General features: G+C 42.3%; 1 protein-coding gene and 1 long non-coding RNA gene across 2 annotated transcripts; one reads left to right on the top strand and one right to left on the bottom strand.

The window, feature by feature from the left end:
• Window positions 1-32,361: 32,361 nt before the first annotated feature.
• LOC138366541 (uncharacterized) lies at window positions 32,362-109,796 on the bottom strand. The gene is made up of 8 exons (XM_069327574.1): window positions 109,701-109,796; window positions 95,301-95,507; window positions 46,356-46,497; window positions 36,292-37,823; window positions 34,210-36,153; window positions 34,046-34,055; window positions 33,456-33,698; window positions 32,362-33,110 (listed from the first exon to the last, which is right to left on the bottom strand). The coding sequence occupies exons 1-8, from the start codon at window positions 109,794-109,796 to the stop codon at window positions 32,362-32,364; spliced, it is 4,923 nt and encodes a 1,640-aa protein (XP_069183675.1).
• A 25,193-nt stretch (window positions 109,797-134,989) lies between these two features.
• LOC138366493 (uncharacterized) lies at window positions 134,990-140,478 on the top strand. Its single transcript, XR_011229135.1, has 2 exons — window positions 134,990-135,313; window positions 140,171-140,478. It is a non-coding gene; the product is annotated as an uncharacterized lncRNA (long non-coding RNA).
• The last annotated feature ends 3,701 nt before the right edge of the window (window positions 140,479-144,179 follow it).

Raw genomic sequence — 144,179 nt, 5'->3', positions numbered from 1 at the left:
AGTAAATCCTCCCCGGCCAGGATACGAACCCATGACATAGCGCTCGCGGAACGCCAGGCGAGTGTCTTACCACTACACCACGAAGACTGTTAAATTTGCAAGATGATGGAGAAGATAACCATGCAAGATGATGGAGAAGATTGTGCGCAGAAAGCTAGTGGAGCACCTGGAGCGAAAGAACTTTGTAACACAGCATCAACATGGATTCAGGGATGGCAGGTCCTGCCTCACAGGGTTACTTGAATTCTACGACCAGGCAACAAAAATAAGGCAAGAAAGAGAAGGGTGGGCAGACTGCATATTTTTGGATTGTCAGAAAGCCTTTGATACAGTGCCACACAAGAGGCTAGTGAAAAAACTGGAGATGCAGGCTGGAGTGAAAGGAAAGGTACTCCGTTGGATACAGGAGTACCTAAGTAACAGGAGACAACGAGTCAGTGTGAGGGGTGAGGTCTCAGATTGGTGAGACGTTACGAGTGGAGTCCCGCAGGGGTCAGTCCTTGGACCTATACTGTTTCTGATATATGTAAATGGTCTTCCAGAGGGTATAGAATCGTTTCTCTCAATGTTTGCCGATGATGCAAAAATTATGAGGAGGATTGAAACTGAGGACGATAGTAGGAGGCTACAAGATGACCTAGACAGACTGAGTGAATGGTCCAACAAATGGCTGTTGAAGTTCAACCCGAGTAAATGCAAAGTAATGAAACTAGGTGGTGGAAATAGGAGGCCAAACACAGGATACAGAATAGGAGATGAAGTACTTAAGGGGGCATATCATTCTAAATCGTTATAAATTAAAAGTTGTTCAATTTGCTTATAATTTTTTTTATGAAATGGTTATAGAAAGGGCTGCAACTGGTCCAAGTTTCACCATCACAGCGTAAACAGAAAAGGAGAAAAAAAATACACAACGTATTATGCAACGAATGTTCAACATTCTCAAATAATCTCAGGGAACACATGTGTCAACTAAAATGTCTACTATGTGCTGTAGAAGCACAAACTCTTGTAATAATTGTAATATGTATGTGCTATATTTTTATATGTAATTTTTTTTTTCTTTTTTTTTTCTCGTTTGTTATCAAGGGATTTGCATGAAACTTGCACACCTTGCTCAATGGATGCCTATCTGCAAGGGTGCCAATTATGAACGAAATCTGTCGAAGTCAAGCTCAGCTACAGGTGGCCGAACTTGGATCTTTATTTTACTCTGGAAAGTAATTTACACCTTCAAATTACTTCAGAGCTTTCATTTATTAATCAATTTACATGCAAATTACACCTAATATGTAGCGTTTGTGCTTCTACAGAGTCTAGTAGACATTTTAGTCCAAAGTCTATTTGTTGATTTTATAAAAATTTATAAATATCATATATTGCATATTTTTTTAGAAGGGTAACTTTGAAAAATTATATTATTGCACTAAACACTTTTTTGATAAAACTGATCACTAGAATCCTTTATTATGTGCTTAATTTAATATCTGAGTGTTATAGAAATGATTTTAGTTGACACATGTGTTCCCTGAAACTATTTGAAAATTCGTTGCATAATTCGTTGTTTATTTTTTTTCTCCTTTTCTGTTTAGGGTGTGATGATGAAACTTGGACCAGCTGCAGCCCTTTCTATAACCATTTCATAAAAAAATTTATAAGCAAATTGAACCACTTTTAATTTTACATTGATATGCCACCTTAATGAAACGAACAGAGAGAAAGATCTAGGAGTTGATATCACACCAAACCTGTCTCCTGAAGCCCACATAAAAAGAATAACGTCTGCGGCATATGCGAGGCTGGCTAACATCAGAACAGGGTTCAGGAACCTGTGTAAGGAATCATTCAGAATCTTGTACACCACATATGTAAGACCAATCCTGGAGTATGCAGCCCCAGCATGGAGCCCGTACCTTGTCAAGCACAAGACGAAGCTGGAAAAAGTCCAAAGGTATGCCACTAGACTAGTCCCATAACTAAGAGGCATGAGTTACGAGGAAAGGCTGCGAGAAATGCACCTTACGACACTGAAGACAGAAGAGTAAGGGGAGACCTGATCACAACCTACAAAATCCTCAGAGGAATCGACCGGGTAAACAAGGATAAACTATTCAACACTGGTGGGACGCGAACAAGGGGACACAGGTGGAAACTGAGTACCCACATGAGCCATAGAGACGTTAGAAGGAACTTTTTCAGCGTCAGAGTAGTTAACGGATGGAATGCACTAGGCAGTGATGTAGTGGAGGCTGACTCCATACACAGTTTTAAATGTAGATATGATAGAGCCCAGTAGGCTCAGGAATCTGTACACCAGTTGATTGACAGTTGAGAGGCGGGACCAAAGAGCCAAAGCTCAACCCCCGCAAGCACAAATAGGTGAGTACAAATAGGTGAGTACACACACACACAAACATACACACACTAATGCTCCTATTCACCTTGCAGTAAATAGGAACCTGGAAGTTAGAAACCTGCTACAGGTTGCATCCTGGGGCTGTGTGTGTGTATTAGATAAAAATATATGTTGTTTAGATATGATGGAGAAAAAGAGGCCGAGAGTCGGTACATCAGACAACCGACGCTTAGAAAGGTGGGGTCCAAGAGTTAATAGCTAAATCCTGCAAATTATAAATCAAAATATTTAATACACACACATACGTGTTTTACATGAATTTGCCCGAGAGCGACCATCTCTGATGGCCTCGACGGGGCAGGAAGTCGGCGGTTGATCAAAGGCCTCCCCATCCTCAACATACCTGAGGATTTTTCCGGCTTAATTTTAAACGGAAGTAATGTCTTGGCATTTACGGCTTCAGCGGGTGGGTAGGCCCATGGGGGTTTATTACACTATAAGTGAAAAACAATCGCCTGTTCTCTATTTTATATTTTGCACTTGTTGAGCTTGAAGCTGCTGCTTCAAGCTCAACAAGCTTGTTGGATTAATATCTTTCAATATTTCCAGTATTTTTAAAGGTGTCGCTTTAATACCGAAGATACTGTTATTGGACATCGCTTAATTGACAATGTCTCAACAACGCAAGCTGAAGATGTACGTGGCTCCTGCTACTGCAATGCTGCTCATTTGCTTTTCAATGATGCGCCTTAATTGTTCCCCCCCTCTCTAACTTACCTTCCTAAATACCACTTCTCCATCTTCCACAAACATTCCCCCCTCACACATCTCCCCCCTTTCCACCTGTCTCCTCCTCACCACCTGTCTCCCCCCTTCTCCTATCTCCCCCTGTCTCCTCCCGCCCATCATACATCTCTCTTTTCCTTTCCTCTCCAAACATCCTGTCGCTTTCTCTCTGAAAATTATATAACGAAGTACTGAAACTGGTGAAAAGGGCTACTTGCAAAACAACCACTGGGGTCCACTACCCCCTCACAGGATGGGTATATGATCCACTACCGTCCACAGGATGGGTATGGGGTCCACTACCACCCACAAGATGGGTATGGGGTCCACTACCACCCACAAGATGGGTATGGGGTCCACTACCACCCACAAGATGGGTTTGGGGTCCACTATCACCCACAAGATGGGTATGGGGTCCATTACCACCCACAAGATGGATATGGGGTCGAGAATGATAAGGACAAAGCGGCAGTGAATGAAATACTGAAGGCACTAGACATGGAAGAGGCTGAGCATAGCATTGAGAAGGTTTTCAGGTTAGGCTGGTACAAAAAAGACCGAGACCGTGTGTTAAAGATAGTGTTTGCAAACGAGAACACAAAGGACACGATTCTAACAAAGTAAAGCCACCTGCAACATGTGGGAGAATTAAAAAAAGTATTCCTCTAGAGGGACATGACGAGGGAGGAGAGGGGCCATGGTGGCAGAAGCAAGGAAGAAGTGCAGGGCAAGAGGGGAAAACCAGGAAAGCACAGCTCCCAACTCATCACCCCCATAGGTGAGGGGGGAACCCACAACCAGCTACCCAGTAACACCAGTGGGGAGGGCAACCCCACCACCCTCCTCTGCAAAGAAAACCCCCCCTTTCCTTCCTGTCCTCCCGCCCCTTTCACCCCATACCCTCCCTGTCCCTCCCACTTCAATTGACCCCCCACCCCTCATCCCAGTATCCTCTGCAACCCTGGTATCCATCTTGAGGTTTTCTTGAGGTTATCTTGAGATGATTTTTGGGCTTTTTAGTGTCCCCGCGGCCCGGTCCTTGACCAGGCCTCCACCCCCAGGAAGCAGCCTGTGACAGCTGATTAACACCCAGGTACCTATTTTACTGCTAGGTAATAGGGGCATAGGGTGAAAGAAACTCTGCCCATTGTTTCTCGCCGGCGCCTGGGATCGAACCCAGGACCACAGGATCACAAATCCGGCGTGCTGTCCGCTCGGCCGACCGGCTCCACGCTCGGCTGACCGGCTCCACCTCACAAATCCTCACACCCATGGCACAGATTCCCCCACCAGCAGAACACTCACCAAGGAGGAGATTTGAGAAGGGACACAAGAAAGTGAGCCTCAAGGCAATGTACACTAACATAGATGGAATTACAAATAAAGCAAATGAACTTGGAGAATGGGTACTAGAGGAAAACCCAGACATAATAGTTCTCGCAGAAACAAAGCTGACGAAAACAATAACAAATGCAGTGTTCCCACAGGACTATTATGTTATGAGGAAAGAGAGAGAAGGAAAAGGTGGTGGTGGTGTAGCCCTGCTGGTAAGAAAAGGCTGGGATTTTGAGGAGTTGGTTGTTCAGGGATGTGAAGGTTTCAGTGACTACATAATATGAACAATAGCAACTGGAGGGCAAAAAATTATAGTCGTAGTCATATATAATCCACCACCAAATGACAGAAGACCCAGACAGGAATATGATAGAAACAATATGGCCACCATTAAAATAATAAAGAGAGCAGCTTCTGTTGCTAGCAGGAATTGATCTGGACTACTAATCATGGGAGATTTCAACCATGGGAAGATAGTTTGGGAGAACAGAGACCCGCATGGAGGACCAGAAACATGGAGAGCTAAGCTGCTGGACGTGGCAACAAGAAACTTTCTAAGCCAGCACATCAAGGATCCAACAAGAACGAGAGGAGAAGATGAACCAGCAATGCTTGATCTGATATTTACCCTAAATGAGTGGGATATAAGGGAAGTCAAGATGGAAGCACCCTTGGGAATGAGTGATCACAGTGTATTGAACTTTGAGTACCTGGTAGAGCTAAGAATTATCCCCCTCCCCCCCCAAAAAAAAAGAACTAGGAAACAAAAGGCTGGCATCCCGAAAGGGAAATTAAGAGATGAGAAGCTTCCTAAGGGAAAAACCTTGGGACGCAGACCTCAGAGCTAAGTCTGTACAAGATATGATGGACTATGTCACCCAAAAGTGTCAGGAGGCAGTAAGCAGATACATCCCGGCCCAAAAGGAAAAATCCGAGAAGCAAAAGAAGAATCCATGGTATAATAGGGCATGTATGGAAGCAAAGAAACTGAACAAAGAGCGTGGAGGAACTCCGGAATAACAGAACACCAGAAAGCAGAGAGAGATACCAGAGAACCAGGAATGAGTATGTAAGGGTGAGAAGAGAAGCAGAGAAAAGTTATGAAAATGATATAGCAAACAAAGCCAAGACTTCGCCAAAGCTACTCCACAGTCACATCAGAAGGAAAACAACAGTGAAATAACAGGTAGTGAAATTTAGAACAGGCGAGGACAGGTATACAGAGAATGACAAAGAGGTGTGTGATGAACTCAACAAGAGGTTCCAAGAGGTCTTCACAACAGAACAAGGTGAGGTCACTGTGCTAGGAGAAAGGGAAGTAAACCAGGCGGCCTTGGAAGAGTTCGAAATTACGAGAGAGGAGGTCAAGAGACATCTGCTGGATCTGGATATTAGAAAGGCCGTTGGTCCAGATGGGATCTCGCCATGGGTACTGAAAAAAGTGTGCAGAGGCACTTTGCTTGCCACTCTCCATAGCGTATAGTAGGTCACTGGAGACGGGAGACGTACCAGAAATATGGAAGACGGCGAATGTGGTCCCAATATACAAAAAGGGCGACAGGCAAGAGGCACTGAACTACAGGCCAGTGTCCTTGACTTGTATACCTTGCAAGGTGATGGAGAAGATCGTGAGAAAAAACCTGGTAGCACATCTGGAGAGAAGGGACTTCGTGACAAATCGCCAACATGGGTTCAGGGAGGGTAAATCTTGCCTGACTGGCTTAATAGAATTCTACGACCAGGTGACAAACATTAAGCAAGAAAGAGAGGGCTGGGCGGATTGCATTTTCTTGGATTGTCGGAAAGCCTTTGACACTGTACCGCATTAGAGGCTGGTACATAAGCTGGAGAGACAGGCAGGTGTAGCTGGTAAGGTGATCCAGTGGATAAGGGAGTACCTAAGCAATAGGAAGCAGAGAGTTATAGTGAGGGGTGAGACCTCCGATTGGCGTCACCAGTGGAGTCCCACAGGGCTCTGTACTCGGTCCTATCTTGTTTCTGATATATGTAAATGATCTCCCGTAGGGTATAGATTCATTTCTCTCAATGTTTGCGGACGATGCCAAAATTATGAGAAGAATTAAGACAGAAGAGAACTGTTTGAGGCTTCAAGAAGACCTAGACAAACTGAAGGAATGGTCGAACAAATGGTTGTTAGAGTTTAACCCAACCAAATGTAATGTAATGAAGATAGGTGTAGGGAACAGGAGGCCAATAGATATAAGGTATCATCTGGGAGAGGAAATTCTTCAGGAGTCTGAGAAAGAAATTGACTTGGGAGTTGATATCACGCCAGACCTGTCTCTTGCAGCCCTTTTCAAGAGGATAACATCAGCGGCATATGCCAGACTGGCCAACATACGAACGGCATTCAGAAACTTGTGTAAAGAATCATTCAGAACTTTGTATACCACATATGTCAGGCCAATCCTGGAGTATGCAGCCCCAGCATGGAGTCCATATCTAGTCAAGGATAAGGCTAAACTGGAAAAGGTTCAAAGGTTTGCCACCAGACTAGTACCCGAGCTGAGAGGTATGAGCTACGAGGAGAGACTACAGGAATTAAACCTCACTTCGCTGGAAGACAGAAGAGTTAGGGGGGACATGATCACCACATTCAAGATTCTGAGGGGAATTGATAGGGTAGATAAAGACAGGCTATTTAACACAAGGGGCACACGCACAAGGGGACACAGGTGGAAACTGAGCGCTCAAATGAGCCACAGAGATATTAGAAAGAACTTTTTTAGTGTTAGAGTGGTTAACAAATGGAATGCATTAGGAAGTGATGTGGTGGAGGCTGACTCCATACACAGTTTCAAGTGTAGATATAATAGAGCCCAATAGGCTCAGGAATCTGTACACCTGTTGATTGACAGTTGAGAGGCGGGACCAAAGAGCCAGAGCTCAACCCCCGCAAAGACAACTAGGTGAGTACACATCGCTATCAATATATCACTGAACATTCTCAGTTATAAACATACACATTTCTTAATTCCTTTCCACATGCAGAGATGCAAAGGTTGTCGAGGAAGAGAAAGTGGTGGGAAGAGATGGTGAGGGTGGGTTGTATGTCCTTATACACTAGTCTGTGTATGTGGGTGTATTTAGTATTCATATGTATGTGTGTGTGTGTGTGTATGTGTGTGTGTGTGTGTGTGTGTGTGTGTGTGTGTGTGTGTACAAATGAGCATTGTATTGTTGCTGTTTTGAAGCGCTCATTTAAAATAGTATAATAAAACTCATGAAAAACAAAAAAGGAAAAAGTAAATTCTACCTATCATTGCTTTTATATTTAATGTTTGGTATTAAGTCTTCATATACAGTTATTAGTTCTCTTGTTAACTTCAAGTAATTAAGTATTACGTCTATTTGCATTTGATGTTAAGAATATATCAATTTCCTTTAGTTCTAAGAGACAAGTTTGTACATCTGGTGGACTCTCCATGGCACTAATTATATTTATTTATCATTAAGAGTGTCTACGACGGTGCCTATAATCGCCTGGATGAAATTAATTGGAGGCAGTTTTGGATACAAATTATCAACGGAAACATAGCGTGAGTTTTAATCCTGTTTCTCTCATTTTCCTCTTGTTTTTGTATGTGTGTGTCTTGCCTATTCCCTTCCCTCCACCCCCCCCCCCCACCATGAAATACCCACAACGTCCCACGCTTCACCATCTATCAATATCCTCCTTTTCAAAATACTCACACTCCATCCTGGCACACTCCTTCCATCCCCCACCATCCCTGCATACTCCTCGCATCCCTCATCATCCCAGCACACTCCTCCCATCCCTCACCATCCCAGCACACTCCTCCCATCCCTGCACACTCCTCCCATCCCCAACCATCCCTGCACACTCCTCCCATCTCCCTCATCCCTGCACTCTCCTCCCATCCCTGCACACTCTTCCCATCCCCCACCATCCCTGTACACTCCTCACATCCCCAACTCTCGTCGCAAACTCCCCCCATCCTCCACACAGTCCCCTCATCTATCCCCTGGACGGACACTCCCACCCCTCCATCCAACAGCCTCTTCGCATTCACCTTCATCCTAAACCCTCTCCCTGGCTCACTAGTTCCTGTAGAGAGAAGAGGTCATAAAGTTTGCTAAAGAATGTCAAATAACCAACTAGCACAAATGATGTGGGGTTTTCTTTTTGCTTTCCCGACTACAATGCGTACGTCGCCAATGTACATGTGGCAGACGCTTCACGAAGCTGTTGGAATTAGCAGAGAAAATACGGGAGCAACCGTACAGGGCCTGGGAGCAAGGTAGAGTTAGAGTCCTTGAGGGTCTCTTCTCAGACTAGCCTCACCTGGTCCGGGTCCACGTTGATCGTTGGAATCTTCTCAATGATTTAACACTTTAAGGGACTCCTAGGGGTCCTCATCACATTTATAGTTTAGTGAATTAGGCAACTCGGTGTTGAAGACACCTAGAGCTGAAGGCTTGAGTAATTTGTTGGCAGTATTCAGAAGTGGTTCAACGGAAACACCTCATAAAGCTTAACATAAGTTTATTTACTAACTTAACCACTATATGAAGGGTGCTTGATTTACTTTAGATTGGTGTCAGAATAGGTATGGTTGCATTAGCGAGACTCTTGACGTCTAGCTAATGGACTCGGATCCACTCGTGGCGAAACACCTAACTTAACACAGTTGACAGCCAATCATTAACACGGCAACCTAACTGCCGGTATGCAAAGGGATCACAAGAGTTCCAACTGGATACTCGGGTAATGATGATATGCAATAAACACAATGACACTGTCAATGGGACAGGCAATAACATGCACAATAATAATATCACACAATACTAAATGTGTGGTGTATGTGAAGCTCACATTCACAGACGAGTGTAATGCCGTGATACCATACAGATAAACATGCATACACCGTCGGGTGTCTTCACCTTTAACCTGTGTCTGGTATGAGATAGTGAGAACTGTGGTTGATCCCTCAGATCAACGTAGACAGACACAATAAAACAATGACAAGATCTTGTACTTACAGGTAGGGCACCTCTCTTATTCACTAACTCCCTCAGGCACATATATGCAAGAACTCGTAGGTGGCCTGATAGCTGGTTTCCTCGTTCTGAAGTGAGACCATTTTGACGACAGCTTTTCCCACAGAGCGTACTTGACACATGGGTACTCGCAGGAGGGCGTGCTGTATGTCAACAGACACACGCACACACACTAATGACACTGGCGGTGAGTAAGGTGGTGACGTCACGTGGTACAGTGAGGGCGGCGGCTGGCGGGCTACACGCTCGGGACAGAGTGGCGGCTGATTATATGGTACCATGCAGGTACACTTGTGGTAAAGTCACACACAGGTTACTTAGGCGGCGGCACTGCCTTAGTTCACTCTAGGTCACTCACAACGATCTTTATCACCAGGGGTTACCTGATACCAGTCTGTTTCGCTCTGGTGATTTTGTCACTATAGGCTTCTAAACAATATAGTCACAGTCGCGATTCAGGGCGAGTGTTGGTATATCGAAAAGACGCTGAGTTAAACTTGACGGTGAGGAATAGATGGTGTTCTTCTGTCTATTGGCCGATAGACAGAACAGGACACATCTTTTATGCAAGGGCTTCCTCATGTGAATGCTCTTGCCTGAGGCTCAGGGCATCTCGTTGGGACACAACACAAAGCATTACAATGTGACCAATAGCATTGCAGCAAATGGCGGGAACCAATCATATTGACCGTTCCCTGATCAGTAGCAGAGGTGACGTCATGAACACGTCACGACCACGTCACAGCTGTTATTCTCCATAGCGCCAGTTGAGGCTGGCGTGATGGAGAATCCACTGATCCTTTGTGGCAAGTATGCTTAACTTCCCTGTATCTACTTCCTGCCTGGACATACGGCGGCCTCCTTATTATAAACGTGTTCCTGGTTAAGTGAGCATTCTGTAGATACCCAACATGCCAGTTCACTATCCAGGGTTAACAGAGATAGGGCTTGTGCACGAAGATCAGAGCACTGTGCACTGCAATGAGCCATTCAAGTCAGCTGTGGAACAATCTTGAGAGACCATTCTCTTACAAATGATATGATGTTTTCCTGGACGTAACAAATCCTTCCATCATGTCAGCTCTTATCATGGTGACTTACTACCCTCACTGTCAGTTGCTATATCATATTTCAGTGCTCATAGTTGTACAAGCTCACTACCACTTTCATGGAATATTCAAGTTTCTACGTGTTGTGGCCTGTATCTCACTACGTTTTTAGCTCATCATATTGTGTATCACCTTCCTGGCCCTCCGCCTGTTGACTTTAACACTTCTGTAGCACCTTCCTGGCCCTCCGCCTGTTGACTTTAACACTTCTGTAGCACCTTCCTGGCCCTCCGCCTGTTGACTTTAACACTTCTGTAGCACCTTCCTGGCTTTCCGCCTGTTAACTTTAACACTTGTTTGATTGTTGCCGCCGAAGGCGGCTAGTTTATTGTGCACCCCATACTCATCCTGTGAGCGGTAGCGCAAAAGCATTACAGAGGGCACAAAAGGTCTTTATCAGACCTCATCTTAGATTATTACATAAACAATTTCTTCAATCCTTCACACCTTATAGATACAATGTCAGCTAGTTACAGAGAAAGTGCTATTACAAGAGCTACATATTTACAGTAAGTCATCATACATTAATGGTAGGTCTTGTCGTTAATACATAATAGTTTAGCCAATGGGGATATTACAGAGTCATAGGGGAGCTTCTGTTTATTATTAGTCCTCACAATACACTACTTGTTTCTGAATCTTACATGTCGTTCATCTACTGGAAGCAAAATGTGGGTACAGTGCAAGGATTTCAGGTAATTTATCCATGGTAATAAGATAGGTTGGCATATCATACAGAGTGAGCTTAGATTTATCTCTAAAAGGCTCAATTTTACAACAATCCAAGATATAGTGTTCAAGTGTGTGTCCCTGCCTATGTCCACACAATTTACACTTTACTTCATCTAGATCCCTATACAAGCCGAACTGACAGAGATACTTGTAGCCAAGTCTTATACGAGCTGTGACAACATCTGTTATTCTACTGACTTTGTTACTTGCCCCATACACATGTTTTACTTCACATATTTCATTGTGATGAACAATGGACCTGCTAGTTCCAGTTTGCAATGTTCTACTTTCTTCAAATCCATCCAGGAGTTCTCGTCTAATGACACTTTTAAGGGACCTATTTGATAACTCAAGATTCCGTTCAATACTGTCTTTATTTACTGCAGCCTTAGCAAGGGCGTCAACTTTGTCATGTTCCTGCATGCCAATGTGAGAAGGAATCCACAACATTTTTATATTTACCCTCTTGCTAAGTATTTTTATATATCTACGTCTAGCTTCCAAGACAAGCACGTTATTACTTGATTGCAAACTGTTTATTGCTCGTAGTGAGGATAGGGAGTCAGAAATAATTAAGCTGTCTACTTTAGTGTTCTCAATAATTTCGAGTGCTACCTGTATCGCTACCAACTAGGCTTGCATTGTGGACGCCCAGTTACTAATTCGGATATTTCTTTGAATTGTGCTGCCATCGGGCTGATGAGCAATAACAGCACTTCCTGCCCTCCCTGTAGCTGTATTGAGTGATCCGTCAGTGTATATGGTCTGTGCAATGTTGTTTTCAGCTTGTATATTGTGAATGTGTTCTATGGTGCTTAATTTAGCAGCAAGCTGAGCATGAGGGTTGCTTGTGATTAGTTTCTTGGTGGAGTATGCAGGGGTCAGGATGTCAAAAGGTACTATCTGCCAGGGTGGAAGGAAGTGCTGTACTCTTTCATCTGTATATACATCGTGCAGTCCCATCATTTTAATATGAGTGGCAGTTCTTTGAATCCATTTAGACTCGCTAGTTCCATTTCGTATGTGTTCTAACAGTGCAACTGACACAATGTTTTTGTTATCACGCAGCAGCTTTAGTCCCATCATAAGATTAATTTCAAATATTCTATCTCTAATGCTAAGTATATTTAATTCTTTCCGCATGTTGAGAACTTTGGTGGTTATAGGACAGCCAAGTATAATTCTGAGTGCTTCATTTTGCATTTTTTCACTTCTGAAGCACCTTCCTGGCTTTCTTCCTGTTAACTTTAACAGGTCTGTATCACCTTCCTGGCCCTCCACCTCTTAACTTTAACATCTCTGTATCATGATTTCACTTTTAAAACAAAGCTGACGACGATAACTTTTTTTTGTGCAACTTTTTAGTTTGACAGTTTCAGTTGTTCATTTTCTGTGGATTGCTGATTTTTTAATGGAAAATTTTATATATAATTTTACGATATTTCTGCAAGTATAACACTTAAGTCAAGGACAATACAGATTACTGTAACAAATGTTAAGTTAACATCAATATCATCAATACTACTATTAACACTAGCACTAATGCTTCTGTTAATTATCATTATTATTATAACATTCAAATTTAATACATTATTTTATTTATGCTGTATCCGGCCACGCATTGCTGTGGCTCAACAACGCATGTGTGTTGCTGAGCCACAGCAACCTTCCCCTGTATCCCAGTCCTACTCACTATTTCCCTCTCCCCCCGTCCCCTCGTCTTTGAAACCATTCCCCCCATCCCCTGTCACTTTGTCCTTCCCACCAGCCCCCACTCAACCAGCCCCTCGTTCTCCCCACTATTCCCCCCTCCCATTGGAGCCGGTCGGCCGACCGGACAGCACACTGGACTTGTGATCCTGTGGTCCCGGGTTCGATCCCGGGCGCCGGCGAGAAACAATGGGCAGAGTTTCTTTCACCCTATGCCCCTGTTACCTAGCAGTAAAATAGGTACCTGGGTTTTAGTCAGCTGTCACGGGCTGCTTCCTGGGGCTGGAGGCCTGGTCGAGGACCGGGCCGCGGGGACACTAAAAAGCCCCGAAATCATCTCAAGATAACCTCAAGAAGATAAGATAACCTTCCCTGTTCCCTTGTCCTCCCCACGATCCCCCACTCCATCGTTCTCCCCACCATTCACCACTTCACCGTCCCCTCGTCCACCCCATCTCCCACTCCCCCATCCCCTCGTCCTCATTGCCATTTCCCCCAATCCCTGCCCCCTTGTCTTCCTTACCATTTCCCCCTCCCCTTTCCCCTTGTCCTCCCAACCATTCTCCATTCTCCCCATTCCCTCGTCCCCGCCATCCCCCGTCCTCTCGTCCTCGCCACCATTGCCCACTCCTCCTGTCCCCTCGTCCTCACCACCATCCCCCAGTACCGTCCCCACGACCTCCCCACCATTCCCCACTCCCTCGTCCGAAACATTCTCAAATGATCTGATGTTCCTCTCAGAAAATTCGGAACATCAAATGATCTGATGTTCCCATCACTTAAATAAAAGAAAAACACTTAAAAAAGAAATGAAAAAAATGAAAAAATAAACTATACTCACGAAATGAACAGTATGGTAAACAATACAGCACAATTCCTATGCAATGTCAAACAAAATAATGAAATTAAAATGAAAATAAAACGAAATCTATGAAAATTCAATTTATCAATGCAATAGGAAGCATTGAAACTGAATCAAAACATTTAGTTAAGCATGTGTTGCTCTTATGTGCAACAGATGGCACTGTTTTTTTTTTAAATAATGTTTTTACCTGTCACAGGTGTGGCATCTATACTTATACTCACGAAATGGAAGGAATGGTAAACAATATAGCTCAGTTTCAATGCAATGTCACACAAAATATCTAAATCAAAATGAAAATAAATCGAAATGTATGAGAATTTAATTTGTCAATGCATTCGAAAACATTGAACTGGAATCGTAACTTTAGTATAGTGTGTGTGGTTCTTATGTGCAACAGATGGCATTGTTTCTTAAAAAAGAAAATTATTTTTACATGTCACAGGTGTGGCATCTATACTTATTCTCACGAAATGAACGGTATGGTAAACAACACAGTGCAATTCCAACACAATGTCACACAAAATAATTCAATGTAAATTAAAATAAATCAAAATCTATGAAAATTCAATTTATCAATGCAATCTGAAACATTGAAATGAAATCGTAACATATATAGTATAGTGTGTGTTGCGCCTACATGCAACAGATGGCACTGTTTTTTTAAAACAAAGCATGTTTTTACCTGTCACAGGTGTGACATCTAAACTTATACTCATGAAATGAACGGTATGGTAAACAACACAGCTCAATTCCAATGCAATGTCAACAAAAATAATTAAATCAAAATGAAAATAAATGGAAATCAAAGAAAATTCTATGTATCAATTCAATTGGAAACAGTGAAATGGAATCGTAACATATTTAGTATAGTATTTATTGCTATTTTGGCAACAGATGGTGCATTTTTTTTTCAAAAAAATCATGTTTTTACCGGTCACAGGTGTGGCATCTATATAGTAGGTATAAAAACCCACGCGTATTCTAATGGAATGTTATGTCAAAATTTTAAAGCAATCGGTGAAGAACTTTCTGATAATAGTGTGTGTGTTGCTCTTACGTCCAACAGATGGCGCTGTTTTTAAAAAAAAAAAAAAACGTTTTTTCCTGTCACAGGTGAGGCATGTATTTAGTAGGTTTATAAAAACACGCACCTATTCGAATGCAACATTGTGTCAAAATTTCAAAGCAATCGGTAAAGAGTTTTCGAAGATTTCCCTCACACGAAAAAAAAAAAACACTTTTTCAAAGAAGCATGTTTTCTCCCATCACAGACGTGACATCTATATAGTATGTATATAAAAACCCTCTAGGATGCCAATGGAACGTTGTGTCAAAATTTCAAAGAAATCGGTGAATAACTTTCGGAGACCAGCGGTTTTGAGCAAATGAACATTTACATTTTTATTTATATAGATTTATATTGTGACGGGAAAGTGTAGATGTTCGGCAGTCCTCCTAATGGTTGGTGTCAATGCCTAGTCACGCTTACAAAAAAAAGATAGACTGCTTGGCTGTTTATCTGTGGTAAAGTAAGGGAAGACACGCAAAACACATAGTATGAACAATGAAACTTTAATTAATATAGAAAACAAATTATAAACAAAGACAATCCCTTGGCTATGTACAGTGCAAACAAACAAGTCAAAAACATATAACATAAAGGATGAATAGGGATGAAGTTACTCTACAATAATACAAAGTTAAAGGTGAAAAAGAATCAGGTGCTGAGAATATTAGCGCTAGCTGAGAAACATCCAGCTGATAGACAGCGTATATCAGTTAGTTGTTCACGGCTTGAGAGCACAAGGATATTCTGACTGTAATGGCTGGTTCAAGCCCAGACATCGACTTGTAGAGGGCGCTGAGGTGCAGAGGTGCAGTTGTGCAGTCGTTGAGTCACCAATCAGGAGCAGGCAAGCTGGGAATGGTAGTTTGCTAGTTGATAACGGAGCCGGCATGGAGGGAGTGTGGAGTAGGGGGTGAGTCTTGGGTACGTTTGCCTCCTGGTCAAAACGTTTTGTACTACTAGTAGATGTATCTTGAAGGTAGCATCTTATTCTTGTATAATATACGTAACTTGATGTAGAGAAGAGCAGGCTTAATCTCTCTTGAAAGAGATTATCGTCACAATATACACAAGAGTTCTTACATTCATGTACAGCCGCTAGTACGAGTAGTGTTTCGGGCATGTCTTTAATCCTATGTTCCCTGGAATACTACCCCACGAAAAATCGTTTAACAACCAGGTACACATTTTACTGTTAAACAGAGGCTACAACTAAGGATTGACGTCAAGTTAAATTCTTCCCGGCCAGGATACGAACCCAGGACAAAGTGCTCGTGAAACGCCAGGCGAGCGTCTTAACTACTACACCACGGGGACTGCCTAGTTTCTCTTTTTTTTTTTTTTAGAACGGTAGTTCTTATACAATCAGGGGAGAACATGCATAAGAACTACCGATCTTATGCATCCAGGGGAGAAAATGTATGAGAACTATCGTTCTTATACATCCACGGGAGAAAATGTATGAGAACTACCGTTCTTCTACATCCAGGGGAGAAAATGTATGAGAACTACCGATCTTATGCATCCAGGGGAGAAAATGTATGAGAACTATCGTTCTTATACATCCACGGGAGAAAATGTATGAGAACTACCGTTCTTATACATCCAGGGGAGAAAACGTATGAGAACTATCGTTCTTATACATCCAGGGAAAAACATGTATGAGAACTACCGTTCTTATACATCCAGGGGAAAACATGTATGAGAACTATACGTTCTTATACATCCAGGGGAGAACATGTATTAGTACTATACGTTCCTATACATGTTCTGGGGGAAATATTGCGCTGAATATTCCAACCAAATTTAGTATCTTTCCTCAGGCCTAAGTATTAGTATACAAAACCTTAGGTAAAATACTGAACAGGATTTGAAAAATACTGAGGAGTGTAAAATATGAGTATTTTCAGTATATAAATTGAGTATATAAAATACTCAATGACTGAATTAATTCATATTCGTAATCAGTTATACACATTTTGAGATCTTGGCTCTGCGTGAACATTCGCACAAAAATCTAATTTCGTGGAACATGAGCTTCAACAGTGTTGTTTTCTCGCGTCATATCAGGTCAATATGTTAGATGATTCATTGAGATTGTGGCAACACTACTTTATAATGCCGTCCTCAAGATTTAAAAGATTTAAAAGTCTTTAATTTAATAATATTTTTATTTCCTGTCATGTTTCGTGTAAAACTCAATGTTAGTCATCGGCAAAGAAAAATCCTCCTTACAACTTCTGTTTCTATAAGAAACTCAATAATGTAAATATTACACCAAGGTGGCACAGTCACACTATTCTGGGGTACACTTGTTACTATGGCGAGAGATATCGTTGTTGATGACCATATGAAAAGATCGGTAAGTTGTTAATTAATTTAATATAACACTTTTGCTGCCCCAGCAGGGGACCCACAGCGCCCCTCAAGGTGGGCCGAGTGGTGCGCGCTAACTCACAGCCCACAAATGTTTATACTCTTTTCAGCTTTCTGACCTCAATTTTCGTGCTACGTCGTTCAACTAGGTATCAAATTGTTTGAAATAAAATGCTCACAATAACTTTTCCCTCATTATGTTTACTTCACAGTTTTCGTCATCGCGTGGCTCTGTTCATGATCAGTATCCATCTGGAAATCAATTTGCAGTGTATATAAAGCCAGTAACAACAAATACCTGAGATAAAATAACCAGGACAGGGCAATTTTTGGATTTGAGGGGCGGTTTCGGCTGTCAAGTGCGAGGGCACAAGAACAGTGAGCCTTCAGCGTGGGTGTGGGCGAGGTCAGGATGCCCCGTGGAGTACACAGAGCATGGCCAGAAGTTGGCTCGCATTTTAAAACAAGTCCCATAGTATTCGGACAATAAATGAAATTTTTACCAAATGTTTAATTATTGACGCCGTTTGCGTCATGCCTCATACTCCGTATTTTGGTTTCATGGCGGAATATGTGTGATTGAGCAGCGAAAGTGATGATCTCATGAAAGGATCGGTAAGTTGTTAATATTGGACGTAATGCAAAAAATTCCCAATGTATTTAATATTGCTTAAAATTATACATAATTCTGTTGTGTTTAACTAACTCTGATGTACCAACAATATCCAAGACTATGGCATATTAATCTTCTCTACAATCAAGACTATTTTCCATTCTTGGAACAGCTGTAGTAACAGAACTTTGGAAAAATCAAAATGTTAAGAAATATTTGCTATAATTAATTATTTTCTTCATAAAGATGCATTAGAAGCAAGTGTACCCCCCATGGTAATGTTATTAGGTAACTTATGTGAAACAATTTACTTCGGCGAATTTACGAAGTTAATGTCAGAGGCCTGGACCTGAGCAAGTGAGTGTGAACTGTGCTTTATGAGACACATGAAAGACAATGAAAATCCACCCGAATAAAACATTAAAACTCTCATCTTGATTATGATGATAGCAAGTAATTACCTTATTACAAAACAGCTGTAATGATAGTTATCTCACAGAGGCAGCAAATCAATCACAGTAAAATAATATATAGAAAAGAGCAATTTTAAATACATTTCGAATGTTACTATATTGTATATAGAGATGGGCGACAGTCTGTCCTTTGTTGCTCACATGAAGGTGCTGGTGCTGCATGTGCTAGAATTCTTTCGATTTTGCAAAGATTCGCTCATTACTTGGATATTATGGGATTTATAACACTTTCAACCCACAAATCCGACTTTTCATGACAAATTCATCACTAACATTATTTCCTCTCTACGATTTAACCTAAAATCATTAGTTTGGCTGAGTACAGCCTCCTCTCTTAAGATTAAGGAACCAAATAAGAGACGCCACAAGTAGCTTCGACTCATATATTAACTGAGAACGAACAAAACTATTTCTATGCTGGAATCACTCGAAATTTTTTAATTATGAAACCATTTTGATTAAAGGTTGGTGACCATAACAGTAACTTCAACTTTACAAAAACTTTACAACTGAGGACAAACGACACAAAATCCTTTTCAGTTGTTAGTAATGATATGCAAGCTAAAGCAAGACCAACTTCAATACAGTGAACGCAAATTAAAAAGTCTACATTCTAACTTACAGCGACCAAATTCATACTTTACGTAAATAAAAGCAAATGATTTGTTACCATCAAACATTCATTAGATTCCAACTACAAAATTAAAAACACGAGTTTGAGCAAAATAATATGACAAAGACTTGTTTATTGATTGTTAAGAACAGAAATATTTCCTCACTACCATCACAGTTTTACAAAAGACAAATACACGCAATAAACAGGCATTTATTTGAAGTTATTATAAAAGGCTTTTACTAGCAAAGGCAAGCAATAAAGTTCAAATATTTATTTAATTACTTTGATTATTAATTTCAAGGTATTGGAAGATGATTTTCTCCATTTTAATTAAATTAAAGTCGCATAGTAAAGGTATAGGAACACGTCTCCCCCTCACCTTGTATGACCATATTAATACAGTATAGGAACACGTACTCCCCCCTCACTCTGTATGACCATATTAATACATTATAGAAATATGTACTCTCTTCACCTTGTATGACCATATTAATACAGCCTCTGTACCATATAACACCCCTGGTGGTGAACTATTATTATAAGGGGTAAACAAGCTCTCATTAGCAATTGCTTTGCTAACAGTCGCCATAGACACAGCTTTTAAACAAACAAGTTTCTCTGCTCACTTTTCACCAATCATGAGACATGAAAGCAATAACAACAACACAATATATTATGCACCAAGCTTACCATAACAAACGAGGTACACTGAACCATATCATCAACAGGAACGTATAATGCATCCACAAGGACACACTTGCAATTATACCCCCTCCCTTTCCAGCCCGTTGTCGTCGTTAGGAGGCTTGGTAGGCAGCTGCCGGGTGTGATGCTCCATGGGACGGTCCTCTGTCGTTTTGAAGCCTTATGCTCCTGCTGCCGTCTTCACTAATGGTGCTGGTCTCTATTTTCTCTTCCTTATGTTTCGTTTTTCCTACCCCCCTCTTCTCCTGTCTCATTATCTTTCCCGCCGACCTTTTGCCGTTCTTGATGATTCTCTCAGACATCTTCTGTTCTGACACCCGGGTATTTGGGGAGGCACACTGTCTCACCCATATAACTGTGGTATCCAATGTCACAAGCGAGGGAATGCTTTTATTATCAATCCTCCTTTTGTTGCTGAACCAGATCTCAACGGACTGACGGTTCTTAAGGTGGTAATTATGGGGCATATAATCACGATGCAATCCTGGGGGGGGGGGGGGGGGAGACACCCAGACTGTCTCTTGTTAGGTGTCCTATATTCTAATTGTGGTTCCATGGTGGATATGGAGGCTCATTCGTAAAATAAATTATTACCTCCTCGTTTCTATGCCACTGAATGTTCACATAGAAATGCTCACATAGAAGCCTTATAACTTCTCAGGCTCGTGTGGTGAGCAACTAAGCCCCCGAGTCGGATTGAGTTGGAAGACCGGGCTCTGTAGTCCCGTTACTTTGGGCCCAGACCTAGCTACTCCTTTGACCCTTCTGACTACCCCTTCAACTCCCCTCCTTCCTCTGTGGTAGGGTTGAGCCCCAGGCCCTCGGTGGTGACCACCTCATCACCTGGGGCGGTTATTTCTCTCATTGTGACAACTGCACCCATTACCCCTCCCCCCATCTAACTCTGGGGTACTCGGTGCTGACTCCCCCAAAGATGCCCTAGGCAATTCTGTCCTTCAGGTTGATACATTCACCCGACCCCCTCATGGTCGTTGTCGTCAGCCTTTTCATGTTGTGAAAATCACTTTTGATGGCAGGACCCTTCCGCCTTCCGCTCAATTACCATAACAATTATCATTATGGTAACAAATTACCATAACATTCTTGCTGGTGTCAGATGCTCTCTTCAGGGGTACATTCCCTCTCTCAGGTTTGTAGTCAGTGCTGGACATTTGGGCATGGTGCCCTCAAATGCATAAGTGTGGCTGTTATTCACCATCCTCCCAGCAATCTTCATGCTGTTCGTTCCTGTTCTTCTTCTCCTGTTGAGACAATTGAGTCTGTCGCCCAGTACGTAGTTGCTGGCACGCCTGTCTCTGAGTCAGAAACGTAAGCCTGGCTCCTCTCCTTCCTCCTCCCTGGCAGGTAAGAAGGCATCGCTTCTTTCCTCGCCCCCCACTTCCGACTCTATCATTGTATCCCCCTCCCATTTCGGTGGTCGGGCCCCCTGTCCGAGCTATGGAGGTTCCTCTAACCCCTGATTCTCTCTTGGTTGCTGCCCTTGCTGAGGTGCGCTTCCCTATTTCTCCCCCCTCCCTCCCTCCATGCTGCCCTTGACCTCCCCTCTCCATTGTCTCCTCCTACTCTGGTCCATGTCTGTCCGCCTCCGGTCTGTTCTACCGCTCCCTTAACTCCATCATCCTTACTAAGTTTACCCCATGCCCCCTAAGCCTGATTTCACTGACACTGATTCTGATCCAGACCACCTTTAATATGCTGTATTCTTCTTTGCCTTTTGTTTCTTCACTTTTCTCTGTTGCTGTCCTCTCTCTTGTTTAACAATGTCTATTCTTCAATGGAATATTCGTGTATTTTATGCCAATTTCCATGAACTCCAACTTCTGATTTCAAAATTTTAACCGCTTTTTGTATGTCTCCAGGAGCCGATGCTTGGTGCTCGTCCTGGTCACTTTCGTGGTTATTCCTTTATCTCTCCCTTCCTTTTGCTGGGGCCCATAATTCTACTGCTATTTTGATTCGTACTGATATTCCCTTCGTCCTCCTACTTTTTCAGTCGCCTATCCAATGTTCTGCAGCCCGTTTTTTTTGTGAGTAAATGGAATTCGGTCTGTTCCATTAATCTCCCCCCACATGTCCCGCTTTCTCTTCCTGATCTTAAGTACCTATTGGATTCCTTACCAGAGCCTGTGCTCCTGTAGGGTGATTCCAACTCTCGGCATACAATCTGGGGTGATGCTCTGACAAACACTCGGTGTCGCCTTCTCGAACCGTTTGTGCTCTCTTCTTCCCTGTCTCTTCGGAATTCTAGTGAACCCACTCATCTGGAATCCCACACTCGCACCCTTTCCTGTCTTTATCTCAAGAGTTTGTCGTCTCTTTACTTAGATCTCACGTGGCGGGCTTATGATGACCTCCATAACAGTGACCATTTTCCCATCCCTGTTACCTTTTTCTCTTTTCACCCTCCTCTCTCCTTCCCTAGGTGGCAGTTTGCCAAGACTGACTGAAACCTATTCACCCTCCGTGCTGCTCTCTCCGACCTCTCCACTCTGCCTCTCCCTTGGGCCCTCCTCCTTTCTCATTGCACTGGCGCGCGGAAGTGCGATCCCTGGTGGAATGCGTTCTGTGCTCGGTGTTGGGATCGAACTGTCGACAACCCAACACATTTACTTTAGGTTTATTCTGAGTGTTTATCCTATGTTTCGTTGTACTATAACGGGGTACATTAATCTGATCAGGTGTCAGCCTCAGCCGGACCTATTGTCAGGTGCGACACACTTTGTGCTGAGGTCTGACAAAGGAGAAGAAAATAAGATTGTATAAAAACTTTATCATGGATATATATTCGGATATATCTCTAACCACCTTATATACAATATATTACATGTATATATATTAAGGCATTGTACACAAGTACAGTTATATATATATATATATATATAGAGAGAGAGAGAGAGAGACACTGCGACCATGAAATGGTCGTCTCTTGTCCGATTGTTCTTCCCACTTATAAATCATCCACTTGTCCGTAATTAGGACCACTATTCGGACACTGTGTTACCTCAACGCCTCTAACTATCAATGACGGTGCCTTCCACGACCTCAGAGACGTCTACCATGCTGCTAGGTCCTCACGTCCGTTTCCTTTGGTGAGGGTGGAGCATACTGGAACAGTTGGGTCAGTTGGTCAAACATCCGAAAGTGACGACAGCATGTTGACTGAATGGCGGGGAGTAGATGTCTCTTTCTCCACCTGCTCCGGCCAGCACACGTTACCTCGCCCGGTGGTTCTGATTGGCTAACAGAAATTCCCGCCACCGGATGAGCCATACCGTGCTGACCGTTAACGACCTCCACGGTTGTTAACCTCGTTCTTCCTGTAATAATGAACGTATTACTAATAAATAACCGTGTCTTTATGCGATGAAATAACACGATACGATATATCGTAACACTCCTCCCCCCTTAAAAGAGTGTTATTTCGGAGCATCCAAACTAATTTTCTCTACCGAATGTAGCACTATTCCTTTTCCTTCCATCCTACAAAGATTCAACTCGTTCTAGTAATGACATGTCTTATCAGACATACCTTATCATTTTGTAGACATGGTGCCGTACCTACTGACCACTGATCTTTGGCGTACAGGATCTCCTTTGCCTCCAACTGCACACAAAATCTGTTTTAACAACAAATTATCTTTAAGTATATACAAAAAATACATATGTACATTTTCTGAACACACCGCTTTGGACGGTGTGGCTGATGCAAAAGTACTTTCCTGAAGTCTACCGTCCTTCATTGTTACGGCCCTATTGGGTCGCAACTGGAGTTCTTCTCTGATGTTAGTAGAGTTTGGGTATCCGGCCCCAAGTTAGTAGTGGCTTTCAAGGGGTGTGTTCCATAACGCAAGTAAATTGAAGGGGAAGGGATAAAACTGCACTAAATTAAATATATAATTATTCCACCACCATAAATAAATATATAAACAGTCACATGCGGTTACTATGACTACACTTATGTTCAATAACTTCTTCTTCTCCCGAAGACTCAGGATGTTTCACGGTGCTCAAGACGAGTAGCCCTGGTTCTCTCCTTGTGGCCTCACGATGAATCCTTAGATTCCCTAGGCGAGTCTACCCTGGCCACAGGCCAGCCAAATCACAGTCCCACTGGGTGCACCGTCGTGGAGGCCTTCAACCACAAATCCAGCCTGTAGCTGGCAGGTTCCAATCAGCTCTGCTGCGTAGGCCACTCCACGACCTATACTAGGGTTGCGAGCCCTAGGCAGGAGCCTCGTGTGATTCCGCTGATCACTCTCCTCTCAACAACACCCCAGTGGCTAGTCTTCTCCACCAGTCAGCCCCGGGTACGACAATGACTGGTTCTGCCACCTCACAAGCAGACTAACACAACAGTGTTCATCCGGGGGGTGACTCACAGCTTCTGCAGCAAACATGTGGAGATACTATGGCTGCCTTGGGTAGACTGCCCATCGTCCAATCCAGCAGTCCCAGGTCGACTCTGTAATCAGACACGTCATCAGTACTAGGGACACCCTAGGCACCTCACTTACAGGTTTAGACACAAACGCCCACCTATCCACTCCATAGATGGCGTTGCTGTCTAAACGTCACCTCACCAGAGGTCAGCAACGGCTATGTTACGAGCTGAACAAGACGGGAAACCAGCCCCTGTGGCCGGTATATCTCGTCCTCACTAGATGGCGTCATCCATTTGGAGGGGGTTTCGGGAGCTGACCCACAGATGGCGTGGTCGTCACTGCTCCGTGCTCGGACGCTGGACTCGGGTCCGTAACACTTCACTATTTTCTTTTCTAAAACGTTTTATTTCACACTGTCTACTGTTTTCTTTATACCATACTACGGGATAATGTGTCAGCCATTACGTTTTCCTTTCCTTTAATGTGTACTATATTTAAGTTATAGTCTTGTAATATTAGAGCCCACCTGGTTAGGCGCTGATTGGTATTCTTCAATTTATTTAAAAACACGAGGGGGTTATGATCCGTGAAGACTGTAACAGGTCCTATGCCCGCTCCCACGTATACCTCAAAATACTGTAGCGCCATCACTAAGGCTAAGGTTTCCTTTTCAACGGTACTATATGCTCTTTGATTAGGTAAAACTTTCCTAGAGAAATAGGACACTGGTTTACAAGTTCCATTTTGGTCCTGAGTCAAAACAGCGCCCGCACCTACATCATTTGCATCGACAAAGAGGGAAAATGGCTTCTGAAAATCGGGTGAAACCAATACAGGGGCTTCTGTTAGCAATGATTTCGTTTTATTAAACGATTCTTGACAGGCTTCGTCCCACTGCCACTTCTTATGTTTCGCTAAAAGTCCTGTTAATGGTGCTGCAATGGTTGCAAAATTTCTGCAGAATTTTCTATAGTACCCCACCATGCCTAGGTACCTGAGTAAATCTCTTCTCCCTCTAGGCACAGGATACTTATCTATGGCTTCAACTTTTTGTCTGACAGGGGCAACCTCCCCTTGTCCTACGATGTATCCAAGATATTGCAATTTTGCTTTGCCAAATTCACTTTTTGGGAGATTAATAGTCAAATTTACCTCTTCCAATTTATCAAACAACTCTTTTAGTTGATGAAGGTGTTCTTCCCACGAGTGTGAATACACTATGATGTCATCAATATAAACTGTACAAACTACCATCCCTTGTAGGATTTTATTCATGGCTCTCTGGAAACAACTTCCACTATTTTTCATACCGAATGGTAGTACTTTATATTGATAAAGACCGTCAGGTGTCACGAAGGCAGAGATTCTCTTGGCACTCTCTGAGAGGGGTATCTGATAGTACCCTTTCAAAAGGTCAATTTTAGATACGAACTGGGCGTGTCCTATTTGGTCGATACAATCCTCAATTCGAGGAATTGGGTACGAATCTGCGATAGTGACCGAATTCACCTTTCTCTAATCCGTGCACAACCTATGTGTGCCATCTGGCTTTTTCACCAGTAGACAAGGCGAGCTCCAATCACTGTCGCTCAATTCTGCCAGATCGTTATCCAATAGATATTTTACCTCACGTCGCATAATTTCTCTCTTTTCAGAATTTATTCTATACGGATGTTGCTTTATTGGTCGAGCTCCTCCTACATTTACCTCGTGCGTAATTTCGCGGTGTCGTCGCGGTACGTCAGAAAATAGTGATATGTATTTCATGAGAACCTCTTCTATGTCCTGCCTCCTTTGGTCATCTAAGTATGTCAAGTGTGCATTCATCTCTCGTAACCACTGAGAATTAGAAATTCGGGCTCCATCTGCTCTTTCTAGCCTCTTATGGTTTAATTCCGTAAACTCATTGGAAACTGCGCACATTACAGCAGTGTCTAGTTGCCCATCCTCATCTCTATCCCAATACCTTTTCATTAAGTTCACGTGACATATCTAGGATTTTCTCGGTCTGTCAGGCATGTGTATTACGTACGTTAAATCACCAAGTTTCTTCTTGACCATATAGGGTCCACAAAATTTTGAATCATTTACCGTCCCTTTTACAGGTAGATAGACCAATACCCTATCACCTGCATTAAAACTTCTCTTTTTGGTACCTTTGTTGTAATATTTTGCCATGGTCGCTTGGGATATTTTCAAATTTTCCTTCGCCAGCTCTCGCGCCCTGAACAATCTGCATTTATACTTTTGAACATACGTTTCCAGATTATCTCTTGAACCTTCAGATGTTAACCGATCCTTCAACATAACTATCGGACTTCTCACCGTATGCCCATATACTAATTGAAACGGTGTCATGCCTAAGGACTCAACTACTGAATCCCTGATAGCAAACATTATTGGGGCGATGGCCTCGTCCCACTGTGCCCCTTGCTCAGCACAATTAATTCGCAAAAGGCTCTTCATAGTGCCATGAAAACGTTCGATGGCCCCTTGAGATTGAGGATGATAAGGAGATGACCTAATCTGTTTCACATCCCAATCCTTCATTGTCTTACGGAACAGCTTTGATTGAAAAACACTGCCTAAATCGGACTGCAAAACCTTCGGCATTCCTACCCACGAAAAATATTGCTGTAACCTGTCAAGCAATATTCTGGAGGTTATCTTTCGCACGGGAAATGCCTCGGGAAAACGAGTCGTTGAGCACATAGTAAATAAGTATTCGTTCCCTTTTCTTGTCCTGGGTAGGGGACCTACGCAATCCACTATTATCCTTTCAAAAGGTTCCCCAAACGCTGGAAATGGCTTTAGTTGGGCTCTAGGAAGCGCTGGAGCAGGTTTTCCCGCTCTCTGACAGGGTAAACAAGTTCTGCAATACCTTTTTACGTCTGCAGCCATACCTGGCCAATAAAAATGGTCTTGTATTTTCCTAAGTGTCTTATGAACACCGAGATGTCCCGCCATTTCTAATGCATGGGCAACTTCTAATACAGAGTTCCTATAACCTTTAGGTACAATCACTTGATCCTTTTCAACCCAGTCTTTGTCAGCTGGCGCGTGGTCTGATCGCCATTTTCGCATCAAAACCCCGTCGTCCAGGTAATAGTAAGTGGGTGACGTGATACAAGCATTTTCTCCCTTAGCTTCCTTTATATATTTCTCAAATTCTAATTTCTGGGCAGCTATAAAATCTGGTTTGCTTACCTTTATGTGGGATGGTAATTGTGGTCTTACTTCCACTCTCGCTGTACTTGGTGCTGCACGTTCCTCGAACAAGCCTTTTAGTCCAAAATCCACCTCTTCCTCCTCCTTTGCAGAAGATACGTCCATCCTCTCTGGCACATCTCTTAGTCGAGCACTCTGCGCTCGGGTTACGACGCAGGCCGGATATACTTCTATTTGATCATCTTCCGAGGGATCATCCAGAATACTGGCGAGCGTTATGTTATTACATTTTTCATCTTCCAAATTGTTTTGATGTCCGTTTGGTACATCACTGCGCAATACCTCTGGCAACACAATTGAACCGCACAAATCGTTGCCCAAGATGACATGTACTCCAGGAATGCGTATGTCTGAGCACACTCCTAACATCACTTCATCTGTAAAGTAATCAGAGGTTAGCTTTACTGTACACACAGGTATATCCATCTCTGAATTTATACCCCGTACCTTAATTATTTGTCCATTTATACAAGATCTGTACTCAGGAATCAAGCTTTTCAGTATTAAGCTCTGATTCGCTCCTGTGTCACGTAATATTGTGACTTGTTGGTCAGGCTGACCCCCAATACTCACCATACCTTTGCTAATGAAAGGGTTATATCCTTTCGTAATGAACATCTTCTCCTGGGGCAATTCCTCCTTTAAACTTGTATACGGACGACTGTATTTACTTACTGTGAGGGACACCACTCTCCTGCCTTGCCTACACTCTCTACTTAAGTGTCCAGGCTTGTTACATGTGTACCATATTACCTGAGAAGAGAATCCTCGTCCTCTCGAACTACGTTGTCCATTATAATAGGATTCGCCACGTCTCCATTGTCCTATACCTCGATTTCTAGACGTTGTATTTCCTCCCTGACTCGAGGGTGCGCTAGCCTGACCCTCGAATGCGTCACCTCCCGACGGAGAAAATTCTACATACCCCTGACTTTGTCGGGCTATCGGTTTGCCAGTATATCCACGACCATCTCCACTGTTCCACGTATACTGTCTTTTACTACCATGCAACTTTGCGTGACCTTTTTCTTTATGTTCCTGGAGACTTCTGTAAGCTTCCGTAATTACATCTGCTTTGTCCGCTGCTTCTAAGAGTGTTTTTATTCCTGCTTCTTGAACCTTAAACCTGGTGTCTGGAGTCACCATCTCCAAGAATTTTTCCATTAACATCAATTGTTTCAAGTCTTCGAAAGATTCTACCTTTTCGGAACCCATCCATCTTTGGAATCTACGTTCCAAATCTCTGGCTGTTTCAGCATATGTGCTCCTTTGTGTCTTTACCATTTCTCTGAACCGCTTCCGGTAAGCTTCAGGTGTCAGTAGAAATGACCTTAAGCTGTTTTTCACAGTCCAGTAATTTTTACAATCTTCAAGAGAGAGCTGGGTATAGGCCTCTCTCGCTGCCCCAGTCAATCTTATTTGCACCAATTGGGCCCAATCCTCCTCTGGCCACTGCTTTAGTGTAACAACTTTTTCAAAATGCTCAAAAAAAGACTCAGACTCTTCTGGACAAAATTGCGGAACCTTCTTTTCACGTGCCTTGTGATCATATGCTGCAGGCATAGGTGTGCTCTCCGAGTGTACCTCTCGCCCTCGCCTCTGAGCAGCCACAAATTTATTTGCTTCGATTTCCATTTGCTTCGTTTTCTCCTTTTCTAATTCTACACGCGTTTTTTGCTCACCTTCAAGTCGCACTTTCTCTTGCTCCAATTTCAGTTTCTCTAACTGAAACTCTCTCTCTTCCCTATTAATTTGAGCTTCCAGTTTCAAACGTTCCAATTCATATTCTAAACTTCCACTCCTATTTGACGTATTAGAAGATACTTCCTCATTATCTTGTTCCCCACTTTCCTTTGCACTCATATCTAATCCTACCGCTCCTACATCTTCGCGTCGAGCCCTTACTTTATTTCCAAGTTCCTGTCTCATATAGACCACTTTAGTCGACACTAATTCTATTTCATAGTGTTCGGCGATTTGCTTCAGCTGTTCTTTCGTACAGCTCTCCAAAATCAATGGGTCCTCTTTTGTTAAAAATTCTTGGACACGATCCATGATGAAACTTTACCTGGCTGGATACCTAGATGACTAGCAACGGGTGCTGCAAGTGTACACAGTGTGTCTTGCTCAAAACACTCCCGGACAGGCCCCCATATGTGTTGGGATCGAACTGTCGACAACCCAACACATATACTTTAGGTTTATTCTGAGTGTTTATTCTATGTTTCGATGTACTATAACGGGGTACATTGATCTGATCAGGTGTCAGCCTCAGCCGGGCCTATTGTCAGGTGCGACACACTTTGTGCTGAGGTCTGACAAAGGACAAGAAAATAAGATTGAATAAAAACTTCATCATGGATATATTCGGATATATCTCTAACCACCTTATATACAATATATTACATGTATATATATTAAGGCATTGTACACAAGTACAGTTATATATATAGAGTGAGAGAGAGAGAGACACTGCGACCATAAAATGGTCGTCTCTTGTCCGATTGTTCTTCCCACTTATAAATCATCCACTTGTCCGTAATTAGGATCACTATTCGGACACTGTGTGTTACCTCAACGCCTCTAACTATCAATGGCGGTGCCTTCCATGACCTCAGAGACGTCTACCATGCTGCTAGGTCCTCACATCCGTTTCCTTTGGTGAGGGTGGAGCATACTGGAACAGTTGGGTCAGTTGGTCAAACATCCGAAAGGGACGACAGCATGTTGACTGAATGGCGGGGAGTAGATGTCTCTTTCTCCACCTGCTCCGGCCAGCACACGTTACCTCGCCCGGTGGTTCTGATTGGCTAACAGAAATTCCCGCCACCGGATGAGCCATACCGTGCTGACCGTTAACGACCTCCACGGTTGTTAACCTCGTTCTTCCTGTAATAATGAACGAATTACTAATAAATAACCGTGTCTTTATGCGATGAAATAACACGATACTATATATCGTAACATCGGGCTGCCCACTGTAAGCGTGCAGCCTGGAAGAAACACCGACGCCGGCAACCGGCTGATTCTTTTACTTTGTTTCGGAAGGCTATTGCGGTGGCCCATAGGACCATCCGTACAGCTAAACATGAGAGTTGGAAATCTTACATCTCCATCATTACGTCCGATATTCCCCCTGTGTTGCTTTACGATCGTCCCCTTTTGTACAAAGATTCTGCTAAGTTCTTAGGACTAATCTTTGACACTCGTTTGTCTTGGTCGCCCAATATTTCTTATCTCCGAGTTGAATGCTCTATGGCCCTAAATGTCCTTAAGGTCTTGTTCCATACTTCTTGGGGAGCTGATAGACGCACGCTCCGCTCTTTACATTCCTCTCTCGTTCTATCCTAACTGGATTATGGATGCCCTGCTTACTCGTCTGCTTCTCCTACTCTGCGCCATCTTGATACTCCACACCATACTGGGATATGCCTCAGCTCTGGTGCCTTTCGCTTGACCCCTACCCTCAGTTTATATGTTGAAACTGGCGTCTTGTCACTCCAGGACCGCCTTCATCGCTACTGTCTTACAACACGGGCTTTACAACACCCTCACTCTCGCCGATGTCGTGCTTTGACTTCTGCCTCTCCTGTGGTCCCTGTTCCTCTTCATTGCCTCCCTCTTTCTGTATGGTTGACTCGCCTACAAAATTCTCTTTCAGTTAATGTTACCAATATATCTACTCGTGTTGTTCCGTCCTTGTCACCGTGGAGGGTCCCCCTTTCCTAAGTTTAGTTTAACCCTGACCCAAGTGACTAAAGCTTTTACCCCTCCTACAGTTCTGAAACGTCTTTTTCTTGAACACTTTTCTTCACACTCCTGCTCAATTCCCATCTTTACAAATGGTTCTAAGTCTGCAGACTGTGTAGGCTACTTTGTTGTTTTTCCTGACCACACCTATATGTGTTGCCTGCCTCCGGAGACTAGCATCTTCCTGGTTGAACTTTATGCTTTTCTCTATGCTCTTCGTCAACTGCTTTCTCGCTGTCAATCCTCCTTTTTTGTTGTAGTTTACTCTGTGTCCTCATGGCTCTGGAGTCCTTTAATCCATTCCATCCGGGAGTAGTCGGGATTCAACATTTGCTGTTTCTTATCTCCAGTAGATTCAAGACATTGTAGTTTTGCTGGGTTCACAGCCATATTGGAGTGTCCTTAAATGAGCGTGCGGACACTGTCACTAAGGAAGCTATCTGCACTTGTCCCATCTCCCGAAAAGATATTCCTTATTCCGACTTTTACCCAGTTATTCATTCCTCCCTCCTTGCCCGTTAGCAGGGTCGTTGGTCTTCTGGTACTTGTAACAAACTGTGCACTCTTAAGAGTAGTGTGATCCCATGGCCTTCCTCCTATTATCGTAACCAGCGGTGGGAAACGGCTCTGGCGAGGTTACATATTGACCATACACGTTTAACTCATGGATACTTAATGGAGCAGCGATCTGCTCCTCATTATCCAAACTGCATTGTCCCTTTTACAGTTGTGCATTTCCTTGTTGAATGTCCTGATTTCCAGGACGAGCGTGTTTTGCTTCCTAACCATCCCCTGGTCACTTGACCCTCGATAGAACTCTTGGTGATTTGGATACTTTTGATATCGTTTCCTTTGTGCGTTTCTGTTCTCATATTGACTTCCTAGGTGATATTTAGCGCCCTATGATTATTCCGAACTTTTGATGGTGCTACATAGCCTTCCCGGCTTGGTGCCTTCGTTTGATAATTCCTTACATATTACTTGAAATTATATTATTCTGCCAAACCCAAACAGTTTCTTAATAATACTATAAAACTTGTCCAGTTGCCTCGACCATCTGATGAAAACTAAGGTAATGTCTTAAATCTAATTGCCTGTAGGGGACTATCAGCTCCCTGGTATCCTTCATTATATTGAGAAAGCTGAAACAAAATTTGACGACTTTCTCTGTAGCTCTCTATATCATCTATAGATGCTATCTATGAGCATCTGTAACATACAACTCTGCAGCTACAGCATACATCTCTGCAGCTACAACATACAACTCTGCAGCTACAACATGCAACTCTGCAGCTACAACATGCAACTCTGACGCTACAACATGCAACTCTGCAGCTACAACATGCAAATCTGTCGCTCCAACATGCAACTCTGCCGCTACAACATGCAACTCTGCAGCTACAACATGCAACTCTGTCGCTCCAACATGCAACTCTGCCGCTACAACATGCAACTCTGCAGCTACAACATGCAAATCTGTCGCTCCAACATGCAACTCTGCCGCTACAACATGCAACTCTGCAGCTACAACATGCAACTCTGTCGCTCCAACATGCAACTCTGCAGATACAACATGCAACTCTGCAGATAAAACATGCAACTCTGCAGATACAACATTCAACTCTGCAGATACAACATTCAACTCTGCAGATACAACATGCAACTCTGCAGCTGCAACATGCAACTCTGCAGCTACAACATGCAACTCTGTCGCTACAACATGCAACTCTGTCGCTACAACATGCAACTCTGTCGCTACAACATGCAACTCTGTCGCTACAACATGCAACTCTGTCGCTACAACATGCAACTCTGTCGCTCCAACATGCAACTCTGCAGATACAACATTCAACTCTGATGCTACAACATGCAATTCTGCAGCTACAACATGCAACTCTGCTGCTACAACATGCAACTCTACAGTTACAACATGCAACTCTGCTGCTACAACATGCAACTCTACAGTTACAACATGCAACTCTGCTGCTACAACATGCAACTCTGCTGCTACAACATGCAACTCTACAGCTACAACATGCAACTCTACAGCTACAACATGCAACTCTGCAGCTAAAACATGCAACTCTGCAGCTACAACATACAACTCTGCAGCTACAACATGCAACTCTGCTGCTACAACATGCAACTCTGCTGCTACAACATGCAACTCTACAGTTACAACATGCAACTCTGCTGCTACAACATGCAACTCTACAGTTACAACATGCAACTCTGCCGCTACAACATGCAACTCTGCCACTACAACACGCAACTCTGCCACTACAACACGCAACTCTGCCACTACAACACGCAACTCTGCCACTACAACACGCAACTCTGCCACTACAACACGCAACTCTGCAGCTACAACACGCAACTCTGCAGCTACATCATGCAACTCTGCAGCTACATCATGCAACTCTGCAGCTACATCATGCAACTCTGCAGCTACATCATGCAACTCTGCAGCTACAACATGCAACTCTGCAGCTACAACATGCAACTCTGCAGCTACAACATGCAACTCTGCAGCTACAACATGCAACTCTGCAGCTACAACATGCAACTCTGCAGCTACAACATGCAACTCTGCAGCTACAACATGCAACTCTGCAGCTACAACATGCAACTCTGTCGCTACAACATGCAACTCTGCAGCTACAACATGCAACTCTGCAGCTACAACATACAACTCTGCCGCTACAACATACAACTCTGCCGCTACAACATGCAACTCTGCAGCTACAACATGCAACTCTGCCGCTACAACATGCAACTCTGCCGCTACAACATGCAACTCTGCCGCTACAACATACAACTCTGCCGCTACAACATACAACTCTGCCGCTACAACATACAACTCTGCAGCTACAACATACAACTCTGCAGCTACAACATACAACTCTGCAGCTACAACATGCAACTCTGCAGCTACAACATGCAACTCTGCAGCTACAACATGCAACTCTGCAGCTACAACATGCAACTCTGCAGCTACAACATGCAACTCTGCAGCTACAACATGCAACTCTGCAGCTACAACATGCAACTCTGCAGCTACAACATGCAACTCTGTCGCTACAACATGCAACTCTGCAGCTACAACATGCAACTCTGCAGCTACAACATACAACTCTGCCGCTACAACATACAACTCTGCCGCTACAACATGCAACTCTGCAGCTACAACATGCAACTCTGCCGCTACAACATGCAACTCTGCCGCTACAACATGCAACTCTGCCGCTACAACATACAACTCTGCCGCTACAACATACAACTCTGCCGCTACAACATACAACTCTGCAGCTACAACATACAACTCTGCAGCTACAACATACAACTCTGCAGCTACAACATGCAACTCTGCAGCTACAACATGCAACTCTGCAGCTACAACATGCAACTCTGCAGCTACAACATGCAACTCTGCAGCTACAACATGCAACTCTGCAGCTACAACATGCAACTCTGCAGCTACAACATGCAACTCTGCCGCTACAACATACAACTCTGCCGCTACAACATACAACTCTGCCGCTACAACATACAACTCTGCAGCTACAACATGCAACTCTGCAGCTACAACTTGCAACTCTGCAGCTACAACTTGCAACTCTGCAGCTACAACTTGCAACTCTGCAGCTACACCATGCAACTCTGCCGCTACAACATACAACTCTGCAGCTACAACATGCAACTCTGCAGCTACACCATGCAACGCTGCAGCTACAACTTGCAACTCTGCCGCTACAACATGCAACTCTGCCGCTACAACTTGCAACTCTGCAGCTACACCATGCAACTCTGCAGCTACACCATGCAACGCTGCAGCTACACCATGCAACTCTGCAGCTACAACATGCAACTCTGCAGCTACAACATGCATCTCTGCCACTTCAACATGCAACTTTGCAACTACAACATCTACAACATGCAACTTTTTAGCTACAACATCTACAACATGCAACTCTGCAGCTACAACATCTACAACATGCAACTTTGCAACTACAACTTCTACAGCATGCAACTTTACAACTAAAACATCTACAACATATAACTCTGCAGCTACATCATGCAATTCTGCAGCTCCACCATGCAACTCTACAGCTACATCATCTACAACATGCATCTCTACAGCTTCAACATCTATAACATGCAACTCTATAGCTACAACATGCAATTCTGCAGCTACAACATGCAACTCTACAGCTTCAACATCTAAAACATGCAACTGTGCAGCTACAAAATCTATCACATGCAACTCTACAGCTACAACATCAATAACATGCAACTCTGCAGCTACAACATCAATAACATGCAACTCTACAGCTACAACATATACAACATGCAACTCTGCAGCTACAACATCTATAACATGGAACTCTGCAGCTACAACATCAATAACATGCAACTCTACAGCTACAACATATACAACATGCAACTCTGCAGCTACAACATCTATAACATGCAACTCTACAGCTACAACATGCAACTCTGCAGCTACATCATCTATAACATGCAACTCTACAGCTAAAACATGCAACTCTGCAGCTACAACATACACCTCTGCAGCTACAACATGCAACTCTGCTGCTACAACATGCAACTCTGCTGCTACAACATGCAACTCTACAGTTACAACATGCAACTCTGCTGCTACAACATGCAACTCTACAGTTACAACATGCAACTCTGCCGCTACAACATGCAACTCTGCCGCTACAACACGCAACTCTGCCACTACAACACGCAACTCTGCCACTACAACACGCAACTCTGCCACTACAACACGCAACTCTGCCACTACAACACGCAACTCTGCCACTACAACACGCAACTCTGCAGCTACAACACGCAACTCTGCAGCTACATCATGCAACTCTGCAGCTACATCATGCAACTCTGCAGCTACATCATGCACCTCTGCAGCTACAACATGCAACTCTGCAGCTACAACATGCAACTCTGCAGCTACAACATGCAACTCTGCAGCTACAACATGCAACTCTGCAGCTACAACATGCAACTCTGCAGCTACAACATGCAACTCTGCAGCTACAACATGCAACTCTGCAGCTACAACATGCAACTCTGCAGCTACAACATGCAACTCTGTCGCTACAACATGCAACTCTGCAGCTACAACATGCAACTCTGCAGCTACAACATGCAACTCTGCCGCTACAACATACAACTCTGCCGCTACAACATACAACTCTGCCGCTACAACATGCAACTCTGCCGCTACAACATGCAACTCTGCAGCTACAACATGCAACTCTGCCGCTACAACATGCAACTCTGCCGCTACAACATGCAACTCTGCCGCTACAACATACAACTCTGCCGCTACAACATACAACTCTGCAGCTACAACATACAACTCTGCAGCTACAACATACAACTCTGCAGCTACAACATACAACTCTGCAGCTACAACATGCAACTCTGCAGCTACAACATGCAACTCTGCAGCTACAACATGCAACTCTGCAGCTACAACATGCAACTCTGCAGCTACAACATGCAACTCTGCAGCTACAACATGCAACTCTGCCGCTACAACATACAACTCTGCCGCTACAACATACAACTCTGCCGCTACAACATACAACTCTGCAGCTACAACATGCAACTCTGCAGCTACAACTTGCAACTCTGCAGCTACAACTTGCAACTCTGCAGCTACATCATGCAACTCTGCCGCTACAACATACAACTCTGCAGCTACAACATGCAACTCTGCAGCTACACCATGCAACGCTGCAGCTACAACTTGCAACTCTGCCGCTACAACATGCAACTCTGCCGCTACAACTTGCAACTCTGCAGCTACACCATGCAACTCTGCAGCTACACCATGCAACGCTGCAGCTACACCATGCAACTCTGCAGCTACAACATGCAACTCTACAGCTACAACATGCATCTCTGCCACTTCAACATGCAACTTTGCAACTACAACATCTACAACATGCAACTTTTTAGCTACAACATCTACAACATGCAACTCTGCAGCTACAACATCTACAACATGCAACTTTGCAACTACAACTTCTACAGCATGCAACTTTACAACTAAAACATCTACAACATATAACTCTGCAGCTACATCATGCAATTCTGCAGCTCCACCATGCAACTCTACAGCTACATCATCTACAACATGCATCTCTACAGCTTCAACATCTATAACATGCAACTCTATAGCTACAACATGCAATTCTGCAGCTACAACATGCAACTCTACAGCTTCAACATCTAAAACATGCAACTGTGCAGCTACAAAATCTATCACATGCAACTCTACAGCTACAACATCAATAACATGCAACTCTGCAGCTACAACATCAATAACATGCAACTCTACAGCTACAACATATACAACATGCAACTCTGCAGCTACAACATCTATAACATGGAACTCTGCAGCTACAACATCAATAACATGCAACTCTACAGCTACAACATATACAACATGCAACTCTGCAGCTACAACATCTATAACATGCAACTCTACAGCTACAACATGCAACTCTGCAGCTACATCATCTATAACATGCAACTCTACAGCTACAACATTCAACTCTGCAGCTACAACATGCAACTCTGCAACTGCTATATCTACATCATGCAGGTATGCAGCTACAACATCTGCAACAGGCAACTCATCGAGTGCATTCACAGCCACGCGACAAAATACACAGAGGAGATGATGATGATTGAAAAATACGATGATTATACATATGAATAAAAAAACACTAAAAAAATATACAATTCAGATACAAAAATGTATAAAACGTACTCGGATTTTTTAACACATTAACTTTCCGGCTAGATAGAGAACATAATTGGTATTGTTAGTCATTTTATTTTTAATTATCTTTTCTGCATTGAATTGTTAATATTTATTTTTCTGTTTACAGAGTAGGCAACGGATCAGTGGTTGGTCAGCAGCAATGGTTGTCACAAAGAGACGCGTCAGGCAGTGCTCCCATTACTATCCAGTATACCTCTCTCAGAGGCTGCTGCAATGTTCCAGTCAAGTACTACTTCCATGGTGATTCTGTATGGAACTCTATTGAGTGGGGTGTTGGCATCCCGTAGGAAAGCTAGTTCAACACCTCAGAAGAGGGAGGCCGACATCTGGGATGGGGGGAACCAATATATAATGCGTTCTCTACACCGGTAACGATCGCCTCTATATCACCATATAATGTGACACCTCATGTTCCCGTGGATTATAAGATGAAGAAGTCATCATGGTTCAAATGTTTCGTCGTAGTATATATTTGACGATTTTATTGAATAAAACTACCAAAATTATTGTTATCCAAGATATACATACAATATATCCCTGCTTCTCACATTCAGTGGGATGCGAAGCGTTAACCAGAATTTTGTTTTTCTCCAGAATATGTGTAAAATGGAATCCCAATTTTCAATATAAAAGTTAGACGAGAAAAGGATTGCAAAGAAAATTATTTATTCTACATACAAATGAGTGGAGGATTGTGGTATATGCATTTGGTCAATAGTTTATGAGTGCTAATTACATATTTAACCAAATTCAAGTCAAGATTCCACTGAACCACAAACATTCCGGCGGTGCCTTGGCTAGAGCATGCCGTGGAACGCCTTCTTAATCCCCCCCCCCCCTCATCAACTCTGCTACATGAGTAAATAATATGATTATTTATTGAACAAGTCGTAAGGAAGCCTCATCAACTGCTACATGAGTAAATAATATGAATATTTAATGAACAAGTCTTAAGGAAGCCTCATCAACTCTGCTTCATGAGCAAATAATGATTATTTATTGTCGTACCTAGTAGCCATAACGTACTTCTCGGCCTACTATGGAATGCCCGATATGCCTAATAGGCCGAGTGATTTTCTTTATTTTCAATAAAATGTTTCCAGTTGGTTTATTTTAAATATTTTTATTATATTATATTGAATATAATAAAACCCCTTCCAAGTGTGAAATAATATGTTCCAACCAGGGCATCATAGGGAGAATAGAGGATGTTCTGCCAAATATTCATATAACTAAACCTGAAGATAGCACACTCCTAGGAGCAACCCCTGGGGCTGAAAGTCATCGATGAGGTCCTTGATAAGAAAATCGCCGACCTTAACAGGATGGATGGGTGGATTGAGGATATTGATGCTCATGATGAATAGTCCTTCCCGTCCTCATCACCAGATGCCTGTCCCTCTCCAGGTTAACCTACTTTCTGGTGTTCACCATCCTACAGTAGCCAAAAACTAGGTGCACATGTCCTGTTACTGAAATCAATGTTAGAGAAACCCCTCAACCTCTCTCTTGATGACCTACAGTGGAAACAAGCTTCTCTTCCAGTAAGACTTGGGGACCTCGGAGTTAGAACAGCAACGCAAATCGCTGTACCAGCCTTCCTGTCCTCAGTATCCGATGATCTTGTGAAGGAAATTCTACCTGCCTACTTACATCAGCTGGCAGGTGTACACGATTCCAATTTTATACGCTGTGCCACAGAGTGGGCCTCTCTTGCAGGCGCATCACCTTAACCACCATCCTCAAAAGCCCACAAGCAATCCAGCTGGGATGGCCCCATTGTAGACCAAGTTGCTGCAGAGTGCCTGGGTGCTGCAACAACACAACACGACATTGCTCGCCTCACAGCAGCAGCAGCAGCCCCACATGCAGAGGATTTTCTGTAAGCAACCCCAATGTCTGGCACACGTCTTGCACCACACGCCCTCTGAATTGCTGTGGCCCTCCGCCTTGCTGCCCCAATCCACACCAAATATTGGTGTATTTGGGGCGAGGTGGTGGCTGACAGGTACGGTCACCATGGCCTGCTCTGCCAAAGCACAGGGGGATGGCACTCGAGACACAGTGAAGTTAACGACATCATCAAGAGGAGTCTTACCACAGCTGTATGCCCAGCCGAGAGAGAGCCTCATTACCTAACACCCCATAACTCTGATGCTCTTATTAGTCACCCAGATGGTATCACTGTGAACGCCTGGAAAAATGGCAACCAGTTGGTGTGGGAATACACGTGCGTATCAACCCTGGCTAACACCTACACTGATTTGAGTGTTGCACAACCAGGTGGCGCTGCAACTCACAGGGAATCAGCCAAATCCCGTAAGTACAGAGAGCTGGATCACCACTACAATTTTGTCCCCAATGCTTCTGAGACACTCGGCGCCTGGGGTAAGAGTGCCACCAGTTTTTTTAAGGAACTGGGTTCTAGGCTAATTGAAACAACAAGAGAACCCTATAGCTGCCAGCTTCCTTTTCCAGCGCCTCAGTGTGGCGATAGAGAGGAGAAATACACACTGCATTCAGGGTGCCTTCGTGCGCGTGTGTGTGGTGTGTGTGCGTATGTGTACTTACATAATTGTGCTTGCGGGGGTTGAGCTCTGGCTCTTTGGTTCCGCCTCTCAACGGTCTAAGAGGTGTGTGTGTGTGTTCGCCTAGTTGTTCACCTAGTTATGTTCACCTAGTTGTGTTTTGCGGGGGTTGAGCTTTGCTCTTTCGGCCCGCCTCTCAACTGTTTACTACTTTTTTTTCCACACCACACACACACACACACCCCGGGAAGCAGCCCGTGACAGCTGACTAATTCCCAGGTACCTATTTACTGCTAGGTAACAGGGGCATTCAGGGTGAAAGAAACTTTGCCCATTTGTTTCTGCCTCGTGCGGGAATCGAACCCGCGCCACGGAATTACGAGTCCTGCGCGCTATCCACCAGGCTACGAGGCCCCTATATGTGTGTGTGTGTGTGTGTGTGTGAAACTGAATAACGTATGTACTCAGTTGTCTTACCTGTGTGAGGCTCCACTCGGTAGTCTTGAGTAAACATCGTCTGCACTCAATAGTCTTACGCATTCATCGTCTGCACTCAATAGTCTTACGCATTCATCGTCTGCACTCAATAGTCTTATGAATGCATCGTTTGCACTCAATAGTCTTATGTATGCATCGTCTGCACTCAATAGTCTTATGAATGCATCGTCTGCACTCAATAGCCTTACGTGTGTGACGTCAGCACTCAGTAGTCTTACGTGTGTGACGCCAGCACTCAGTAGTCTTACGTGTGTGACGTCAGCACTCAGTAGTCTTACGTGTGTGACGTCAGCACTCAGTAGCCTTACGTGTGTGACGTCAGCACTCAGTAGTCTTACGTGTGTGACGTCAGCACTCAGTAGTCTTACGTGTGTGACGTCAGCACTCCGTAGTCTTACGTGTGTGACGTCAGCACTTAGAAGTCATAAAGTCTTTTGAGATCCTTTATCAAATATATATTTTTACTGCAATCTTACATCCCTATTTGATAATTATATTTTTTCCTATATAATTAAATATCTCTCCTTACCCCTCTTACTTATTATTAAATAAATATTCTTTCTACATTAGTGTAGTGTTTGATTTTGTCTAATTAAAATATAAAAGTGAATTTTATCAATGTAGCAAAGGATATTTGTATTCTTTAGAAGAACACTGATGCTTCATTTCATGTTATTTGTTATTCATGTTTCATGTTATTCATATTATTTGTTATTTATGTTTCATGTTATTCATATTATTCATGGGTGCTGTCAATAGTTCTCTATATACCGCGCTGCTCCCAAGTGCCCTTATAAATTTATTAAATATTTGAAAATCCTAAACATATATGTTTCTTTTACACTTATGATGATAAGCCGAATGCTGTTGTCATCGTGAACAAAACTGAACATGTTAATAAAATTTAAGACTTGTTCAGTGTGAGAAACACTTATATAACAATTAGGAGCGACCCAATTTAAAAATGTCAATGCTCATTTCAACAAAGCCGTAAAGTGTTTAATAGAAGATAATGAATTTGTCACTAAACTTAAGACTTGTTCACAATCTTTGCCATATATGTATGAGCTCATTAAAGCTCATAAAACTAATTTATTAACTCCTGATGCTAAGAGATGCGTTTCTCTGACCCTTGCCGTCATTATCAAAGGCAAAGATTGAATGATAACATGTTTTTGTGCTGCTTGATATATAACCGGGGATGAGGTGAAGGTGAGACACCTCACTCAGTTCTAATGTTCACTTATGAGATAGACTTGAGGTAGACTAACTTTCTTATATGTAACAATCTTAGAAAAGAATTGTGGACTTCAGACTGCAACCTACACTGAGGTTGTGTATAATGCCTATGTCAACCGTGTCTTCACACAGTTCCAGGTGAAAGCAGGTGTCCGAGGAAGTTGGTAGAGCAAGGCAGGTCCTAGTCGGTAATGGATACTCTAACAAAACGTCGAAGAAATCATTAAAAGGGAGGTATTTCGCCATGAAACCTCAAACGAGACTGACAATTGTACATTACCGACCTCCTACTTTTAAAATATTTTTCTGGAATTTCTGTATGGCTCACAGAACGGAAGAGAGAATCTTTCAAAACATTATTGAGAGAAATGTAACTCCTACCAACACCAACTGCAAGATCGAATTAATAATCAATACAGTCAGAGAATAGGAATTTTTGTCTGTTTATCTATGTCTGCCTGTCTGCTCGAAGTTGGAGCCCACGCGCTTGGACTAGCTAGCATCAGCCAAACTGACAGAGGGAATGGTCTGTGGTATGGAATGAACGTAGTCTGGTCGGGTTCACCTGATTTCAAGAAAGGAAACAACGTGCCAGGACCAAATTCAGACCCTACGACGATTTTTGGTACTGCCCGCCAGCTACACAGTTATTATTTTCAAAACAAGCTTCTCAAAATAAATTTTTCTTATGCACCATTATTCACTAATCTCTAACAGAAAATGATCAAAAACTTTCTGCTGTCAATAATTTGCCCGTACTGGCATAAAACACAAGATTCTTCCCCATCTTAAAATGTTTATCAAGCTAGAGTCCTTTAGCAAAGTAAGGGGAAACCACTCTTTTCTGAGAATTGCACTCCTCAAACCTTCTCTCACTGGCCACCGCCTACATTTTACACAATTATATATTGTATGAGCGAGAGAGACAGATAGACAGAGAGATAGAGATAAAGACAAAGATAAAGACAGAGACAGACAGAGACAGAGAACGACACAGAAACAGACAGTACATAGATGGAAGGATAGATGGAAGACAGACAGATAGATTGTAGACGGATGGTGGTAACTGGATGGATATGCAGATGAGTAGATGTATGGATAGGTGAGTGGATAGATGGATAGATTAATGGAAAGATGGAAAGATGGATGGATGGATTGATAGATTGATGGACTGGAAGATAAATGGATACATAAATGGATAGATAGGAAAATTGATGGATATATAAATGGATGGATCAATGGATGAACTGATACACAGATGGACAGAAAGGATACAAAGCAATATGGTTTGATGGATAGATGGTCGATGGATAGATTGATAGATAGATGGATGGATGGATAAGTAGATAGATAGGTAGAGGGGTAGATGAATGGACGGATAGGTAAATGGATGGATGTGTAGATTGTTGGATGAATAGTTTGATAGATAGATGGATATATGGATGGATAGATGGCCACATGGATAAATAGCGGGATATATGGATAAAATAGATATTTGGATAGAGATATAGAAAGACAGGTTGAAAGATAGATGGAGAGATAGATGGATAAATATATTTAAAGATAGATGGATAAATATATTTAAAGATAGATGGATAAATATATTTAAAGATATTGATAAATATATGTATAGATAGATGGATGGATAATTGGATGGTTAAATAGATGGATGGATAGATAAATGGAAGGATGGATGGATATGTAAATATAGATGGATGGATAGATAAATGTAAATGGATAGATAGATAAATATAAATGGATGGATAGATAAATATAAATGGGTGGATAGATAAATATATATGGATGGATCGATATATATACAGGTAGATGGATGGATAGTTAAATATAGATGGATGGATAGATAAATATAGATGGATGGATAGATAAATATACAGGTAGATGGATGGATAGATAGATAGAGGGATGGGAGACAAACAGACCTTGGCAATGCTGGCTACCCCCATTTTATATACTATAAGAGCAAGAAGACTACCAACTTTCTCTCGAATACTCTCCTGACACCAAACAAAATCCCATTGAAAGGAACAAATGTCATCAAAGCGTTCACATGTACACTCGGGGACTGTCAGCCCAACCCACTTCTATATATTAGCAAAATAACAACAAAACCAACCACATATGATTTTCAACGAACACAACAATGCACAAACAGCAAAGCCGTGTCAGGGAACATACATGGTCTCTATACATAACCAGATCATCATCAGAGATATCCTGACTAACAACACCAAAATAATCAACAAATGCAGTGACAAACTGCAGTAGCCCAATTGGTCCATAAGTGAGGTACTTTACTTTCACCTTATCCATGTATATATATATATTATATATATATATATATATATATATATATATATATATATATATATATATATATATATATATATATATATATATATATATATATATATATATATATGTCGTACCTAATAGCCAGAACGCACTTCTCTGCCTACTATTCAAGGCCCGATTTGCCTAATAAGCCAACTTTTCATGAATTAATTGTTTTTCGACTACCTAACCTAACCTAACCTAACATTTTCGGCTACCTAACCTAACCTAACCTATAAAGATAGGTTAGGTTAGGTTAGGTAGGGTTGGTTAGGTTCGGTCATATATCTACGTTAATATTAACTCCAATAAAAAAAAACTGACCTCATACATAATGAAATGGGTAGCTTTATCATTTCATAAGAAAAAAATTTGAGAAAATATATTAATTCATGAAAACTTGGCTTATTAGGCAAATCGGCCCTTGCATAGTAGGCTGAGAAGTTCGTTCTGGCTACTAGGTACGACATATATATATATATATATATATATATATATATATATATATATATATATATATATTATATATATATATATATATATATATATATTATATATATATATATATATATATATATATTATTATATATATATATATATATATATATATATATATATATATATATATATATATTATTATATATATATATATATATATATATATTATTATATATATATATATATATATATATATATATATATATATATATATATATATATATATATATATATATATATATATATATATATATATAATATATATATTTTTTTATCAGGTAATTTTTTTAACGATTCGAACTCAGCATTTGATAATGTTAACAAGGGTCAACGAAATGCATCTTTTCGCTTCAGGATTTATTAAAATTGTAAAATGAACTTTGGAGAGTTCATTTTTAAATTTTCTTCTCAAGTAAAAAAACACAAGAAAATTTAGAAGATTAATGGTGGAATCCTTGATATCACATGTTCTGTTAAATTTCTGTCTGGGAGCCGAGACTAGTCATAATAGACGTGTTTTGGGTTACCTTTCCCGGAGCCAGGTGTTTAGGAAGTGAAGTGACAAATAATTGTATACCTTTAAGTGATCTGTGCATTTGATGTATATTAATATTTATGTTTATTTCATTAAATTTGCAAGATTTCTCAGGATTTTTATTACCTGTGTATTCTTAAGTGCTCAATTTATCAGTTTAAAGGGCAGTCAAGTTGACCAAACATTGTCATCATTAGTTCTTTCTAAACTAATTGTCAGTTCAGTATGGTTAGAATACAGGTAGTGGTGAAGCTTAAATTATGAATTCTAGTTTGGCGTTTTTCTCCAAAAGGTAAACATGGATAAATTAGCAAGCACTATACTTTACCATTATACATGGGTATGGTTAAAACGAAACAGTTGGGAGCAATAATGACTCAGAGAGGTTGATGAGCTCATGCTCCCAAAAGAGATTCTACAGCAGTCCCCGCCCACCAGAAGTGCAAATACAGTAGTCGCAGGAAGTTTGGAGTCTCAGATTCAGAGGCAGTTGAAGGCAGAATGGGAACTAAAAAAGTTACAGCAATACGTAGACAGGGCAGAGGTAGTTCCAGGAGGCTCATATGAAGTTAGAAGAAGAGCAAGCTCATAAGAAGTAAGAAGCAGACCAAGCTCATATAAAGTTAGAAGCAAACAAAACTCATATGAAGTTAGAAGCAGTGCAAGATCATAAGAAGTTAGAAGCAGTGCAAAATCATAAGAAATTAGAAGCACACCAAGCTCATAAGAAGTTAGAAGCAGAGCAAGCTCATCAGATAATAAAATCATATCAAGCTCATAAGATGTTAGTGTCAGAGCAAGCTCATATGAAGTTAGAAGCAGAGCATGCTCATAAGAAGTTATAGGAAGAGAAACCTCCTAAGAAGATAGAAACAGAGCAATCTCATATAAAGTTTGAAGCAGAGCACACTCAAAAGAATTTAGAATCAGAGCAAGCTCATAAAAGGTTAGTGAGAGAGCAAGCTCATATGAAGTTAGAAGCAGAGTAAGCTCATAAGAGGTTTGAGGCAGAGTAATCTCCTAAGAAGTTATAAGCAGAGGAAGCTCATATGAAATTATAAACAGATCAAATTCATAAGAAATTAGAGGAAGAGTAACCTCCTCAGAAGTTACAAGCAGAGCAAGCTCATATGAAGTTAGAAGCAGAGTAGGAACAATAGAAGCTAGAAGCAGAGCAAGCTCATAAGAAGTTAGAAGCAGAGCAAGCTCAAATGAAGTTAAATGCCGAGCAAGGTCATATGCAGTAAGAAAAGGAGTAAGCTCGTAAGAAATTCTAAGCAGAGCAAGCTCATAAGAAGTTTGATGCAAAGCAAGCTCTTATGAAGTTAAAAGCAGAGCATGCTCATATGAAGTTAGAAGCAGAGTTAGCTCATAAGAAGTTAGAAGTAGAGCAAGCTCATAAAAAGTTAGAAGTAGAGCAAGCTCATAAAAATTAGAAGCAGACAAAACTCATAAGAAGTTAGAAGCAGAGTGAGCTCATAAGAAGTTAGAGGCAGAGTGACTTCCTAAGAAGTTAGACGCAGAGCAACTTATAAGACGATAGAAGCAGACCAAGCTCATATGAACGATCTTAGATGCAGAGTCAGCTCATATTAAGTTAGAAGCAGATCAAGGGTATATCAAGTTACAAGCAGAGCAAGCTCATTTTAAGTTAAAAGCAGAGCAAGATCATAACAAGTTAGAAGCAGAGTAAGCTCATAAGAAGTTAGAAGCAGAGTTTGCTCATAAAAAATTAGAAGCAGATCAAGCTTATATGAAGTTAGAAGTAGAGCAAGCTCATATGAAGTTAGAAGCAGAGCTAAATCATAAGTAGTTAGAAGCAGATCAAGCTCATAAGAAGTTAGAAGCAGAGTAAGCTCATTAAGTTAGAAGCAGAGCAAGCTCATAAGAAGTTAAAAGCCGAGTTAGCTCAAAAGAAGTTAGAGGCGTAGAAGCCTCCAAAAAAGATAGGAGAAGAGCAAGCTCATATCAAGTTATAAGCAGAGCAAGCTCAAAAGAAGTTAGAAGATGAGTTATCTCATAAGAAGTTAGAAGATGAGTTATCTCATAAGAAGTTAGAGGCAGAGTAAAATCCTAAGAAATTAGAAGCAGAGGAAGCTCATGAGAAGTTAGAAGCATAGCAAGCTCATAAGATGTTTGAAGCAGGGTAAGCTCATAAGAAGTTAGAGGCAATGCAAGCTCATATGAAGTTAGAAGCAGAGTAGGCTCATAAAAAGTAAGAAGCAGAATAAGTTCTTAAGAATTTAGAAGCAGAACATGTTAATATATGAAGTTAGAAGCAGAGCAAGCTCATAAGAATTTAGAAGCAGAGCAAGCTCAAAAGAGGTAAGAAGCAGAACAAGCTCATTTGAAATTAGAAGCATAGTAAGCTAACATGAAGTTAGAAGCATAGCAAGATCATATGATGTTAGAAGAAAAACAAGCTCATAAGAAGTTAGATGCAGAGGAACCTTCTTCGAAGTTAGAAGCAAAGCAAGCCCATATGAAGTTAGAAGCAGAGCAAGATCATAAGTAGTTAAAAGGTAAATAAGCTCATAAGAATTGAGATGCAAGTGAAGTTAATAAGCAGTTAGGGGAAGAGTAACCTCCTTTGAAGTTAGAAGCAAAGGAAGCTCTTATGAAGTTAGAAGCAGAGTAAGCTCATATGAAGTTAAAAGCAGAGCAAGTTCATAAGAAATTAAAAACAGAGTAAGCTCATATGAAGTTACAAACTGAGCAAGCTCATAAGAAGTTAAAATCAAAGCAAGCTTATTTGAATTTAGTAGCAGTGCAAGCTTATAAGAGGTTAGAAGCAGAGCAAGCTCATTAAACGTTAGAAGCAGAGTAAGCTCATATGAAGTTAGAAACCGAGAAAGCACACATGAAGTTAGAAGCAGTATAAGCTCAAATGAAGTTAGAGGCAGAGCCAACTCATAATATGTTAGAGGCAGAGCAAGCTCATAAGAAATTAGAAGCAAAATAAGCTCATAAGAAGTTAGAGGCAGAGTAAACTCATAGGAAGTTAAATGCAGACTAAGCTCATAAGAAGTTAGAAGCAGAGTAAACTCATAAATATTTAGAAGTTTAGTAAGTGCATAAAAAGGTAAAATCAGAGTAAGCTCATAAAAGTTAGAAGAAGATTAAGCACATATGGAGTTACAATCAGAATAAGCTCATATGAAGTTAGAGGAAGAGCAAACTCATAAGAATTTAGAAGCATAGCAAGCTCATAAGAAGTCAGATGAAGAGTAAGCTCATACGAGGTTTGAGGCAGAGTATCCTCCTAACGAGTTATAAGCAGAGCAAACTCATATGAAGTTAGAAGCAGAGTAAGCTCAATTGAAGTTAGAAGCAGAGCAACCTCATAAGTAGTTAGATGCACAGCAAATTCTTATGAAGTTATAAGCAGAGCATGCTCATTTGAAGTTAGAAACAGAGTTAGCTCATAAGAAGTTAGAAGCAGAGTTAGCTCATAAGAAGTTAGAGGCATAGAAAGCTCATAAGAAGATAGCAAAAGAGTAAGCTCATAAGATGTTTAGGCAGAGTAACCTCCTAAGAAGTTAGAAGCAGAGCAAGCTCATATGAATTTAGAAGCAGAGTAAGTTCAATAGAAGTTAGAAGCATAGCAAGCTCATAAGAAGTTAAAAGCAGAGCAATCTCATATGAAGTTAGATGCCGAGAGAGCTCATATGCAGTTAGAAACAGAGTAATCTCGTAAGAAATTAGAAGCAGAGCAAGCTCATAAGACGTTTGATGCACAGCAGGCCCTTATGAAGTTAGAAGGAGAGCATGCTCATATGAAGTTAGAGGCAGAGTTGCTCATAAGAAGTTAGAATCAGAGCAAGCTCATACAAAGTTAGAAACAGACTAAGATCATAAAAAGTTAGAAGTAGGGGCAAGCTCATAAGAAGTTAGAGGCAGAGTGACCTCCTAAGAAGTTAGAAGCAGAGCAAGCATATAAGATGATAGAAGCAGACCAAGCTCATAAGAATTTAGATTAAGAGCAAGCTCATATGAACAAACTTAGAAGCAAGCTCATATGAACAAACTTAGAAGCAAGCTCATATGAACAAACTTAGAAGCAGAGTCAGATCATGAAAAGTTAGAAGCAGATCAAGCTCAAGTGAAGTTAGAAGCAGAGCAAGCTCATATTAAGTTAGAAGAAGACCAAGCTCATAAGAAGTTAGAAGGAGAGTAAGCTCATATTAAGTTGGACGCAGAGAAAGCACATATGAAGTTAGAAGCAGAACAAGCTCATTTGAAGTTAGAAGCAGATATTGTTCATAAGAATTTAGAAGCAGTGCAAGTTAATACAAAGTTAGAAGCAGAGTAAACTCTTGAAAAGTTAGAAGCAGAGCAGGCTCATAAGAACTTAGAAGAAGAGTTAGCTGAAAAGAAGTTAGAGGCAGAGAAGCCTCCTAAAAATTTAGGAGCAGAGCAAGCTCATCAGGGGTAAGAAGCAGAACAACCTCCTAAGAACTTAGAAGCAGAACAACCTCCTAAGAAGTTGAAAGCATAGCAAGATCATATAACGTTTGAAGCAGAGCAAGGTCATAAGAAGTTAGACGCATAGGAACCTCCTTCGAAGTTAGAAGCAGAGCAAGCCCATATGAAGTTAGAAGCCGTGTAAGATCATAAGAAGTTAGAAGAAAATTAAGCTCATATGAAATTAGAAGCAGAGTAAGATCATAAGTAGTTAAAAGGTAAGTAAGCTCATAAGAATTGAGATGCAGATCAAGCTCATAAGAAGCTAGGGGCAGAGTAATCTCCTTAGAAGTTAGAAGCAAAGTAAGCTCTAATGATGTTAGAAGTAGAGTAAGCTCATATGAAGTTGTAAGCAAACCAAGCTCATAAGAAGTTACAAGCAGAGTAAGCTTGTAGGAATTTAGAATCAGAGCAAACTCATAAGACTTTAGTAGAAGTGCAAGCTCATAAGACGTTAAAATCAGAGCAAACTCATTAAAAGTTAGAAGCAGAGTAAACTCATAAGAAGTTAGAAGCAACGTAAGCACATAAGAAGTTAAAAGCAGAGTAAGCTCATAAAAAGTTAAAAGAAGATTAAGCACATATGGAGTTACAAGCTGAGTAAGCTCATACGAAGTTAGAGGAAGAGAACACTCATAAAAAAACACTCAGAAGCAGAGCAAGCTGATAAGAAGTTAGAAGCAGAGTAAGCTAATAAGAATTTGGAGGCAGAGCAAGCTCATAAGAAATTTTAAGCAGAGCAAGCTTGTAAGACGTTAGAAGCAGAATAAACTAACAACACGTTAGAAACAGACCAATCTCACATGAAGTTAGATGCATAGCAAGCTCATATGAACTTAGAAGCAGAATCAGCTCATAAGAAGATAGAAGCAGATCAAGCTCATATGAAGTTAGAAGCAGAACAAGCTCTTATGAAGTTAGAAGCAGAGCAAACTTATGTGAAGTTAGAGGCAGAGTTAGCTTCAAAGAAGTTAGAGGAAGAGAAGCCTGCTAAGAACATATGAACATAGCAAGCAAGCTTATAAGAAGTAATAGGCAGAATAACCTCCTAAAAAGTTAGAAGCAGAGCATACTCATAAAAAGTTACAGGCAGCGTGACCTCCTAAAAAGTTAGAAGCAGAGCAAGCTCATAACACGTTAGAAGAAAATCAAGCCCATAAGAAGTTAGAAGCAAACCAAGGTCATAAGAAGTTAGAAGCAGAGCAAGCTCATAAGAAAATAAATTAAGATCAAGTTCATAAGATGTCAGAGGCAGAGTAAGCTCAAAACAGGTTAGAGGCAGAGTAACTTCATAAGAAGTTAGAAGCAGAGCAAACTCATATGAATTTAGAAGCAGAGTATGCTCAATAGAAGTTAGAAGCAGAGAAAGCTCATAAGAAGTTAGAAACAGAGTAAGCTCATTTGAAGTTAGATGCAGAGCAAGCTCATCTGCAGTTAGAAGCAAAGTAAGCTCGTTAGAAGTTAGAAGCAGGACAAACTCATAAGAAGTTAGAAGCACAGCAAGATCATATGACGTTAGAAGCAGAGCAAGCTCATTAGAATTTAGAAGCATAGCAAGCTCATAAGAAGGTAGAAGAAGAGTAACATCTTGGTGTGGTTTTTCAGCTATATCTAGCTCTAGTTATGCCCTATTTAGATTATGCACTTCAGTTTTGGTCGTCGTACTATGGAATGGATATAAATTCACTTGAACGTGTCCAGCGTAGGATGACTTAAGTTAATTCCCAAAATTAGAAATCTTTCATATGAAGAAAGATTTCATATGAATGCAAAGCTTAAGTTGCATTCACTGGAAAGGCGAAGAGTTAGGAGTGACAGGATAGAGGTTTACGAGTGAATAGTACAATTACTATACACTTGTAATACAAGTGTTACAGTACACTTATAGTACCTTGTACTTATATACGAGGCAGCTCCTATCTATTACCACCCAATCCTACTCATGCACATGTCCAACCCATGCTTGAAACTTCATGTTGATCTAAATAGGGTTTTGAAATGGTCAAAGGATTGGCAGATGCAGTTTAATGCTGATAAATGTAAAGTTTTGAGGCTAGGTAATGATGACAGTGTTACAAGATACGAGCTAGATGGTGTTGAGATTGTGAAGTCGAATTGCGAAAGGGATCTGGGAGTTATGATAAGTAAGAATTTAAAACAAAAGGATCAATGCATGAATGTTCGTAATAAGGCAAATAGTACACTGGGATTTATAAGAAGAACATAAGAACATAAGAACAACATAAGAACATAAGAACATAAATTAATAAATGAGTCGCAACATGATTTTACAAATGGCCGTTAAGAACATATGAACATAAGAAATTGTATTTAGGATACAATTTTATTTATTTAGGAAAATTTATTTTTATTGAACATAAGAACATAAGAACATAAGAACAAAGGTAACTGCAGAAGGCCTATTGGCCCATACGAGGCAGCTCCTATTCTATAACCTCCCAATCCCACTCATATACTTGTCCAACCCGTGCTTGAAACAATCGAGGGACCCCACCTCCACAATGTTATGCGGCAATTGGTTCCACAAATCAACAACCCTGTTACTGAACCAGTATTTACCCAAGTCTTTCCTAAATCTAAACTTATCCAATTTATATCCATTGTTTCGTGTTCTGTCCTGTGTTGATACTTTTAATACCCTATTAATATCCCCCCGGTTATGTCCATTCATCCACTTGTAAACCTCTATCATGTCACCCCTAACTCTTCGCCTTTCCAGTGAATGCAACTTAAGCTTTGTTAATCTTTCTTCATATGAAAGATTTCTAATTTGGGGAATTAACTTAGTCATCCTACGCTGGACACGTTCAAGTGAATTTATATCCATTCTATAATATGGCGACCAAAACTGAACTGCATAATCTAAATGGGGCCTAACTAGAGCAAGATATAGCTTGAGAACCACACCAGGTGTCTTGTTACTAACGCTGCGATTAATAAATCCAAGTGTCCGATTTGCCTTATTACGAACATTTATGCATTGATCCTTTTGTTTTAAATTCTTACTAATCATAACTCCCAGATCCCTTTCGCAATCCGACTTCGCAATCACAACACCATCTAGCTCGTATCTTGTAACTCTATCATCATTACCTAACCTCAGAACTTTACATTTATCAGCATTAAACTGCATCTGCCAATCCTTTGACCATTTCAAAACCCTATCTAGATCAACTTGAAGTGATAGTGAGTCCTCCTCCGAATTAATTTCCCTACCGATTTTCGTATCATCGGCAAATTTGCAAATGTTGCTACTCAAACCTGAATCTAAATCATTTATATATATTATAAACAACAGAGGTCCCAGGACAGAGCCTTGAGGCACTCCACTTACAACATTTTCCCACTCTGACTTGATTCCATTTATACTAACTCTCTGTTTCCTTTGGTATAGCCATGCCCTAATCCAGCTTAATATAGCACCCCCAATACCATGAGACTCTATTTTTTTAATCAGTCTTTCATGTGGCACTGTATCAAAAGCTTTGCTAAAGTCAAGGTATACAACATCGCAATCCTTACCACTATCAACTGCCTCAACAATGCTAGAATAAAAAGATAACAAATTTGTTAAACATGAACGGCCATTTATAAAACCATGTTGCGACTCAATTATTAATTTATGTTTTTCAAGATGAAGACGAATTTTATTTGCTATTATAGATTCGAGTAACTTTCCCACAATAGACGTTAGGCTAATTGGTCGATAGTTAGACGCAAGTGATCTATCTCCTTTCTTAAAAACTGGTATCACATTAGCAACTTTCCAAAACTCTGGCACTCTGCCTGACTCTATTGATTTATTAAATATGGTTGACAGTGGGTCACAAAGCTCCTCTTTGCATTCTTTAAGCACCCTAGCAAACACTTCATCCGGCCCTGGGGATTTGTTTGGTTTGAGTTTTACTATTTGTTTAAGAACATCCTCCCTGGTAACTGCTAAACTCGTCAACCTGTCCTCGTCCCCACCCACATAGACTTGTTCGGCTGAAGGCATATTGTTAAGTTCCTCTTTAGTAAATACAGATACAAAATATTTATTAAAAATACTACTCATCTCTTCATCACTATCTGTTATTTGACCTGTCTCAGTTTTTAATGGACCTGTCCTTTCTCTAGTCTTAGTACGATATAACTGAAAAAACCCTTTAGGATTTGTCTTTGCTTGCCCTGCTATGCGAACTTCATAGTTTCTTTTTGCTTTCCTTATCTCTTTTTTAACATTTCTAACCAGTTGTACGAATTCCTGTTCTAAAGTGACCTCCCCATTTTTAATCCTTTTGTACCAAGCTCTCTTTTTACCTATAAGGTTCTTCAAATTCTTTGTTATCCACTTTGGGTCATTAGTATTCGATCTATTCAATTTGTATGGTTTACTACGTTCCTGTGCTTTGTTTAGAATATTCTTAAATAAGTTATATATTGAATCCACATCGAAATCCCCATTTAAGTCACCTATCGCTGGGTTCATGTCTCGCTCCAAGACCGGCCCACACCCCATACCCAAGACTTTCCAATCAATTTCACCCAAAAAATTTCTTAGGCTATTAAAATCAGCTTTTCGAAAATCTGGCACTTTAACAGAATTTTCTCCTACTGGTCTATTCCATTCTATGCTAAATCTGATTTCTTTGTGATCACTGCTCCCTAGCTGACTCCCTATTTCGATGTCATTAATTTGCGTTTCCCTGTTAGTTAACACTAAATCTAAAATATTATTTTCCCGTGTTGGTTCCTTAATGTGTTGCGTAAGAAAGCAATCGTCAATTAATTCTAGAAAATCTTCTGCTTCACTATTCCCTGTTTTGTTCAACCAGTTTATTCCGCTAAAATTAAAGTCACCCATGACATAAATACTGTTAGATCTAGATGCTCTAGTTATTTCATCCCATAGATGCTTTGCTTCCATTCTGTCTAAATTTGGTGGCCTATATATTACTCCTATTATAATATTATTAGCTTTTTCGTTTAATTCAATCCAAATAGTTTCTGTGTGTGGCTCTGTTTTGATTCCCTCTTTGAGACTACATTTCAAATTGTCCCTAACATATATGGCTACTCCACCTCCTCGTCTAATATATCTATCTGTGTGAAATAGTTTAAATCCATATATTTGATATTCAGCTAATAGTTCTCTATTTTCTACATTCATTCACGTTTCGGTAAGTGCAATAATATCTATTTTTTCTGTGCAGACAAGAGCATTTAATTCGTTAATTTTATTTCTTAGACTTCTACTGTTAGTGTAATATACCCTAAGTGAATTGTTATTTTGCGGACCTTCTCTTTCAGTGATCGTTTTGCCAATTCCTTTCTCCCACAAACACATACTTTTATTACCTCCTTCCTCCAAATCAATTCCCATACCTCTATCTACTAACAGTTTAAACCCAAACAAACACCTCTAACCACTTCTTCTAACGAGTTCGCAACAGCAACAACCCCAGCTCTCGATAGATGCACCCCATCACGAGCATACATTTCATTTCTTCCATAGAAGTGTTCCCAGTTGTCTATGAAAGATATTGCATTTGATTTGCAATATCTTTCCAGCCGGCAATTGACACCAAGTGTCAGAGAGAGCCAAATGTTGAGAGAGCCAACAACATAAACACCAGAGAGCCAACAACATAAGCACCAGAGAGCTAACATCATAATTACCAGGGAGCTGAAACTGCCATCTCTTTATTGCCATACTGCCATCTCGATAGTGTTGTTATATTATCATAGCAATATGGAAGTTGTAGTGAAGGACCTGGTGACTCTAGTGGGAGCCCTGAGGACAGAGTTGGACTCTCTGCGGGAGGAGGTGCGTCAGCTTAAAAAACAACGAGAAGTAACGAAGGAGGAGACCAGCAGTAAAGGAACCTCGTCCTGGAGAGTTGCGAAAGACAGGGGCCTTAAGAAGACTTTGATAAAGCCGCCTTCAAACGCCATAGCAACTTCAAATTCATTTGACGTTTTGGAGGACGAGTGCTGTGGTGAGACTGTGGATCGCGCAAAAGGGAAAGCAACGAAGAGAAAGGAAGCGCAGGCCCCTCAGAAAGTAAAGGAAGTACCTAAGCAAACATTAGTTGTGGGAGATTCCCAGATAAGGTATTTGGATAGAACGTTTTGTGCTAGAGATAGGGGGAACAGGTTAAGGGTTTGCTATCCCGGAGCTGGCATTGGTGATATTATAAACAACATGAATGATATTATGGCTGGTAATGGGAACAATCCCATTATTTGCATTAGCGTGGGAGGAAATGATGTTGGTCGAGTCAGGAGTGAGGAACTGATTCAGAGGTATAAAACAGCCATAGAGTTAGTTAGGAGCAAGGGAGGAATCCCGATCATATGTGGCATTCTTCCAAGAAAGGGAGTGGGAAATGAATGGATATCGAGGGCACTTGGTGTCAATTGCCGGCTGGAAAGATACTGCAAATCAAATGCAATATCTTTCATAGACAACTGGGAACACTTCTATGGAAGAAATGAAATGTATGCTCGTGATGGGGTGCATCTATCGAGAGCTGGGGTTGTTGCTGTTGCGAACTCGCTAGAAGAAGTGGTTAGAGGTGTTTGTTTGGGTTTAAACTGTTAGTAGATAGAGGTATGGGAATTGATTTGGAGGAAGGAGGTAATAAAAGTATGTGTTTGTGGGAGAAAGGAATTGGCAAAACGATCAGGGAAAGAGAAGGTCCGCAAAATAACAATTCACTTAGGGTATATTACACTAACAGTAGAAGTCTAAGAAATAAAATTAACGAATTAAATGCTCTTGTCTGCACAGAAAAAAATAGATATTATTGCACTTACCGAAACGTGGATGAATGTAGAAAATAGAGAACTATTAGCTGAATATCAAATATATGGATTTAAACTATTTCACACAGATAGATATATTAGACGAGGAGGTGGAGTAGCCATATATGTTAGGGACAATTTGAAATGTAGTCTCAAAGAGGGAATCAAAACAGAGCCACACACAGAAACTATTTGGATTGAATTAAACGAAAAAGCTAATAATATTATAATAGGAGTAATATATAGGCCACCAAATTTAGACAGAATGGAAGCAAAGCATCTATGGGATGAAATATCTAGAGCATCTAGATCTAACAGTATTTATGTCATGGGTGACTTTAATTTTAGCGGAATAAACTGGTTGAACAAAACAGGGAATAGTGAAGCAGAAGATTTTCTAGAATTAATTGACGATTGCTTTCTTACGCAACACATTAAGGAACCAACACGGGAAAATAATATTTTAGATTTAGTGTTAACTAACAGGGAAACGCAAATTAATGACATCGAAATAGGGAGTGAGCTAGGGAGCAGTGATCACAAAGAAATCAGATTTAGCATAGAATGGAATAGACCAGTAGGAGAAAATTCTGTTAAAGTGCCAGATTTTCGAAAAGCTGATTTTAATAGCCTAAGAAATTTTTTGGGTCAAATTGATTGGAAAGGCTTGGGTATGGGGTGTGGGCCGGTCTTGGAGCAAGACATGAACCCAGCGATAGGTGACTTAAATGGGGATTTCGATGTGGATTCAATATATAACTTATTTAAGAATATTCTAAACAAAGCACAGGAACGTAGTATACCATACAAATTGAATAGATCGTATACTAATGACCCAAAGTGGATAACAAAGAATTTGAAGAACCTTATAGGTAAAAAGAGAGCTTGGTACAAAAGGATTAAAAATGGGGAGGTCACTTTAGAACAGGAATTCGTACAACTGGTTAGAAATGTTAAAAAAGAGATAAGGAAAGCAAAAAGGAACTATGAAGTTCGCATAGCAGGGCAAGCAAAGACAAATCCTAAAGGGTTTTTTCAGTTATATCGTACTAAGACTAGGGAAAGGATAGGTCCATTAAAAACTGAGACAGGTCAAATAACAGATAGTGATGAAGAGATGAGTAGTATTTTTAATAAATATTTTGTATCTGTATTTACTAAAGAGGAACTTAACAATATGCCTTCAGCCGAACAAGTCTATGTGGGTGGGGACGAGGACAGGTTGACGAGTTTAGCAGTTACCAGGGAGGATGTTCTTAAACAAATAGTAAAACTCAAACCAAACAAATCCCCAGGGCCGGATGAAGTGTTTGCCAGGGTGCTTAAAGAATGCAAAGAGGAGCTTTGTGACCCACTGTCAACCATATTTAATAAATCAATAGAGTCAGGCAGAGGGCCAGAGTTTTGGAAAGTTGCTAATGTGATACCAGTTTTTAAGAAAGGAGATAGATCACTTGCGTCTAACTATCGACCAATTAGCCTAACGTCTATTGTGGGAAAGTTACTCGAATCTATAATAGCAAATAAAATTCGTCTTCATCTTGAAAAACATAAATTAATAATTGAGTCGCAACATGGTTTTATAAATGGCCGTTCATGTTTAACAAATTTGTTATCTTTTTATTCTAGCATTGTTGAGGCAGTTGATAGTGGTAAGGATTGCGATGTTGTATACCTTGACTTTAGCAAAGCTTTTGATACAGTGCCACATGAAAGACTGATTAAAAAAATAGAGTCTCATGGTATTGGGGGTGCTATATTAAGCTGGATTAGGGCATGGCTATACCAAAGGAAACAGAGAGTTAGTATAAATGGAATCAAGTCAGAGTGGGAAAATGTTGTAAGTGGAGTGCCTCAAGGCTCTGTCCTGGGACCTCTGTTGTTTATAATATATATAAATGATTTAGATTCAGGTTTGAGTAGCAACATTTGCAAATTTGCCGATGATACGAAAATCGGTAGGGAAATTAATTCGGAGGAGGACTCACTATCACTTCAAGTTGATCTAGATAGGGTTTTGAAATGGTCAAAGGATTGGCAGATGCAGTTTAATGCTGATAAATGTAAAGTTCTGAGGTTAGGTAATGATGATAGAGTTACAAGATACGAGCTAGATGGTGTTGTGATTGCGAAGTCTGATTGCGAAAGGGATCTGGGAGTTATGATTAGTAAGAATTTAAAACAAAAGGATCAATGCATAAATGTTCGTAATAAGGCAAATCGGACACTTAGATTTATTAATCGCAGCGTTAGTAACAAGACACCTGGTGTGGTTCTCAAGCTATATCTTGCTCTAGTTAGGCCCCATTTAGATTATGCAGTTCAGTTTTGGTCGCCATATTATAGAATGGATATAAATTCACTTGAACGTGTCCAGCGTAGGATGACTAAGTTAATTCCCCAAATTAGAAATCTTTCATATGAAGAAAGATTAACAAAGCTTAAGTTGCATTCACTGGAAAGGCGAAGAGTTAGGGGTGACATGATAGAGGTTTACAAGTGGATGAATGGACATAACCGGGGGGATATTAATAGGGTATTAAAAGTATCAACACAGGACAGAACACGAAACAATGGATATAAATTGGATAAGTTTAGATTTAGGAAAGACTTGGGTAAATACTGGTTCAGTAACAGGGTTGTTGATTTGTGGAACCAATTGCCGCGTAACATTGTGGAGGTGGGGTCCCTCGATTGTTTCAAGCACGGGTTGGACAAGTATATGAGTGGGATTGGGTGGTTATAGAATAGGAGCTGCCTCGTATGGGCCAATAGGCCTTCTGCAGTTACCTTTGTTCTTATGTTCTTATGTTCTTACCCATTGTTTCGTGTTCTGTCTTGTGTTGATACTTTTAATACCCTATTAATATCCCCTTTGTTATGTCCATTCACCCACTTGTAAACCTCTATCATGTCACCCCTAACTCTTCTCATTTCCAGTGAATGCAACTTAAGCTTTGTTAATTTTTCTTCATATAAAAGATTTCTAATTTGGGGAATTAACTTAGTCATCCTATGCTGGACACGTTCAAGTGAATTTATATCCATTCTATAATATTGCGACCAAAACTGAACTGCATAATCTAAATGGGGCCTAACTAGAGCAAGATATAGCTTGAGAACCACACCAGGTGTCTTGTTACTAACGCTGCGATTAATAAATCCAAGTGTCCGATTTGCCTTATTACGAACATTTATGCATTGATCCTTTTGTTTTAAATTCTTACTAATCATAACTCCCAGATCCCTTTCGCAATCTCAACACCATCTAGCTCGTTTCTTGTAACTCTATCATCATTACGTAACCTCAGAACTTTACATTTATCAGCATTAAACTGCATCTGCCAATCCTTTGACCATTTCAAAACCCTATCTAGATCAACTTGAAGTGATAGTGAGTCCTCCTCCGAATTAATTTCCCTACCGATTTTCGTATCATCGGCAAATTTGCAAATGTTGCTACTCAAACCTGAATCTAAATCATTTATATATATTATAAACAACAGAGGTCCCAGGACAGAGCCTTGAGGCACTCCACTTACAACATTTTCCCACTCTGACTTGACTCCATTTATACTAACTCTCTGTTTCCTTTGGTATAGCCATGCCCTAATCCAGCTTAATATAGCACCCTTAATACCATGAGACTATCTTTTTAATCAGTCTTTCATGTGGCACTGTATCAAAAGCTTTGCTAAAGTCAAGGTACACAACATCACAATTCTTACCACTATCAACTGCCTCAACTATGCTCGAATAAAAAGATAACAAATTTGTTAAACATGAACAGCCATTTGTAAAACCATGTTGCGACTCAATTATTAATTTATGTTTTTCAAGATGAAGACGAATTTTATTTGCTATTATAGATTCGAGTAACTTTCCCACAATAGATGTTAGGCTAATTGGTCGATAGTTAGACGCAAGTGATCTATATCCTTTCTTAAAAACTGGTATCACATTAGCAACTTTCCAAAACTCTGGCACTCTGCCTGACTCTATTGATTTATTAAATATGGTTGACAGTGGGTCACAAAGCTCCTCTTCGCATTCTTTAAGCACCCTGGCAAACACTTTATCCGGCCCTGGGGATTTGTTTGGTTTGAGTTTTACTATTTGTTTAAGAACATCCTCCCTGGTAACTGCTAAACTCGTCAACCTGTCCTCGTCCCCACCCACATAGACTTGTTCGGCTGAAGGCATATTGTTAAGTTCCTCTTTAGTAAATACAGATGCAAAATATTTATTAAAAATACTGCTCATCTCTATCATCTAATGATGATAGAAATTTTTACAATAAAATTACAATGTGTAATTTGTGATGCACCTGCTAAGGCTATGGTGAAGTCCATAAAACTGTTTTCAGGTTATTATGGCTGTGACAAATGTGAACAGAAAGGTACTTGGATGGGGAAAATGACATATCCAGAAGTAACAAATTTAACCATTAGAACAGACACACGCTTCCGTAATCAATCTAACTCGCAACATCATCATGGTAAATCACCATTCTGTGACTTGAACATAGACTTAATTGCAGCGTTTCCCATTGACTATATGCACCAGGTGTGCCTTGGTGTTATGAAGCGACTTCTTGTCACCTAGATACGGAAAAACACATTTAAATTATGTAGCCGCCAGATTTCTGAAATTAGTGCTAGATTGGTGAGCGAGTACAAAACCTTCCCCTCAAACTCCAAGACAAGACAGAACTGGTAAGCTTTAAGTAACTGGAGAAACATTTACATACACAGATAGTAACATATACTTGTGGATGATTTTAATGTAATATATTTTTACCAGCCTTCAGGGTGATGGAAACACTTTAAATGGTGTCGCTCCATTGTGTGAAACAAATTTTTTTAATGCATTCATAAAAGCTATAAGCTAATGTAATAATTCAATAATTACTATTTGTAGTTTTATGTATTTAAAACTATTTTGTAAATATCGGGAATTAAGCAATATCATATTTATTATTTGGTTTTTAAATTTAATACTTATAATTTCATATCATTTCAGAGACAACGAGTGATCTGGGCTTCGAACTCAACAGGAAAGGCTTCCGTAGATAATTCTGTTACCATACTGAATCCCATGCAACAAAAGGTCATCCATATCAGATATAAAATCATATAAGAAATTTAAATCACTTGGCTTAGAACGTCCATACATGAGGACAACTGGAAAGACTTTCAAAGGTTTAATATTCATTACTGCACAGAGAACTGGCCACAAAGCATCATTTTTGCTTCTAAATATAGGAAGGCCATCAATGTTACATGACAATAATAATTGTCTCAGTCCTTTTATAGCTGCTTTTGGATATCTACTTATGTTTTTTAACAGTTCCTCTTTTAACCCAAAGTAGACATATTTCATTCCAGATTTTTGCTGAGTTTCTATGTACCTTTCAGAACTGATTAGTGTCCGAGCTGTTTTTGGTAAGTAGTCAATTCCCATTTGCCTCAAAATTTTTAATAATTCATCAACAGCATTGTGTGTAACACCATTCTTGTTTACCCACTGAATTAATAAATTCTGTGGGTAAACAAGTGAATGATGATTATCATGGTCATCATTCTCCTCCTCACTTTGAGAATTAGATAATACATCATGAATATCAGTAAGATTCATGTGTAAATCATCAATTTCAGAGCCTAATCCATACTCTTTATTTGACTCGGCTTCAAAAGAACTAATGTCATTGTCTGACGACTCAATCTCTGAACTTGATGCTGCCTCAGTAAGATTAATGGGTTCACTAGTGTGTACAGCTGTATTTGGATGGATTTTGTGTATACGTTTTAGCCTTCTTGATACTTGCATCCATCTGTTGTTGTATTGGAGTCGCTTTTTTCGCTTATACTCGTACATTCTGTTAAAGAGTGTCAAATTTCTACATTAGACTACCATATTACCTATATTATTGTTAATAATGTATTGACAAATGCAATATCACTATATTATCACTATACAACACTAATTATCAATCACATTAACACTATATTATCAATCCTCTCACTATATTATGCACTAATCTACCCCTATCTTAATTATGGTATCTGTGCATGGGGGCCTACCACTGCAAACCACCTTAAGCCCATCATCACACAGCAAAAATCTGCTATCAGAATAATAACTAACTCTGCTTTCAGACAACACTCAGCTCCCTTGTTTAAATCCCTAAACTTGCTAAATATTAACTCCCTCCACACATTCTCTTGTGTCAACTACATTTACAAAACCCTGTTCTTAAATGCAAACCATCCTCTGAAACTCTCCCTGGACAGATGTAATAGGACCCATTATCACCACACCAGAAATAAATATCTCTTTGATATCCCCAGGGTCAAACTTAATCTGTGTAAACACTCTGCAAATTAAGGGACCTAGTCTATGGAACTCACTCCCTAGTGAATTGAAAAACTGTAAAACTTTTGCCTTATTTAAAAGCAAAACCAAAAAGTACCTAACTTCATCTTCTTAGTTTCCTACACTGAGCTTTAAATTTGCTCTGTACCTAGTGTTACCCAATCTCCTAATTTTTATGTAATATCAAACAACCTTATCATTGTGTTCATTGCTGTCTTCTTTTATGTGCTAGCCATATGCTGTATTGTGACTACCAATTTTTGTCAACTACCATTCAAGCTGTCATTGCAACCAATCTTATATTGTTTCTGCTGTATTGTGCCTACCAATTTTTTTGTCAACTACCATTCAAGCTGTCATTGCAATCAATCTTAGCTACCTATGTGCTTTAATACACTGTACCAACAATTTTCTCTCATCTTTTTTTTTTCATTACATGTAATCTGTTATCATTTTTTTGTCTATAATTTTTGCAAGTATTTACCTCCTTAAAATTTTCTTAGATTAGGGACCTGCCCGAAACGCTGCGCGTGCTAGTGGCTTTACAAGACTGTAATTACCATATTTGTATCCTCACATTCCTTATGTACATTCTTGTATATGCATAAATAAATAAATAAATAAATAATATGTATTAAAATTCTAAAAATAAGTCATGCATTATATACAATGTGTGGGAAACTGTCTGCTGAGAAAAGCTGGTGTGGGGGTTGTTACAAGAGTGAGTAATAATTATAGCTGGTGCATATAACATCCTTGTCAGGCACATGCAAAAGTGAACACTTCCAGAATTGGAGACATGCAGAAATGTAACATGTGGAAATAGAGGCATGCCAAAACAGACATGCATAAATTCAAATTCTTATCTAAATAATTTCTAGTGATTATTATATAAATTATTCCATCAGTACTAGATCAAATATTCAATACCATCCTCCCTTTGGAAAGAGTAATCATGTCCTGTTGGACATTAATTATATGTTGAGATATAATCTAAAAGAAAATAGGGACATTGAAATGGTTGTTAAACTCTATTTCAATAAAGGACACTATAGGGAACCTCGAACCCTGTATTACAAGTGTAAGTGAAAATATTGGAAAAAATAATTAAAGCTAAATGTGAAGAACACCTGGAGACAAATGCTACACTTGCTTACATTTATGAATTGCTTTTAAATATATAGGTCAAATACTAAAGAAATTGTTTAAAACTTTTGTTAGACCACAGCTGGAATATGCAGCGGTTGTATGGTGCCCATATCTAAAGAATCACATCAACAAACTGGAAAAGGTATTGACATGCCAATAAGTGGCTCCCAGGTTAGAGGCATAAAATGCCAAAACTAGATGGTAGAATAAAAAGAAGATATTGTAAAAGGTAACCAAACAAAGATGCCACAGAAATATTAGAAAATTAACTTTCGCAAGCAGCGTGGTAGACATGGTTGGAACAAGTTAGGTGAGAGGGTGGTGGAGGCCAAAACCATCAGTAGTTTCAAAGCATTATATGACAGTGCTGGGATGGGACACCATAGGCGTAGCCACAAATAATAGAATTTGGCGGTTCATATCACATTTTTTAAAATTAGAGATAAGGATGGTAATAAAGTTCAATGTAAAAACACCTATTATTAATGAATTTGTGAGAACTTCATATAAAATTAACAACTGAGCAAAGTATAGTACCATAGAAATAAAAAAAAAATGCTGCATGTTATTTTTTCACATTACCTTTCTGTAGATTTTTTCCTTTGTTACTACGTGAATGATCCGGTTCAGTAGTGATGTAGTAGTTGCCTGCAGTACCTGCAGTTTGTACCGGTTCAGTAGTGTTGTAGTAGTTGCCTGCAGTACCTGCAGTTTGTATCGGTTCAGTAGTGTTGTAGTAGTTGCCTGCAGTACCTGCAGTTTGAAACAAATGTTAGAGACAATAGGCAGATCATTGATGTATATAAGAAATAGGAGAGGTCCCAAGATGCTGCCCTGTGGCACTCTAACAGTTATTATAACCTGAGAGGCTATGGGATCCAGTAAGTTCAGTAGAACTTCGGTTTCAACCCTTTTACCCTGTTGTAGCTCAGTCGATTAAGGCAGTGTCTGGGATGCTCCCGGACGCAGGTTCAAATCCTCGTCACGGCCCTTGTGGATTTGTTCATTTGATGCATCACGTTATTGTGATCTCTGTGTGTGATGATGTAAGGGCGAAGAGAAAGAACGACCTGTTGACATAGCTCGGGTGCAGGGGGAGGGTTGTGTACAAGCCTGGTTTGTGCCTCGGAGAGGCTATGGGATCAAGTAAGATCGTCCTTCCTTTCCTCCCTAGAATCTGGATGTAGCAGGTGCTCAATTGTCAAAAGTGAAAAATTGGGTTTGTCTTCCGAATGCACCATATCAGTGAATTTTTTAATAATCTTTTAAAAATAGTAAATGCCACTATTTTTGCAAAATTATTACAAGATCTATTATTCTAATAAGGGTTTGATAAAATACAGTAGACTGCCTACTGGTTTTACCTGTAATAAGGTTTGATACAGATGATTATGGATATTTTGAAATGCTCTTATTGTTAAGAAGCAATTTTTTAAAGAGTATTTTGTAATGAGCAGCTCTGAAAATCAGTTGATTAGAGATAATGCTACATAATACACTTCATGTGTGTATATGTTACAACAAGTGAGGTATATAATAGTATTTATGAGTAAGATGTAATTGTGTCTGACACTGATAAAATTATAAACCATTGTAAACAATTTGTTCACTTTCAAAACTTGGGTAATTACATATGACAGTGTCAGACCACTGAGGAAGAATTGAAACAGGAATTTCCTCAAGTACTTTCATATTTCAGTAATACATCTTCAGAAGGAATCATTCCTCCTGAAGATGTATTATTTAAATATGAAAGTACTTACGGAAATTCCTGTTCCAATTCTTCTTTCACGGTCTGACACTCACATTTTTCACCACATGTTAATTTCCATGGTTTACACACAAATTTATATACATACAAATACACACATATATAATATATATATATATATATGCATATAAATAAAAAACAAGTAAATGTAAATAATTTTACCTTGCACCTAGATCCACCAAGCCTGTATGGCGCGCGTTTCAGTACTTCGGAAATCTAGAACTATCTAGAATCTCTAATCTGCAATGAAACAATACATATTATTGCACTTACCAAAACATGGATGAATGTAGAAAATACAGAACTATTAGCTGAATATCAAATAAATGGATTTAATCTATTTCACACAGATAGATATATTAGACCGTGTATGTTAGGTAATACCTAACATACATGCCTCCACACACACTACATTTGAAATGTAGTCTCGAAAAGACTACATTTCAACAGAAACGTGCCACAGACCAGTCACAAGACTGAACCTCGTCGAGGCCAAACGTCTAAATGAGAGCATGAACAAGAAAGAAATAATTTTTTAACATCAGGCATCGTACACACACTGAATGCACCTGCAGACACACAACAAGCACTATCAATATAGCAAAGATTACCCCATAAAAAAATAATTAAATTATTGACCAACATGAGAGAGGGTTAGCCAACATGAGAGGGTTGTGTTGATTGCCTGAAAATATTTAAATTGTTTAATGTATTGAATGGCATTTTTCAAGTTACAACATTTTTTAAATTACTGAACTAGGTTCTAGGCTTTGCTAGGCTTAATTCAATTATTACACTATTACAGATGAGCCTAACCTAGCCTAGAACCCAGCGGGTTTTCTTCCTATTGGGGAGTGTTGTACATGCTGCTATGGCGGTGTGTCCACTCACAAGATGAGTGGCGCTGCCCAATAAACTCGCCCCTCGGGGCAAAATTTAAAAAAAATTAGAACCTAGTTCAGTAATTTAAAAAATGTAACTTGAAAAATGCCATTCAATACATTAAACAATTTAAATAATTTCAGGCAATCAACACAACCCTCTCATGTTGGCTAACCTTCAGCAGTGCTCAGGCCCCTGTGCCCAGGCCCTGGGGCCTGAGTCCTCAGTTCCATACACTAGCACTGCCAGGCCTCGCCTCCACACACACACTAGCACTGCCAGGCCTCGCCTCCATATACACACTAGCACTGCCAGGCCTCGCCTCCACATACACACTAGCACTGCCAGGCCTCGCCTCCACACACACACTAGCACTGCCAGGCCTCGCCTCCACATACACCAGCACTGCCCGGCCTCGCCTCCACATACACACTAGCACTGCCAGGCCTCGCCTCCACACACACACTAGCACTGCCAGGCCTCACCTCCACATACACACTAGCACTGCCAGGCCTCGCCTCCACATACACCAGCACTGCCCGGCCTCGCCTCCACATACACACTAGCACTGCCAGGCCTCGCCTCCACACACACACTAGCACTGCCCGGCCTCCCCTCCACATACACACTAGCACTGCCAGGCCTCGCCTCCACACACACACTAGCACTGCCAGGCCTCACCTCCACATACACACTAGCACTGCCAGGCCTCGCCTCCACATACACACTAGCACTGCCAGGCCTCGCCTCCACATACACCAGCACTGCCAGGCCTCTCCACACACACTAGCACTGCCCGGCCTCGCCTCCACATACACCAGCACTGCCAGGCCTCTCCACACACACTAGCACTGCCAGGCCTCGCCTCCACATACACCAGCACTGCCCGGCCTCGCCTCCACATACACACTAGCACTGCCAGGCCTCGCCTCCACACACACACTAGCACTGCCAGGCCTCACCTCCACATACACACTAGCACTGCCAGGCCTCGCCTCCACATACACCAGCACTGCCTGGCCTCGCCTCCACATACACACTAGCACTGCCAGGCCTCGCCTCCACACACACACTAGCACTGCCCGGCCTCACCTCCACATACACACTAGCACTGCCAGGCCTCACCTCCACATACACACTAGCACTGCCAGGCCTCGCCTCCACACACACACTAGCACTGCCAGGCCTCACCTCCACATACACACTAGCACTTCCAGGCCTCGCCTCCACATACACACTAGCACTGCCAGGCCTCGCCTCCACATACACCACCACTGCCAGGCCTCTCCACACACACTAGCACTGCCTGGCCTAGCCTCCACATACACTAGCACTGCCAGGCCTCTCCACACACACTAGCACTGCCTGGCCTTTCCTCCACATACACCAGCACTGCCAGGCCTCTCCACACACACTAGCACTGCCTGGCCTAGCCTCCACATACACTAGCACTGCCAGGCCTAGCCTCCACATACACTAGCACTGCCAGGCCTCTCCACACACACTAGCACTGCCTGGCCTAGCCTCCACATACACTAGCACTGACAGGCCTCTCCACACACACTAGCACTGCCTGGCCTCGCCTCCACATACACTAGCACTGCCCGGCCTCGTCTCTCCATAAACTAGCACTGCCCGGCCTCGCCTCCACATACACTAGCACTGCCTGGCCTAGCCTCCACATACACTAGCACTGCCCGGCCTCGTCTCTCCATAAACTAGCACTGCCCGGCCTCGCCTCCACATACACAGCACTATAGCCAGCACTAGAATCTAATAATATAATAAAATATAAGTGTTTACTTACGATAATATTTGCATGAAGCGTTTGTCCTCTGACTGCACTGACGACAAAATGTCCGCTCTGTTGATACTGGCCGGATGATGCTGTGACGTCACAGGTGAGGGCAGCAATGCACATTTCGTCCCTCGACCCTTAATCATTCCCTCGTATATATAATTGGCGAGACAATTTACTTATCATTTACTTATCTTAGTTAGCAAATAGGGGATATTTGGCTAAGATTTCTGGTAGCAGATCGTTTTGAATGAAATATTTAAACATCTCTGGAACATTTATTATAAAATTGTCACTTAATTCAGTTCAATTCAATTCAATTGAAGTCTTTTGGCACTCCATCACATAGTGACAGACGGTGTGCTTGTTGACCCAGTTTACATTTGGTTAGGTCTACATCAGCAGATAATTAGAAATCCCAGAGAGAGTTGAAACACAGTTTAAGCCGAACAGTAATAACATCTAGAAGTCTGCTGATTTTATTGGATGATCCATAGATGTGTGGCTCCTCTTGCATGATAGTATGATGATAGATGGAATTACTGGTGTCAATTTCACTTTGCCTCAGATCTACAAGATCTAGTTGAAGTTCTCGGTGTACTGCTGCTCTCAGATTACTCATTGACAATCCAAGGCTACACTCATACGTCTCCTTTAAAGGCAGATTCTTTGGCTAACTTATCAGCTCTATCATGCATTCGGAGGCCAACATGAGATGGAGACCACATGAAATGGACTCTGTTACCATCCTTAATAATTTTGTTGTATTTGTGTCTAGCTTCGGACACGAGCATGTTACAGTTATGTCTTAAAGAGTTGAGAGCATTTAAGGATGATAAGGAGTCACTTACAATTAATGTATCAAGTTTGGAGACTTGTACACATTTCAGTGCAAGAATCAAGCAAATAGTTCAGTCTGAAAGGTAGAGGCCCAGTTGTTTATACGGACTCCCCACTCAAAGTACAAGCCATCGCCCATTGTCAGAACAACTGCACTTCCAGTTGCACCCATAGTGCGGTGTAGGGAACCATCAGTGTATATGATTTGAGAGAGAGAATGCTCTGTGGACAGAGCATCAATATGGCTTAAGGCGTTGAGCTTTGCCTCAAGACGAAGTTTGGGCTGATCTCTAATTTGCTTCTTGGGTGGAAAGGGAGGGATTAAAACTGGAAAGGGTGTAACCTCCCGCGGTGCAGAAAAGTGCCGTTGTTGTTTCTCTTGGTACAAATCATGAACCTGATACATTCTGAGTTGAGTTCCAGTTTTTGTTATCCATTTGGAACAATGCTGATCTTCAATAAAGAAATTCTGGAGGGCTTCTGTGCAAGGACTAGGATGAGTTAGCCTAAGCATTTTAATACTAATTTGACAGTTAATTTCAGTAACACGATCAACAACGCTCGGAATATTAAGTTCCTTTCTCATATTAAGTATCTTTTGTTGTACGAGGGCACCCAAGGATTATCCTCAAGGATTCGTTCTGCAATTTTTCAAGCCCTCCAAGCTTTCTTTCAGGCATCAAAACAAGCAGAGGTGCAGCATAATCCACTAAAGATCTGATGTATGCAAGGTACATCATTTTGACAATTCTGACATTGGCACCATAGCCTGAGTGATAACCTGCAACAGCCTTGAGAGCTCGGAGCCTCTCTTTATACTGACGACAGAGTCTGAATACAACAGGACTATACAGTGGCACTTCAAGGCCAAGGTATTTGAATCTGTTTACATAGTCAAGCTGGGAGCCATCAGACAGTTGCATCTTGCGAACAGCTCCTCCCTGCCTGGGTGGGCGCCGATTTAGTATCTTTGTTTTCTCTGCTGAGATAAATAAACCTAGGTCCTGACATGAGTCTAATACAGAGTTAAGAGTGTTCTGCGTGTTAGCATACCCAGTGGTGTGTATCATTATATCATATCTTTTATTTTAAACAATGCTGTTTTGTTGACCAAATTGTATTTTTACTCTTTTTCTGCCATGTTTCCTCCCCCCCGTTTTTTCCCTTTTTTCTTTTTTTTTCTCAACACAATTTATACTTTAATTATGCGGATCAAGACATCACCTGATCAAACACATCAAACATCGTTTGACCACCATCAAACACACACATTTCGTGTGTGTTTGACGCTCACTGATATGTTCCAGCGTTGTTTTCTATATGGTGCTATTCTATCTTATGCTTTGTTGCTCTTTTTTACCTACGGGCTCATAGAACATTCTATTGCGAAAACATTGGCACAAAAATGAATGACGTATATACAATAATAATGTCAGGACAGTGAAATAATTATAAACTTTCAAAGCGCTGTATCGCCCATGTGTCGTCTTGTCACCAATACTGGGTAACAGTTCTGCCACTTCCCACACTCTTGCGGGTGGGCCGCGACCATTATTCTACATTTATATTCATATCACCGTGTTGGGAATTTCATTGCGAGTCCATTGATTCCAAAATTAACGCTGTAGGACAAGCGTGGAAGTGATAACAATCCCAAGAGTAAAAACATTTTGTTGCTGTTGGGCACTCCCGGCGAGTCATCTCCGTAGTTATTTATTTGGTGCTGGTATCCATATAACTTTTTGTGACCGTTTTTACTGCTGTTCTTCTAGAGAATGTTATTGCGAACACGTTGGTACCAAAATGAAATACATAGCTCAAGAACTAAGGTCAGAAGAGTAAAAAGAGTATACGCATTTTTGTTTTGACGCTTAAGGTTATTGTGAGTACTCATCGCCTGCCTAGAAACTGGAATTCTGGTTGATCTCGAACCCATTGATAATGTGACGACTTATACTGAATTTTGTAACTATATCATCAAGATTGTAACCAGCTTAGCTAAATGTAGTGTGGGGTTCAGTCCCTAAGCCCATATATGTGCCTCTCTAACCATTTAGGTTACAGGGCAAAAACATAAAAACAAAGGTAACTGCAGAAGGCCTATTGGCCCATACCAGGCAGCTCCTATCTATAACAGATAAACACTAAGTACTACCTAATTAACTCAATGTAACCTACCTAACCACCAAGATGTCAACCCATATCTTTTATTTTAAACAATGCTGTTTTGTTGACCAAATTGTATTTTTACTCTTTTTCTGCCATGTTTCCTCCCCCCCGTTTTTTCCCTTTTTTCTTATTTTTTCTCAACACAATTTATACTTTAATTATGCGGATCAGGACATCACCTGATCAAACACATCAAACATCGTTTGACCACCATCAAACACACACATTTCGTGTGTGTTTGACGCTCACTGATATGTTCCAGCGTTGTTTTATATATGGTGCTGTTCTATCTTACGCTTTGTAAGCGTAAATCCTCTAATCCTCTAATCAAATAAATCTCAAAATAAACAATACCCAAATTTGTAACAAATTAGATGGCAAATTCCTTGGCATTCTCATTGACCACAAGCTGAATTTCCAGGGACACATTCTAAATATATAAAAAAAAAGTTTCAAAAACTGTGGGCATTCTTTCTAAGATCAGATATTATGTACCACGCCCTGCCCTGGTGACTCTCTATTACTCCCTTATCTATCCATATCTCAACTATGGTATTTGTGCTTGGGGCTCTACTACCCAAAATCACTTACGTCCTCTAATTACTCAACACAAAGCTGCTATTAGGACAATATCCAACTCTGGCCCCAGGCATCACTCGGTACCCCTACTCAAATCTCTGAATATGTTAGACATTAAGTCACTGCACATTCTCTCATGTGTATTATACATATATAAAATGCTAAACTATAATGCCAATCCTGATCTCAAAAGCTTCATAGAAGGATGTAACAGAACCCATGAGCACCACACCAGAAATAAATACAGTTTTGATATTCCTAGAGTACGACTTAATCAAACTAGAAATGCTCTACAAATCAAGGGGCCCAGAATGTGGAATGACCTTCCCAACCATGTTAAAGACTGTACCTCTCTCAACCAGTTTAAGTTAAAAACGAAGCTATACCTAATAAATTCCCTGTAACCTACCTTACCCTTCTATTGTCAACCAATGTCTGTTTTTTTTAAAGAGCGCTGTTTGTCGACATAATTGTATTTGTGCTGCTTTTTCATCTATGTTTTCATTTCTTGTTTTCATTCTACTCATTATGCTCAATTAGTATTAAGCTTGTCATTTAAGTTTATCATGCCCGAAACGCTTTGTGTAATAGTGGCTTTAGGCAATGTATGTACTAGCTCTACCTATAAGTCAACCATTCTTTGTAAAAATTTATTGTATGTATGTACCTCACCTAAATAAACATTTTGATTTTGATTTTGATTTTGTTGCTCTTTTTTACCTACGGGCTCATAGAACATTCTATTGCGAAAACATTGGCACAAAAATGAATGACGTACATACAATAATAATGTCAGGACAGTGAAATAATTATAAACTTTCAAAGCGCTGTATCGCCCATGTGTCATCATGTCACCAATACTGGGTAACAGTTCCGCCACTTCCCACACTCTTGCGGGTGGGCCGCGACCATTATTCTACGTTTATATTCATATCACCGTATTGGGAATTTCATTGCGAGTCTATTGATACCAAAATTAACGCTGTAGGACAAGTGTGAAAGTGATAACAATCCCAAGAGTAAAAACATTTTGTTGCTGTTGGGGGCTCACGGCGAGTCATCTACGTAGTTATTTATTTGGTGCTGGTATCCATATACATTTCGTGACTTTTTTACTAATGTTCTTCTACAAAATTTTATTGCGAACACGTTGATATCAAAATGAAATACGTAGCTCGAGAACTAAGGTCAGGAAAGTAAAAAGAGTATACACATTTTTGTTTTGACGCTTAAGGTTATTGTGAGTACTCATCGCACTTTGTACTTTTGGTTTTAAATTCTTACTAATCATAACTCCAAGTTCCCTTTCGAAATACCCGACTTCGCAATCACAACACCATCTATCTCGTATCTTGTAACTCTATCATATCATTACCTAACCTCAAAACTTTACATTTATCAGCATTGAACTGCATCTGTCAACCTTTTGCCCATTTCAAAACTCTATTTAGATCAACTTGAAGAGATAGTGAGTCTTCTTTTGTGTTATTTCCCTACCGATTTTTGTATCATTGGCAAATTTGCAAATGTTGTTACTCAAACCTGAATCTAAATCATTTATATATACTTTATTATAAACAACAGAGGTCCAAGGACAGAGCTTTGAGGTACTCAACCTACAACATTTTCCAACTCTGACTTAACCCCATTTATACTAACTCTGTTGAGCGTTGACCATTTATACATCAACTCTGTTGATGTGAGCACTTAATTGGCGGTCAGTGGTGGAGCTTAATTCTTAAAAAGCAATATATCCTATTGATCGTGATATAGTTTAGTATGCGTTTTAAAGAAAAAAAGAGCATATCAATGTTATATCACAGAAAACGAATTTATCATAAACTTATGTATTTGTCTTATTTGAAACCACATTGGTTTCATTTTGGATACAAATGTCCATGGAGATTCGGAATGGAAATTAATTATAGTTAAACCTACAGAGAGGAGTTTAAGAATCTGTGGTGAGAGTGATGGACACAGCCTTCACAATTATACTTCAGAGAATGTAAACATCTAAGAGTCATTAGAAATATGTGTAGAATAATAAACCCTACATTGTTTGAGTTAGGGAAAACACCATTTGTCATATAGATACTAGCTGTTCTTAAAGATTCACCCATTTTGCACCAGCAAGATAACATATGCCCGAAACGCATTGCGTAATAGTGGCTTTAGGCATTGTGTGTACTAGCTCTATCTATATATTGATCCATTAATGTAACATCACTTGTATGTATGTACCTTACCTGAATAAACATATTTATTTATTTATTTATATAAGATTTTAAGGGTTGATGAATGTTAATCTTCTTGTTTGATAAACTGTGAACTTGAGACATAGTTAATAAGAACACGCCAATATATAAGACAACAAAAAGTTTTCAGATTCTTTCACACCACTTTCCAGCAACTTTTACAATTTATATAAATTATTTTAGGGAATAATACATAAATTATATATTTAAACATGATATTAGTGTTTAGTGGAATGTATAAGGAGTCAAATTGTGTAAAAATGCGATTTTTAGAAAATTTGGAAAACTACTTTTTTCTGATCATATATTATAACCAAATGGATTTTGAAGGTTTCACTGAGCCAATAAATATCATTCACAATTTATTAATGAATTTTACAAAATAACACTATAAATTTTATATTTAAACATGTAAAAACTATTTGTAATACATTAGGAACAAAATAGTTGTAGAAAAACAATTTATTATAAAACCTTTGAGTTTGGATTTTTTGATTAAAAGTTTCTCAAAGGCTCTCCTGCACCATTCTCAATGCAAATCATTCCCAAACCTATGGGAAGAGATAGACGAACGTTTTGTAGATGATTTGTGTTTGCTGGGTAAGCAGGTCTCATCAAACACTGTGAATTCACGGGCGAGGAGTTAATTACTCCACTAATTAACAAGAGTGCATCTTAATGCACTGTCACCAGACAGGATATGATTAATATAACGAGTTATGCTAGCTCCCTGACCTCGCTTTACCGAGTCATCTGAGTCCTCAAGACCCCGAACGTTAATTACTCCACTAATTAACATGAGCCACTAATGCTATACCCCAGAAAGGTACTTAGTCTCGAGCAAATTACGTTAACAAATACTGACCGACTCTGACAGTTCCTCTCCCACTATGTGAATTCATGATGAGAATGCTAATTACATAATTAGCTAGAGTGGTCAATTAGTTGTCACACGAACAATTAGTTGCACCGGAAACGTATCTCAACAAGCTCAACACTGTTCTCCATTAACAGCTCTCTCACTCATCAATAAATGTGCACCCCTTATAAAGTTAATTCCCATTTATTAACTCACTGAATCCTCAAGTCCCCAACACATCTTAAGGAATACAAAGTAACCCCAGGTTACATAGGTCACACTTACAGTGACATACATAACAACATAAATGCACAGCCCACATACGGTTGCAGCTTCTGCAACATGTTAATTACTGTACCCACACAGTAATGACACACGGTTAGGCAACAACAAAAGTATACCCACATTACTACCCCTTCTAATCTTGCAACCGTTGCAAGGGACTACTGTGAGCAATCACTATTACTTCAGCAAGACAATTTACGTTAATATAAAACACCGTCGCTACGCGGACAGCTGGCACTAATTCTCTTAATTAGGCAATTAACCAATCAATTGCTTGCTCTCATTAAGTACTGTGAATTCCCCTGAATAATCAAAGGGACTCCTTAAATCCTCAACAAAAATCCTAGGGGCAGTAATATTACGTATACCAACAACAACACTGCCCAAACCTACAACCTGCCCAAACCTACATAATGATGCCATCAGCATACCCCACATGCTAATGACATCATTAGGCAATCAGTCAGCAATCACATCGACTGACTCACCACACAACACAGTACATACATATACATGTAAATAAAACACATGGAAATGGCATTCATATAATCAGTGAAAATTATATCACCAGATAAATTATACATAATTATACAGACCTCAGGGTATCCACTGACAACCCTGCAACACTGGCCTGCCTACCTCTGCAATGATATAATTAACATGCGGCAACATGGCATTAATCTAGACTGAATGAATATATAGAATCGACAGAACTGGATCACTTATATGGTAAATCTCTACACTGACCGGTTACATACTCGAGTCAGTCTACACACAACATATATCTATATACATCTACAAGTGTGGTACCGTGTACAGCATCCATCTCCAGGTACATCACAACCAGTCACCTGGACGTCAGTACAGACAGCTGTCTCTCAGCTGCTTCCCTCGCCTGGCAGGCGCTATGGGACAACACAGCTATTACCGAAATTAACAACAGTCCTGAGACACTAACAATGATTATAGTACTCACGCTTTCCACTCTCATTTCATTCATTTCCCCGGTCACTACCTCACTGGCTGAAGAACATCTAGCTCACTCCACGTGTGTCGACTAAGTGTGGCCCTAGGGTGTCCAGGGCAGGTGGCCAAGCATGGCCCAAGGGGGTGGCCAAGGCATGTGGCCACCGCGTGGCCCTAAGGAGTGGCCACGGGGTAAGCGCGTGGCATCACAGCGCCCCACCCGGGCTGAGGTAGCACGGGGGTAGCGCGGGGCTGGCGCGGCACAGGGTGGCGCGCACATGGGGCTTGCCTCAGGCTGGCTGGCTAGCACCCACACCCACAACATACCAGAGCATGCCTCGCTCATACACTGGGGGTGACAATTGCCGGCGTCACCACATAGCCCACACAGCAAGGTGGAATTCAAAGTCCAACAGGGGCCTGTAATATCACCACAATTACCCTAAGAGGCCCTGCCCTTATTCCACCAATTGTCCATTAACATAGACAGGATACTCGGACCCGATGTGAGGAACCAATCTGATGCCCCATGAGGCCTGCCAGCTGCCTCATGGGTGAACACTGTAAACTGTCTCTTAGATTTTCACTTGTTCCTTCCGTACTCCTTGGCCCCATTTCACGCAAATTGGGCCGTGACACAACCCATGATGTCAGGAGTGCTATGCACGATGAGTAATAAGGATGACACAGCGATTAACGGTGGTGGAGGTGGCAGCCGCCACCTCCGCCTAGAGTCACCTTCTCCCCAGCTCGCCGCCCAGCTCAGACTGATGATTTGGTGGGCTAGGGAAACTCAAAATGCCCGTATCTCCCCCCTACCTTGTCTTGACCAATCAGCACAAAGCCGGCACAACCCAATATGGTGCCGCTTCCAAGTACAGCTGTTCGCGCCAAAACTCACCTAGAGGCGGAGGTGCCTAGACCAATCACAGACGCCCTCAACATGAGTAGTCCCGTGACGTTACAAGAAGGAGGAGGCCTAGGACAGTGGTGCCTTGTCTCACGTGATGGGGGAGGCGACGTTCACCCCTCTCTCCCCTCCCCCTCGAAACCGTTAAGAGTCAAGTACCCTCTCATACCAAACTCACTCTCAAACCTCATTTTCCCAAAAAACAGGAAAAATTCTGTAACTCTCTCTACAGAGCAATCACAGACCTCTGGCTAGACTTAAAAGATGGTCCTTAACAAAAGCTTTCATCCAACACCACACAAGTGCATGTAGTTTAAAAACTTCTTGTCTAGAATCCCTAGAGCGACTCTAGCCTTATCTAGAAAACTAGAAAAACTAGCTGAGGGAACATTCATTCCCTCACAAGCAGTGTGGGACATTTGGGGCTTGACTCTATTTATTTAAATATTAATGTAATGAAATTCTATTACGAAGGACCACCCGCTTTTATAGTAAAGAGGGAAACTAATAAAATATGATCATTGGAAAATTTCTAGATGAACCAGTAACTATGGATAAAATACTAGAGAATATGATCACTTATATAATTAATGGGCTGTATAATTGTTGGAAAATCCGACACCATTTAATATATCATACAGATAATAGCTGTATTACCAACAAGTTACCCATAGAAAACGTAACTTGTAGTGGAATTACCGTCTATAGAAAACGGGATATCATCACCACATACTATTATAATTCACCAGCTATTCTGCTGGGAATTATTCTTAAATACATTAGTCTTTGGACTTTACCATCATAAAACATCTCATATAAATTAACTTAATTATCAATATTAAAGTAGAGTAAATGTGACCCTTCTATCACTTTCTGACATGTGGACAATGTAAGCCAGGCGTCAGAGTGAGGAAGGAGGGCAGCCTTTGTTTTTACGAGACCAGAGGCTCACACGGGAGCAAATTCGGCTCCTGTTAATTTTACTTGGACGAAGTGTTATGGAAATCAAAGGTCTACCATTATCAACACGCTGTCTACAAATTCAAGTTAAGTGTCTATCCGAAACCCGTTTATCATTCATTTATGGCCATTAATGTCAGGATATAGGGTGTCCCGGTTAGAGAACGTGGAAGCCTCAAACTAAAGGTAATTAAGCCAGGTCTTTATTGTTCCATGTATAGTGTTTTCTCTGATATAGCTTGTCATATATAGGATTCTGGCTTCACAGCTAGCGCACTTTTGACAGGTCAAGACGAGGAAGATTTTGTGCACCAGTTACTGGGTGATGGAAGCTACCTCAAAGAGGATAATTTGGTGTCTACACCCTAGTTATACCTGGTGGACTAACCTGCTGTACTATAAGATAAGGAACCTCTTCAATGTATGTAGTTAATTCTGTAGTTTGATTGGCTGCATATATATAAATATAAACCCCCCCTAATGTGTAGAGGATCGATTTGTGAGATTAAGAGATTATTGCAGAAATACAGTCCACTTATCATTATACAAATTGCTATCGAAGTATATAAATTAACGTAAATATAAATTCTATATATATTCATATAAATTAAATAAATATAAATCTCACAGGTCGGTTCCCACAATAATTTAACTGAATCAAAGCCTCAAACACCTACATTGGGGGGTTATTACTGGAACTTCATATATGTCCAGGAACTAGTGTGGTTCGTGCACCAGTTCATTATGCAATAATCTAATCCTATGACCATTTAAAGAATCATTATATTTATCACCAATAAGAACATAGAGAAACATGAGAAATTAATAATTATAATAAACACATGTCAAACCAAAGAAACAGTGCTCTGCATGAATAATACTACAGATAATGGAATTTAAAGGAATACGGAAAGGGTCTTAGCTTGAAGACGATTTCCAAGAAGTCGGTTACGACTCATCCTCGGAATCTCCTGGACTCATCATGGAACACTGGGAGATGATTAACACGGGAAATGACAGCTCGGGGAATTCTTCACACACGCTGTAAATCAAATTATATTCAGTAGCAACAGATTAAGCTGCTAGACATCTATGTTCAAGAAAATTAAATTAAATAATGGAGGTAAATAATAACCTGTGGTTTTTTATAGTCGCTCTGCGTAACGACAAGCTATCCAGCTATAACCCCCTCCTAAATGATACATCAAATGGGAATAAAAGTACTTAGCTAATAGGGCACTTTGTAAGTTAAGGCTTGCCGAAGTTCGCGTCCTAGGTTCAGGCGTCGTTGTAACGAACACGTGGTGTCGAGCCTAGCCTATATGTTTACGCGCTTCACTGGCCGGTCACGTTGGGCTACACGGAACAAATTTAACAGGTTCCTGGCTGAATGTCAAATTAAATCTCTTGACAATTCAACACGATGTGTAAAGTGACACTGACACCAGCTAAGTTGTTGTCTGCAAAGGTTCTTCATACCTCACAGTGGCGACTTTCATCTGGAGCTCTTGGTGGCGTCTACCCTGGTGGCTTGGGTAATGGCGTCTCTCTCTGAGCGCGTCACCTCGTGTACTGGCATCTCCTCCCTCCCCGCGTCCCGCATTTGATACACAAATTATTTACTATGAATAATATCATCTCTCGCAGTTGTGATTGAAATGCTCGGATAAGGACGGGTTTATTATTCAGAGGAGTTAAATATTATTATTTGTCCGTTTTACGATGGTAAACGAGCAATGGAGATGAATTAAAGTCTCTCCAGGGCATTCACACGTGACGTTAAATTTATTACCAGATAACAGTTATAACTATAAAAGCTCTATTTGGCATTAGTTGGGGATCAGTTTATCTGTAAATAATTATCACACAGAACACCGTTGTTTTTATAGAGAATCAAACTCAATTCTCAGACACACTGGATATAGTTGTGTTTATTATAATGGAATCTGACGCAATACTGGCGTCTGGTGACGTAAAAATTCTAGCCTTATTGTACAGATGTAATTATTAGTACATGTGAACTCTATGTTTGGTTAATTTTAATTACTACAATGATTAGTAGATTTAGTAATAATTAATAATAATACAACAGTGTTGTATTTAGTGTTGGAAATTTCCAACATAACTCTGGGGGGAGAGTTTTAGGGTCGCAGTGTAATGTGGAGTACTGACACACCTATCCCGAAGTTGGTATTAATATTAGTATGTTAGTATGTTAGTACACACATAACGAATGTCCCGTATTTGTCAAGGACATACAAGAAACTTAGATCTTGCTGATCAAGAAAAATCTTGCTGATTTCATGTTAAATGGAACATGTTATTATGAATTACCTAAAGCTAATGATTAAGAAAGCTTACAATAACTCTGAGACTGGTGTCGCTATGACATGTAATGTGTATGTTACAAATCTCTAAGTCTGCAAACTCTCAGGTACTCTAGATAAATAATGTTATTTATAGCCTATACAACAATTAAAGATTTAAATCACACAATTCAAACAACAGAATCTACAGTGATGAGAATGTCCTGGGTCATAGTGACTTGTAATGGTTTGTTACTTGACATCACACCACAGTATCATCATAGTTATCTAAATTGGATGTAAAAGGAATTACTCTTGGTCAGAGCTGTAATAGGCTTGCAGTTTCCGCTTACATTGTTGAGCAGCAGCTCTAGTGGGGCGGTTGCTCGGAGGATCAGAATCACTGTCCTCGGAAACTACTGGGGAAGCTAGTTCTGGTTGATACTCTCGTTCAGCCAATTCGAGAGGAACCAGCTTCTCTAAAGTTTTTAGAGTAGTGTTGCCTCTGCATAAAACTTTCACTACTCTCAGGACACCTTGATGATCTGGATGAATGGCAACAATTTTGCCTATGGGCCACTCTGACCTTGGTCCATCACTGTCGACTAGTACTAGATCCCCTGGTTTTAGTTGCACTTTATTATAAGGACTCGAAGCTCCGTAGTGGTACTCTCGTAGAGCTGTGAGGTACTCTCGAGTCCACACCTCATTCCACCTGTTAATAACCCCTGAGAGATGCTGGTAGCTTTCCACCAAGTCACCTCTGGTCACATGTGACGGGTCTACGGGGTCCTCTTCGGCTAAAGGGATGAGAGGGCTCAGTAGACCTCCATGGATCAAGTGTGAGGGACTCAGAGGTTCTCTCTGGGTGAAATCATCAGACAGGTATGTTAATGGGCGGTTATTGACTCGCGCCTCGATTTCCACAACAATGGTTTGGAGCTCGGAGTACTGACCCTTTGTCTGTGTAAAGTTTTTCTTAAACACTTCTTGACTGTGCCTATCATTCGCTCATAGAACCCACCTTGCCAAGGGGCTCTTGGTGCTATAAATTTCCAGTGACATTGTCGTCTCTGCAGGACTGACTGTGCTTCTGGGTGATTCCAGACTTCTCGTAGACAAGCTTCTCCTGCCACAAAATTGGAACCATTGTCCGATATCATTAATTTGGGACAGGATCTGCGAGCAGCAAATCTGCGGAAGGCCTGGAGGAAGGCTTCAGCACTCATATCTGAAGTCACTTCTAAATGTACGCCTCTGGTTGTAGCACACGTTAAGAGACAAATGTATGCTTTCACTGGTATCTTGTCTGGGTTGCCAGTGAGAAGTAAGGCTCCTGTGTAATCAACACCAGTGGTTTCAAAAGGACGAAGATGAACCACTCTTTCTTCAGGGAGTGGTGGAGGTCCTGGGTAAGGACATACTCTAGCATCGTATCTTTTACAGATTACACAGAATTTAATTATTGACTTAACTGTCTGACGACCTTGAGGAAGCCAGTATTTTTGTCAAAGGTCGGTGAGAGTATCTAACACTCCACCATGTAAAGTACCATATTGATGGTGATGTAAAACAAGAAGTTTAGTGATGACATGGTGACAAGGTAAAAGAATTGGATTCTTTGTGTCCAAATCAATTTTTGCATGAAGCAAACGTCCTCCACATCTTAGTATATTATGAGTGTTGGCATCATACCAGATACCTAGAGACGTAGTTAATTTATCTGGAAGATTTTCATATTAGCTTCCATATGTCTCTTGTTGTGCACGTTTGATCCAGTAGAGGATAGGATTGGGAAACTTATGTCGAATTCCTATCTTAGCAAGAAAGTCAAACACATGTGCAGTCACTCTTAATAACTTACTTAAGTTAGAATAATTGTGAGGATCAATGGCTAAGATTCGTTGAGGTTCTGGTTCTTTCACTGGAGTGGTGATATTGGTCACTATGACTTGTGGCTTTAGTTTGGGCCACTGACCACCAACAAGCCATGAAGGTCTATTGAACCACAGCGAAGACTTGATGAGTTGTTTTAGTGTTAATCCTCGAGATAAATAATCTGCAGGATTGTCCTTAGTAGGAACATGTCTGAATTTATATCCAACAGATAACTCATGAATCTCCCTAACACGATTACTGACGTAGGGAGTCTTGTTGTTGTTGTTTCTTACCCATTGCAAGACTGCCTCATTGTCTGACCACACTACAATCTCACCAAAGTGGATATTATTGAGTGTCTTTGTCAGGCAATGAGCCAATCTTACTCCCACCAGCAAGGCAGTCAACTCCATTTGAGGTAAAGATCTCTTCTTAATGGGAGCAACTCTTGCTTTAGATGTGAGCAAAATTGATTGTGCACTATTAACTAAGTAGGCTACAGCGTCATATGCTTTGCCAGAGGCATCGCAGAAAACGTGCAAATTGGTGGGTAAGTTTGGTCCTGAAGCATTACGAGGAAATTTCAAAACACCTAACTGATTAAAATCCGTTGAGAGTATCTGCCATTTAGCTTGTAACTCACTTGGTAACGGATCATCCCATCCCATATGTTTCTGCCAGCACTCCTGCATTAGGAGTTTGCCCCTTATTAATATAGGACTAAGTAAGCCTAAAGGGTCAAATGGTTGACTGACAAACGAGAGCAGTGTTCTCATGGTAAGGGTTGAGTTATCGGTTTGTACTGACTTGACATTCATCTCGTCAGTACTGGTGATCCATTCCACGCCTAGAACCTTTAATTGATTGGGTACCTGATAACCTGGAAATTCTTTCTCGATTACCTGGTTTAGGAATTCATTATTTGAGGCCCATGACTGTAGTGGCATATTGGCTCCTAATAGCTCACGGTTAGCTTCATGGTAGATTTCTACCAAATTAGTTTGATCATTAGTTGTTCCCTGGAAATTGTAGACATACAAGTTGTCGCTAATGTCTGCCTTATAAGGGCTATTTGATTTCCTCAAATGTGTGTCTAATGTTGCTTGCAAAAGAAACGGTGAGGACGTAGCTCCGAATAATACTGAGGCAAAACGATATGTGATGACTTCACTGTTAGGATCCAGTGGGTCCTTAATCCAGAGAAATTTTGTGTAGTTACGATCTTCCTCCTGCAAACCTACTCGGAGGAAAGCTTTGCTGATATCAGCAGTATAGGCGAAAATATCAGTGCGAAATCGTAACAGCACATCATGTAGCCTTTGGGTTAGGCTAGGTCCCGTTTGGAGACATTCATTTAAAGACACACTACTTGGCTTTACTTTAGCACTACAGTTAAAGACAATATGAATAGGTGTTGTCAATGAGTCTTTCACCACAGCGTGATGAGGTAAATAATGACCTAATTTTCGGTCATCGTTATCAACAACTTCAATAAATTTACTGTTAAGTTGTTGTTGGATGAATTGATGATACATGTTCAGTTGGTCTGGCTGCTTCTGTAGTCGTGCTAATTGAGACTGCAATTGTGAGGCTGCCATAAAATAATTAACTGGAAGTTGTGGATGATTCAACTTCCATGGAAGTCTTACCCAGTATTATTTATTTTCATAGACAACTGTATCCAGATATTGCTGGTAAGTCCACATATCATCAGGGCTTGGTTGTTCAGGGATAATACCTAAAGTGTCTAAATCCCACAAACGATGTACAGGTGGATCAGACTCAATATCTTCAGATATCTCTCTGAAACGTAGGGGTGACTGTTCCAAGCCTAGTCACCCCACTATTATGTTATTAGATTGTTGGTTTGTTGACGCTGGATTTTGTCGGAAAAGCACCAGTCCCGTAAGCAATTTGCCTCCAGCAGACGACAACAAATTCATTCCGTGTTGTCTGGTGCATCCAGTTATAAATTTGTAATAATGATCCGCGCCTATAAGTATTCCAACATCAGTGAGGCAGTCAGAATTTATTTTATAATCTGCTAGCCTCATGCGGTTTCGTTTAAGATGTCTCGCAGTGCGAGCTAACCCTGTGACCTGTAGGTCTGTAGGAAGTTTATCTACTACTACCGCTTGTATTGGACTTGTGGAAGATCCGAGTCTCACTAATACCTTAACTACTTGGTATTCACGAGGTCCACTATTGGTCAAGAAACCAGAAATATTTAACTTCACACTTTTGGCAGGTTTTAAATTTAACTGTTTTACTAACTTTTGTGTAATGAAGGTTTTCTGTGATCCTTGATCAAAAAGACCTCTAGTGTTAACTCTAGATCTTCGGTTTATTAGTCTAAGTTGAGCTGTAGGCAGAGTGGTATTATTGCCTGACTCAGTAGCAAGTACATTTACTTCTTGATGCACTTTGCAATATTGCACTGCGGTAGAATTCGTGTAATTCTCCCCAGTGGTCATGGTTGGTTATCTTGAGATGATTTCTTTTTTTTTTTTTTTTTTTTAGTGTCCCCGCGGCCCGGTCCTCGACCAGGCCTCCACCCCCAGGAAGCAGCCCGTGACAGCTGACTAACACCCAGGTACCTATTTACTGCTAGGTAACAGGGGCATTCAGGGTGAAAGAAACTTTTGCCCATTTGTTTCTGCCTCATGCGGGAATCGAACCCGCGCCACACAATCACGAGTCCTGCGCGCTATCCACCAGGCTACGAGGCCCCATAGATTTTCTACATAAGGCGTAGTGATGTACACCTTGGTTGCATCTGTTGCAGGAACGTAGCTGCACTACACATTTTTTGGGATCATGAGAGCCCATGCACTTGGTGCACTTGTGTATTTCTTGCAGCCTTTTAATCCTAGTATTATAAGTAGGATAAACAGAGCATTGGTAGGTGGCATATCCTTGATTACAAAACAGACACCTTCTCTGGTTAATTGACTTGGTCTCTTTAGTAGACAAGTCATTGGTTATCTCAGAAGGAGACACCGAATAAGTACCTACATTTCCACTTCTTTTCCCAGTGGATGGAGTAGTCTTGGATTTATATTTACTAGACTTATTCAAAGCCTGTTTAGGTTTGACAGAAGTGTCAGTATTAATTGGTTTAGACTCAGGTTTAATTTTATCATGAGTCTTCAACCTGTTAACCGTTATTCTCAATCCCTCGAATATTTGATCAAGAGTGAGAAACTCGGTGTTATAGTGTGAGCAGAGCTCTGTTAAGACATTTCGAGGTAATTTCCTCTGCAAAAGTAACTTGATTGACCATTCTGAAGCTGGTATATCAACTTTAGTACCTAAGGCCTTTACTAGAGACTCTACTTCTAGTCTGAAGCTTTGAAGTGACTCTGGTCTACTATTTGGTGCATTCAGATCTAGCAATTGGTAATAGAGGGTAGCTATACTTAACTCTTTGTTGCAATAGTTCAACTTCAAAAGTTTTATAACTTCCTCATAATTACTCTCATCGAGAGTTAGGTTATGTATGACCTTTTTAGCCTCTCCTTTGAGAAGACTAAGTAGGTATGAGAATTTAGAAACCTTGTCAAGAGACGGTTTCTTATGTATATGAACTTCAAATGAAGTCCAAAAATTATCCCAATTTTCTGTATCTAATCCTGAAAATGTAGGTAAGTCTAAAGTAGGTAAACGAACCTCTGGTAGTTGGGTATTGAATTGAGACCCTGTGTTACTGGTATTGGATCCAGATTGTTTTGCTAATTTAGATAGCATGTAAAGTTTATCTTGAGTCTCATCTTCATACTGGGAGATACCGTCTACAATTTGACTTACTTCATCAGGATCAGTCTCTGTGGTATTCAGTAGAGTAAGATAAGACTGGCTTGTAGACTTAACTTGATCAAATTTCAGATCAGCTTCTCTTACTGATGTCTCTAAGTGATAAGAGTCAATGGGAGTATCTTTAGATAAGCCCTCAGCCTTGTTAATTAGTCGGCTCAAATGACCTTTAAGGCTAATATAGGTTCTCCTTAATTGCTCAGGAGTAGCCATGTTGGGCTTGAGTCCAAACTTCATGGGATTAGTATATATATTACTAATGAAGCTTGGGTACTTGTTCACTAGTAGACAAGTAACATTAAATGTAGCCTAATTTAAGGTGGCTAATTTATACTCTACCTCACTTGAGGTTAAATGTACCTACCTAACAACAAGTAGCTAGATATTTTGTGCATTGTCTGAACTTCACCATTAGTTCTCGTCCGGTTAGCTCATCTATATCACCATTAGAGGTAATGGGGATCATTCAGCAATACACAAAATAGATACATACAAAATAATGAGTACAAGAGAAATATTATGGAGACACTCCAATCAGAGTTATCTCAAAATTTAATCCCACCCTGGATAGGGTCAGCACAAATAGTATAATACATACACTACTGACTAGCTTAAGTCTAGTCGTGATAATTCCTAACTAAGAACTATAAATTTATTTAGTCTGGGCTTGTACCAAATTCAGCACAATCTCAACCTATAGTTAAGTTTGGCTTGCCAGCCACAGCCGTTTGTGATAGTTGATGGTGTTGATCAACTTGTCAACCACATGCAACCTAGACTCACCTGACAAGTGTACACCATCTCTGGTCAGGTTTTGTCTATAAGGTCTGGCTGTAAATTGGATATAAGTGACATCCAATCTCACTCGTTTTTTCAGCCTGAAATTTATGTACTTAGCAGCTCTCTGGTAGTATTCTGGTGTTACTCCTCAACGATTATCTTGACTTGGTTGGCGAGGTTCCACTAACGTGAATACTACCGAATTACTGATGAGCTTGAAAGAAGAAATTATGGCTTTAAGGTGTTTGATCACCTCAGCTGGATGACGAGTAGGATGGATGTCATTACCACCTAAGTATATAATGGTTAGATGGTGAGGCCACTCTAACGCAGGTGTTAGTGTGGAATTGTTATAAAAGTTATGAGCTGTTGCTCCTGGTGACCTAAAGATTCTTACTTCTGTATGAGGTATAGGTCTAAGTGTTGTGGGTAATTGACTGTGTCCCACGAGTGCTACCTTATACATGAGGTGAAAGTAGCAATGAATTGGTGTGACGTAGACTAACTGATGTGTTACGCTGTTGGCTGACACAATTAATTAAATGGTTAGTCTAGATTACATCACACAAGGACTAGTTATTATTAATTAGTATTTATAATTATAATTTATGTTTATCCGGTTCGATAAGGACCATAATGTGGGACATTTGGGGCTTGACTATTTATTTAAATATTAATGTAATGAAATTCTATTACGAAGGACCACCCGCTTTTATAGTAAAGAGGGAAACTAATAAAATATGATCATTGGAAAATTCCTAGATGAACCAGTAACTATGGATAAAATACTAGAGAATATGATCACTTATATTATTAATGGGCTGTATATTTTAACTGAATCAAAGCCTCAAACACCTACATTGGGGGGTTATTACTGGAACTTCATATATGTCCAGGAACTAGTGTGGTTCGTGCACCAGTTCATTATGCAATAATCTAATCCTATGACCAATTATAGAATCATTATATTTATCACCAATAAGAACATAGATTATAACATGAGAAATTAATAATTATAATAAACACATGTCAATCCAAAGAAACAGTGCTCTGCATGAATAATACTACAGATAATGGAATTTAAAGGAATACGGAAAGGGTCTTAGCTTGAAGACGATTTCCAAGAAGTCGGTTACGACTCATCCTCGGAATCTCCTGGACTCATCATGGAACACTGGGAGATGATTAACACGGGAAATGACAGCTCGGGGAATTCTTCACACACGCTGTAAATCAAATTATATTCAGTAGCAACAGATTAAGCTGCTAGACATCTATGTTCAAGAAAATTAAATTAAATAATGGAGGTAAATAATAACCTGTGGTTTTTTATAGTCGCTCTGCGTGACGACAAGCTACCCAGCTATAACCCCCTCCTAAATGATGTATCAAATGGGAATAAAGGTACTTAGCTAATAGGGCACTGTGTAAGTTAAGGCTTGCCGAAGTTCGCGTCCTAGGTTCAGGCGTCGTTGTAACGAACATGTGGTGTCGAGCCTAGCCTAGATGTTGACGCGCTTCACTGGCCGGTCACGTTGGGCTACACGGAACAAATTTAACAGGTTCCTGGCTGAATGTCAAATTAAATCTCTTGACAATTCAACACGATGTGTAAAGTGACACTGACACCAGCTAAGTTGTTGTCTGCAAAGGTTCTTCACACCTCACAGTGGCGACTTTCATCTGGAGCTCTTGGTGGCGTCTACCCTGGTGGCTTGGGTAATGGCGTCTCTCTCTGAGCGCGTCGCCTCCCTCCCCGCTCCGCGTCCCGCATTTGATACACAAATTATTTACTACGAATAATATCATCTCTCGCAGTTGTGATTGAAATGCTCGGATAAGGACGGGTTTATTATTCAGAGGAGTTAAATATTATTATTTGCCCGTTTTACAATGGTAAACGAGCAATGGAGATGAATTAAAGTCTCTCCAGGGCATTCACGTGTGACGTTAAATTTATTACCAGATAACAGTTATAACTATAAACGCTCTATTTGGCATTAGTTGGGGATCAGTTTATCTGTAAATAATTATCACACAGAACACCGTTGTTTTTATAGAGAATCAAACTCAATTCTCAGACACACTGGATATAGTTGTGTTTATTATAATGGAATCTGACGCAATACTGGCGTCTGGTGACGTAAGAATTCTAGCCTTATTGTACAGATGTAATTATTAGTACATGTGAACTCTGCGTTTGGTTAATTTTAATTACTACAATGATTAGTAGATTTAGTAATAATTAATAATAATACAACAGTGTTGTATTTAGTGTTGGAAATTTCCGACAAGCAGAGGCTAGTCCACCGGGCCCACAATACAATGTCCAGGAACAACACTGGAGCACCAGTAGAGAAGAAGCTAGTCCACCGGGCCCACAATACATTGTCCAGGAACAATACTGGAGCACCAATAGAGCAGGAGCTAGTCCACCGGGCCACAATACATTGTCCAGGAACAACACTGGAGCACCAATAGAGCAGGAGCTAGTCCACCGGGCCACAATACATTGTCCAGGAACAACACTGGAGCACCAGTAGAGCAGGAGCTAGTCCACCGGGCCACAATACATTGTCCAGGAACAACACTGGAGCACCAGTAGAGCAGGAGCTAGTCCACCGGCTCACAATACATTGTCCAGGAACAACACTGGAGCACCAGTAGAGCAGGAGCTAGTCCACCGGGGCCACAATACATTGTCCAGGAACAACACTGGAACACCAATAGAGCAGGAGCTAGTCCACCGGGCCACAATACATTGCCCAGGAAGAACACTGGAGCACCAGTAGAGCAGGAGCTAGTCCACCGGCTCACAATACATTGTCCAGGAACAACACTGGAGCACCAGTAGAGCAGGAGCTAGTCCACCGGGCCACAATACATTGCCCAGGAACAACACTGGAGCACCAGTAGAGCAGGAGCTAGTCCACCGGCTCACAATACATTGTCCAGGAACAACACTGGAGCACCAGTAGAGCAGGAGCTAGTCCACCGGGCCACAATACATTGTCCAGGAACAACACTGGAGCACCAGTAGAGCAGGGGCTAGTCCACCGGGGCCACAATACATTGTCCAGGAACAACACTGGAGCACCAGTAGAGCAGGGGCTAGTCCACCGGGCCACAATACATTGTCCAGGAACAACACTGGAGCACCAGTAGAGCAGGAGCTAGTCCACCGGGGCCACAATACATTGTCCAGGAACAACACTGGAGCACCAGTAAAGCAGGGGCTAGTCCACCGGGCCACAATACATTGTCCAGGAACAACACTGGAGCACCAGTAGAGCAGGAGCTAGTCCACCGGGGCCACAATACATTGTCCAGGAACAACACTGGAGCACCAGTAGAGCAGGAGCTAGTCCACCGGGCCACAATACATTGGTCTGGCGTTCGAATCCCGGGTTTGGTGAGACGTTTGTCAACGTTGTACTTATAATATGAGCGGATGCCTCTGTCCATCAGGCCTTGGTGGATAGATACGTGATGGTGAGCTAACTCATGTGAGCTGCGTTCTGGGGACGATGAGCCTCTGACAACGGCCACCTTGGTACTCCGGACGGGCTTCCTATCCCACACAACACCAAATACCAAAGGGACACAATGTTAGAACATGAGCACGAGGGATATTAAAGACTGACGTTTGTAAGAGGCGAGGCAACGTTTGTTTACATACAGAGACTCAGTCACGTGTGTGTGAATACCATGATAACACTTTCCTGGGAGTGACCAGCTGCCTCTTGTGGGTCAATAGTAGCTGCCTCGTGTGGGTCAATAGTGGCTGTCTCGTGTGGGTCAATAGTAGCTGCCTCGTGTGGATCAATAGTAGCTGCCTCTTGTGGGTCAATAGTAGCTGCCTCGTGTGGGTCAATAGTAGCTGCCTCGTGTGGGTCAATAGTAGCTGCCTCGTGTGGGTCAATAGTAGCTGCATCATGTGGGCCAATAGTAGCTGCCTCATGTCGGTCAATAGTAGCTGCCTCATGTGGGTCAATAGTAGGTGCCTCGTGTGGGTCAATAGTAGCTGCCTTGTGTGGGTCCATAGTAGCTGCCTCGTATCGGTCAATAGTAGCTGCCACTTGTGGGTCAATAGTAGCTGCCTCATGTGGGCCAATAGTAGCTGCCTCATGTCGGTCAATAGTAGCTGCCTCATGTGGGTCAATAGTAGGTGCCTCGTGTGGGTCAATAGTAGCTGCCTTGTGTGGGTCCATAGTAGCTGCCTCGTGTGGGTCAATAGTAGATTCCCAGGTGAGGTATTTAGACAGAACATTTTGTGCCAGAGATAGGGGGAACAGATTAAGGGTTTGCTCTCCGGGAGCTGGAATTGGTGAAATTGTTGGAAACATGAATGATATTATGACGGGAAATGGGAACAAACCCATTATTTGTATTAGTGCAGGGGGTAATGATGTTGGACGAGATAGGAGTGAGGAACTAATACAGAGATTCAGGACAGCCATTGAATTAGTTAGGAGCAAGGGAGGAATCCCGATCATATGTGGCATTCTTCCAAGAAAGGGAGTGGGAAATGAATGGATGTCGAGGGCAATTGGTGTCAATTGCCAGCTGGAAAGATATTGCAAATCAAATGCAATATCTTTCATAGACAACTGGGAAAACTTCTATGGAAGAAATGAAATGTATGCTCGTGATGGGGTGCATCTATCGAGGGCTGGCGGTGTTGCTGTTGCGAACTCGTTGGAAGAAGTGGTTAGAGGTGTTTGTTTGGGTTTAAACTGTTAGTAGATAGAGGTATGGGAATTGATTTGGAGGAAGGAGGTAATAAAAGTATGTGTTTGTGGGAGAAAGGAATTGCCAAAATGATCAGGGAAAGAGAAGGGCCTCAAAATAACAATTCACTTAGGGTATATTACACTAACAGTAGAAGTCTAAGAAATAAAATTAACGAATTAAATGCTCTTGTCTGCACAGAAAAAATAGATATTATTGCACTTACCGAAACGTGGATGAATGTAGAAAATAGAGAACTATTAGCTGAATATCAAATAAATGGATTTAAACTATTTCACACAGATAGATATATTAGACGAGGAGGTGGAGTAGCCGTATATGTTAGAGGCAATTTGAAATGTAGTCTCAAAGAGGGAATCAAAACTGAGCCACACACAGAAACTATTTGGATAGAATTAAACGAAAAAGCAAATGATATTATAATAGTTATATATAGGCCACCAAATTTAGACAGAATGGAAGCAAAGCATCTATGGCATATAGATCTAGGGCATCTATATCTAGCAGTATTTATGTCATGGGTGACTTTAATTTTAGTGGAATAAACTGGTTGAACAAAACAGGGAATAGTGAAGCAGAAGATTTTCTAGAATTAATTGACGATTGCTTTCTTACGCAACACATTAAGGAGCCAACACGGAAAAATAATATTTTAGATATAGTGTTAACTAACAGGGAAACACAAATTAATGACATCGAAATATCTAGGGAACAGTGATCACAAAGAAATCAGATTTAGCATAGAATGGAATAGACCTGTAGGAGAAAATTCTGTTAAAGTGCCAGATTTTCGAAAAGCTGATTTTATTAGCCTAAGAATTTTTTTGGGTCAAATTGATTGGAAAGTCTTGGGTATGGGGTGTGGGCCGGTCTTGGAGCCAGACATGAACCCAGCGATAGGTGACGTAAATGGGGATTTCGATGTGGATTCAATATATAACTTATTTAAGAATATTCTAAACGAAGCACAGGAACGTAGTATACCATATAAATTGAATAGATCGAATACTAATGACCCAAAGTGGATAACAAAGAATTTGAAGAACCTTATAGGTAAAAAGAGAGCTTGGTACAAAAGGATTAAAATGGGGAGGTCACTTTAGAACAGGAATTCGTACAACTGGTTAGAAATGTTAAAAAAGAGATAAGGAAAGCAAAAAGAAACTATGAAGTTCGTATAGCAGGGCAAGCAAAGACAAATCCTAAAGGGTTTTTTCAGTTATATCGAACTAAAACTAGGGAAAGGATAGGTCCATTAAAAACTGAGACAGGTCAAATAACAGATAGTGATGAAGAGATGAGTAGTATTTTTAATAAATATTTTGTATCTGTATTTACTAAAGAGGAACTTAACAATATGCCTTCAGCCGAACAAGTCTATGTGGGTGGGGACGAGAACAGGTTGACAAGTTTAACAGTTACCAGGGAGGATGTTCTTAAACAAAAACACTCAAACCAAACAAATCCCCAGGGCCGGATGAAGTGTTTGCCAGGGTGCTTAAAGAATGCAAAGAGGAGCTTTGTGACCCCACTGTCAACCATATTTAATAAATCAATAGAGTCAGGCACAGTGCCAGAGTTTTGGAAAGTTGCTAATGTGATACCAGTTTTTAAGAAAGGAGACAGATCACTTGCGTCTAACTATCGACCAATTAGCCTAACGTCTATTGTGGGAAAGTTACTCGAATCTATAATAGCAAATAAAATTCGTCTTCATCTTGAAAAACATAAATTAATAATTGAGTCGCAACATGGTTTTATAAATGGCCGTTCATGTTTAACAAATTTGTTATCTTTTTATTCTAGCATAGTTGAGGCAGTTGATAGTGGTAAGGATTGTGATGTTGTGTACCTTGACTTTAGCAAAGCTTTTGATACAGTTTGATACAGTGCCACATGAAAGACTGATTAAAAAGATAGAGTCTCATGATATTGGGGGTGCTATATTGAGCTGGAACATAAGAACATAAGAACAAAGGCAACTGCAGAAGGCCTATTGGCCCATTCGAGGCAGCTCCTATTTATAACCACCCAATCCCACTCATATACATGTCCAACCCACGCTTGAAACAATCGAGGGACCCCACCTCCATCACGTTACACGGCAATTGGTTCCACAAATCAACAAAAACCAGGGTTGTTGACTTGTGGAACTAATTACCACATAATGTGGTGGAGGATGAGTCCCTCGATTGTTTCAAACGTGGGTTTTATATGTATATGAGTGGGATTAGGTGATTATATATAGGAGCCTTGGATGGGCTCCTAGTGCAACTCCTAGGGCACCTTTCACCTTTCCTCCCGTCCAATCCCAAATCCTGACCCCCACCCCCCTTTCCAAGTGATATATAGTGGCGCTATCCCTATCCAGTCAACACAGAGATAATATACAACTCCTCGCAGAAATCCAACATATAGGAAAAGAAGCCATAATCAAGGACTGTTCATCACCCTAGATTGGATACCAAGTTACATCGTAATGAAAAGGCAAACTCACTAGCAAAAACTGCCACTGCTCTTCCTGTTGTACAGGTTCAAATACCTCCAAGTTTTTCACAGAGCGAATCAAGAAGAAAATACGCCCAACTATCAAAAGTCGCCACAGACCTAAAGTAGAGGAAGGAAGATCAACTCAAGATCAACAATTAATATATGATGAAAGAAAATACCGGAATCGACTGCCTTCTGCCCAAGGGAAGATAGATACTGTGCGTGGTCAAGTCGCAGAACCTGATAGACCGAACTAAATATTTCTGATTCACGTATGCTTTTGTAAGTACTATCAAAGAGGTCCGCAAAAATCTTGTATCTGTTTCCTTCAATATCTTCTAAGGTCAAGCCAATTGTAACAAATGACACTGTTATGGCAACTAGGGTATCTGCAACGACCTTAGCCAGGCCAGGAGCTCGATAAGCCTTCCTGAGTTTCCGTAAATCGACAAACTCCATATACAGATGTATAACATGCTCGGTCATATATAACCCCTTCTTTCCTATTAAATTTAGGGATTCCTCTGCCATTTGTTTTAAGACCTTCATTAGATTGTAGAGTAAGGATACTTCTGGTCCGACATTTATTCTTGTTAACTGGTCAACTGCTGCATCACCAATACCATCAAGGGGGCCAAATTCATCAAGGGTGACTAACATATCTTTAAGTTCATGAAGTAATATTGGAGCTTCATCATCTGTACATAAATGATAGCGATCAATATATTTTCCGATGATCACAAGGCCTGCAGCTGCTTGCATTCCTGAGGCGGCATCCTGTAAGAAAGTCTCTGGCCAAATGTGGATTAAGTGAACCATTCTCAGACGCAGGTACGGGTTAGGACACATCTCTGGGTCTGGAAACATTGTTAGTATCCAGGGCTTCACGACAGACTCGAGTGCGCTTAAATTGATGTCATTATCAGGCTCACAAGATGGTGCTAGGTCAATAATTCCCCAAAGGACATCTTCCCATTGCCCCGTCATCTTGACCGACGTCGTACGCATGGAGAGAGTTAATGCGCACAAAATTCCAAGTTGTACGCTGCTAGCGAATAACATCGTAGAATTGTTATTATGCAAGTCATTAAGAATGGCTTTTGATTTGTCAATAAATTCTAACATTTCGTCGCCAGAAAATCCTTCACCGAGGTTCATTACGTCGACTAAGATCGATAGTGGAAGACTAGAAGACTAGGAAAATAATCATCTGCAGCAGTGGTATCCATTGTCTCGGAACGTGTGACAGACTGACAGTAGAAATTGTTCCAACACGCAACCAACCGCAAATGAATAACTAACTCTCTTGTTTGGAAGTTAATATATAGGTCGCGCTAGGACGAGGTGACGTGACATGCCTGGAGATTGAGGTGCATGCGCTGGCTGCTTCACGCTGCCTCACTTGTTATTAATTAAAAATAAGTTTCTAGAATACAAATTATAAAAACAAACCTATTACCTTAATTCGAAAATTTACGCATAAATTTGAACTCTTTTGGCTTTAAATTTCTGATATTATTTATTATCAGGAACTAATCTATGTTTTCAAGGCAAGTGATCTATTATATGTTCTTTTGCAAAAAAATAAGAATAAAGGTAACGGTAGAAGACCTATTGGCCCATACGAGGCCGCTCCTATTTAAAACCACCTAATCTCTTTCATATATATGTCCAACCTACGCTTGAAACAATCAAGGGACCCTACTCTTATTATGTTACGCAGTAATTGATTCCACAAATCAACAACCGTGTTACCGAACCAGTATTTACCCAGGTTTTTCCGAAATATAAACATATCCAGTTTATACCCAATGTTTCGAGTTCTGTATCGTGATGATACTTTTAATACCCAATTAATATTCCCTTTGTTATGTCCATTAGTTCTCTTGTAAACCTCTATAGGAACAGAAGAACAAAGGTAACTGCAGAAGGCCTATTGGCCCATACGAGGCAGCTCCTATTTATAAGAACAAAGGTAACTGCAGAAGGCCTGTTGGCCCATACGAGGCAACTCCTATTTATAAGAACATAAGAACAAAGGTAACTGCAGAAGGCCTATTGGCCCATACGAGGCAGCTCCTATTTATAACCACCCAATCCCACTCATATACATGTCCAACCCACGCTTGAAACAATCGAGGGACCCCACCTCCATCACGTTACGCGGCAATTGGTTCTACAAATCAACAAAAACCAGGGTTGTTGACTTGTGGAACTAATTACCACATAATGTGGTGGAGGAGGGGTCCCTCGATTGTTTCAAACGTGGGTTGGATATGTATATGAGTGGGATTGGGTCATTATATATAGGAGCCTTGGATGGGCTCCTAGTGCAACTCCTAGGGCACCTTTCACCTTTCCTCCCGTCCAATCCCAAATCCTGACCCCCAACCCCCTTTCCAAGTGATATATAGTGGCGCTTTCCCTATTCAGTCAACACAGAAATAATATACAACTCCTCGCAGAAATGCAACATATAGGAAAAGAAGCCATAATCTAGGACTGTTAATCACCCAAGATTGGATACCAAGTTACATTGATATCCAATCCACCCTAGATTGGATACATCGTAATGAAAAGGCAAACTCACTACCAAAAACTGCCACTGCTCTTCCTGTTGTACAGGTTCAAATACCTCCAAGTTTTTCACAGAGCAAGTCAAGAAGAAAATACGCCCAACTATCAAAAGTCGCCACAGACCCAAAGTAGAGGAAGGAAGATGTACTGCGATATGGTACGAACAAGTATTATAGACTGTGGGTTGGTTGGTGTTGTCGTCGTTGATCCTTCTCTATGGACAACCCAACCCACAACTCGGTAGAGTGCTTATATTAGATCACCCTTGGCGCTTCTGGCTCTTGGAGAGGGGCTCAACGTCACACGTTTAGGGGATGCGGCTCCAACGCTTAGCCTCGTTGTCACGTGCACACACCCACTCGAGCCGCTGTGACTCCCCACTCTCTCCTTATGAGGTATGATCTCCTCAATCCCCTATGACTTACTAGTATTACCTCCTACCCTGTCCACAGCAGTGGTTCTTGGTCCTTTCTCTCTCTCTCTCCTTCTTTACTACCTCCTGGGAAGCCTCACTAGGACAAGGGCAAACACTAGCAAATTGGGATACATTTACTGGCCAAAGCACATACACGATACATACACACATACAATAATAATGAATCCTATACTCTATAATATCACAATCAGGTTGCTCTCCAACACAACCAGAACTCTACCATCAACTTATCAAGTGGTATCCTATCTCCTGGTTCACCACCTGATACTATCAACCTCCTCAAGTTGATCAAGTCTACATACACTGTTGCACCATCAGCAAGATAATATATATATAGAACATCGGCATTTGAATGCAATAACATATATCAGTATAAATGTTCATTGATGCACAACAATGACCAATCGATCACTGTCAGTCCTGGAACGCATACATCTGTAGGTAATCCAGCCTACGACTGTAACTCTAAACTTCAGTATAAAACCCTCCTTGACATAAGGATGCAAACAGTCACTCACCTCTCACTGCGTCTTGCACGCTAATGACAACCAAACACTATCAACTCCCTACTAGTAATCCACCAGAACTTCCCTTCCACCTCTGGAAGTTCACTACCCTAATATCTTTAGGTTCTTCCGGGCTTCACTACCAGGATCCTCTGCAGCTTCTCCAGGCTGCTATCATGAAGTTTCCTTGAGTAACTACGGTGCTTCACCCTTCTGCTAGGTTCCTCCACACAGCTCTCTTGGCTGCTACACCATGAAGTTTCCTCGAGCAACTATGGTGCTTCTCCACCTCTACAGAAGCATGTGACACTCCTCTTCACTGCTTCTCCTCACAGCTCGAGGTCCTCGCCTCCACTACCTTGGAGTCTCATCAATTACTTCATCTAGGCTGGCTTCGAAGTTCTCAGCAACTTCTTCCCCAAAGACAAACCACAGATCGTCTGGTCGAGGGCGCTTCTTCCTCTGACGAGGCTTGGTCAGGGCGCTCCACGGCCCACAAAAATGCCTCCGGGCGGCTTAATATTCACTAATTATCGCCCACGACTTGAGACCACACGTCCCCAGCTCGATTCCACAGCTGGTACGTCTGCACACTTCTCTTCTCTTCGAGATATATCACTAGGGGTTCCCTTCTGACGGGAGCTCAACGGAGCGCGGCTTTTCCCCTGCGATGTCTGGCACTCAAGTGAGGTCAAGGTCCTCCGGAAGCGAGCCTCACGCCTCCAGCAAAATGTCCACATCTCCTAGCCAGTCATTTATCTATTTCCTTACTTACTGCCCATAATCTTAAACTGCTCATTGAATCCACCATACTATTTTTCATATGGGTTATCACCTCAATATATGCTAGACCTTCTAATCAGGTCAGGCTTGATGAATAACTCTCAAGGAGGGAGACTCATTTCTCCTGCAGGCTGAGATCATAACACTCCCCTCCCCTTATTTTTGAGAGTTATTCCAGTGGCAAAGCTCGGGATAATACATCCGCCACCACACTGTCTCGTTCTTCACCCGATATACTCTCTTAGGAGTCTACAATTAGTTCGTTGCACCTTGCAACATCTGGCTCACCTCTCTCCAGAAACATGATCTTCTCATAAACGATTTGACCTCTCTGGCACCTCTTGGCTAGGCTGTCCTCCTTGGACACCTGCACTCCATCAGTCCACTCTACTTACTGTCTCCACCCTCCGTTTCCTCGTCTTCCTCTCTTCACGTCCAGAGTCAGACGTCTACTCTCTGTACCTCCTCTGTCGTCTTCATACTTCCATCTACTGCCATTATACTTCCGCCTCCTGTCATCATACTTTATTCCCTCGTCTTCACCGACGATTCTCCCTTTCGTCTCCTCATTTATCCGAGACCTAATCCTGTTTGACTTCCATCGAGTCCTCGGCTTTCCTCTATTCCTCCATGCTTGCATCATCATCCTCTTCTCACACCTCTCACCTCTATACAACTCCATTTCTTCTCCTTCAACTCTTCTTCGTTCCCTAAAGGTTTCTTCGAGCGCTGTACTACATCCAACAGCACTCGACCGTACATGTCGCTTTACCTTTCCTAGAGTGCTCGTAGGCATCTCTCCACACATACTGTCTCTTCTCCTTTCATTTTCCCGGCTATTACTCTTCTTCATTATCTTTTCTCCACGATTTCTGTGAAACATGTCAACTCTTGACATCTCAAACAACTTAACTCCACTATCCAAATGCCTCTGTGCTCGTGGACCACTTGACGCTCTACTCCCGTCCTCAGTCTGTCTACATCCTTCCTCATTTCTACTCAGCACAGTTGCATTCACCTTCCGACTCTTAATTTCAGCAGGCTGGACTCTACTCAGGTCCGCTCTCTTCACATGATTCTTCTTCGGCTGGGCCATCTTCACTTTTGACCTCACCGAGACTTCATTTTTCTGGGCTGGACTTTCATCAAACAGCCATGCTATATCTACATCGATATCTTCCACCGGTTGAATCGACACTGTATCATCTTCTCCAGCGTCTTCCTCGTCGGCCACCTCTGCCTTCGTCACTACCGAGACAGGGTTTTCAATGGCTTGGCGGTCTCCTGACTCATCTCCTCGGATGTCAGTCAGGTTCACACTCTCAGGTGTCCCACCCGTGCCGTGGCCTTCTGGGCACTCCTCTGGCACAGTCTCCGCTACGACTCTCGGCAACACCTTTGTCCCGCACAAGTCATTCCCCAGGATCACTTGGACTCCTGGAATAGGTACGTCGGGGCACACTCCCAACATCACCTCTGCCGACACATATTCCGACCTTAGCTGGACAGTACAAACGGGCATGTCACTTTCAGACAACAACCCATATACCTTCATCTTACTCCTGCCAGCTAATCGTCGATCATTCCCAATCAGGCTTCTCACAATCAAGCTCTGATTAGCTCCGGTATCTCTTAAGATACCAACTTCTACCTCAGGTTTGCCTCCTATACTGATCCAACCTTTGCTCATGAACGGTCTATACCTCTCGTTCACTAAGTTTGATCTCTGTGGTTTGTCTTGGAACACATTAGTATATTTACTTCGGGGGTCACACATGGCCAGAGTCCCAACTCTCTTGCCCTGTCGACAATCTCGCATCACGTGACCCAATCCGTTACAATTGTAACATCTCATCTGGGAAAAGTCTCTTCTATATGTACCAGAGTAGCTCTGACTCTGCCCACTCGCATGAGAATTCCTCGGGCCAGGTACACTACCTGCACTCTGTGGGGTTTTACTGGACTCTTGATTTCCAGGATAACGATTAGTTTCTCGTTTAGCTCCTCCATCTTCACTTTCAGATGAAGTGCGCGACCTACTCTTCTGAGTTTTAGGGTACTTACTTTTATCTGCCCATTTTTCAAAATTTTTCTCACCCCAGACTCTTCTGGGTCTCTCATAATTTCTTCCTCCCCAGACTCCATTGGGTCTGCCATTGCTGCGTCTCGCCTCGCTTCTCACTCTGTTCTCCCTCAAGCTCTTGTATGCTTCAGTAATCATATCCGCCCTATCTGCGGCATCTTTCACCTCCAATATCCCTGCTTCTTGGATCTTGAACTTTGTTTCGGGATGCATCATCTCCAAGAACTTCTCCATGACCATCAGTTGCTTCAGGTCAGCGTAAGATCCAACTCCAGCAGCCTCAATCCACTTCTGGAATCGTCTTTCCAGATCTCTTGCTGTCTCAGCATACGTACATGCTCCAACTTTGATCATTTCTCTGAAGAGCTTCCTATAAGCTTCTGGGGTTAACTGAAACGAGCGCAATATGCTGCTCTTTACTGTGGCATAATCCTGGCACTCTTCCAGTGACAATTGGGTGTATGCCTCCCTGGCTGCACCGGTCAATCTTAACTGGACCAGCTGGGCCCATTCCTCCTGTGGCCACTCCTTGATACTGGCTACTTTTTCAAAGTGCCCGAAGAAGCTCTCTGCCTCTTCGGGAACAAACAAGGGAATGTCCTTCTCCCTAACCCTAACATCTGGTGGGTGTGATACCTGGGTGGTGCTCTCTGGCAACCCATGTTCAATCCTTTGCTCAGCCAAGGTTCTATTTGCTTCTATCTGCATTTGTTTTGTTTTCTCCTTTTCTTTTTCGACCTGGGCTTTTTCTTTCTCTTGTTCCAACTCCAGTTCCCTTATTCTGGTTTTCTCTTTTTCTTTCTCCTGTTCCAACTCCAGTTCTCTTACTCTGGTTTTCTCTTTTTCTACTTTCCTTTTCATCTGGAGTTCTAACTTCATCTTTTCCAGCTGGAACTGTCTCTCCTTGTCCTCTCGTTGTTGCTGCATCTGGAGCTCTAACTGGAATCTCTCTAAGCTCCTATTTCGGCTACTCCTACTCGATCCCTGGGATCTCACTTCATCCTGTCCATCATCCTCCTTTCCACTTTCAGCTCCTTTTTGGGCTCCTTGTTCTGCTGCTTCATTTTTGGCTCTTAACTGCCTCAGGATCTCATCCTTCATCCCAGCTACTTTAGATGCTTTCAACCTAATGCCACATTTTTCTGCAATTTGTTTCAATTGATCCCTCGTACAACCTTCCAAGTCCTCAGGCTTGCCTGACTCCACAAACGCTTGCACCTTATCCATCTTGTCCTGTGAGTCTTCCCAAGAGAGAGAGTATACACCTGCAGTCACGCAGTTTATTTCAGCAAGGGTGTACAAATCCACTCTTGGACAGGGTGTGGGTGTGTCAGTTCCCTCTCCCGGACACAGGCCCCCAATTTATTATAGACTGTGGGTTGGTTGGTGTTGTCGTCGTTGATCCTTCTCTATGGACAACCCAACCCACAACTCGGTAGAGTGCTTATATTAGGAGATCACCCTTGGCGCTTCTGGCTCTTGGAGAGGGGCTCAACGTCACACGTTTAGGGGATGCGGCTCCAACGCTTAGCCTCGTTGTCACGTGCACACACCCACTCGAGCCGCTGTGACTCCCCACTCTCTCCTTATGAGGTATGATCTCCTCAATCCCCTATGACTTACTAGTATTACCTCCTACCCTGTCCACAGCAGTGGTTCTTGGTCCTTTCTCTCTCTCCTTCTTTACTACCTCCTGGGAAGCCTCACTAGGACAAGGGCAAACACCAGCAAATTGGGATACATTTACTGGACAAAGCACATACACGATACATACACATATAATAATAATGAATCCTATACTCTATAATATCACAATCAGGTTGCTCTCCAACACAACCAGAACTCTACCATCAGCTTATCAAGTGGTATCCTATCTCCTGGTTCACCACCTGATACTATCAACCTCCTCAAGTTGATCAAGTCTACATACACTGTTGCACCATCAGCAAGATAATATATATATAGAACATCGGCATTTGAATGCAATAACATATATCAGTATAAATGTTCATTGATGCACAACAATGATCAATCGATCACTGTCAGTCCTGGAACGCATACATCTGTAGGTAATCCAGCCTACGACTGTAACTCTAAACTTCAGTATAAAACCCTCCTTGACATAAGGATGCAAACAGTCACTCACCTCTCACTGCGTCTTGCACGCTAATGACAACCAAACACTATCAACTCCCTACTAGTAATCCACCAGAACTTCCCTTCCACCTCTGGAAGTTCACTACCCTAATATCTTTAGGTTCTTCCGGGCTTCACTACCAGGATCCTCTGCAGCTTCTCCAGGCTGCTATCATGAAGTTTCCTTGAGTAACTACGGTGCTTCACCCTTCTGCTAGGTTCCTCCACACAGCTCTCTTGGCTGCTACACCATGAAGTTTCCTCGAGCAACTATGGTGCTTCTCCACCTCTACAGAAGCATGTGACACTCCTCTTCACTGCTTCTCCTCACAGCTCGAGGTCCTCGCCTCCACTACCTTGGAGTCTCATCAATTACTTCATCTAGGCTGGCTTCGAAGTTCTCAGCAACTTCTTCCCCAAAGACAAACCACAGATCGTCTGGTCGAGGGCGCTTCTTCCTCTGACGAGGCTTGGTCAGGGCGCTCCACGGCCCACAATAATGCCTCCGGGCGGCTTAATATTCACTAATTATCGCCCACGACTTGAGACCACACGTCCCCAGCTCGATTCCACAGCTGGTACGTCTGCACACTTCTCTTCTCTTCGAGATATATCACTAGGGGTTCCCTTCTGACGGGAGCTCAACGGAGCGCGGCTTTTCCCCTGCGATGTCTGGCACTCAAGTGAGGTCAAGGTCCTCCGGAAGCGAGCCTCACGCCTCCAGCAAAATGTCCACATCTCCTAGCCAGTCATTTATCTATTTCCTTACTTACTGCCCATAATCTTAAACTGCTCATTGAATCCACCATACTATTTTTCATATGGGTTATCACCTCAATATATGCTAGACCTTCTAATCAGGTCAGGCTTGATGAATAACTCTCAAGGAGGGAGACTCATTTCTCCTGCAGGCTGAGATCATAACACTCCCCTCCCCTTATTTTTGAGAGTTATTCCAGTGGCAAAGCTCGGGATAATACATCCGCCACCACACTGTCTCGTTCTTCACCCGATATACTCTCTTAGGAGTCTACAATTAGTTCGTTGCACCTTGCAACATCTGGCTCACCTCTCTCCAGAAACATGATCTTCTCATAAACGATTTGACCTCTCTGGCACCTCTTGGCTAGGCTGTCCTCCTTGGACACCTGCACTCCATCGGTCCACTCTACTTACTGTCTCCACCCTCCGTTTCCTCGTCTTCCTCTCTTCACGTCCAGAGTCAGACGTCTACTCTCTGTACCTCCTCTGTCGTCTTCATACTTCCATCTACTGCCATTATACTTCCGCCTCCTGTCATCATACTTCATTCCCTCGTCTTCACCGACGATTCTCCCTTTCGTCTCCTCATTTATCCGAGACCTAATCCTGTTTGACTTCCATCGAGTCCTCGGCTTTCCTCTATTCCTCCATGCTTGCATCATCATCCTCTTCTCACACCTCTCACCTCTATACAACTCCATTTCTTCTCCTTCAACTCTTCTTCGTTCCCTAAAGGTTTCTTCGAGCGCTGTACTACATCCAACAGCACTCGACCGTACATGTCGCTTTACCTTTCCTAGAGTGCTCGTAGGCATCTCTCCACACATACTGTCTCTTCTCCTTTCATTTTCCCGGCTATTACTCTTCTTCATTATCTTTTCTCCACGATTTCTGTGAAACATGTCAACTCTTGACATCTCAAACAACTTAACTCCACTATCCAAATGCCTCTGTGCTCGTGGACCACTTGACGCTCTACTCCCGTCCTCAGTCTGTCTACATCCTTCCTCATTTCTACTCAGCACAGTTGCATTCACCTTCCGACTCTGAATTTCAGCAGGCTGGACTCTACTCAGGTCCGCTCTCTTCACATGATTCTTCTTCGGCTGGGCCATCTTCACTTTTGACCTCACCGAGACTTCATTTTTCTGGGCTGGACTTTCATCAAACAGCCATGCTATATCTACATCGATATCTTCCACCGGTTGAATCGACACTGTATCATCTTCTCCAGCGTCTTCCTCGTCGGCCACCTCTGCCTTCGTCACTACCGAGACAGGGTTTTCAATGGCTTGGCGGTCTCCTGACTCATCTCCTCGGATGTCAGTCAGGTTCACACTCTCAGGTGTCCCACCCGTGCCGTGGCCTTCTGGGCACTCCTCTGGCACAGTCTCCGCTACGACTCTCGGCAACACCTTTGTCCCGCACAAGTCATTCCCCAGGATCACTGGGACTCCTGGAATAGGTACGTCGGGGCACACTCCCAACATCACCTCTGCCGACACATATTCCGACCTTAGCTGGACAGTACAAACGGGCATGTCACTTTCAGACAACAACCCATATACCTTCATCTTACTCCTGCCAGCTAATCGTCGATCATTCCCAATCAGGCTTCTCACAATCAAGCTCTGATTAGCTCCGGTATCTCTTAAGATACCAACTTCTACCTCAGGTTGGCCTCCTATACTGATCCAACCTTTGCTCATGAACGGTCTATACCTCTCGTTCACTAAGTTTGATCTCTGTGGTTTGTCTTGGAACACATTAGTATATTTACTTCGGGGGTCACACATGGCCAGGGTCCCAACTCTCTTGCCCTGTCGACAATCTCGCATCACGTGACCCAATCCGTTACAATTGTAACATCTCATCTGGGAAAAGTCTCTTCTATATGTACCAGAGTAGCTCTGACTCTGCCCACTCGCATGAGAATTCCTCGGGCCAGGTACACTACCTGCACTCTGTGGGGTTTTACTGGACTCTTGATTTCCAGGATAACGATTAGTTTCTCGTTTAGCTCCTCCATCTTCACTTTCAGATGAAGTGCGCGACCTACTCTTCTGAGTTTTAGGGTACTTACTTTTATCTGCCCATTTTTCAAAATTTTTCTCACCCCAGACTCTTCTGGGTCTCTCATAATTTCTTCCTCCCCAGACTCCATTGGGTCTGCCATTGCTGCGTCTCGCCTCGCTTCTCACTCTGTTCTCCCTCAAGCTCTTGTATGCTTCAGTAATCATATCCGCCCTATCTGCGGCATCTTTCACCTCCAATATCCCTGCTTCTTGGATCTTGAACTTTGTTTCGGGATGCATCATCTCCAAGAACTTCTCCATGACCATCAGTTGCTTCAGGTCAGCGTAAGATCCAACTCCAGCAGCCTCAATCCACTTCTGGAATCGTCTTTCCAGATCTCTTGCTGTCTCAGCAAACGTACATGCTCCAACTTTGATCATTTCTCTGAAGCGCTTCCTATAAGCTTCTGGGGTTAACTGAAACGAGCGCAATATGCTGCTCTTTACTGTGGCATAATCCTGGCACTCTTCCAGTGACAATTGGGTGTATGCCTCCCTGGCTGCACCGGTCAATCTTAACTGGACCAGCTGGGCCCATTCCTCCTGTGGCCACTCCTTGATACTGGCTACTTTTTCAAAGTGCTCGAAGAAGCTCTCTGCCTCTTCGGGAACAAACAAGGGAATGTCCTTCTCCCTAACCCTAACATCTGGTGGGTGTGATACCTGGGTGGTGCTCTCTGGCAACCCATGTTCAATCCTTTGCTCAGCCAAGGTTCTATTTGCTTCTATCTGCATTTGTTTTGTTTTCTCCTTTTCTTTTTCGACCTGGGCTTTTTCTTTCTCTTGTTCCAACTCCAGTTCCCTTATTCTGGTTTTCTCTTTTTCTTTCTCCTGTTCCAACTCCAGTTCTCTTACTCTGGTTTTCTCTTTTTCTACTTTCCTTTTCATCTGGAGTTCTAACTTCATCTTTTCCAGCTGGAACTGTCTCTCCTTGTCCTCTCGTTGTTGCTGCATCTGGAGCTCTAACTGGAATCTCTCTAAGCTCCTATTTCGGCTACTCCTACTCGATCCCTGGGATCTCACTTCATCCTGTCCATCATCCTCCTTTCCACTTTCAGCTCCTTTTTGGGCTCCTTGTTCTGCTGCTTCATTTTTGGCTCTTAACTGCCTCAGGATCTCATCCTTCATCCCAGCTACTTTAGATGCTTTCAACCTAATGCCACATTTTTCTGCAATTTGTTTCAATTGATCCCTCGTACAACCTTCCAAGTCCTCAGGCTTGCCTGACTCCACAAACGCTTGCACCTTATCCATCTTGTCCTGTGAGTCTTCCCAAAAGAGAGAGTATACACCTGCAGTCACGCAGTTTATTTCAGCAAGGGTGTACAAATCCACTCTTGGACAGGGTGTGGGTGTGTCAGTTCCCTCTCCCGGACACAGGCCCCCAATTTATTATAGACTGTGGGTTGGTTGGTGTTGTCGTCGTTGATCCTTCTCTATGGACAACCCAACCCACAACTCGGTAGAGTGCTTATATTAGGAGATCACCCTTGGCGCTTCTGGCTCTTGGAGAGGGGCTCAACGTCACACGTTTAGGGGATGCGGCTCCAACGCTTAGCCTCGTTGTCACGTGCACACACCCACTCGAGCCGCTGTGACTCCCCACTCTCTCCTTATGAGGTATGATCTCCTCAATCCCCTATGACTTACTAGTATTACCTCCTACCCTGTCCACAGCAGTGGTTCTTGGTCCTTTCTCTCTCTCCTTCTTTACTACCTCCTGGGAAGCCTCACTAGGACAAGGGCAAACACCAGCAAATTGGGATACATTTACTGGACAAAGCACATACACGATACATACACACATATAATAATAATGAATCCTATACTCTATAATATCACAATCAGGTTGCTCTCCAACACAACCAGAACTCTATCATCAGCTTATCAAGTGGTATCCTATCTCCTGGTTCACCACCTGATACTATCAACCTCCTCAAGTTGATCAAGTCTACATACACTGTTGCACCATCAGCAAGATAATATATATATAGAACATCGGCATTTGAATGCAATAACATATATCAGTATAAATGTTCATTGATGCACAACAATGATCAATCGATCACTGTCAGTCCTGGAACGCATACATCTGTAGGTAATCCAGCCTACGACTGTAACTCTAAACTTCAGTATAAAACCCTCCTTGACATAAGGATGCAAACAGTCACTCACCTCTCACTGCGTCTTGCACGCTAATGACAACCAAACACTATCAACTCCCTACTAGTAATCCACCAGAACTTCCCTTCCACCTCTGGAAGTTCACTACCCTAATATCTTTAGGTTCTTCCGGGCTTCACTACCAGGATCCTCTGCAGCTTCTCCAGGCTGCTATCATGAAGTTTCCTTGAGTAACTACGGTGCTTCACCCTTCTGCTAGGTTCCTCCACACAGCTCTCTTGGCTGCTACACCATGAAGTTTCCTCGAGCAACTATGGTGCTTCTCCACCTCTACAGAAGCATGTGACACTCCTCTTCACTGCTTCTCCTCACAGCTCGAATTCCTCGCCTCCACTACCTTGGAGTCTCATCAATTACTTCATCTAGGCTGGCTTCGAAGTTCTCAGCAACTTCTTCCCCAAAGACAAACCACAGATCGTCTGGTCGAGGGCGCTTCTTCCTCTGACGAGGCTTGGTCAGGGCGCTCCACGGCCCACAAAAATGCCTCCGGGCGGCTTAATATTCACTAATTATCGCCCACGACTTGAGACCACACGTCCCCAGCTCGATTCCACAGCTGGTACGTCTGCACACTTCTCTTCTCTTCGAGATATATCACTAGGGGTTCCCTTCTGACGGGAGCTCAACGGAGCGCGGCTTTTCCCCTGCGATGTCTGGCACTCAAGTGAGGTCAAGGTCCTCCGGAAGCGAGCCTCACGCCTCCAGCAAAATGTCCACATCTCCTAGCCAGTCATTTATCTATTTCCTTACTTACTGCCCATAATCTTAAACTGCTCATTGAATCCACCATACTATTTTTCATATGGGTTATCACCTCAATATATGCTAGACCTTCTAATCAGGTCAGGCTTGATGAATAACTCTCAAGGAGGGAGACTCATTTCTCCTGCAGGCTGAGATCATAACACTCCCCTCCCCTTATTTTTGAGAGTTATTCCAGTGGCAAAGCTCGGGATAATACATCCGCCACCACACTGTCTCGTTCTTCACCCGATATACTCTCTTAGGAGTCTACAATTAGTTCGTTGCACCTTGCAACATCTGGCTCACCTCTCTCCAGAAACATGATCTTCTCATAAACGATTTGACCTCTCTGGCACCTCTTGGCTAGGCTGTCCTCCTTGGACACCTGCACTCCATCGGTCCACTCTACTTACTGTCTCCACCCTCCGTTTCCTCGTCTTCCTCTCTTCACGTCCAGAGTCAGACGTCTACTCTCTGTACCTCCTCTGTCGTCTTCATACTTCCATCTACTGCCATTATACTTCCGCCTCCTGTCATCATACTTCATTCCCTCGTCTTCACCGACGATTCTCCCTTTCGTCTCCTCATTTATCCGAGACCTAATCCTGTTTGACTTCCATCGAGTCCTCGGCTTTCCTCTATTCCTCCATGCTTGCATCATCATCCTCTTCTCACACCTCTCACCTCTATACAACTCCATTTCTTCTCCTTCAACTCTTCTTCGTTCCCTAAAGGTTTCTCCGAGCGCTGTACTACATCCAACAGCACTCGACCGTACATGTCGCTTTACCTTTCCTAGAGTGCTCGTAGGCATCTCTCCACACATACTGTCTCTTCTCCTTTCATTTTCCCGGCTATTACTCTTCTTCATTATCTTTTCTCCACGATTTCTGTGAAACATGTCAACTCTTGACATCTCAAACAACTTAACTCCACTATCCAAATGCCTCTGTGCTCGTGGACCACTTGACGCTCTACTCCCGTCCTCAGTCTGTCTACATCCTTCCTCATTTCTACTCAGCACAGTTGCATTCACCTTCCGACTCTGAATTTCAGCAGGCTGGACTCTACTCAGGTCCGCTCTCTTCACATGATTCTTCTTCGGCTGGGCCATCTTCACTTTTGACCTCACCGAGACTTCATTTTTCTGGGCTGGACTTTCATTAAACAGCCATGCTATATCTACATCGATATCTTCCACCGGTTGAATCGACACTGTATCATCTTCTCCAGCGTCTTCCTCGTCGGCCACCTCTGCCTTCGTCACTACCGAGACAGGGTTTTCAATGGCTTGGCGGTCTCCTGACTCATCTCCTCGGATGTCAGTCAGGTTCACACTCTCAGGTGTCCCACCCGTGCCGTGGCCTTCTGGGCACTCCTCTGGCACAGTCTCCGCTACGACTCTCGGCAACACCTTTGTCCCGCACAAGTCATTCCCCAGGATCACTTGGACTCCTGGAATAGGTACGTCGGGGCACACTCCCAACATCACCTCTGCCGACACATATTCCGACCTTAGCTGGACAGTACAAACGGGCATGTCACTTTCAGACAACAACCCATATACCTTCATCTTACTCCTGCCAGCTAATCGTCGATCATTCCCAATCAGGCTTCTCACAATCAAGCTCTGATTAGCTCCGGTATCTCTTAAGATACCAACTTCTACCTCAGGTTGGCCTCCTATACTGATCCAACCTTTGCTCATGAACGGTCTATACCTCTCGTTCACTAAGTTTGATCTCTGTGGTTTGTCTTGGAACACATTAGTATATTTACTTCGGGGGTCACACATGGCCAGGGTCCCAACTCTCTTGCCCTGTCGACAATCTCGCATCACGTGACCCAATCCGTTACAATTGTAACATCTCATCTGGGAAAAGTCTCTTCTATATGTACCAGAGTAGCTCTGACTCTGCCCACTCGCATGAGAATTCCTCGGGCCAGGTACACTACCTGCACTCTGTGGGGTTTTACTGGACTCTTGATTTCCAGGATAACGATTAGTTTCTCGTTTAGCTCCTCCATCTTCACTTTCAGATGAAGTGCGCGACCTACTCTTCTGAGTTTTAGGGTACTTACTTTTATCTGCCCATTTTTCAAAATTTTTCTCACTCCAGACTCTTCTGGGTCTCTCATAATTTCTTCCTCCCCAGACTCCATTGGGTCTGCCATTGCTGCGTCTCGCCTCGCTTCTCACTCTGTTCTCCCTCAAGCTCTTGTATGCTTCAGTAATCATATCCGCCCTATCTGCGGCATCTTTCACCTCCAATATCCCTGCTTCTTGGATCTTGAACTTTGTTTCGGGATGCATCATCTCCAAGAACTTCTCCATGACCATCAGTTGCTTCAGGTCAGCGTAAGATCCAACTCCAGCAGCCTCAATCCACTTCTGGAATCGTCTTTCCAGATCTCTTGCTGTCTCAGCAAACGTACATGCTCCAACTTTGATCATTTCTCTGAAGCGCTTCCTATAAGCTTCTGGGGTTAACTGAAACGAGCGCAATATGCTGCTCTTTACTGTGGCATAATCCTGGCACTCTTCCAGTGACAATTGGGTGTATGCCTCCCTGGCTGCACCGGTCAATCTTAACTGGACCAGCTGGGCCCATTCCTCCTGTGGCCACTCCTTGATACTGGCTACTTTTTCAAAGTGCTCGAAGAAGCTCTCTGCCTCTTCGGGAACAAACAAGGGAATGTCCTTCTCCCTAACCCTAACATCTGGTGGGTGTGATACCTGGGTGGTGCTCTCTGGCAACCCATGTTCAATCCTTTGCTCAGCCAAGGTTCTATTTGCTTCTATCTGCATTTGTTTTGTTTTCTCCTTTTCTTTTTCGACCTGGGCTTTTTCTTTCTCTTGTTCCAACTCCAGTTCCCTTATTCTGGTTTTCTCTTTTTCTTTCTCCTGTTCCAACTCCAGTTCTCTTACTCTGGTTTTCTCTTTTTCTACTTTCCTTTTCATCTGGAGTTCTAACTTCATCTTTTCCAGCTAGAACTGTCTCTCCTTGTCCTCTCGTTGTTGCTGCATCTGGAGCTCTAACTGGAATCTCTCTAAGCTCCTATTTCGGCTACTCCTACTCGATCCCTGGGATCTCACTTCATCCTGTCCATCATCCTCCTTTCCACTTTCAGCTCCTTTTTGGGCTCCTTGTTCTGCTGCTTCATTTTTGGCTCTTAACTGCCTCAGGATCTCATCCTTCATCCCAGCTACTTTGGATGCTTTCAACCAAATGCCACATTTTTCTGCAATTTGTTTCAATTGATCCCTCGTACAACCTTCCAAGTCCTCAGGCTTGCCTGACTCCACAAACGCTTGCACCTTATCCATCTTGTCCTGTGAGTCTTCCCAAAAGAGAGAGTATACACCTGCAGTCACGCAGTTTATTTCAGCAAGGGTGTACAAATCCACTCTTGGACAGGGTGTGGGTGTGTCAGTTCCCTCTCCCGGACACAGGCCCCCAATTTATTATAGACTGTGGGTTGGTTGGTGTTGTCGTCGTTGATCCTTCTCTATGGACAACCCAACCCACAACTCGGTAGAGTGCTTATATTAGGAGATCACCCTTGGCGCTTCTGGCTCTTGGAGAGGGGCTCAACGTCACACGTTTAGGGGATGCGGCTCCAACGCTTAGCCTCGTTGTCACGTGCACACACCCACTCGAGCCGCTGTGACTCCCCACTCTCTCCTTATGAGGTATGATCTCCTCAATCCCCTATGACTTACTAGTATTACCTCCTACCCTGTCCACAGCAGTGGTTCTTGGTCCTTTCTCTCTCTCCTTCTTTACTACCTCCTGGGAAGCCTCACTAGGACAAGGGCAAACACCAGCAAATTGGGATACATTTACTGGACAAAGCACATACACGATACATACACACATATAATAATAATGAATCCTATACTCTATAATATCACAATCAGGTTGCTCTCCAACACAACCAGAACTCTACCATCAGCTTATCAAGTGGTATCCTATCTCCTGGTTCACCACCTGATACTATCAACCTCCTCAAGTTGATCAAGTCTACATACACTGTTGCACCATCAGCAAGATAATATATATATAGAACATCGGCATTTGAATGCAATAACATATATCAGTATAAATGTTCATTGATGCACAACAATGATCAATCGATCACTGTCAGTCCTGGAACGCATACATCTGTAGGTAATCCAGCCTACGACTGTAACTCTAAACTTCAGTATAAAACCCTCCTTGACATAAGGATGCAAACAGTCACTCACCTCTCACTGCGTCTTGCACGCTAATGACAACCAAACACTATCAACTCCCTACTAGTAATCCACCAGAACTTCCCTTCCACCTCTGGAAGTTCACTACCCTAATATCTTTAGGTTCTTCCGGGCTTCACTACCAGGATCCTCTGCAGCTTCTCCAGGCTGCTATCATGAAGTTTCCTTGAGTAACTACGGTGCTTCACCCTTCTGCTAGGTTCCTCCACACAGCTCTCTTGGCTGCTACACCATGAAGTTTCCTCGAGCAACTATGGTGCTTCTCCACCTCTACAGAAGCATGTGACACTCCTCTTCACTGCTTCTCCTCACAGCTCGAGGTCCTCGCCTCCACTACCTTGGAGTCTCATCAATTACTTCATCTAGGCTGGCTTCGAAGTTCTCAGCAACTTCTTCCCCAAAGACAAACCACAGATCGTCTGGTCGAGGGCGCTTCTTCCTCTGACGAGGCTTGGTCAGGGCGCTCCACGGCCCACAATAATGCCTCCGGGCGGCTTAATATTCACTAATTATCGCCCACGACTTGAGACCACACGTCCCCAGCTCGATTCCACAGCTGGTACGTCTGCACACTTCTCTTCTCTTCGAGATATATCACTAGGGGTTCCCTTCTGACGGGAGCTCAACGGAGCGCGGCTTTTCCCCTGCGATGTCTGGCACTCAAGTGAGGTCAAGGTCCTCCGGAAGCGAGCCTCACGCCTCCAGCAAAATGTCCACATCTCCTAGCCAGTCATTTATCTATTTCCTTACTTACTGCCCATAATCTTAAACTGCTCATTGAATCCACCATACTATTTTTCATATGGGTTATCACCTCAATATATGCTAGACCTTCTAATCAGGTCAGGCTTGATGAATAACTCTCAAGGAGGGAGACTCATTTCTCCTGCAGGCTGAGATCATAACACTCCCCTCCCCTTATTTTTGAGAGTTATTCCAGTGGCAAAGCTCGGGATAATACATCCGCCACCACACTGTCTCGTTCTTCACCCGATATACTCTCTTAGGAGTCTACAATTAGTTCGTTGCACCTTGCAACATCTGGCTCACCTCTCTCCAGAAACATGATCTTCTCATAAACGATTTGACCTCTCTGGCACCTCTTGGCTAGGCTGTCCTCCTTGGACACCTGCACTCCATCAGTCCACTCTACTTACTGTCTCCACCCTCCGTTTCCTCGTCTTCCTCTCTTCACGTCCAGAGTCAGACGTCTACTCTCTGTACCTCCTCTGTCGTCTTCATACTTCCATCTACTGCCATTATACTTCCGCCTCCTGTCATCATACTTTATTCCCTCGTCTTCACCGACGATTCTCCCTTTCGTCTCCTCATTTATCCGAGACCTAATCCTGTTTGACTTCCATCGAGTCCTCGGCTTTCCTCTATTCCTCCATGCTTGCATCATCATCCTCTTCTCACACCTCTCACCTCTATACAACTCCATTTCTTCTCCTTCAACTCTTCTTCGTTCCCTAAAGGTTTCTTCGAGCGCTGTACTACATCCAACAGCACTCGACCGTACATGTCGCTTTACCTTTCCTAGAGTGCTCGTAGGCATCTCTCCACACATACTGTCTCTTCTCCTTTCATTTTCCCGGCTATTACTCTTCTTCATTATCTTTTCTCCACGATTTCTGTGAAACATGTCAACTCTTGACATCTCAAACAACTTAACTCCACTATCCAAATGCCTCTGTGCTCGTGGACCACTTGACGCTCTACTCCCGTCCTCAGTCTGTCTACATCCTTCCTCATTTCTACTCAGCACAGTTGCATTCACCTTCCGACTCTTAATTTCAGCAGGCTGGACTCTACTCAGGTCCGCTCTCTTCACATGATTCTTCTTCGGCTGGGCCATCTTCACTTTTGACCTCACCGAGACTTCATTTTTCTGGGCTGGACTTTTATCAAACAGCCATGCTATATCTACATCGATATCTTCCACCGGTTGAATCGACACTGTATCATCTTCTCCAGCGTCTTCCTCGTCGGCCACCTCTGCCTTCGTCACTACCGAGACAGGGTTTTCAATGGCTTGGCGGTCTCCTGACTCATCTCCTCGGATGTCAGTCAGGTTCACACTCTCAGGTGTCCCACCCGTGCCGTGGCCTTCTGGGCACTCCTCTGGCACAGTCTCCGCTACGACTCTCGGCAACACCTTTGTCCCGCACAAGTCATTCCCCAGGATCACTTGGACTCCTGGAATAGGTACGTCGGGGCACACTCCCAACATCACCTCTGCCGACACATATTCCGACCTTAGCTGGACAGTACAAACGGGCATGTCACTTTCAGACAACAACCCATATACCTTCATCTTACTCCTGCCAGCTAATCGTCGATCATTCCCAATCAGGCTTCTCACAATCAAGCTCTGATTAGCTCCGGTATCTCTTAAGATACCAACTTCTACCTCAGGTTGGCCTCCTATACTGATCCAACCTTTGCTCATGAACGGTCTATACCTCTCGTTCACTAAGTTTGATCTCTGTGGTTTGTCTTGGAACACATTAGTATATTTACTTCGGGGGTCACACATGGCCAGGGTCCCAACTCTCTTGCCCTGTCGACAATCTCGCATCACGTGACCCAATCCGTTACAATTGTAACATCTCATCTGGGAAAAGTCTCTTCTATATGTACCAGAGTAGCTCTGACTCTGCCCACTCGCATGAGAATTCCTCGGGCCAGGTACACTACCTGCACTCTGTGGGGTTTTACTGGACTCTTGATTTCCAGGATAACGATTAGTTTCTCGTTTAGCTCCTCCATCTTCACTTTCAGATGAAGTGCGCGACCTACTCTTCTGAGTTTTAGGGTACTTACTTTTATCTGCCCATTTTTCAAAATTTTTCTCACCCCAGACTCTTCTGGGTCTCTCATAATTTCTTCCTCCCCAGACTCCATTGGGTCTGCCATTGCTGCGTCTCGCCTCGCTTCTCACTCTGTTCTCCCTCAAGCTCTTGTATGCTTCAGTAATCATATCCGCCCTATCTGCGGCATCTTTCACCTCCAATATCCCTGCTTCTTGGATCTTGAACTTTGTTTCGGGATGCATCATCTCCAAGAACTTCTCCATGATCATCAGTTGCTTCAGGTCAGCGTAAGATCCAACTCCAGCAGCCTCAATCCACTTCTGGAATCGTCTTTCCAGATCTCTTGCTGTCTCAGCAAACGTACATGCTCCAACTTTGATCATTTCTCTGAAGCGCTTCCTATAAGCTTCTGGGGTTAACTGAAACGAGCGCAATATGCTGCTCTTTACTGTGGCATAATCCTGGCACTCTTCCAGTGACAATTGGGTGTATGCCTCCCTGGCTGCACCGGTCAATCTTAACTGGACCAGCTGGGCCCATTCCTCCTGTGGCCACTCCTTGATACTGGCTACTTTTTCAAAGTGCTCGAAGAAGCTCTCTGCCTCTTCGGGAACAAACAAGGGAATGTCCTTCTCCCTAACCCTAACATCTGGTGGGTGTGATACCTGGGTGGTGCTCTCTGGCAACCCATGTTCAATCCTTTGCTCAGCCAAGGTTCTATTTGCTTCTATCTGCATTTGTTTTGTTTTCTCCTTTTCTTTTTCGACCTGGGCTTTTTCTTTCTCTTGTTCCAACTCCAGTTCCCTTATTCTGGTTTTCTCTTTTTCTTTCTCCTGTTCCAACTCCAGTTCTCTTACTCTGGTTTTCTCTTTTTCTACTTTCCTTTTCATCTGGAGTTCTAACTTCATCTTTTCCAGCTGGAACTGTCTCTCCTTGTCCTCTCGTTGTTGCTGCATCTGGAGCTCTAACTGGAATCTCTCTAAGCTCCTATTTCGGCTACTCCTACTCGATCCCTGGGATCTCACTTCATCCTGTCCATCATCCTCCTTTCCACTTTCAGCTCCTTTTTGGGCTCCTTGTTCTGCTGCTTCATTTTTGGCTCTTAACTGCCTCAGGATCTCATCCTTCATCCCAGCTACTTTAGATGCTTTCAACCTAATGCCACATTTTTCTGCAATTTGTTTCAATTGATCCCTCGTACAACCTTCCAAGTCCTCAGGCTTGCCTGACTCCACAAACGCTTGCACCTTATCCATCTTGTCCTGTGAGTCTTCCCAAAAGAGAGAGTATACACCTGCAGTCACGCAGTTTATTTCAGCAAGGGTGTACAAATCCACTCTTGGACAGGGTGTGGGTGTGTCAGTTCCCTCTCCCGGACACAGGCCCCCAATTTATTATAGACTGTGGGTTGGTTGGTGTTGTCGTCGTTGATCCTTCTCTATGGACAACCCAACCCACAACTCGGTAGAGTGCTTATATTAGGAGATCACCCTTGGCGCTTCTGGCTCTTGGAGAGGGGCTCAACGTCACACGTTTAGGGGATGCGGCTCCAACGCTTAGCCTCGTTGTCACGTGCACACACCCACTCGAGCCGCTGTGACTCCCCACTCTCTCCTTATGAGGTATGATCTCCTCAATCCCCTATGACTTACTAGTATTACCTCCTACCCTGTCCACAGCAGTGGTTCTTGGTCCTTTCTCTCTCTCCTTCTTTACTACCTCCTGGGAAGCCTCACTAGGACAAGGGCAAACACCAGCAAATTGGGATACATTTACTGGACAAAGCACATACACGATACATACACACATATAATAATAATGAATCCTATACTCTATAATATCACAATCAGGTTGCTCTCCAACACAACCAGAACTCTACCATCAGCTTATCAAGTGGTATCCTATCTCCTGGTTCACCACCTGATACTATCAACCTCCTCAAGTTGATCAAGTCTACATACACTGTTGCACCATCAGCAAGATAATATATATATAGAACATCGGCATTTGAATGCAATAACATATATCAGTATAAATGTTCATTGATGCACAACAATGATCAATCGATCACTGTCAGTCCTGGAACGCATACATCTGTAGGTAATCCAGCCTACGACTGTAACTCTAAACTTCAGTATAAAACCCTCCTTGACATAAGGATGCAAACAGTCACTCACCTCTCACTGCGTCTTGCACGCTAATGACAACCAAACACTATCAACTCCCTACTAGTAATCCACCAGAACTTCCCTTCCACCTCTGGAAGTTCACTACCCTAATATCTTTAGGTTCTTCCGGGCTTCACTACCAGGATCCTCTGCAGCTTCTCCAGGCTGCTATCATGAAGTTTCCTTGAGTAACTACGGTGCTTCACCCTTCTGCTAGGTTCCTCCACACAGCTCTCTTGGCTGCTACACCATGAAGTTTCCTCGAGCAACTATGGTGCTTCTCCACCTCTACAGAAGCATGTGACACTCCTCTTCACTGCTTCTCCTCACAGCTCGAGGTCCTCGCCTCCACTACCTTGGAGTCTCATCAATTACTTCATCTAGGCTGGCTTCGAAGTTCTCAGCAACTTCTTCCCCAAAGACAAACCACAGATCGTCTGGTCGAGGGCGCTTCTTCCTCTGACGAGGCTTGGTCAGGGCGCTCCACGGCCCACAATAATGCCTCCGGGCGGCTTAATATTCACTAATTATCGCCCACGACTTGAGACCACACGTCCCCAGCTCGATTCCACAGCTGGTACGTCTGCACACTTCTCTTCTCTTCGAGATATATCACTAGGGGTTCCCTTCTGACGGGAGCTCAACGGAGCGCGGCTTTTCCCCTGCGATGTCTGGCACTCAAGTGAGGTCAAGGTCCTCCGGAAGCGAGCCTCACGCCTCCAGCAAAATGTCCACATCTCCTAGCCAGTCATTTATCTATTTCCTTACTTACTGCCCATAATCTTAAACTGCTCATTGAATCCACCATACTATTTTTCATATGGGTTATCACCTCAATATATGCTAGACCTTCTAATCAGGTCAGGCTTGATGAATAACTCTCAAGGAGGGAGACTCATTTCTCCTGCAGGCTGAGATCATAACACTCCCCTCCCCTTATTTTTGAGAGTTATTCCAGTGGCAAAGCTCGGGATAATACATCCGCCACCACACTGTCTCGTTCTTCACCCGATATACTCTCTTAGGAGTCTACAATTAGTTCGTTGCACCTTGCAACATCTGGCTCACCTCTCTCCAGAAACATGATCTTCTCATAAACGATTTGACCTCTCTGGCACCTCTTGGCTAGGCTGTCCTCCTTGGACACCTGCACTCCATCAGTCCACTCTACTTACTGTCTCCACCCTCCGTTTCCTCGTCTTCCTCTCTTCACGTCCAGAGTCAGACGTCTACTCTCTGTACCTCCTCTGTCGTCTTCATACTTCCATCTACTGCCATTATACTTCCGCCTCCTGTCATCATACTTTATTCCCTCGTCTTCACCGACGATTCTCCCTTTCGTCTCCTCATTTATCCGAGACCTAATCCTGTTTGACTTCCATCGAGTCCTCGGCTTTCCTCTATTCCTCCATGCTTGCATCATCATCCTCTTCTCACACCTCTCACCTCTATACAACTCCATTTCTTCTCCTTCAACTCTTCTTCGTTCCCTTAAGGTTTCTTCGAGCGCTGTACTACATCCAACAGCACTCGACCGTACATGTCGCTTTACCTTTCCTAGAGTGCTCGTAGGCATCTCTCCACACATACTGTCTCTTCTCCTTTCATTTTCCCGGCTATTACTCTTCTTCATTATCTTTTCTCCACGATTTCTGTGAAACATGTCAACTCTTGACATCTCAAACAACTTAACTCCACTATCCAAATGCCTCTGTGCTCGTGGACCACTTGACGCTCTACTCCCGTCCTCAGTCTGTCTACATCCTTCCTCATTTCTACTCAGCACAGTTGCATTCACCTTCCGACTCTTAATTTCAGCAGGCTGGACTCTACTCAGGTCCGCTCTCTTCACATGATTCTTCTTCGGCTGGGCCATCTTCACTTTTGACCTCACCGAGACTTCATTTTTCTGGGCTGGACTTTCATCAAACAGCCATGCTATATCTACATCGATATCTTCCACCGGTTGAATCGACACTGTATCATCTTCTCCAGCGTCTTCCTCGTCGGCCACCTCTGCCTTCGTCACTACCGAGACAGGGTTTTCAATGGCTTGGCGGTCTCCTGACTCATCTCCTCGGATGTCAGTCAGGTTCACACTCTCAGGTGTCCCACCCGTGCCGTGGCCTTCTGGGCACTCCTCTGGCACAGTCTCCGCTACGACTCTCGGCAACACCTTTGTCCCGCACAAGTCATTCCCCAGGATCACTTGGACTCCTGGAATAGGTACGTCGGGGCACACTCCCAACATCACCTCTGCCGACACATATTCCGACCTTAGCTGGACAGTACAAACGGGCATGTCACTTTCAGACAACAACCCATATACCTTCATCTTACTCCTGCCAGCTAATCGTCGATCATTCCCAATCAGGCTTCTCACAATCAAGCTCTGATTAGCTCCGGTATCTCTTAAGATACCAACTTCTACCTCAGGTTGGCCTCCTATACTGATCCAACCTTTGCTCATGAACGGTCTATACCTCTCGTTCACTAAGTTTGATCTCTGTGGTTTGTCTTGGAACACATTAGTATATTTACTTCGGGGGTCACACATGGCCAGGGTCCCAACTCTCTTGCCCTGTCGACAATCTCGCATCACGTGACCCAATCCGTTACAATTGTAACATCTCATCTGGGAAAAGTCTCTTCTATATGTACCAGAGTAGCTCTGACTCTGCCCACTCGCATGAGAATTCCTCGGGCCAGGTACACTACCTGCACTCTGTGGGGTTTTACTGGACTCTTGATTTCCAGGATAACGATTAGTTTCTCGTTTAGCTCCTCCATCTTCACTTTCAGATGAAGTGCGCGACCTACTCTTCTGAGTTTTAGGGTACTTACTTTTATCTGCCCATTTTTCAAAATTTTTCTCACCCCAGACTCTTCTGGGTCTCTCATAATTTCTTCCTCCCCAGACTCCATTGGGTCTGCCATTGCTGCGTCTCGCCTCGCTTCTCACTCTGTTCTCCCTCAAGCTCTTGTATGCTTCAGTAATCATATCCGCCCTATCTGCGGCATCTTTCACCTCCAATATCCCTGCTTCTTGGATCTTGAACTTTGTTTCGGGATGCATCATCTCCAAGAACTTCTCCATGACCATCAGTTGCTTCAGGTCAGCGTAAGATCCAACTCCAGCAGCCTCAATCCACTTCTGGAATCGTCTTTCCAGATCTCTTGCTGTCTCAGCAAACGTTCATGCTCCAACTTTGATCATTTCTCTGAAGCGCTTCCTATAAGCTTCTGGGGTTAACTGAAACGAGCGCAATATGCTGCTCTTTACTGTGGCATAATCCTGGCACTCTTCCAGTGACAATTGGGTGTATGCCTCCCTGGCTGCACCGGTCAATCTTAACTGGACCAGCTGGGCCCATTCCTCCTGTGGCCACTCCTTGATACTGGCTACTTTTTCAAAGTGCTCGAAGAAGCTCTCTGCCTCTTCGGGAACAAACAAGGGAATGTCCTTCTCCCTAACCCTAACATCTGGTGGGTGTGATACCTGGGTGGTGCTCTCTGGCAACCCATGTTCAATCCTTTGCTCAGCCAAGGTTCTATTTGCTTCTATCTGCATTTGTTTTGTTTTCTCCTTTTCTTTTTCGACCTGGGCTTTTTCTTTCTCTTGTTCCAACTCCAGTTCCCTTATTCTGGTTTTCTCTTTTTCTTTCTCCTGTTCCAACTCCAGTTCTCTTACTCTGGTTTTCTCTTTTTCTACTTTCCTTTTCATCTGGAGTTCTAACTTCATCTTTTCCAGCTGGAACTGTCTCTCCTTGTCCTCTCGTTGTTGCTGCATCTGGAGCTCTAACTGGAATCTCTCTAAGCTCCTATTTCGGCTACTCCTACTCGATCCCTGGGATCTCACTTCATCCTGTCCATCATCCTCCTTCCCACTTTCAGCTCCTTTTTGGGCTCCTTATTCTGCTGCTTCATTTTTGGCTCTTAACTGCCTCAGGATCTCATCCTTCATCCCAGCTACTTTAGATGCTTTCAACCTAATGCCACATTTTTCTGCAATTTGTTTCAATTGATCCCTCGTACAACCTTCCAAGTCCTCAGGCTTGCCTGACTCCACAAACGCTTGCACCTTATCCATCTTGTCCTGTGAGTCTTCCCAAGAGAGAGAGTATACACCTGCAGTCACGCAGTTTATTTCAGCAAGGGTGTACAAATCCACTCTTGGACAGGGTGTGGGTGTGTCAGTTCACTCTCCCGGACACAGGCCCCCAATTTATTATAGACTGTGGGTTGGTTGGTGTTGTCGTCGTTGATCCTTCTCTATGGACAACCCAACCCACAACTCGGTAGAGTGCTTATATTAGGAGATCACCCTTGGCGCTTCTGGCTCTTGGAGAGGGGCTCAACGTCACACGTTTAGGGGATGCGGCTCCAACGCTTAGCCTCGTTGTCACGTGCACACACCCACTCGAGCCGCTGTGACTCCCCACTCTCTCCTTATGAGGTATGATCTCCTCAATTCCCTATGACTTACTAGTATTACCTCCTACCCTGTCCACAGCAGTAGTTCTTGGTCCTTTCTCTCTCTCCTTCTTTACTACCTCCTGGGAAGCCTCACTAGGACAAGGGCAAACACCAGCAAATTGGGATACATTTACTGGACAAAGCACATACACGATACATACACACATATAATAATAATGAATCCTATACTCTATAATATCACAATCAGGTTGCTCTCCAACACAACCAGAACTCTACCATCAGCTTATCAAGTGGTATCCTATCTCCTGGTTCACCACCTGATACTATCAACCTCCTCAAGTTGATCAAGTCTACATACACTGTTGCACCATCAGCAAGATAATATATATATAGAACATCGGCATTTGCACAACAATGATCAATTGATCACTGTCAGTCCTGGAACGCATACATCTGTAGGTAATCCAGCCTACGACTGTAACTCTAAACTTCAGTATAAAACCCTCCTTGACATAAGGATGCAAACAGTCACTCACCTCTCACTGCGTCTTGCACGCTAATGACAACCAAACACTATCAACTCCCTACTAGTAATCCACCAGAACTTCCCTTCCACCTCTGGAAGTTCACTACCCTAATATCTTTAGGTTCTTCCGGGCTTCACTACCAGGATCCTCTGCAGCTTCTCCAGGCTGCTATCATGAAGTTTCCTTGAGTAACTACGGTGCTTCACCCTTCTGCTAGGTTCCTCCACACAGCTCTCTTGGCTGCTACACCATGAAGTTTCCTCGAGCAACTATGGTGCTTCTCCACCTCTACAGAAGCATGTGACACTCCTCTTCACTGCTTCTCCTCACAGCTCGAGGTCCTCGCCTCCACTACCTTGGAGTCTCATCAATTACTTCATCTAGGCTGGCTTCGAAGTTCTCAGCAACTTCTTCCCCAAAGACAAACCACAGATCGTCTGGTCGAGGGCGCTTCTTCCTCTGACGAGGCTTGGTCAGGGCGCTCCACGGCCCACAATAATGCCTCCGGGCGGCTTAATATTCACTAATTATCGCCCACGACTTGAGACCACACGTCCCCAGCTCGATTCCACAGCTGGTACGTCTGCACACTTCTCTTCTCTTCGAGATATATCACTCGGGGTTACCTACTGACGGGAGCTCAACGGAGCGCGGCTTTTCCCCTGCGATGTCTGGCACTCAAGTGAGGTCAAGGTCCTCCGGAAGCGAGCCTCACGCCTCCAGCAAAATGTCCACATCTCCTAGCCAGTCATTTATCTATTTCCTTACTTACTGCCCATAATCTTAAACTGCTCATTGAATCCACCATACTATTTTTCATATGGGTTATCACCTCAATATATGCTAGACCTTCTAATCAGGTCAGGCTTGATGAATAACTCTCAAGGAGGGACTCGTTTCTCCTGCAGGCTGAGATCATAACACAAGCCACTCGGTTATACTGTTTGAAGCCTGAGAAAAAATATACAGAGACATTGCAGTATCCATACATTCCACAACGACTGCAATGATTAGAAAAGCTGTTAAAGAATGGGACTCACTAGTGAACATTCTGCACTCACATCCGCCACCAATATAATGTTAATAAAACAGAGAAAAAGGGGGAAACACCACCTCCATTTAATACTTTGACCCAAATATCAGTTATCGCGAATAACCGAACTCAATTACGGGCTCACAACAGCTCCTGCTACATGGTCATTTCATTCTGAATAGCTAAAACTTCAACAACAACAACGTTTTCTCACTGATAGTTCCCTTCCCTTCCATACCCTTGGCTTTCAACTGGGCAAAAATATGCTTTACATTTATCTCCAGTTCGAACAACATTTCAACATGACAATGATTAGAATTTGTAATTATGGATTCAAGCAGGTATAATTAATTCCAATAAGTCGTTATTGGGGATCCATATTTAATTTTTTCACAAATTTCATCAATGATTCTGGCAGATAATTTCATAACAAATGGATATAAAAATTGATAAAATTATTGTCTAAAAAAGGTTAGAATAAACTGTTAATGAATTGTTGTTTCCATTTATTAAAAGAAAATTTAACATCTCATTCATATTTAAGTTACAAAATATATTAAAAAATAGAACAAATTTAGTGCAGAGGCCTCTCTTAAATTCAATAAACTTCATTACCGAATAAAACTGCAGAAGTAGCAGGCGATTTGAATATTTTCAGTGTTGAATATGTCTATCAATTATATTATTCCACAAGTTTGGTAGTTTCCTTCCATGCAAGGATGTCTGCCTGGAGTTGGGGAAGACGACTATAGGAGCCCTGGTCAAGAGGACATCGCGTGAAGGGGCCCAGCCCGGACTCCAGTAGCAGGCAAATCAGCGTCGACTCGTCTGTCACCATCTTGGACGAGTGCAGCAGCACCGGCGCCTCCATCACCGCCAGCGTCACGCTGTCTCTGAACTCTTCCGGGACCTCCTCCGACTGCCTTCTGCCCAAGGGAAGATAGATACTGTGCGTGGTCAAGTCGCAGAACCTGATAGACCGAACTAAATATTTCTGATTCACGTATGCTTTTGTAAGTACTATCAAAGAGGTTCGCAAAAAACTTGTATCTGTTTCCTTCAATATCTTCTAAGGTCAAGCCAATTGTAACAAATGACACTGTTATGGCAACTAGGGTATCTGCAACGACCTTAGCCAGGCCAGGAGCTCGATAAGCCTTCCTGAGTTTCCGTAAATCGACAAACTCCATATACAAATGTATAACATGCTCGGTCATATATAACCCCTTCTTTCCTATTAAATTTAGGGATTCCTCTGCCATTTGTTTTAAGACCTTCATTAGATTGTAGAGTAAGGATACTTCTGGTCCGACATTTATTCTTGTTAACTGGTCAACTGCTGCATCACCAATACCACCAAGGTGGCCATATTCATCAAGGGTGACTAACATATCTTTAAGTTCATGAAGTAATATTGGAGCTTCATCATCTGTACATAAATGATCGCGATCAATATATTTTCCGTTGATCACAAGGCCTGCAGCTGCTTGCATTCCCGAGGGGGCATCCTGTAAGAAAGTCTCTGGCCAAATGTGGATTAAGTGAACCATTCTCAGACGCAGGTACGGGTTAGGACACATCTCTGGGTCTGCGAACATTGTTAGTATCCAGGGCTTCACGACAGACTCGAGTGCGATTAAATTGATGTCATTATCAGGCTCACAAGATGGTGCTAGGTCAATAATTCCCCAAAGGACATCTTCCCATTGCCCCGTCATCTTGACCGACGTCGTACGCATGGAGAGAGTTAATGCGCACAAAATTACAAGTTGTACGCTGCTAGCAAATAACATCGTAGAATTGTTATTATGCAAGTCGTTAAGAATGGCTTTTGATTTGTCGCCGCTCCTCGCTGCTTTCCCTTCCGCGTGATCCACAGTCTTACCACAGCACTCGTCCTCCAATACGGCAAATGAATTAGACGTTCTTAGGACGTCTGTAGGCGGCCCTATCAAAGTCTTCCCAAGGCCCCTCCGCCCTACAACATTCCAAGACGAGGGCCCTTTACTACTGGTTTCCTCCTTCGTTCCCTCTTGCTGCTGTTTCAGCTGTCGTACCTCCCGTAGAGAGTCCAACTCTGACCTCAGAACCCCAACCAGGCTCATCAGTTCCTTCACCACAACTTCCATATTGTTATGATAATATAACTGACTTCCCCATTCTTAATCCTTTTGTACCATCCTCTCTTTTTATCTATAAGGTTCTTCAGATCCTTTGTTATCCACTTTGGATCATTAGTATTCGATCTATTCAATTTATATGGTATACTACGTTCCTGGGCTTTGCTTAGAATATTTTTAAATAGGTTATATTTTGAATCCATATCGAAAATCTCTTTTACGTCACCTATCGCTGGATTCACGTCTTGCGATTCAGGGAGACCTGTAAGTGTGTGTGTGTGTGGGAAACCTGTAAGTGTGTGTGTGTGGGAGACCTGTAAGTGTGTGGGGGAGACCTGTAAGTGTGTGTGTGGGAGACCTGTAAGTGTGTGTGGGGGAGACCTGTAAGTGTGTGTGGGAGACTTGTAAGTGTGTGTGGGGGAGACCTGTAAGTGTGTGTGTGGGAGACCTGTAAGTATGTGTGTGGGGGAGACCTGTAAGTGTGTGGGGGAGACCTGTAAGTGTGTGTGTGGGAGACCTGTAAGTGTGTGTGTGGGGGAGAACTGTAAGTGTGTGGGGGAGACCTGTAAGTGTGTGTGTGGGAGACCTGAAAGTATGTGTGTGGGGGAGACCTGTAAGTGTGTGTGGAAGACCAGTAAGTGTGTGTGTGGGAGACCTGTAAGTGTGTGTGGAAGACCTGTAAGTGTGTGTGTGGGAGACCTGTAAGTGTGTGTGGGGAAGACCTGTAAGTGTGTGTGGGAGAGACCTGTAAGTGTGTGGGAGAGACCTGTAAGTGTGTGTGTGTGGGAGACCTGTAAGTGTGTGTGTGGGAGACCTGTAAGTGTGTGTGTGGGAAGGACCTGTAAGTGTATGGGAGAGACCTGTAAGTGTGTGTGGGAAGACCTGAAAGTGTGTGTGGGGGAGACCTGTAAGTGTGTATTCACCTAGCTGTGTTTGCGGGGGTTGAGCTTTGCTCTTTCGGCCCGCCTCTCAACTGTCAATCAACTGTTTACTAACTACATTTTTTTTCCACACCACACACACACACACCCCAGGAAGCAGCCCGTGACAGCTGACTAACTCCCAGGTACCTATTTACTGCTAGGTAACAGGGGCATTTAGGGTGAAAGAAACTTTGCCCATTTGTTTCTGCCTCGTGCGGGAAACGAACCCGCGCCACAGAATTACGAATCTTGCGCGCTATCCACCAGGCTACGAGCCCCTCCCCCCCTGTGTGTGGGGGAGACCTGTAAGTGTGTGTGTGGGGGAGACCTGTAAGTGTGTGTGTGGGGGAGACCTGTAAGTGTGTGTGTGGGGGAGACCTGTAAGTGTGTGTGTGAGGGAGACCTGTAAGTGTGTGTGGGAGGGACCTGTAAGTGTGTGGGAGAGACCTGTAAGTGTGTGTGGGGAAGACCTGAAAGTGTGTGTGGGGAAGACGTGTAAGTGTGTGTGGGGAAGACCTGAAAGTGTGTGTGGGGGAGACCTGTAAGTGTGTGTGGGGGAGACCTGTAAGTGTGTGTGTGGGGGAGACCTGTAAGTGTGTGTGTGGGGGAGACCTGTAAGTGTGTGTGTGGGGGAGACCTGTAAGTGTGTGTGGGGGAGACCTGTAAGTGTGTGTGTGGGGGAGACGTGTAAGTGTGAGGAGGGAGACCTGTAAGTGTGTGGGGGAGACCTGTAAGTGTGTGTGGGGGAGAGACCAGTAAGTATGTGTGGGGGAGACATATAAGTGTGTGTGTGCAGGAGACGTGTAAATGTGTGTGTGGGAATGTCCTGTGGGTGAGAGAAAGACTTGTAAGTGTGTGGGGGTAGACCTGTAAGTTTGAGGGGGGAGGCCTTTAAGTGTGAGGGGGAGGCCTGTAAGTGTGTGACAAGTTTCCTACCCTGAGTGCTCACGTGTGTACTCACCTATTTGTGCTCACCTATTTGTGCTTACGGGGGTTGAGCTCTGGCTCTTTGGTCCCGCCTCTCAACCATCAATCAACAGGTGTACAGGTTCCTGAGCCTATTGGGCTCTATCATATTTACACTCGAAACTGTTTATGGAGTCAGCCTCCACCACATCACTGCCGAATGCATTGCATTTGTCAACTACTCTGATACTAAAAACAATTCTTTCTAATATCTCTGTGGCTCATTTGGGTACACAGTTTCCACCTATGTCCCCTAGTGCGTGTGCCCCTTGTGTTAAATAGACTGTCTTTATCTACCCTGTCGATTCCTCTGAGAATCTTGTACGTGGTGATCATATTCCCCCTAACTCTTCTGTCTTCTAGCAACGTGAAGTTTAATTCCCGTAGTCTCTCCTCGTAGCTCATACCTCTCAGCCCGGGTACAAGTCTGATGGCGAACCTTTGAACTTTTTCCAGTTTGGTCTAATGCTTGACTAGATATGGACTCCATGCTGGGGCTGCATACTTCAGGATTGGTCTGACATAGGTAGTATACAAAGTTCTGAATGATTCCTTGCACAAGTGTCTAAATGCCGTTCTTATGTTAGCCAACCTGGCATATGCTGCTGATGTTATCCTCTTGATATGGGCTTCAGGGGACAGGTCTGGCGTGATATTAACCCCCAGGTTTTTCTCTCTCTCTGACTCTTGAAAATTTTTCTCTCCCATATGATACCTTGTAACATGGCCTCCTGCTCCCTACACCTATCTTCATTACATTACATTTGCTTGGGTTAAACTCTAACAACCATTTGTTCGACCATTCCGTTAGTTTGTCTAGGTCTTCTTGAAGCCTCAAGCTGTCCTCCTCTGTCTTAATCCTTCTCATAATTTTAGCATCGTCAGCAAACATTGAGAGGAATGAGTCTATACCCTCCGGGAGATCGCTTATGTATATCAGAAACAGGATAGGACCGAGTACAGAGCCCTGTGGGACTCCACTGGTGACTTCACGCCAATCTGAGGTCTCACCCCTTACTGTAACTCATTGCTTCCTATTGCGTAGGTATTCCCTTATCCACTGGAGCACTTTACTAGTTACTCCTGCCTGTATTTCCAGCTTATGTACCAGCCTCTTATGGGGGACTGTATTAAAGTCTTTCCGACAGTCCAAAAAAATGCAGTCCGCCCAGCATTCTCTTTCTTCCTTAATCTTTGTTACCTGATCGTAGAATTCTATTAAGCCTGTAAGGCAAGATTTACCCTCCCTGAACCCATGTTGGCAATTTGTCACGGAGTCCCTTCTCTCCAGATGTGTTACTAGATTTTTTCCTCACGATCTTCTCCATCACATTGCATGGTATACAAGTTAAGGACACTGGCCTGTAGTTCAGTGCCTCTTGTTTGTCACTCTTTTTGTATATTGGGACCACATTAGCCGTCTTCCATATTTCTGGTAGGTCTCCCGTCTTCAGTGACCTACAATACACTATGGAGAGTGGCAAGCAGAGTGCCTCTGCACACTCTTTCAATACCCATGGTGAGATCCCGTCTGGACCAACAGCCTTTCTCACATCCAGATCCAACAGGTGTCTCTTGACCTCATCTCTTGTATTTTCGAACCCTTCCAAGGCCGCCTGGTGTACTGCCCCCTCTCTAGCGCAGTGACCTCTCCTTGTTCTATTGTGAAGACCTCCTTAAACCTCTTGTTGAGTTCCTCACACACCACTTTGTCATTCTCTGTATACCTGTCCTCGCCTGTTCTAAGTTTCATTACCTGTTCTTTCACTGTTGTCTTCCTCTTGATGTGACTGTGGAGTAGCTTTGGATCGGTCTTGGCTTTGCTTGCTATATCATTTTCATAATTTTCTCTGCTTCTCTTCTCACACTACCATACTCATTCCTGGTTCTCTGGTATCTCTCTCTGCATTCTGGTGTTCTGTTATTTCGGAAGTTCCTCCAAGCCCTTTTGTTTAGTTCCTTTGCTTCCATACATGCCCTGTTAAACCATGGATTCTTCTTTTGCTTCTCGGATTTTTCCCTTTGGGCCAGGTTAAACATGTTTACTGCCTCCTGACACTTTTGGGTGACATAGTTCACCATGTCATGTACCGACTTATCTCTGAGTTCTGTGTCACATGGGATATCTCTTAAGAAACTTCTCATCCCCTCATAATTTCCCTTTCGGTATGCCAGCCTTTTGTTTTCTAGTTCTTTTTGGGGGGAGATAAGTCCTAGCTCTACCAAGTACTCAAAGATCAATACACTGTGATCACTCATTCCCATGGGTGCTTCCATCTTAACCTCCCTTATATCCCACTCATTATGGGTAAATATCAGATCAAGCATAGCTGGTTCATCCTCCCCTCTCATTCTTGTCGGTCCCTTGAAATGCTGGCTTAGAAAGTTTCTTGTTGCCGCATCCAGCAGCTTAGCTCTCCATGTATCTGGTTCTCCATGCGGGTCTCCGTTCTCCCAATCAATCTTCCCGTGGTTGAAATCTCCCATGATTAGTAGTCCAGATCCATTCCTACTAGCAAGACACGCTGTTCTCTCTATTATGTTAATGGTGGCCATGTTGTTTCTATCATATTCCTGTCTGGGTCTTCAGTCATTTAGTGGTGGGTTATATATGATTGTGACTACAGTTTTTTGTCTTCCAGTTGCTATTGTATCTGTTATATAGTCAATGAAACCTTCACAGCCCTGAATAACCATTTCCTCGAAATCACAGCCTTTTCTTACCAGCAGAGCTTCACCACCACCTCCTCTTCCTTCTCTCTCTTTCTTCACAACACAGTAGTCCTGTGGAAACACTGCATTTGTTATGGTTTTCGTTAGCTTTGTTTCTGTGAGTGCTATTATGTCTGGGTTTTCTTCAAGTATCCATTATCCAAGTTCATTTGTTTTATTTGTAATCCCATCTATGTTAGTGTACATTGCCTTGAGACACACTTTCTTCTGTCCCTTCTCATATTCCCTTCTTGGTGAGCGTTCTGCTGATGGGGGAAGCTGTTCCATGGGTGTGAGGATTTGTAGGGGTGGGTAACGGGATCTCAGAGGATACTGGAGTGAGGGGTGGGGGGTCAAGTGAAGGGGGAACAAGGAGGGTATGGGATAAAGGGGAAGGGAGGACAGGGGGGGGGAAAGGGGGGAAGTGGGATTTGGTGGCAGTAGGAGAGAGGATGCAGGGTGGGAGTCGGGTGAGGGGGGAGGGAGAAGTGGCTGAACATTTGAGCAGGGGGGCAGGGAGGGTTCAGGGTACAGGAGGATTCTAGCAGAGGAGGGTGGTGGAGTTGCCCTCCCCTCTGGTGAAACTGGGTTGCTGATTGTGGGTTCCCCCCTCACAACTAGGGATGTTGTGTTGTGAGCTGTGTTTTCCTGGGTTTCTCCTCTCGCCTGGCGCTTCTTTCTTGCTTCTGCAGCCATAGCTTTCTCCTCCCTCGTCATGTCCCTCTGGAGAAATACTTTTTTGAATTCTCCCACATATTACAGGTGGCTCTTCCTTGTCTTCCTTGTTGTGTGTGTATGTGTGTGTGTGTGTAATTACCTAAGTGTATATCTGTTATACATTCACCTGCCTGAAATACAAAGTTATACAAGTCTTTACCTAAGTGTAGTTACAGGATGAGAGCTACTCTCGTGGTGTCCCGTCCTCCCAGCACTCTTTGTCATATAACGCTTTGAAACTACTGGCGGTCTTGGCCTCCACCACCTTCTCACCTAACTTGTTCCAACCGTCTACCACTCTGAGCTGAGCTGAGCTGTTTGTCATACAACAGGCATTCGCATATGTGATTGCACAAAACACTCAAAATGCAATCATACACACAGACTCAAAAACTGCACTTCAAATACTAGGACAAAAACAGTGGAAAGATAATGTGGAAATAATTACCACCATTTTGTATCTTGGAGCAGTCGCTAAAGGCAAAGGACTCAACATAACCTTAAACTGGATCCCATCCCATATTGGAATCCTATTAAATGAAAAAGCTGATGAAATTGCTAAATTGGCAACTCGTCATCCAGTGATACATAAAACAATTCAACCCAGCCTAGAGAACATAAAAAACATCATCACCAAAAAACTCTCACATCTCAACAAAGCCTACCTGCACCAGAGAATAGCTGAAGGTTCGCCATCTGCAACATGGTATCTTCAGGCAACAAAATTAGGAAGGGTAAATATCCCAAAAGGAATCCACAGGGAAATAGCAGTTAGGTTATATAGACTACGTCTAGGTTACAGATGCAACTGGGAGATTGGTGAACCCCGACAGAGAGAGTGCATCTTCTGCCAAACTGTCACAGAAAAGCCATTACTTCACTATCTTCTGGAATGTGAAGCAACCAATGACCTTAGAAGAGTTCCTGAATCATGCAGTGGCCACCCTGAAACCATCAACACAGCCACTCTCCTGGTCAACAAAGGTGTCCAGCAGCTGGACACCCTCATAAAGACTGTGAAGCAGTATCCTCCCCCGCGATAACAGCTTGATGGTTAAATGCAACCTCAGAATACTGAGAAAAAATACTGTCTCTAGCCCCTTTAGTATTTTATTTACTGATGCTCTGTCCTTATCATCCCACTCTTTCCTGTTGGAGTCTTCCTGCTCCCTACTATCCACAGCTACCACTGATCTTTTTCTTTCCAGCAGCTGACTAGTGGATCTTGCTGCTGTGTGCTCATCTAGTTGTGCTCACCTAGTCGTGCTTGCGGGGGTTGAGCTCTAGCTCTTTGGTCCCGCCTCTCAACCGTCAATCAATAGGTGTACAGGTTCCTGAGCCTATTGGGCTCTATCATATCTACACTTGAAACTGTGTATGGAGTCAGCCTCCACCACATCACTTCCTAATGCATTCCATTTGTCAACCACTCTGACACAAAAACAGTTCTTTCTAATATCTCTGTGGCTCATTTGGGCACTCAGTTTCAACCTGTGTCCCCTAGTGCATGTGCCCCTTGTGTTAAATAGACTGTCTTTATCTACCCTATCAATTCCCTTGAGAATCTTGAATGTGGTGATCATGTCCCCCCTAACTCTTTTGTCGTCCAGTAAAGTAAGGTTTAATTCCCATAGTCTCTCCTCGTAGCTCATACCTCTCAGCTCGGGTACTAGTCTGGTGGCAAACCTTTGAACCTTTTCCAGTTTAGTTTTATCCTTGACTAGATATGGACTCCATGCTGGAGCTGCATACTCCAGGATTGGCCTAACATATGTGGTATACAAAGTTCTGAATGATTCCTTATACAAGTTTCTGAATGCCATTCTTATGTTGGCCAGCCTGGCCTATGCCGCTGATGTTATCCTCTTGATATGGGCTGTAGGAGACAGGTCTGGCGTGATATCAACCCCCAAGTCTTTTTCTTTCTCTGACTCTTGAAGTATTTCATCTCCCAGATGGTACCTTGTATCTGGCCTCCTGCTCCCTACACCTATCTTTATTACATTACATTTGCTTGGGATAAACTCTAACAACCATTTCTTTGACAATTCCTTCAGCTTGTCTAGGTCTTCTTGAAGCCTCAAGCAGTCCTCCTCTGTCTTAATCCTTCTCATAATTTTGGCATCGTCTGCAAACATTGAGAGAAATGAATCTATACCCTCTGGGAGATCATTTACATATATCAGAAACAAGACAGGACCGAGTACAGAGCCCTGTGGGACTTCACTGGTGACTTCACGCCAATCTGAGGTTTCACCCCTCACCGTAACTCTCTGCTTACTATTGCTCAGGTACTCCCTTATCCACTGGAGCATCATACCAGCTACACCTGCCTGTCTCTCCAGCTTATGTACCAGCCTCTTATGCGGTACTGTGTCAAAGGCTTTCCGACAATCCAAGAAAATGCAGTCCACCCAGCCTTCTCTTTCTTGCTTAATCTTTGTCACCTGGTCGTAGAATTCTATTAAGCCAGTCAGGCAAGATTGACCCTCCTTGAATCCATTTTGGCGATTTGTCACGAAGTCCCTTCTCTCCAGATAGGTTAGGTTAGGTTAGGTAGCCGAAAAAGTTAGGTTAGGTTAGGTTAGGTAGGTTAGGTAGCCGAAAAACAATTAATTCATGAAAACTTGGCTTATTAGGCAAATCGGGCCTTGCATATTAGGCTGAGAAGTGCGTTCTGGCTATTAGGTACGACATATATATATATATATATATATATATATATATATATATATATATATATATATATATATATATATATATATATATATATATATATATATATATATATATATTTATTTTATATATCCTGCCTGAAATGCTGCGTGTACTAGTGGCTTTACAAGATAGTTCTTATAAAGATAGCATTTTGTGGTTATTCTCTATATCTGGTTCACCTAACAGTAAATAAGTACCTGGGAGTTAGACATGTGCTGCTTCCTAGGGATGTGTGTGTGTGTTTGTATTCATGTTGAATTTTACAAAGTAGGAAGAAATGTTTGTAAAAAAAAAAATCAAATATTTTTAAAAGTATAAGTAGATTTGATATTTTTCTTTAATTGTTTATGTCTGCTGTCTCGCCTCCTTTATAAAATGGCATCATTCTTGCTTTTTTAAGGATATCAGGAAAAGTAAGGCACTCCAGAGATTTGTTAACTCCTTCCTAGTGTTGCCTAGCCGAACCCAGCCTAGACAAGGCAGGCTGGGAATCCTAGCCTCACGCAGCTTAGCCCAAACCTACATGTAGCATCCCAGTCCATCCTAAGTGATCATTACCTTACTGGCTGTGTTTTCTCTTCAGCCCTGAATGTAATGTGGTGGAACATAAGCAGATACATATCAGGTCTTAGAGAATCTGTACTTCATACATTTCTTAATAATGTCTCACAAATATTTAAATAATTAAAAAAAAATTGTATAATAACTTCATATTATTCTTGCAATTTATTTTTGCATTTTTTTTATACAAAATTTACATTTTAAAAGATTACCTCTATTTTTAGATTGATGACTTGAAGACTACAGTGCCATCCACAGCAAATCATGGTCTTAAAATATCTCCTAGCAATGACGAGACCAATTTTCACAGAGATCAAATTTTTGCTAAGCAGTAGTCACAGGTAAATATATATTATATATATAATATTATATATATAAAATTAACTACTTCATTGCTCAAAGCACCTTTAGACATTCTGAGAGTTGTGCTATTTTATTAATTAATTAATTAGGCTATATTTTAATGTTTTGTAATGTTTTCATTACTTTTTTTGTTTTGAAATATAAATTGTTGAGTTTTGAAACATTTTGACATTAACTATACCTGAATATTTATAAACAAAAAAATACCAGAACTATGTCCTTGACAATTGCACTAAGAAGTCTTTGCCAAAATCAGGTGCTCAGTGCAGTAGTTATAAACTTAAAAGTTGTACCACCTCTGGTGCAAGATTAGGGACCCATAGCCTCAGAGAAGAAAATAAAGAGTACTCAGAGAAGGCCTTGAATAATAGGCAGGCTGTTTGTGTGTGTTTCGATGGTAAGCTTGCTGACACCATATGTAATTACCTAAGTGTAGTTACAGGATTAGAGCTACGCTCGTGGTGTCCCGTCTACCCAGCACTCTTTGTCACATAATGCTTTGAAACTACTGACGGTCTTGGCCGCCACCACCTTCTCACTTAACTTGTTCCAACCGTGTACCACTCTGTATGCGAAAGGAAATTTTTGTATATTTCTTTGGCATCTTTGTTTAGTTAGTTTAAATCTATGACCTTTTGTTCTTGAAGTTCCAGGTCTTGGGAAATCTTCCCTATCGATTTTATCAATTCCTGTTACTATTTTGTACATAGTGATTTTATCACCTCTTTTTGTTGTCTTCTAGTTTTGGCATATATAATGCCTCTGACCTCTCCACATAGCTCTTGCCCTTTAGTTCTGGGAGCCACTTAGTAGCATGTCTTTGCACCTTTTCCAGTTTGTTGATGTGCTTCTTAAGATATGGGCACCACACAACCGCTGCATATTCTAGCCTTGGCCGAACAAAACTCGTGAACAATTTCTTTAGTATTTCGCCATCCATGTATTTAAACGAAATTCTGAAGTTAGAAAGCGTGGCATAGGCTCCTCACACAACGTTCTTTATGTGGGCCTCAAGTGATAGTTTTCTATCTAGAATCAACCCTAGACCTCTTTCTTTTATCAGAATTATATAAAGATTTCTCACATAATTTGTAGGTTGTGTGGGATCTATGTTCTATTCCACATCCATAACATGGCATTTATTCACATTAAATTTCATTTGCCAAGTGGTGCTCCATATATTTATTTTGTCCAGGTTTTCTTGAAGGGCATGACAATCATCTAAATTTTTTATCCATCCCATTATCTTAGCATCATCAGCAAACATGTTTATATAATTCTGTATTCCAACTGGTAGATCATTTATGTAGACAATCTTTAGTCTCCGTGGTGTAGTGGTAAGACACTCGCCTGGCGTTCCGCGAGCGCTATGTCATGGGTTCGTATCCTGGCCGGGGAGGATTTACTGGGCGCAATTCCTTAACTGTAGCCTCTGTTTAACGCAACAGTAAAATGTGTACTTGGATGAAAAAACGATTCTTCGCGGCAGGGGATCGCATTCCAGGCACCATAGGATTAAGGACTTGCCCGAAACGCTACGCGTACTAGTGGCTGTACAAGAATGTAACAACTCTTGTATATATCTTAAAAAAAAAAAAAAAAAAAAAAAAAAAAAAAAAAAAAAAACATTTCTGGTGCATGTACTGTGGTACTCCACTTGTGACACTTCTCCAGTCCGATTGCCTCTGATTACTGCCCTCATTTTTCTATCAGTCAGAAAATTTTTCATCCATGTTAGAAGCTTACCTGTCACCCATCCAAAATTTTCTAGTTTCCAGAACAACCTCTTATGTGGAACTCTGTCGAAAGCCTTTTTTATGTCTAGATAGATGCAGTCGACCCAACTACCTTTTTCCTTTAAAATCTCTGTGGCTCAATCATAGAAACTGAGTACATTCGATACACAGGATCTTCCAGATCGAAAACAATACTGTCTGTGTGATATTATATAATTTCTCTCCAGGTGTTCTACCCATTTAGTTTTTATTATTTTTTTTTCAATCTTTTCACTGTTACACTTGTCAATGATTCAGGTCTATAACTGAGAGGGGTGGGGTCTTCCCTGTTGCCACTTTTGTAGATTGGAACTGTGTTAGCCTTTTTCCACATGTTTGCTATGACTCCTGTACACAGGGATGCCTGAAAGATCAGGTGAAGTGGAAGGCTGAGCTCAGATGCACATTCTCTCAGAACCCATGGTGAAACTCCATCTGGACCAACTGCTTTGTTCTTACTTAGCTACTTTAGCATATTTTCCACTTCATCTCTAGACACCTCTATACGCTCTATGATGTTCTCAGAAATTCTTATTGTGTCTGGTTCTCTTAAGATTTCATTTTGTATAAACACACTTTGGAACTTTTGGTTTAATGTTTCACACATTGCATTATCATTTTCTGTGAATCTGTTTCCTATTTTCAACCTCTGGATATTATCCTTTACCTGCAATTTGTTGTTTATGAATTTGTAGAATAGGCCCAGTTCTGTTTTACATTTATCCATTATCCCTTTTTAAAAATTTCTTTCTGCCTCTCCCCTTACTGCTGTATAGTTGTTTCTCGCATCTTTGTATCGCTGGTATGATTGGGGGTTTGGCTTCTTTCTATGTTGATACCTGCTTGATGGGGTTCTGCTCTTCTACTCCCCAAGCCCGGCCCGAGGCCAGGCTCGCCTTGTGAGAGTTTGGTCCACCAGGCTGTTGCTTGGAGCGGCCCGCAGGGCCACATACCCACCACAGCCCGGCTGATCCGGAACTTCTCTTAGAAAACAGTCCAGTTCTCTCCTGAAGATGTCCACGGTTGTTCCGGCAATATTTCTTATAGTCGCTGGGAGGACGTTGAACAACCGCGGACCTCTGATGTTTATACAGTGCTCTCTGATTGTGCCTGTGGCACCTCTGCTCTTCACTGGTTCAATCTTGCATTTTTTTCCATATCGTTCACTCCAGTACGTTGTTATTTTACTGTGTAGATTTGGGACCTGGCCCTCCAGTATCTTCCATGTGTATATTATTTGGTATCTCTCTCCTCTCCTTTCTAGAGAGTACATTTGGAGAGCTTTGAGACGATCCCAATAATTTAGGTGTTTTATCTCGTCTATGCGTGCCGTATATGTTCTCTGTATTCCCTCTATTTCAGCAATCTCTCCTGCTCTGAAGGGGGAAGTGAATACTGAGCAGTACTCGAGACGGGACAACATAAGTGACTTGAAGAGTACAACCATTGTGATGGGATCCCTGGATTTGAAAGTTCTCGTAATCCATCCTATCATTTTTCTGGCTGACGCAATATTTGCTTGGTTATGCTCCCTAAACATTAGATCGTCGGACATCATTATTCCCAAATCCTTGACATGCTGTTTTTCTACTATGGGAAGATTCGATTGTGTTTTGTACCCTGTATTATGTTTCAGATCTTCATTTTTGCCATACCTGAAATTTATCACTGTTAAACATCATGTTATTTTCTGCTGCCCAATCGAAAACTTTGTTGACATCTGCTTGTAGTTTTTCAATGTCTTTCATTCCATATTTGTGTCTTTTGGTCTGTGGCCCTCTCTCAATTTCTGTTGAACCAATCCTGTTTTCTGGCCCTGCATCTCTGTTTTGGTATGAATGTTTGTGTGCCTTCATTGTATATTTTGCAAAATTTGGCATACATTTAATTTACTTCCCTGTCTAGCAACAAGTCTGCCTAATTACTTATTAAAAAAAATTTGAAGTTCCCCATAGTGACCTCTCTCTCTTGAAATCAAGTTTATCAACTGTTTCAATGTCCCCATTTTCTGTGTGTGTGTGTTAGGAGGCTAAGCTTGCTGATACCATGTGTGTGTGTGTTTGGAGGCTAAGCTTGCTGATACCATGTGTGTGTGTGTGTGTGTGTTTGGAGGCTAAGCTTGCTGATACCGTTTGTGTGTGTGTGTGTGTGTGTGTTTAGAGGCTAAGCTTGCTGATACCATGTGTGTGTTTGGAGGCTAAGCTTGCTGATACCATGTGTGTGTGTGTGTTTGGAGGCTAAGCTTGCTGATACCATGTGTGTGTATGTTTGGAGGCTAAGCTTGCTGATACCATGTGTGTGTGTGTTTGGAGGCTAAGCTTGCTGATACCATGTGTGTGTGTGTGTTTGGAGGCTAAGCTTGCTGATACCATGTGTGTGTGTGTGTTTGGAGGCTAAGCTTGCTGATACCATGTGTGTGTGTGTTTGGAGGCTAAGCTTGCTGATACCATGTGTGTGTGTGTGTTTGGAGGTTAAGCTTGCTGACACCATGTGTGTGTTTGGAGGCTAAGCTTGCTGATACCATGTGTGTGTGTGTTTGGAGGCTAAGCTTGCTGATACCATGTGTGTGTGTGTGTGTTTGGAGGCTAAGCTTGCTGATACCATGTGTGTGTGTGTGTTTGGAGGCTAAGCTTGCTGATACCATGTGTGTGTGTGTGTTTGGAGGCTAAGCTTGCTGATACCATGTGTGTGTGTGTGTTTGGAGGCTAAGTTTGCTAACACCGTGTGTGTACTCACCTATTTTTACTCACCTGTTTAAATAAAAATAGGGGTGTGTACCACCTCTGGTGCAATTGTAGGGACCCACAGCCTTGAAGAAAATAAAGAGTATTCAGAGAAGACCTTGTGGATTCTCACTGAACACTAATCTTTTCTTCTCCTACCACCCCTCTTATTTTGTTTTATGCTGTATTCTATTATATATCATATAAATACATAGCCAAATGGCAATATTTATTATGTCTATACAAAAAGAAGACATCCACTTTATTTTTTTTTCTCTCCTTTGTTTCTATGTGGATTTTGTTGTGACTAAAAATTCTCCTCCTTTCCCATCAACAGGTCTTCCTCACTGGGCTTGCTCGGGTTTTGTGTTACTGTGAGGGTGCCATCATCGTTTACCCTTCAAGACTGACTCATGCTGGCATTGCATTTGTGGACTTCCCTTCACAGTAAACAGTCCTTCTCCATATGGTGATTGTCCAGGGCAAGCAGAGTGTGACTGCCATCTTGGAGAAGCAGGGTCTTTTAATATGAAGAATCTTCCGTCTTCTCTACTTACGCCAGCTTGTGCCAGCCTTGCATTCTTGTTACTTCATGGCCCTTGGGCCTTTTTTATTTATTTTACATAATAAATTTTTTTATTAATACCCGTGTTTCACAAGAGATCCTTAACATTTTAAGCACCAATTGTATTGACTAATGTACGTCTTGTAACCTTTAAGACATAAATAGACAAGACATAGATAAATGAGTGAATAATACTGAGTGACTAGGTTAGGGCGAGGAACATAGTACAGTGTCTGACTTTGGAAGAATGCCTACTGTTTTAGAAACCTTATTGCCATGATCATAATCATATGGGTTAAAAAGCATTTGTTGTCACTCCTACACTGTGGCTTGTTGAGCTTGAAACCTTTGCTCTTTGTTCGTGTTACATCTGACCTTTTGAAGAAATTGTATGAATCAATATCCTCCAAATTGTTCAGTATTTTAAAGGTTTCGCTCTATTACTCGCATTTGCATATATCTAAGCATATAGATTAGATTTAGATTTTTTATTCAGGTAAAGGTACATACATTGCAGATGAGTTACAAAGGGAAAGACAATGACTAGAGTTCACTAGCTCTATTGGAAGAGAAACGTCTGCAAGACAAGTGTGGGCAAAAATTAAGGTGGCTAAGGAGAGCAGAGCCCGGCCTGCGGCTCACAACGACCCCCAGGGTAAGGCTGAAGAACTAATTCACAAGTGGAGTGATGCAGCATCATCCTCCTCCCTCCCTGCAGAAGTAAGCAGGGAACAGCTCCTCCGACATTATGACAGAAGGATTAGGATAAAAAGAGCACAATCTAGTGATGACGAGTATGGGGAACCAATTACAGCCAAGGAAGTAAAGGGGGCTATGAAAATGGTAAAAGTACAGCACCTGGTGAAGATGGCGTCACCTACGACATACTCAATGCACTGTGTGAAGTGTCTGTCAATCCACTACTCCACCTGTTTAACAAGTCATTCCTATGTGGAGTGTTGCCCACACAATGGAAACATGCAATAATGGTCCCAATACCGAAACCCAATGACCCTGGCAATTACAGACCTATCAGTCTCATGTAATGCACTTGGAAGATGCTTGAAAGGATCATCCTAAACCGACTATTGCACAAAATAGGCAGGTTAGGGGAGGGGTCAATGGATTTGTTAAAGGACGGAGCACAGCAAACTATAGTTAATTACCTTGCTAATGATACAGCTAAGTACTCCCAATAAACTGGCTCCTCGGGGCCAAATTTTAAAATTTAAAATACAATACCTAAAGCCACTAATACGCATAGCGTTTCGGGCAAATATATACGAAGTAAAACCCAAACAAAGAACTGACTCCGTAGGACCCATAAAAGATGAGACTAACAATTTTAAGTTGTATGATAAAAGGGCGGCAAACACTCTCAATGAATACCTAACATCAGTGTTCACACTAGAAAGCTTGAATGACATCCCATCACCAACACAAATGTTTGTCGGAGGTAAGGAGAATGAATTAAGAGAAATACCAATTACACGCGACACAATCAGGAAGAGCATTGACAAACTAAAAGACTCAGAAGCCCAAAGTGTAAATGGATTTAAGTCCCAAGTCGTAAAGGAACTGGCAAATTAATTGGGTGGTTGTAGGTAGGAGCTGCCTCGTATGGGCCGGTGGGCCTTCTGCAGTTGCCTTTGTTCTTCTGTTCTTGTGTTCTTATGTTGAGTAGCAACATTTGCAAATTTGCAGATGATACAAAAATAGGTAGGGAAATTAACACGGAAGAAGACTCACTATCACTTCAAGTTGATCTAAATAGGGTTTTGAAATGGTCAAAAGATTGACAGATGCAGTTTAATGCTGATAAATGTAAAGTTTTGAGACTAGGTAATGATGATAGTTACAAGATATGAGCTAGATGGTGTTGAGATTGCGAAGTCGGATTGTGAAAGGGATCTGGGAGTTATGATTAGTAAGAATTTAAAACAAAAGGATCAATGCATGAATGCTCGTAATAAGGCAAATAGGACACTGGGATTTATTAATCGAAGTGTTAGTAACAAGACACCTGGTGTGGTTCTTCAGCTATATCTTGCTCTGGTTAGGCCCCATTTAGATTATGCAGTTCAGTTTTGGTCGCCATATTATAGAATGGATATAAATTCACTTGAACGTGTCTAGAGTAGGATGACTAAGTTAATTCCCCAAAATAGAAATCTTTTATATGAAGAAAGATTAACAAAGCTTAAATTGCATTCACTGGAAAAGCGAAGAGTTAGGGGTGATATGATAGAGGTTTACAAGTGGATGAATGGACATAACAAAGGGGATATTAGTAGGGTATTAAAAGTATCAACACAAGACAGAACACAAAACAATGGGTATAAATTGGATAAGTTTAGATTTAGGAAAGACTTGGGTAAATACTGGTTTGGCAACAGGGTTGTTGATTTGTGGAACCAATTACCGCGTAACGTGGTGGAGGTGGGGTCCCTCGATTGTTTCAAGCGTGGGTTGGACATGTATATGAGTGGGTTTGGGTGGTTATAGATAGGAGCTGCCTCGTATGGGCCAATAGGCCTTCTGCAGTTACCTTTATTCTTATGCTCTTAATTCACTATGCTTGCCAGTGAAACTCCTTTTCAGAAAATCGCTGGACCATGGAATAGTTCATAAGAACATAAGAACATAAGAACAAAGGTAACTGCAGAAGGCCTATTGGCCCATACGAGGCAGCTCCTATTCTATAACCACCCAATCCCACTCATATACTTGTCCAACCCGTGCTTGAAACAATCGAGGGACCCCACCTCCACAATGTTACGCGGCAATTGGTTCCACAAATCAACAACCCTGTTACTGAACCAGTATTTACCCAAGTCTTTCCTAAATCTAAACTTATCCAATTTATATCCATTGTTTCGTGTTCTGTCCTGTGTTGATACTTTTAATACCTTATTAATATCCCCCCGGTTATGTCCATTCATCCACTTGTAAACCTCTATCATGTCACCCCTAACTCTTCGCCTTTCCAGTGAATGCAACTTAAGCTTTGTTAATCTTTCTTCATATGAAAGATTTCTAATTTGGGGAATTAACTTAGTCATCCTAAGTTCCCCTAGTAATAGTTGAAGGTGATGTAGTGATCGAGTAATCCTTATACTCCATTATCTCATCATCATAATGGCATAACTAATTACATAAGCATTAATCCTATCCCTATTTACAGGTAACGGTTTTCCACCCTTCTATATCTTACTGTGAGGTGTCGTCACCGTACATAAGCAAGCGACTTGAGAATAGCACATTACGGGCTATTCATGCCCGTGCCACCTCTTGGGTGGCTTAATCTTTATAAATAAATCAGAATAGCACACACCATTTGGTCACTATTTGGTCCGGGAGTCATCTCCCGTCACGCAGGGTGCAGTTGCGCCTCCACAGATCTCCAGTATCATCTTTTGATACTGGTAATGGCTCAAAAGGGCCACCACTTACGGGGTATTCATGCCCGTGTCACCTCTTGGGTGGCTTAATCTTCATCAATCAATCGAATAGCACACAGTACAATCTCCAGTCAAGAATGTAGCACTCGGCGTGTACAGTTCTAATCGACCCAAGACGCTACAGCCTCGACACAGAGCATACAGCAGACAGCAGACCGTTGTTCAGGTCCATGTAAACTACATCTACCCGAAGTCCTTCGTCTGAATAGCCAGTTACCAGTTACAGGAGATACTTTTTCACCCACAGAGTTATTAACTCATGGAACCGCCTACCCACCCAAGCGGTTCGTGGCAAAACGATGCTGATTTTCAAAATATAC

Source organism: Procambarus clarkii, chromosome 19 (genome assembly GCF_040958095.1).
Source record: "Procambarus clarkii isolate CNS0578487 chromosome 19, FALCON_Pclarkii_2.0, whole genome shotgun sequence".
Classification (NCBI taxonomy): Eukaryota; Metazoa; Arthropoda; class Malacostraca; order Decapoda; family Cambaridae; genus Procambarus; species Procambarus clarkii.
This window is presented reverse-complemented; position numbering and strand designations above follow the sequence as displayed.

Excerpts from the sequence above, each read along its gene's own strand:
- LOC138366541 (XM_069327574.1), bottom strand. The coding sequence starts at position 109,796 with ATGTACGGTCGAGTGCTGTTGGATGTAGTACAGCGCTCGGAGAAACCT. Across the intron at positions 95,508-109,700 it reads AGAAATGGAGTTGTATAGAG|GATGCCGCCTCAGGAATGCA; the intron begins GTGAGAGGTGTG and ends ACTTTCTTACAG. Across the intron at positions 33,111-33,455 it reads TGTTGTAGTGGCAGAGTTGC|CAGCAGAGTTGCATGTTGTA; the intron begins GTGTTGTAGTGG and ends TGCATGTTGTAG.